The following is a 129,614-nucleotide window of genomic DNA, read 5'->3' on the forward strand; positions in this document are numbered from 1 at the left end:
TGCAGCCGGCAGCGGCTGCTCTGCTTCGCTCGCTGCCGAGCCGCTTTATAGCCCCGGATCAGGCCGGGGCTGCCGCGTCAGCCCCACGTGGGGAGCTGCCCCCGGTGCGCGCACACACACACGGACACACACGCACACACACACGGACACACACGCACACACTCCGCCCAGCCCTGCGCTCCCCCCGCCGCTCCGACCCGGACACGCGTGACCACGCACACTCACCTCGCTCAGCGCACACACACGCTGTCTGCTCGGCCCCGTCTGTGTTTTGCACACCGGCTCACCCCCCTGGCACGTCAGCCCTTACACACGGAGCCCCAGCCCCTCGCCCGCTGCCCCTTGGTCTCGCCCAGCCCGGCTCCCCGCCCAGCCCCCGGCGGGAGCGGCTTCATCCCGCCCGGAGAAAGGAGTGGAGCGGAGTGGAGCGGAGCCCGGCGGGTCACAGCCGTGAGGGGGTGCGCACGGAGGAGCTGAAGCACCGTGGCCAGAGTGCGTGTTTATGGGAGTGGGCGTGCGTGGGGACGGCTGCCCTCGCCGTCCAGGCGCTGCGCAGCCCGCAGGGCTCCGGGCACCCACCGCGGTGCGGCTGGGCGCTGCTCCCGTGCCGCGCCGCTGTGGAGGCTGCCGCCCCGTCCCGCGTGTGCGTGGGGGCACCGCCGGGCTCCGCCGCGGCGGTACGGCTGCGCTCCGGGCTCTCGCTGGGAGCCCCGAGGGCAGCGCTTCACCCGCGGGGCGGCTGGGCAGGGCTGGGGTCCCGGCCCCGCGGGGTGTCGCGGCAGCCGGGCGGGCAGGACCGGGGGAGCCCCGCGGGCAGGGCGCTGCCCGCTCCGTGTTACCGCCTTGGCGGGCGGCGGCGGCCCCGGGCAGCGCGGGGGGGCAGTGGCACCTGCTGGCCGCGGCGCCTCACTGCACCCACCGCCCGCGTCCCCCCGCCGCGGCGCTGGGCAGCCCCCAAGAGGGCCAGGAGGAGCCCCCGCACCCCGCTCCGCAAGCAGGGAAACGCTCCTGCCGAGAGGTCCCCGGGGGGCAGCAGCCTCCACAAAGGGAAAGATGAGGCAGAGCACCCAGGGATGAGGCAGAGCACCCAGGGACGAGGCAGAGCACCCAGGGACGGGGCAGAGCACCCAGGGACGGGGCAGCCCCCCTGCTGCCAGTCCGCACTCAGCCCCCTGGGCTGGCTCACCCCCGGCTACATGGCCCTTCTTGCCCCTCAGCACCCCCGAGGGCTCCCATCCCACAGTGCCAGGCCCAACTATCTTCCTCCCGGGGCCCCTCTCGTTGCAGCCGCCATGCTCCCCGTTGGCTTTCCCCAGCCCCATGCCCAGGACAAAGGGGAGGTGGGCAGCAGGCCCAGGCAGGCAGCTGCTCCCACACCCTGCCCCATGGGGTGTCCCAGCCCTGGGGAGCATCCCCAAGCAGCACAGGGGCTGGCATCACCCACCTGCACGACTGCAACAGCAACACAGGACCTTTTTAATAGCGAAAGAGCGATAGTGACGTATCTGGTAGCCTGCCCGGCCCCCAAAGCTGTCAGCTCTCAGCATGTACAGATTACTCACCCGTAAGGTGCACGGACTCCAGCTCTGATCCTTTCACTCACAGTCTCTTCTCCCTCATTTTCGGATGGCTCTAGTGATACTCACTTGATGCTCCAGATTCAGGCAGCTCTCAATTAATCGCTGTGCTGAATGCTCAGGCCAATGAACGTATTTCCCCTGCGAGATGGAGGGAGCCTTGTCATCTTTGTCCCTGCGCCACACACCATGTTATAAGCCAGGCCCAGGAGTGATGACGCCTGGGAGAGAGGGAGTGGGAGAGACAGGGTCTGAGAGCCAGAGAGCACAGCCTCTGCAGCTGGCGTGAGGCTGAGCGAGCGAAAACAAGGGGGAGTCCCACTGTCAAGCAAGGGAGTGCAGGGCCCACTGTATGGGCTTGCCTGGTAAAAGAGCAATCCGCAGGGAGTGACTTAAAACCCGTGAATCGAACCCAGGATGACTGACATGCATGCATGAAAGATCTCTGAGAGGAAAAGTGATGTGTGACCACAAACATCACTGCAAGGGCCGAGTGGCAACACAAAGGATGAAGGGACTCACCTAAGTCTATGGCAAGGCCAGGCAGTAGGTTGAGTTGATGTTGAACTTTGTTAGCACCTCCTGCCTTCCACTCATGCAGGAGAACGCATAGTTCTGCCGGGCAGTGGGTATTCCTCTCCCTCAGGTGTGGGATCTGCAGGGGCTGGAGCAGACCCCTGGCAGAGCCTTCCTTGGTCGCTGCTTGGATGGAAGTACCTGGAGAGAGGGAGGGCGCAGGCCATGCCCCGCCTGACGTGGAGAACCCCTTCTCTGGTCCAGTTCGACCTGCCATCACCAGCTGCCCAAGATGCTTTGCTAGACCTAGGCTGGTGCCTTTCTGGAAACACCCTGCATGCCCCTAAGATCCCTGCAAAGCCAAGCTGTGTTCCCCTACACAGGCAGAGAGCTCATTTAAATTACAAAACATGACCATCTGCCTTGATTTTCTGTTTCCTTTTGTGGTTGGACACCTTCAGTCTGCCTGAAGCTAAACCCAGCCAACAACAAGGCTTCTGAGCCACCACATCTCAAAAGCAGAGCTTTGATCAGAGCTCTTTGCGGGGACAAGGAGCGTGAGAGGGACACATGAGGCCAAAATCCTGAAGAAAAGAGTTTTTTTCCAGAAATTACTGGAAACAGAGCGCTCCGCAAGCAGAGGACAGCTGGGATGTCATTGTATTCATCTCAGAGAGGGAGAAAACCTGCCTCATCAAAGGCACTGTTTCGTACCGCCACCATCGTTGTACGTGTGGCATCTCTGTGATTTTATTGACATCAGCAGCACTCAGCACTGTCTGCAAAGTGACTCAGTAACACCAAGCCTCCCCTTAATTTTGTCTGCAGGTCATCTTCTTGAGATGAAAGGTGGTCGGAAGCTTTCAGGATGGCAAGGACCCTTAAGCTGTCACATGACAACTCGTGGCATGTCCTGTCCTACAGGAAAGCTGTGTTTACAAGTCTATAACTTGCCTGATGCTAATTTGTAATATTCATAAAGCCTCAATTCCCAGAGTCCTGGGATTAGGCAAGAAACTTGAATTTGTAGCCCCTGGAAGACTGTAGAGAAAACTTGGGGGGCGGGGCGGGGAGGAGGGGAACAGCTAGTAAATAACATTTTTATATCAATCCTCTGGCATTTCCATCCAGATGCTCGGGTTTTGAATGCGCACTGCTGACAGCATTGATACGAGTTACAACAACTCTGCAGTTCAAACTCAGTCAACAGGTACCTGACGAGACAACCCAGAAAACAGCATGTTCTCCGGCGGCACCGCGCTCCGAAGAGCCGCAGGAGCCTGCCCTTTCCCTGGAAAAGCAGCCTAGTTTCTCAGCAGAGCCCCACGAAGAGCCAGGCTTGCCAGGCGAGGGGGGCAGCCTGGGTGCACGCTAATGAGCGAGGCTGAAGGCTATTGATCCTCCTCTGACAGCTCCCCCTCCGCCAGCCGCCATCCCGGGCGGGCAGCGATGCCCTTTCCGCGGCGAAGTTCGTGCTCAGCACGTGTACCCCAAGCGCGTCCCTTGCAAACAAGCTGACCTTTATAGCTGGTTTCAGGTCGTTAATTAGGCACGCCGCTTCCATGTTTATACATCTCTTCCGCCCGCCAGCTCCAGCGTTGCTTCCAGCATCGCAGCGGGGAGCCAGGACCACCCTCTCCTGCTGCCTCTGGGGAAGAAGGAGCTGAGAAATATTCGTGGAGTCTCAGGGCTGCTGACATCCCAGAGAAAAATCACATACCAGGAGATAATCTCTGGAAAGAATAGCTATGGTAATAAGGCTGCAAAATGTGTGTTTTGAACAAGCAGCTCCAGGAATTGTTTATTTCCAGAAAAGCAGTGCGATTCTGGCAGGGAAAAAAGTGATAAGAGTTGCTGAAGAACCAAGACTTGCTTTTTGGACAGTCTGGTTCGGGGTTACAGAAGCTGGGCAAACCTAGGGCTAGCTCAAGGCATTGCAGCACAGACTCCTGGGGGCACCACGCAAAAGGGCAACCACTAGAACAAGGTGCTGAAATTATTTCTTGGCAGAAGCTTTCAAGAGCAGCTCTGTGCTGACTGGATGCAAGCCATGAAAGAGGGTTGGGAGCCATGGGTGCTCTGTGACCAGAGAAAATGTTTACCTCACAGTCACAGTTTGCTTTTTGTCGGGACAGCTGTAGTTTCCTCATTTGCACTGATCTCAATATTTGCATATCCATGGCAGGAAGCTGTTCTTGTAGCTGTGGATTTTGACTGTGCTACTGGGTGTATTTGAATAAATTATAGCACGGTGTCTTTCAGGAAGATTTGCTTTAGTAACTGGGTTCTGCTGGGGGTAACACACTGAAATCCCATGGCCTCTGACACCCCATGGCCTGGTGAATCGCCCTTCACAGCAGCTTCGGGTTGGCCAGTTTTCCTTCAGGCCCAGGACAAGCTGGCAGAGATGCACCCAAGTCACACAAAAAAATGCTTTTCCCCTTTACTGTGTTAAACCCAAGAGGAAAAAAAACCAAACCAAACCAAAACATAGGAGCTCTCAGGGGAAAAGGCACAGACCTTCTGCAGACAAACCTGGCGTTGCTGGGTGTATCATGGTGCCACTGCAAAGTAATGCAAAGGAATACATCAAGCACACCAGCCGTTTCCAGGGAGGTGCTTCAAATGCTGCAATTCCTGTTTTTTGTTTTAAGAATTATTTTTAAAAAAAAAAAAAAAAAAGATCGTCAAAAGTGCAGCTGTCTGGCCACCCCTCCAGCTGTTTTGGGACCCCAGACACTTTTCCTCCTGCACACACATTCAAACCCACAGCAGCTTGCTGCTGCTCCTGCAGGTTTGGGTTTTGCTCTTTTCACAGATCTCACAGCAATGACTTCTGCAGAGCCATGTTTTTCAACAGAATTTGTCTGGACTCAGCTGCTGGATGTACTTTTCCAAGTTATTTGAATAAACCAGTAGGAAACAGATAGCTGCTACAGCGGACTGTGCTAGCACCTAATCCCCTTGTGAGCAGGGATGCTGCCGCGGTATCAGATGTTCAGAGGGAAGGAAAGGAGACACACTGAATATTACCTATGGTGGCGCTTCTTCACTACCCCCCATCTGCAGAGAGCTTGCTCAAACCAGCCGAAGATGGATCCTATGTGACCACCTGCTCCTCCGGCGCTTTTTTTCCCCTTTGCAAACAGCTCGTAAGCTCTGCCTGCGTTTCCTCATTAGCTGGTGTTCAGGTTGCCTGCCCTGTTCAGCAGGATTTTAACCACCAGGTTTGATTGCACAGCCCTAACCAGCAGCCAAGAGAAACATTTCTACGCTACGGATTACAGCGTGGCAGAGGCGAGGGTGAGGCTGAGACATGGCAACTGCACCTACGTGAACCTCTGGTTTATTTCTTCATTATTTTCCCTCTTTTGCTTCTGCCTGGTGTCACAGTGGCCTCCCTGACATTAAAGGCTCATTTCACCTCTGCAGGGGGAATTATGCACAACAAGAAACCTCCCCAGCCGTCTGTGTGTCAAGAAGGGGCGAGAGAAACATGCATTTTTCTCTCTGTAGCACCCACAAGTACATTCACTCGTGTTCCTCTGTGCCGAGCACGGGCAAATGTGTTTTTATGCAGTTCAGTTGTCATTATCCAGTTCCCATCTGGGAATCCTCCTTCCTCACTGCATCCTGCACCATGGCCAGAACCAAACACCCGTGGGGCCATCCCTCAGCACCAGGGAGCAGCTCCATCCACCTCCCCAGGCTTCCTGTCCTGCCAGCTCGCAAGATGGATCCCGCCAAAATTAGCCAAAGGTGGCAGAAAAATAATAAAAAATAAACCAGTCTATGGACCATTCCCAACACATTACAGGGACATTCCGTACTGTTCACCATCAGTCCCTCGCTCAGGGCACTGACCCACTACCTCCCATAAAGCCCTTCACCGGACTACAATGGGCTTTGCCACGCATACAGAACCGTACAGCCAAAACACAGAGAAAACACAGCCAAGTCCTTCCAGCCCTGGCCAAAGCACAAGAAGGCAATTCCTCCCACCCCCTGGCACCCCTCCATCCCAGAGATCACCCCTGGTAGGTGCTCCCTGATCTGCTCCCCCAGCAGCGATGCCCCAGCGAGCGGTACCCGAGCCAGGATCTGCAAAGGGAACATCTGTCCCAGCCTGCACCGACAGCACAGGCAGCACAGAAGCAACCAGAAGGGATTTTGCTAACCAGCTTTTCAGAGGAAAAACAAGTAGTCCTGGGCAAGTGGGCCCAGGGGAGGAGAGGTGCCCAGGTTCCAGGTTCCTTGTAACCTTTCCTAAATGAAACAAATCAAGTTTCTGCAGCTCAACGAGTTACCTTTCATCAGCAGAGCTGGCCCACCTTTAAGGCAAAACCGAGGCTGCCTCACTTTCAAGCATTTAATTTCCCAGCTGGGAGAGGTTAACATTTAATTACTCAACTGAGAAGTAACTCGTTCATTCAAGTTTCACTCCCTAAGGCCCGAGCGCATGTCTCTGCTCTTTCCCTCCCTGTTCTTCACTGTCTCCATCTGAGACTGACACAGCAACGCTACCTCTGGGCCAGGATCTGCAGGCAGCAATATTCATTCAATCCCTCTTACGAAGGCAGAAGTGGCCCAGGTGAGCTGTAACTCTCTGGTTCGTTGCACATGCCTAGCAACCTCCTTTGGCACGGCCAGCGCAAAGCTTCCAGCAGAGCCAACAGCCCTGAAAAGAGAGGGTACGACAGCAAGCGGCCAAGCAGGGACTGAAGGTTGCAATTCCCACCTGGCACAGTGTGGGTCTCACAGCAGGTTCAGGTCATCGTTGGAAAAGGGGAGCAGGTCATACGCCCCCTTCAAAAACCAGAGCACAGAGAGCTGCTACAGCAGGAGACAGCTTTCAACAAGCAGGTTTGCTGTGTCTATGAGAACCCAGGGTGGCAACACTAGAGTTAAAAACAAAGAGCTGGGGTGGCAGCAGCAGCAGCTCTTGAAGGCTGAGCCGTATAAAAGGTCCAGGGAATAATTGCCTGAAATTGCCAGGTTCCCAGAAAGCAGAGCGCGTCAGCGGGGTTTCACAGGGACGTAGGCCACCAGGGAACGCAGCAAGACTTGCCGTGTTTTCCCTTATTACTTATCTCACCATCTAGTGGCAAAAGCAAATAATGCTGAGAAGCCATCCGGGATCTGCAGCCAGCTCTGGAAGGAGACCTCTCCTTCCACCAGCTTCTCCCAGTTATTCCCCACAGCCACCCTGCTGCAGTGTCCCTGCTGTCCCCAAGCCCCAGCTGGAACACACAGGCTGCTGTAGCTTCTTCCCGCAGACAGCAGTGGCCACTTTCCCCCCCTCCTGCCCCCAGCCTCTCCCCAAAACTGGCTTATTCACTCTGGGCAAGCCTCAGCCCCAGGGAGACAGTGAGCAAAGAGCTGCAAAGGAGCAGGACTGGGTAGGGCAAACCCAGGTCTCCTAGTGATCAAACCCAGATTAGCTGAAGACACAGGCTGAGCTAAGCCCCCAGGAAAAGACGTCAGGGTGAGCAGAGTCCTTCTGAGTTGAAGCTTTCCCTTCTCCACCTCAGTTCGACTGTTAGCCAGGGCTGCGGTGGGTGGAGGAGGAAGGGTGTTGGAAAGGGGCACAAATACCTTCAAGGAAAGGTATTTGTACCTTTACCGTGGACTCAGCCGGGTGTTACAAGCACCTGCGGTGCTGGGGAGAGTTTGCCTTCATCAGCTCTCTAGGGGTGCTTTCTCCCTGTGCTGCCCCTTTGCCATCAGGTCATGCAGAGGGGACATTACGCCAAGGGAAGGAGCAGGGACCTGTCTGGAGAGGAGAGGAGAGGAGAGGAGAGGAGAGGAGAGGAGAGGAGAGGAGAGGAGAGGAGAGGAAGTTGCAGCAGGGCCAGGGGCTGCCCCGTGTTTGGACTCCAGCTGGCGGATGGTCCAACACCTTCCTGGCCTGTGTGATAATAGCCAGGAGAGCAGAAAGCCAACAGAAACGTTCATCACCTGGTGGGCACAGCGGGGAGGGTTCTTCTCTCCAGAGCCAGGGTTTCCATCCTCACGGTTGTTTGCAGATGCTGCATGCAACGTGCTGCAGAGAGAAAACCATCATCGCTACCACACTCATTCCCTCATTGCCTACAATACAATTATCCCTATGCGGATTGCAAGGTACAACGTTTGGGGTTGTTTGTGTTGTTGTTGGTTTTGTTTGTTTGGGGGTTTTTGTTTTGTTTTTCTGAGAGGCTCAAATTAAGTTTAAATACCAGCTTTTGATTTATTTGCTTATTCAGCACTGTCAGTTGCTTTTCAGCAACACAAAATTACTCTCTCCCCAGGAAACATTTATCCTATCTGGGAATACTATACCAAAAGTGGTAATATGTAGTGAGGACAAAGCACTTAGAGAAGGCAGGCTGATATACTAGATGCTGAGAGAAGGGGTATAATACATCTGCACTTGTGCTTTTTCAACTCGGATTTTCCTTTTCCCTGAGAAGATCATAGGTAGCAAGGGAAATTCCTGCCATACAAAATTCACGAGGAAAATAATCCATGTCTTGCCCAGAAACGTCACAGAAAACTAAACGCATACCAACAAGCATTAATCTCTGCTGCTGCAAACAAAGTCTCTTCCTTTTTTTTTCCTGGGAAGTCATTTCCACCCTGTGCAGAGCAACTCCAGCAAATGCCTCTGCCGCAGTTTTGTCTTTGCTGTCGTATGAAGGATACTGCAGGGCAGTGCTCTCATCAGCACAGGATGCCATCCTCATCCTCACAGGCTTGGTGTCCCTAACACCCCCTGCCACTCCAGGAGCAACTGATGGGAGCTACGGCTGGGGGGAGGGATAGGAGAAACCTCTACTTCATGTACAGTTCTGCTATTCAGCCTGTCAGTGCCAGCTAAATGCAAGGGAAAGCAAACTTTGTGAGAAACGCTGGAGCTCCTCTAGAGATGGGGAACGTTGAACCTGCCCTGAACTCTTCTTTCCACTTGTCGAGGCCAAGCCATTTGCTGGGTCACAAGCACAAAGAAGTGGAAATTGCCGTACAGCATCCAAGCATTACCGGAGGCGTAGCCCCGGTGCAATCAGACACATCAAGAGGAAAAGAGCGCAGCCAAAATCTCAAGACTTAACAGCACCTTTTAAGTTCAGCTAGGCTAAAAATATCCCCCCAAATCCTCAGAAAGACAGCTCACTGCAGATCGCAACTGGCTTTGACTGACAGCCCCTCAAAAGTGTCTCGTTGAGACCTTCCTGGCCGCCCAGCAGCCAGCGTGTGGGATCCACCACCCCCCTGCCAGCCGGGAACCGGGCTCAGGTGCCACCGAGGAGGGTTCCCAGCACCTCCAAGCACTGGAACACCTCGCCAGGCCAGCAAAGTCCTCTGGAGTCGAAGTCATTGAAGGTCACCATTGATTCCTCAATACAATCCAACCGCAATTTGCCTTAAGCAGATCTAGAGACGAGTGATAAAAACCAATTGTTGCAACTTTAAGAAATATCTTAAGAAAATCTAAATTTTTTTAATGTTTCTGGGGAATTAAATGTCTGTATGAAATGAGAATGTAATTTTCCTATTAATATTTCACCAACCATTTAATTCTGGGAGCATGTGGGTTTTCCTAAAGCAAAAGTGGTTAATATTATTAAGCATTACACATATTTCAGAATTCTTTACGCACTGCTAAGCGCTCCATGTCACTTCAAAAACTAAGACATTCATCCTTATTCCTAAATAGCCTGGAGAAACGATTTGCCACCAAATTGTCATTTAACCAAAATTCATTCCTATCTGAGTCTTGACACGTACCCCAAGCCCAATCATTTATCTGCTAAGTACTTAGACATCAAAACCCTTCACAGGGACTCGGAGACACCACATAAAACCCTGGCTGGGCTGTATAAACCAAGTGTCCAAGGTGCCAACAGGGAAGCTGTAGAGCAATGCACAGCTGTGCAGCAGATCCATCTTTCATATTTCCCTCTCCCAGCCATCTGTTCCCAAAGTCTGTTTTTCTCCTGACGTCTCCACTGCAACAGAACTAGGGAAAAGGGGCTTGTACCCAATACAAAGAAGTTCAGAAGAGGAACTGGATGCACCAAGGACTGGAAGCAACTGGTCCATCATCTTTTTGCTCTTCCTGCCCTTCTCCACTTACTCCAGCTCAGCACAGTGTGGGAAGCATCTGAGATAAATGACTGTTTGCAAAAAGAGGGAAATCTGAAGTAGGAGAGATGGGAGGTGAGAGCGCAAGTGGAGGATGAGATGAGACTTGACACTGCAAGAGCTCACAGAAAAAAAACCCCAAACAAACAGACACTGCTGGAAAAGCTCCTTCTCATGGAGGATTCTGCTGCTTCTAAATATGGCTCTGTTTTACTCCAACATCACCCCCTCCCAAATTTCAAAATCTTCCTGACAAGAAGTGGTGGCCTGGCTCCAGGACCATCCTTCTGGTAGAGCCACAGAAGCTTGGCTGCGCTCTCCGGCCCGGCCAGCTGTCCCTGAGCCACAGCTGGGTGGAGGTCACCAACGGCACCAGGGGACCTGCTTACCGCTTCGCTCAACTTGCTCTCAGGGAATTTCCTCCAGTGCCTTTCACCCCTTCCAGGCAAACCTCCGACTCCCTGGACCTGCTGGGAACCTGCCCTGGTCCTCCCCAGCAGAACCGTCCGGCGCTGTCTGATGTGGCTCCTTGGGAGGCTGGAAATGCTCAGCAGGCCTAAAAAGAAGCGCTTTACTTGGAGAAGATTAAAAAGCTTGAAATCAGAGCTGCCTTGCTGACCAGCAGCTCCTTGCCCAGCTGAATTTGTTGCCCTCTGCTATGCTGGCAAGGACAGATGATTTCAGACTTCTCAGTTGTAACTTCCCACTCAGTTAACAAATTTGGCAAGGACCGAAAAAAGCTGAAGGGCACCCAAAAAACTTGAGTCGTATAGAGAGGAGTTTTACTGCATTATTCTTACCATGGCTGTTTTCAAACAACGTTTTAAGATTTTCATGGAAAAATGTATTTCCATTAAAACTGTCCGCATGAAGTTTGGAAATCACTTCAGGCAGCATGGCTATAACAACACAGGACAAAAAGCAAACCAGCTACTACTAGGTCAAGTGAAGCAACTACCAAACTACAGCAAATTAAGGATTCATTACAAGTCTTAACAAATAAATACTTTACCAACAGAAAGGAAAAAGAGGGTGTTGTGGAAAGAGCTTTTAAAAGGGAACACTTGTGTGCAATTTTGCAGATAGGATCTCACTCAGAGGCAGCGGGGTAGATTGATCTCTAAAGACTCTTAAAAGGTTTTGCAGTGGAAAAAAATAGTTGCAAGGCATACAGTCAGATCATTAACGGTGCAGCCCAGGCTGCCAGCTGCTCACTCAAATACTCCAGATGGCTCCTCCTCTAAAACATCATCATTTGATCTTGGTAATTGAATTGTCTCCCACTCTTACAGTCCTAAGCGACGCAAGGCTTATACAAAGAGATGGCGTATTTTACTTGACTGAGATGGCTTGCAAAACCAAAACAAATTAGCTTTCAAGGCACTCAGCCTCTTCTAATTGTATCAAAGCTATAATAACTATCTCCAGCCCTTTAACACCTTTTTTCTGCCATTGCCACCACACACAGTTCAAAGCACCAGTTATACTCTGTAAAGCTGCCGGGTATCAAGACTTTATACAGTATTTGCACACCAGACACTTCAACACAGAGCAGATATCTAAATGCACAACTTCCCACCAGTGGGAAGCAGGACCCGTCACTGGAGAGCAGCGTGGGGAGACTCTTTATCCTGAAGCACTTAGGCTGGATTAATTACACAAATGTGTAATCTGTTTTTCTCAACAGTCGCCCAAGACATCACCCGGACATTTCTGAAGCCTTTAATACAGCCTTTAGGACATAGGGTGCCAGAAACAAGACATTTTCTTTACTTGTCACTCAACGAGAGCCAACACGCATTGTTCTTCGGAGGCCGGGCTCATCTGTGGGTGCTGAGTTCAATCACTTGATCAGAAAGTGGTCACGACCAGCAAGTTCCCCCCAGTCCCAGTGGCTGCCGAGCGCTGTCTGGATGGCACCGATTACCAGCAGGATGCTACTGGGGCCCGGGAAATCGCTTTTTCTTTTCTTTTTTAAAAATGAACAAACAAAACCACTATGGGAAATTTTTACGTAGCTTTCTGCAAAGGCTTCGAGGGGGAAAACGAAATTCAACCAGTGCACTGTCAGTCTTCAACTTCTCTTCCAAAGAAATGGCAGCATTAGAAATTTCCTATTATTCTCAGAAAATATTGAGCCTTGACAGTTTAAAAAGGCCACTTGAAATATTCAAGTCACATCATCCAAAACTATGCACTCTCACTAGCATGAACAAAGTATGCACAATCCTGGTATTATTTAAATCAGCATACTTCTGTTAAACTTTAATATTAATTTTGTTGCTGATACCTAGTTGCAAGAGATGATGAAAGTCAGTTATAGCTAATGAGAGGAAACAATCCATCATTGCAGTGGGTGGCTGGCGTCTGAAGTCTAAACCCCAACCTGATCATTGCCTGGTGAGATTATTCCCCACTGGAGTTCAGCACTCAACTTCATCACCCACTCAACTTTAATTTTCATAACAGAGTTGTACTTTTATTTCACAAACTAGAAGTACACAAACAACAAAATAGCTTACTAAAGGCTACGAGTTAGGAAAAAGAATCAGAACGAGGACTAGAAAACTATGGGAAAAGGCTACAAGAATTATCACAGAACAGAAGAGGTCGTGTTTAAAGAAAAGCTAAAAAACTAGTACTGTATGACTTCGAGAAAAAACACTGCCATTTATGGAAAAAAGTTGTAAAAACCAGGTGAACAGGAAGAAGGCTGTTCATAAATTTCTCAGAATATAAGAACTAGGAGTCACCAAATGAAATGAGGTGGTGTGGTTTGAAACAAACAAAAGGAAGTACTTCTTCATCCAGCACATAATTATATTGTAGAATTATTAGACACAAGATGTTTGTTGCAGAGGCTAGAAACACAAATAGATTTAGAATTAAAAAAAGAAAAAAAAAAAAAAAGCACTTTCTTATGTGAATTTCCCTAATCTATCAAGGGCTATTCAATGCAGCGATGCGGATGCTGCTTCCCTTTTCACAAGCCCTTCCAGCTCTGGCCGGTGAGGTCTGGAGCAGTTTGAGGGAACCGCACGCCCCTGTCGTGCTGGGTACCCACCTGCCAGCCAGCCCCGTGGGACAGGGAGGGACAGCCCGTGGTCCAGCGTCACTCGCTACGAGCCCGGCCAGCAACTCGGCTCGTGTGCAGGTCGCTGGATCACTCGCGGTCACGGGGCAGACTCGACTCAGACCTTCAGGCGCTTTGGTCAGACCCTCTGCCGATTTTAATCAGCAGAGATCTGGGGTAAGGACAGAAGCACCCGGGTTAGTGCAGGAGTGACTGCTGCACACTATGGGAACCCGCTGGGGTTTTTTTTAAATCCGAGTTGATGTTAGACTAGAAATACTAGAAAACTTCCAAAAGACTCAGTGGCAGCTTATTTACAAATATACTATTTATAATGAATGCATTGATACAGAATGACTCTTATAAAAAAAGCAAGGCAATCTTTTATATAGACATAACAATCAACATTACAATAATTCAGATTAAAAGTACATTTCTGTAGACTGTTTACACTCTTGTTTAGCTTTTAACCACAAAATTAGTGTGGTTTGGTATTTTTCCACAGCAAAAGTCCTGTGCAGTCCTGGTTAAGACCTAAACATCAGAATAATAAACATAATTTTCTGATCTTTGCTAACATAAAACCAAAAACCATTTGTAGATACCATCATTTTTTTGTAATTGTCTTTACTGCGCCTTGAAGTTTGTGTTGTGCAAATTACTGCCAACTGCACATTCCTAATTTGAAGCTATTCTGGTATGCCGATTTGATACAACCGAGGTGTGATACTGCCTACACGAAAATTGTTAGTTGCATCCAGATATGAAGACTTCCCTGACAGGGGTTTGTACGGATTCAGAAATTCAATTTATTTTGGTTCTATTAAAAATTTTTAAAAAGCCAAAAAATCTCAAAGTTTTCTAATTGTTAAATAAAAGATATTTAAAGGTATTTTTCAAACTCCCAGGATTAAAGATGATACTTGAATTCCAGGTGACACAACGGGTTTAAGTGCTAACCAGCTAGACAGTTTGAGTACTAATTTACTAAATCATGTACATGAGCAAATACGACCTTCAAGAAGTCTGAACATGCACTTTCTCACACAACATTAGCAAAAGACAGACAAAACTGCAGAGAAAACCTTAAATCCAAGAGAGGCATGGAAGCAAATATTCTACAACCCAAATCTCTTTCTAAAAAGGGTGTATGAATTTCAAAGTTTCCAACAGCATCTGGCAAACAGAAAAGTGCCAGTTACACAACTGTGTGACCCAACTTTACAGGCAGCATTTCCACTGCATTTATACTAGACAACTTTGGAGATGAACTTAATTATGGGAGAGACAGAACTTTAATTTTTTATTTTTTTTTACTAAAAAGAAAACATTTTTGCAAAGAATTACCAAACAACTTTCTATTTAGTATCTTTAAATGCAATATGTGACCAACATGAGTCACAACAGCAATTATTTCTTCTTTTCATTATTTAAGAAATTGCTAATCTGCTTTACACCTTAACCAGACTTCCATAATACTATTTAGTCTATAATACAGTAATTTAGCTTGTTAAATCAAGGCATGATTCAGGATAGTCTCTTTATGGGGCATGTATATATGTACATATTCTTATGTACATAGGCACAGACACATACAAAATTTATATTTTGTCTATGGGCAAGTAATCAAGGTCATGATTTTCACCCAAAGTAAAGATTGTCACACTTTTAAATAACCCTTCTAAATTATTTCCCCCAGTATGGCAAGGGGGATAAAGATTTAATACGAGTATCTGGGAATCACCTGCTTCTGTCTTGTTCTCAAAGATGATGTAAAGAATTAATTCCTCCACCTTGTCTATGCTTTCATACATACATAGATACACATATACATATGTGTATGTATGTATACATACACTTGTCAGGATGAAATTCTTTCCATTCATACTTTGATTGATTAGGCCAGACAAAATCCTTAAACATGTATAGGCCAGCACGTGTGTCCAACTGAATGTCATCAGGCATTAAATACAATTTATAAAATGCACCAGTTAACAATCCAGCATCCTGTGAAATGCCAAAGTCTGTTTTATCAGGATGTAAGACTGTTTTGAATGATGAAAACAGATGGATTTGTATGGACCTGTGCATAGATTTGGATATAAATCCATGTATGTACTTACATGGATGTTTATGCATCTATTCCAAATCCATGCCACACATTTAATGCTTAAAATTTGCATAACTTTAAAGAACTTTTCAAATTTTTCTGAGTTGATTTCTCCTGTACCAGAAATTTTCTCACACTGCTTTTATTCAAATCTCTCTGGAGACACTGGATAAATAAACGTGCACCTCTGAATTTATACAGTTAAACTCCTAAAACAGGGCTCAGGATTATCTAGCATTGCAACAACCATACTCGTACAAAGATAGTTTGAAAAAATATCCTGTTTTTAACATAGCAATGAATGAAAACATAGCTTTATTTATTCCTATAAGTGTACTGAAAAGAATAGTTTGTTTTAAGCAAGGGTAATGAGCACTATTTTGGTAGCCAACTTCTCCACAGGAATGTATGTGAGAGAGGGTCAGCTCCAATCATACAGTCATTAACCATGTACCTTAACAAGGTGAATAATCAACATATTTACAAACTAAACAAATTCGATCCCATCAGCTCTTATAAAAATGGGACTGAGGACCAGACACAGAATGAGACCAAGATGCTTGAAAACACAAGGGGTCGCCACTTTTGTTTTAAGGAATCATATTAATCAAACCTGTTTCCCCTAGTGACCTGAGGGCACAAACACGAATTTAGCAGTATATTCAGAAGTGAGAGTACAGTCTTGATACTAAGCATTTCAGCATCTTCATATTTTAACAGCTTAATGCTGAGAAAGATTAACTTCAGGCACAACTGCAAGGAACTAGCCTTTCATAAACTAGAGTCTAAACTGAAAAGCTACAGTAGGTGTTAAAAAAGGGGGGGGGGCAATAGAGACAGAGTGTGTGAGAAAGAACAGAACATTACTTAGTAAAATCCAGTGACATCTACAATAGTTTTACAGCATGTGTAAGCCCTCTAAGGTTTTATATCTCCACCTGCCTTCCATTTAAACTTACTCCTTGTTAATGAAGACGTACGACAAACCAGAATGCAAACAGATCAAGGCAATATCTCTAAGTAAGCACGCCCGAAAGCCAGAAATAATATTCCCCAAACTTCTGCATGTGAAATAGATTTCCCACAGCATCAGTTGATTTTGTTCAAAAGGTACAGTCCTCTAAGTCGCACTAGCCCAGCAGCAATTCCAACGAGTACAAACTGGACAGTTCTTGAGTAACCGTGGAATGCAACCGCCTCGAGCTCCTGCCCTCCTCGAAAAGGACAAGCGGCCCTGCAAGTGCAGCAATAGCGTAAATCTCCCTGAAGCATCTTCTGCCTTTTAACCAACCAAGAAAGTCGTGATAAAACTGAATGTCCACCACATACAGTGTTTCTCTGGAGCTACCGACATCTATGCACAAATGAAAAAGGTGCCTCTTTTTTAACAGAACGGTTTAATACTGGAACAGATAGGGCGAAGTTAAAAAAGAATGATCAAGATACTGAACTGAATATTTTGAAGCAAGTGCCCCAGCTGTGGGGAAAAGTGCATTTAGTTCAGCAGCAAAACAGCACAGTGTGAAGATATTGTGCTTGGACACAGAAGTTCCATAATGGAAGGAGGTACAAGGCAAGTCAAGATATAAAACCATAGTACATTGTTAACCAACCTTAAAACTTACATATATTGCAGTGTTTAAAAGTAAGACACATTCATTTATTTATTGTACAAGGACTATAAGGAATCCTTAAAATTGCCTGTTGTAGTTTACGACTCCACATTGTAATAAAAATGTACATATATATTATTTCCTTGCCACTTAACTGTACGGTTAGACCTCATGGAATTGTTACTTCACAAAATGAAAACCGCTCTTCACTGAGTATGCTCAACATTTTTACCAATCCGAATAGGTTTTACTTGTGCTAGAAAAGACCAACTGCAAAAGGCTCAGTTCAGATATGTTATGTCTGCAACTGATAACTCAAGGAAGCAAGACTTAAAGGAATTCAAGCTTTTCTTTCTTCTCTTTTGTTTTGACTGCATCCTTTTCACCTGCCAGTTCTTCTGAATGAGTATATGTTTTTAGTATACAAACCGGTTGATAAAAATTCATCAGCAGAGGCATATAAATTCTAGATATGATTGATTAAAACAGAGCAAATCAGAATAAAACAGAATCCAGTGATTTACTCTGACTGTAAACAATACAAAAACACCATTTGCTTCAAATCTCAAAATAAGTTAAAAGAAAATCCCAACCTCAGGACACATGACCCTTTCAGGCTTTGAAAAAAAAAAAAAAGAGGGAGGAAAACAGAAAAGTTCATTATATAAAGGTTATACATTTCTCTTAACTGAAAGTAAATCTAAGCAAAACTATTTTTGTCCCTTAAATTTAAACTTTGAGTTCATTGGCAATTGCTTTAAATGAACTGGCATTTCCAGATTATTCAGACAACTTCCATCAAATTCAGCAAAGAAAACTTAGACAAGCATTTTTACAGAATAAAAAAAAAAAATCTAAATGGCTATGATTCCTCTATTAGCAGAAACACATAATGCAGTCTTAAATTTGCCTTTTTATATTATTTATATATTTTTATATATATATAATATAATATAAACTGCATATATTATATTATATATACATATACAGACAATACAACATTAACGCAGTTTGTATTTTGTACAGTGTATTGGACAATCCGATTAGCATCAGACCATGGCACGATATGGTCCCTGCATTTTTAGGAACTGAATGATGAAGGAGGGTCCTCCTGCAACAATCTGAGGTGGAAGGTGGCTGAGCGGGCAGTTCTCAATACTCATTATTGACAGTTTGCTGCAAAGAGCCAGCTCAAACGGAAGGCTGTGCAGGTTGGGGTTGTCATTCAAATACAGTTCTTCCAGATTCTCCAGTGTACCTGGATAAAATAAAATAAAATACAAAGTAGTATTTTTTGGATTCATGCAGTTTATAACTTCTGGATACAAGCTCAGTGACTCATCTAAACTCCTGTTTTCAAGCACACCAAGTTTTATTTTCACTGGTACCTAAGCAAGAAGCAATTTGTTTCAGTTTCCCTGTAAAAATATCCATTACTACATCTCCTTTAGATAAAACCTGAACTGAGAATACACAAAATAAGAGAACTGAGAGGGAATTCACCGTAGCTGTTCAGAGAAGTGCTTTTCAATTGCAGGCAACGTTGAATGGCTATCTAGATAGAAGGGCCTAGAAAATATTTATGCCACGTAGTAACTATTATCTTGTTAAAAATATCTATGCTATATCTTTTATGTAATTAGAACCCCTGTATTAAAGACCTGAAGCTGTAACTGTAATGAGCCACAGGAAGAAAACAGGAGAGATCTCTGCATAGCAGTGAATTTATTAAATGGAACAGACGTGTGAAAATTTTTTCCTGAATTCAAATTTTACAACTTGTCTCTACTACAGATACTGCAATACAGATTAACCAGAAGGTGGAAAACAGTAATCTCTTCTTTCTTAAGACTTCCATTTCTGCATAGCAATCAAATATCAAAATTAATTCATGTCCTTGAAATGCACTCCAAACATACAAGTCCTCCTCAAAATACTCCCAATCTCATATACCATTTCCTATAATCTAAAAGACTATTTAATCTTTCACAAGAGAATGCAGTAGCCAGGGCTCAAGGCATGGAAAACCAACAAAAAGGAAAGGCTGGATAACAAATAATGAGAAATAGCTGACAGCATGATAGAAGCAGCAGTCACATTTGAAAATAGTTAACTATTCTCTAATCTCTTAAGACAACCAGCTTTAATAACCAAATTGTACTCCTACAATAGTATTTCAAGTGTACTTTCATTCCACAGCTCATTTCCGCATCCTCCAAATTCTCTCCATTAACTTATTAACTAAATTACAAATCTCCAGATCTAGATTGTTTTAGGCTCTTCTCACACTGAGGCACATACAAGATGAGCAGAAGCTGTAACAGCTCTTTCCTAAAGATGCTGGGAGAGACAGACCACGTCGCAGCCTTCCCCATCTGCACATCACTGTTTCTGACCACATTTTGCCCTGTGTAGCTTGTCACATCACTTTTCCTCTACAACGAGCTCTAATTTTTTAAGATTTTAACCTAAGTGCCCAGAATCATGCTCTGGAGGTACTTGTGACCCAATATAAAAGAAACATGGGATCTCAGTTTCAGATGCTCTGAATCCCAGTTACTCTGGATGTCTCGAGTAGACAAAAATAATCATATTCCTCCCTTCTTTTCTGTAATTTTTCTCCTCTTTACTTCCTTTTCCTACCTCGTCAAGGTGAAAAACAATGTGATGTTCTATAAACAGAAGTGTGTGCACAGAAGGACTAGCAGCAGAAACGTTTCCTTCAGCTGTCTACAACTTACACAAGGTTTTTGTCCACACCATGGAATTAGAGTAGGACCAGCCAGTTTCCTTTCTGACACAGACCTCTTTCTGAGAACAGGTTTCTGAAGTCAAGTGACTGGTAATATGCAACTCGTGAAAAAATTTGGAGAGGAAAGGAATCTCACCGTTCCAAGCTAACGTGTGTTCAGCAGATTTCTGCAGAAGAACTGAAAAAAAGCTAGAATGTTCTTCTCACTGCAGTTCAGCAAGACAAAGATCATAGCCCATAGTGCTGTTCCTGTGGCACACACTTCACATGAGGTGGTATAAATCTATAAGTTTCCCGTGAATTTTGCAGCCTCTGCTTATGAGCACAGTAGATGCCTATTGTCTGTGTCAGCTACTGCTCTGGCTCAGGGACAGTACATAAAACCAGGAAAAGGGATCTTACCAATTTCCTCAGGAAGGTGTGTGAGAAGATTCTCTCCAAGCCCAAGGTGCGTCAGATTGGTAAGGTGACCGATACCTCTAGGAAGGGTGGTCAACTGATTATTAGTCAGAACCAATTTCTAAGGGAAAAAACACATTTTTAAAAATTAGCTTAATGACTTCTGCTTCGAATGACAGCGAAGAACAAGATATCTAGCTGGTAAGTTCGACTTTCCAGCATTTGAACAAAAAAATTCTACCCTTAAACAACATTTCAGCCCTCTATTAAGCATCACTAAGCATAAAAATAAAACGGTGCATAGTAAATCATGTGCCTTAAATAGAAAAGCTTTCATGAACATAACTGAAATCAGACGGTATTCCTGTCGCAGTATGTACTCATGGTACAACAGTTAAACACTTCTAAATTTGATTGTTCAATATTAACTGATAAGTTGAAGAATTAGTAGGCACAGACTGTGGATTAAGTTGTGCAAGATTCTTAACTTTTGGTTCTATGTCCAGTCCCCAAGAGTTTCCCTCAAACTGGCTGTAGTTAAATCAGCACAGCGTAAATAAAGGACGTAAGATGTTTATCTCCGCCAATTATTGTTTCACCTGCAGATCCTTGAGGTAAGCTATTTCATTTGGCAAGGATTCCAGTTTGTTTTCCTCTAGATCTAACTCTCGGAGTTTCCGTAGATTTCCAATTCCGTGGGGAAGTTTCTTTAGGAGATTGTTTGACAAGATAAGAACCTCAGAAAAAAAAAATACACACAGAGAATTTCAGCAACGCAATTAGTAAATAATGATTAAGGCAGGATCTCTTTTTATTTTGAAGTAATGAAGTCCAAAATTAGCCTACATTCAAATCATGGAAACAAACTGAAAAGATTTTAAAAAATAAGTTATTAAAATATTTTTATAGTCTTTAATGATACAAATATATTGGTTTATGACAGAATTCTTTCAAATACTATTTTACATAATAGTAAATGCACAGCAAAACCAAAGAACACCTTATTTCTTCAAATGACCAAAGAAAAACCATTTCTTCCTGGCCTTCCCTTCACTTTTGTTATCCTTCCTTATAGCTATCTCATAACCATGTTTTATACCATTTACTGTGTTTGCCAAGTCCTCTTTAAAAAACTTAATACTTGCTCTTCTCCCCGTGCCCCTTTGGTTAGGAGCAACAGGGAGTACACATACAAATTAGAGCATCTGAACAGAACACTGAGTATATATCCACTGGCTTTCCAAAATGGTCTCCCCATCACACATCTGCTCCTACTACAGTGTCATCCTCTTGTTTTTCTCCTCCTGTGTTGAATTATAGATACCACAGGTTCAAGAAATGTACCCTTATTTGCAATGTCAATTGAAGAGTTGTTTATTATACCACAAGCAAATTGACAGGGGTTACACTAATATACCATTCTTCCTCTGGAGAAGTCTAGCAGTCCTTAAAAGTAATCAAGCCTCGTATCAACGCAGCGAGCAGTAAGGTAATTAATTACCGATTAAGCAATGCTATTATCTAGCTATTTAACAAGGCCCATTGGAACACAAGGATGTGAAAGAGCAGCCAGCGGGACCCTCACGCCAGCCGCGCACAGCGCCTGCTGAGCCGGCCAAGGGCGCCAGCGCCGGGGCTTCTACCAACCCCAGCTCCCACCACGTGGAAACACCGAGGGCAGGAACAGAACAGAAAACAAAGCTAAAATCCAAGTGGAAATCAAAATGAATAAAAGCCAACATCTTAGCATTAGCACAAGCAGTATTTTGGTGGCCTGCCTTTATGTGCTACGACACACGCAGAACGATAAGAATAGTAACATTTTAATCACGTATCGAGAAATAAAGGCAGGAACAAAAAATATTACCTACATGCAATGCAGCTGACTTAGCACTGCTGTGGGAACCTTCACTTTTGTGTAAACACTGCCCAAATAGTTCTTTGTATGTGATTCTTTAATTACCGAGAAAAACAGCGCTAACGGGTCTGGGGACCATGCGGCTCTCCAGCTTCAGCAGACCACTGGCAAATCCAGTTATTAGAGTTACTAACTTCCCAGTCACATCAATCATGGCCTTAACTTAAAGGGAACTGGGCCACTAAATAGCTATTACTCTGCCATATATTTTTTGCCCCAAACTACAGGAATTATTAATTATTCAGAGCAGCAGTCGCATTGGAAATTTGCAATTTCAAATCTGCCATTTGCTATTGTACTTGAACAGATTTTTCCCAGCAACTCACAGAGGCAACCAAGTCCCCTCGACTGCCAGGACAAGCACCTCTGCCTTTATGTTCTTCCAAGGCAACTGTCTCTCCTGATGGTACCTTGGGAAACAGGACCAGGGAACACAACAGGTTTAGTTCATGGTTTCAACCTACGAGTTGTTCTCCCTCAAAGGCTGAGAATTCTCACTCAGCTCCCTACCAGGTTCACAGTGCTACATCCAAGTCACCTCTGGCTGTAGACCATTTCACGATGTTTTTCTGATCCCTGCTGTTTCCATGCTAGTCTCTCCAGCAATTGAAGTGAGTTCAGTGCCATTTCATTGACAACATCAACTTTCTACTGAGAAAAATTGTCTTTCTACGTAGTTAAAGATATATATGTACTTAACTCTTTGTGCACAGACACTCATCCAGAGGCTAAAGAACAACATTGAAAAGGCTGTTGAAAACAACCATAAACAGATGCAACACATCTATTTAAATAGCAGAGGTACACATTATTTATACAGCTTTATGTGACCCAAAAGTAATATTACTTAAATTTGAAGTACAGAACACCTATTTGCAGGGATTCACTTAGTTGTTCAATTATACTCTTCTCACCTCAAGAGAAACAAGCCCAGATACATCCTCGGGGATTTTTGTGAGCTGATTAGTTGCTAAGTTCAGTTCTACCATACTAGTCCAAGTCCCGAAGTCCAAGGGGAGAGAGGTCAGCTGATTGTCCTGTGATTTAACATATCAAACATTTAGGGTCTGCGCTTGCAACAGGTCAGCATGGTGTCTGAGAGATTAAACAAAGTGCTTACAAAATATTTCATAACCAAATACTAGATAATTAAATCAGAAGAATAAGATGTTGGTAATTGGCCAAATATTTTTAAATTCCTCAAAACATAATAAGCAGTTCCAACCTAGAGTAACAGAATTGACTGTGTGTTACTAATATGAATAGAAGTGGAAAAATTAAAAGCACGTAATTCTCAAGATTTCATGCATCCCAGTAGTTAAAACTTTTTTTTGTCTTTTCTTTGTTGAATTCAGTGGAGGGAGAGGGGAAAAAAGAACAAAAAGTTCACCATAACGTACAAATGTGCTATCAGCAACACTGGAATCCTAAAAATATAGAGTGTTAGCTTAAAAAAAAAAAAAGGGGCACTACACTGAACACACCACAAAGGAAATATACCTTAATGGCTCAGAGTAAAAGCATCTGAAATTAATCTGAACCTCTTATTGCTCAAAATGTAACTACAAAAAACCACTAAAAATATCCCTTAAATAACTAGGTCATACTAAGTCCTGGTAAACATGCAAAGTTACAAACAGGTATGTGATAAAAAATGGTCTTAATGCAAATTCAGAATCCAAAAGATATTCTAAAATAGTAGCTGAGTTTAGACACCACTCAAATGTTATTTATTTTTAAAAAATAATTTAACAACTTGAAACAAACCCATTCATAGAAAAACATCATCTCTTTTCCCTAGTTCTCTTCACTCTAAGTATACATAGCACAGACTTAAAGTTCTTTTTCCGTGCTCTGCAACTAGTGCCAAAATTCTCCAAACTTAGGTTTTGAAATAATGTATTCAAAAAAGATATTTTACGTCATTTTGTTTTTAATCTAAACTGTAACAGGAGAGGCTACTCCACGTGCTTATGTCGCATTTGAATATTCAAGAACTTGGCAACCAACTTCCGTGTTTCATTGTTCAAAATTGAGCAAATGTGACAAAAGCTTCACAAAAATAAAGATAAATAAAATCTTGATAGTACATTTTCAAACTATTACAGAATTGTTTCTACATGTGATAGCATCAGCGTCCACTTCAGGGTGATAAATTCATTCCTTGTATCATTAAGTTTGCCAGAATTCATGGAGCAGCAAACAGTGCTCCTCATTGATTTTACACACAGTAGCGTGTTTCTGTGCCTCACCTTCATGTTCAGCTTACTTAATACTTTCGCTCTAGAGAAAATTCCAAAGGGGATTTTATTGATGCGGTTGTGCTCCATATTGAGAGAGTAGATTGTGGAGAACTGGGACGGGCCACCCACGGGATACGACTGGAAGCAGTTCCTGGCTAGTGTTAAACTAGTCAGTTTGACAAGGCTGGATAAAAGACCCTGTAGAGAGAAGAAAACCACCCAGGAACTTAGGACAGATTTATTTGAATACATCTCTTTTCCCTCATGGCTCTAAGTGGAAATGTTTTCCCCCTCAAGTCCATCCCCTACATAAGTGTTCCAATACACAAACCAGTGTTAAATTTGATAAAACGTCCATCAGCAACAAGCTTTGCCCAAAGTTGTCAGCTTTGCCTTATTTCTCCCTTCCCATACTGCCAGATACAAAAAAGCGCAAACGCATCACGTTGAACAGCACAAGTTTGGGAGGTTTTGTAACACACAACCATGCTTTGGGCAGCAACGAGGAGCGCGGCGGCAGCGGCTGGTGTCCCAGACAGCGGTCCCAGCTTTGGCCAAGGCCACCACACCGCAGCTCACTCCACCTCGGTGTCTCCTCACAGCTGAGGTTGGGGCCCAAAGAAGGACCAGCTGCACGCGCCCTTTATCCAGCTGGCGTTTGGCACTTCCAGCACACAACTTTGTTCATGCAATAACAACCCGTAAGGTGAACACCTCTGGTAGAAGTTTCCTTTTAGGCTGTAACACTTTGAGGTAGCCAGAGAGGACAGAGAAAAGGAATGGAAAGGTAAGGTTTTGGAAATTCCTTCTTCTTTTTTTCTTTTTCTTTCCTCTCTCCTGTTTTCAAAATATTCCTAAATAGTTATTACTCCACTCTGTTTGTTAGGGATTGGTTTGTTTGTTTTCTTGGTTTGTTTGGGTTTTGTTTGTTTTGGGTTGTTGTTTTGTTTTGTTTTTTCCCCCCGTAAGAAATAAAAAGCAAGAAGCCTGGTGTTAAACTGGGTAGCAATGGTTTCCTATTGAATTCGGAGTCTCACTTCGTGATCTAATTAGATTGCAAAATCTCAGCAGTGCAGATCTCAGAGTTTATCTGTTAGTTACCTTCCAGCCACGTTGCTGGAACTGTGGGGATGAATAATGAGATCCAAACTACTGCTGAAGTATCACCTTTGCTTATTACTAGGCCAACTTGAATTCAGCTCTATTTGCTTAAGTATTACAGAAATTGGAGGTTCGTGTGTGGCATTACACACCATAAATAATGCAACATCTCCAACCAGGAACGAGCAGTAACAAGATGATTCCTACCGTATTCTTAATGTCAGTATTTCTGGGTTGCAATTTCAGTGCTACACTCACTATAAAAGCTTTAAGAACATGGCTTTGTTGTTTCACCAGGAAAACTTTGGCTACTTTTCTAAACAGTTTATTAACGTTATTGTAAATAAAACAAGATTTAATAGGGACTCGTCTACATGTCATGGATAAAACTCCAAGCATTGAAATACAATTCTGGGGGTATCTCGGCAAATATCAGTGAAACAATTTTCCCCCTAAAGATAAAATAATGGATCTTCAAATCAGTATTAATGTAACCTAATCATTAACTAGTATAATCTTTGATTAGAAAATACTGCCTCTAGCTATACTTAATAAACAGATATTCTTTGTCCTAGGGTTAGGCAGTCCCTGAGCTCTGTTACAAACACACTTAATTGCTTCAAATGGATCTTGGCATTTCAAAAAGCCATTTTTGAAGTCTGCTTCCATACAAAAAAAAATATTAAAAATATGTTAGCTAATACAGTCTAATAGCCTAGAGCAATTAAACACATTTGAAGGGAAGCAAGAGAGCTTTGGCAATACAAAGAGAACAATGCTCTTACATCTGTGAGAGCTGTGGCAGTGCTGCCTTCTCCCAGCCCATCCTTTTAAGATAAAATATTTATTAGGCGTAGCGTCAGCAGCTTCAGCTATGTTTTGAAATTCAGAAGTTTCTTCTACAAACACAGTTCTTTGTATTATAACACAGAATGTTTTACTTTAAACAGATTACAGTATAAACTATACACTTCTGCAAGGTAGCAGCTTAAGTGTTAACATATTGTTGGCAAATATACATGAAAAAGGCAGCACAGTCACAAAGAGTTTCGTATTATGACTGAACATATTCTAAAGCAAGTAATCATCCCTCACATTAGCTTTCTGTAATTATACTGCAGATGCTTTTATAAAATGTCTGGGTGGAGTGGGGTGGGCTAGCTTAGCTCTCATCTTAAAAGCAGCCTGGTGGTTTTCAGTCAGTAGCATTTTCTTAAATGATAGTTTTACCCAAGCATTTATTAAATTCTCTGTTTTCAGTCTATCATTGCCGAGTTTAGAAATTTATCTGACGGAAAGTAGTTACTTATTGCACTTTGTTACTATGAATACTTTGTCTAACTCCAAATGCGTTTTGTTTTTTTCTTCCATGTATAGTTTCCTATATACTTCTTTAGATACATTTTGAATCATTTGATACTAATAATTTATGCTTCTTGTTGTTTTGGTTTGTTAGCAGCTTTGGAAAGCAGTTTTGACCATCATTAGAACAGAATAAAACTCTGGTGTGTCCTGAAGCCTTCATCTTCAAATAGTTCTAAAGTAAATGGAAGAAATATCCAAAGTAAGAATCAATCACATCAGATTTTTTTCTGTCATCAGAGCAATTCTGCCCAGGCACTAATGCTTCAAGTCAAACATTTTCTGTAAATGTTTACTAGCACCAAAAATACACACTATGTAGCCAAGCATCTCACACTCTGCTACCCTGATAAATCAGTCTCAAGAAACTAAGAAAAGGAAAATCAGGATGAAAGGTATAACCAACAGCTGGAATAGTTTCCAAGTCTACAGACATCAAAGCTGTATTTAAAAAATGGTCTGTAACCAACCACTGCAGGACTGTAAAACTGGAGCCCACAGGGTCACCTTTCAGAGAACTCCAGGGAAGGAGTACAGAAAAAGGTACAGCTGCACTGGGGACTTGGACTTTCTGCCTCCCCACACCAGAGCCAGCAAAGCACTTGCTTCGGGGAACGTGTTACTTGAAGAGCCTGACAAGGTCGCTCCACAGCTTCTAACTATGGACATTTTCCTCGGTCCCACACTAAGCTTGAAGCAAGACAGGCCAAGGTAAGACAACCAAGTGCAGCAGCTGTGAAAACAGATTTCTCTTCCTCTCTCTCCCAAGATCCTCGGAAAGTGACTGGAAACTGAAAAATTATGCAAATTTTTATTTTTCATAACTGACGGCAGGCGTGTCAATGAGTCGCGAGACAATATCTCACTGGTGTCAACAGCACGCTCTTCCAAATTAAAATGAGAATGTTGAAGCCAAGTAGCCGTGATAAGCTTTAGCCATTCTCCTAAAGGTCATTCTTGCCTCAATTAGATGGCAAAGAGTATCTATTTTTCATTTTTCTAATTCTTCCCTACCTCCATGAAACAAAAATACTGAGAAACTCTCACCTTGCTTGAATGGTGGGAACCAGGCTCCTTATTTGAGGTTTTTTAAAGAGAGTGAGGACAGCAAATGCAATCACATGTATTGCTCCCACTTTCCACTGAAGTTGTATGACATCAGTTCTTCTGTACGAGTTAGACATATCTAACTGTACAGAATTGCAATATTTCACATTACACACATGTAGATTAAAACAGAGGCAATTCCTCAGAGTTATGATGCAAGACAAAATAATTTCACAGGTTTCAATCCCTCTGCAAAACTCCAATACCTTACAATGACATTCCCTCCCAAATCTACTCCCTCTAATTCTCACCTCTGGTAAAGCAGAAATGTTGTTGTTCTCCAGGTTCAGTTCATCAAGTTCACTGCATTTCGCTAAAGACTTCGGAATTGCTGACAGCCTATTGTACCTCAGGCCAAGGCGACTTAAACTGGACAGATTTCCTGCAGGTAGGAAACAGGTATTAATATATCGTTAGATTAACACAAAGGCACAAAACAAGGTTTGACTTCTGATTCTTCTGTTGTCTCGCACTCTACACTTCAAACTTTGCATACGGTGAAATGGAGCTGTCATCCCCAAACACAGGATACACAGATTACAGCGCTTTCCAACATTGAAGCCAATCATGCAGAAGTAGATTGTGCATATTATATATTTTTCTTAAGTTGTGCATAATATGGTAAGCAAGCAAGGCTTATGTCCTTCTGCGGAAGTCCTTCTATCCTGATCTCTCCACCAACAAAGAACTCTATCATTTTCCAGATGTCCCCAAAATGACTTTTTAAAATTACAGACAGCATTATTCAATGCCATGACTCATGTTACCAGAACTTGGGCATACATCACACAGCTCAGGTCCCGGCAAAATAATTTCCTCTACAGTGAAGTGAAGAAAACCCACCCTCTAAAAGCAACCAAGTCCTTAAAAAGTCATAGGGAAAAAAAAAACAACGTCCAAGTTTTCAGAATGATACTGAAGGAAAAGTCTGGAGGAAGTTCACAGAAGTCTAGACAATAGTGCATGTAAAAATCTTACTGGATATTGCCAGGCTGACAGTGCCAGTTGATATGTATTTCTGTCAGGAAAAAAATATTGAGAAACTTGAAAATTTCCCATCTGAAGCTGCCTTTAGCTCCAACCTTTGCCATCTAGCAAGTACTCAAGACCAAAATCAACTGCTTAAGGATGTCTTTGAACCATACGGTGCTGCGGCATTTAGCCTCTCCTACAAGTTTTAAGAGCTTGAACTTCACTGAAAGGTCAACTGGCAAATAGTACAAAGAACAGTGTTCAGTCTTCTGGCTCATCCTGCAATCAGAAAACATGTCTGTGCATGGATGTACATCGCACCCATGGAGCTCGTGAACAGATTCACACAATCCATCAGGTCCTTGCAAAATATTTTATACTTTACAGTCATTTTTACAACCACTCATGCCACAACACATTTGTTCTGCAAATCGAAGTACCAGAAAGACATATTAGAAAAGAAACATCAGATTTAACAAACGGCAAAAAAAATAACCAGAAATAATTTTAAAATATGAAGGGAGCTTAATAGGTACAGTCTACTCATTAAATGAAGGATATATTAATGTCAATATATACATACTTATACAAAGATTACTGGAACACAGCAAAGGAACACACAAATGCAGTGTATAATATATGCCTGGAAACAAAGGATGAAACAAAATAAAAAGAAATGAAGACTGAAAACTAATACAACTGCTACAATGGGATCTGCTAGACAGAGAAGGAACCTCAACAAAGAAAGTAGCAATATATGTCTTTCTTGAACCCTACACCGCTGAATAGCTGGAAATGTAGCTAATAATAACTGGAAAATGGGAATGTTGTATGATTTGCTATAGTTACTAAAATGGAGATTCACAACAGCAATGAAAGTAAAAAAAAAAAAAAGTCCATATCTGCTATTTAGATAACAAGCTTAGCAACAAATTTCACTTAGTATTGTCAATAACAAAACAAAAGTTAAGAGAACAGGTAGTCACCTGGCACTGCTTAAGTAGTAGTATCTCCCACTGGGATTTTTATTTCCTTTTTAAGTTCTTTCTTTCTGAGCAAGTATACAATTTGCTTTTGCAGAAGCAGCAAAGAAAGTCTTCCCTTAACCAAAAAAGGCATTTAAAATCCAGGGCTATCAATACGGTTCTCCAGTGCACACACAAATCTTCCTCTCTGAGGTCAAATCCTATAGTGCGTGTATGTACTAAAGAAAATAAAATTAGGACCTATTTTGAGCCTACAATCCACTAGTATAAAGAAGAACAACTTTTACGTAGTGTAGCTATTTCATGCCATATTTGGCGAGATGTGGCATTGCTGGCTGTATCGGAAACTGGCCTCGCTTCACACGACAGACACCCTCCTGCGAGGCACCCAGATCGTGAGGATTCGCTGTTCTAGGGATGAACAAAGCACATCCTGACTGCTCTTCTCTGAATTGTTATTTAATGCTTTACTAACAAAACAATCTACAAACTTTACACAGAATAAGGTATCAATCTACTGTTCTTTTTCACTACTTAAACCCTGAGCTAGATGCTGATCTGGATTTTTCAGGCAGTTGGACGAAGAGGGAACGGCTCTAGCAGCCAGCATGATGCCAACTGTTGCTTAGCAATCCAACGTCGCTATGCCAGTTCCCAGATTGCGAGCACAGGTTGTACGTGTGTGGCTCCTCTTCCTACCAGCAACGTGGCATTTCAGAAAAATGAAACAAGGCAGCCATTAGAGAGAATCAAACTGTGCCATAATGTTTCAGGAGAGAATGACACACACTGGCTGTCCTTATGGCATTATCAGAAAGGAGGCATTAACAGAAGCTCTTTTTTTTTTTTTTTTTTTTTTTTTAAATTGTAAGTAGCATTTCTCCATAAAAGTTTATCACTGTTTCTCTCCTAGTCATCTTTCTCTTCCATGGAAAAGGCACAAAAGAAGACACATGCTGCATGTATCACATTCCCTGTGACTGTTTCACACACCACAGCACTAAATACAGTTATTCCTGAGAACAAAAGCAGCAAGATTTCAGCTGGAGCTCCATCAGCAGCACCTCTGTCACTGCCCCTGGGAGGGCTGTCCTGCATCCAGCTGCTGCACACAGTTTGGGCCACCTTCTCATTTCGGGCCAGAATGTATTTATAGCCAATTTATTGCCATTTAGCCGTCTGTCAACAAGACTTAGATATCTATCTTTTCATCCTCAACAGAGTTAATATTCACACCCCATTGTAAACGCATCGTGGTGAGAAACTTTTATCAGCTTTTACCTTCATATGCTGGATGAGCCAGTTCTCAGCCTCCTCCTCACAAAAAAGGATGATCCTTATAGCTCTACTCTCTGCTCAGTGTGTTGTGGCATATTGTTGTTGTTGTTGTTCTTTCGGTTTGGGTTGGGTTTGTTGTTTTTGTTTAATAAAAAGCAATAATCAGTACAATAATGTTAATATTTGCCTCCATATTCCATGGCCCAGCCGCCAGGCAGCTAACATGCTCAGGCCTCCTCGCAGGCTCTCCAACCAGCAAAGTGGCAAATTGCAGTTTATAACAGAAAACAGCTGAAAGTTTCTAAATCGCACATCTTAGGTATTGCATGATCAAAAGCGATACCATTTACAGCTCCCTGAGCTCAGGATTACCTAGCTGATACTCATATTCAGAGCTGCTTTACAGTGCCTGCACTCATCTCCATCTTCTCCAGTTGAGCTACTGGTTCTGAGATGGCCGCATATCAGTCTAAGAATTAAGGCGAGGAAGGTAACGACTGATCACAATCAACTCAGTCAGACAGTCATCAGGATCATCTGCGGTTGTACTTTTGTCACTGAAACCGTAGCTCAGCGGTTTCTCTAACACAGCCCCTCGCAGGTACAGCGACTCAGACAACGCGGCGCTAGATGTTCATGAACACGACGGTTTGATAACCACAACTGAAAAGCAGCTAATGGCAGGAAAAGTAACCAGCCAAACTCCTTCCAACGTGTTTTCTTAGGGAGCCCATCACAAAATACCTTGTAAACTCAACTGCCCCGTCCATTGCTACTTGTAAAAATACAATACTAAAACCTGACTAAACCCTACACTTATGCCAGGCCTAGAAAGTCACTGAAAAATTGTTTTAGTTCAACTTCTGGCATGAACAGTCACTCTTGGGAATCAGGTTTCATACAGACACCTCGTTTCAGGTCCATTTTCTCACCAGCAAAGCATTTTAATGCCCATCAGTGGGCCTCGCTTCGCCCAGCACTCAGGTTTGAAGCAACGTAAGTGCAGAATTCATAATCACTTCACGGGAGGCGTTACATGCCTCTCTCAGGGTTAGCTGTTTAATTTACACAGAAATGAACAAAAAATACTTGGAAGCATGCAAATCCAGAAACACTAAATTAAATTCTGTTACTATAAAAGGGATTCTAAATAGATGGTTTAAATTAAATTCTTCATTAAAGATACCTCTAAAATATTAGTCAAAGAAAAACAAGTGTTTGCCAATCCCAAAACAAAGGGAAGACTGGAAATAAAGCAGAAAACCATGCTTACCAAAGCACACTTTTTTAGAAAGACCATCTGAAGTGGTTCACAAAGTAGGAGCAATACACCTCAGAGTATTTCAAAATCAAGAGAAAAAGGAACTGGTATGTTGAATAATATAAAGAAACCCAGATTCCTAATTCAAAGTCCTACTAGTGCTTTCTAAAGGGAGTGACAAATGCTCTCTTCTGGAATTTACCACACCTCTTCCTTTCTCTCCCTTAGTTTAAATAATCCTTCAAATTCCCCACCCTTAAATGAAGGGTCATTACTTCGTGCGAAATATTACTGCACCACTACTAAAAGATGGAATAATTAGTCTGTTTTATATAACTTAGTTCATCAAGTTACTTTGCTATCAGGAGCAGTAACTTTCTCCTAAATAAACCAGAAGCATCAGATCAATTTAAAGTCTCTTCACTGGAGAAAACTTTTCTGCAGATAATGTTAAAAACACAAATTGGACTTACAGGAGCTGTGCACATCAAAACCCTGTAAGATTGTAATCAAAAGTATACGTGAACCTCAGCACGCAATAAGTAATTGCAAGAATTTGCTACAAGCAACATGGCACTAGTAAGTATTTCTGATGGTCTAACTTCTGTAAATATTCCTAAATTTTGATTTGACTGAACTTTGCATACAATGAGTAGCCACCTATTAAAGAACATGTTTTACAACTCAGTTCACTTAATTCACTAAGGGAATTTCTTCTAAGAAAGATAAATTGCTGTTTTGCATACAAGAGGTACCAGATTTCACTTTTAACAAACAGAAAGCAAAAGGTACAGCCAAAATTAATAACGTTTAAAACAAAATGAAACACAAAAACAAAAAACCACCATGCTTGATGTCACTTTAAAAAAAAACATACGTCATTTAAGTTTAATAAACCACATCACATTAATCTTGTAATGAGAATAACCAAGATGACAATGTGGAAGAAAAAGCCAAAAGAGGTTCAACCAAGATGTTACGAATCGGGCAAGATCAAAGAGCTTTGAAAGAGTTGAAAGCTGTGTAAGAGAGATTAGAGAAGCCAGAGATGGCCAGCTATGGGTAGCAATTAAACACTGCACTCAGATATTTCAACGGTGCTCCCAGCCTAAAATAGATGGAAGTCCAAAGATGCCTGTATCACACTTTGTACTTACTATATATTAGTTTTTCCAGAAGTCGGCCATACTCCATGACAACTGTTGAACAGTTTCACAGATTTTTAGGTGAAAGGAGCCGTTGACATGTTTAATCTAATCTCTTGTCAGTAAGCAAAACATTTCCCCCAATAGCTGTAGAGTAAAACAAATGGCTTCAGATAAACTGTTTTAACCTCCAATTGCATTCCACAAGCAAAGATGATGTCTGCCAATGTCCAACACCGTGGCACACAGAATCACAGAATGTCAGCGATTGGAAGGGACCTCGAAAGATCATCTAGTCCAATCCCCCTGCTGGAGCAGGAACACCCAGGTGAGGTTACACAGGAAGGCATCCAGGCGGGTTCTGAATGTCTCCAGAGAAGGAGACCCCACAACCCCCCTGGGCAGCCTGTTCCAGTGTTCTGTCACCCTCGGGCAGCGCCGAGTGACTGGTACAGCAAGACATCCTGAAGATGACCTCAGTCAGCAAGTTGTAGAGGAAAGCAGAACAAATCCCGTAGTCATTACTCATCTGATCTGGGAGCAACTCCTTCCTAAACCAAAACCTATAGATTTGTATGAATGTAAACTAGTGCCATTGATCAATCGTCCGAGATAGGTCAAATCCTTTCTACAGCCTGCAGGGCTGGAATATCCCTAATGCTTAATGTGCTCCAGCTAAAGGCTGATAATTTCGCAAAACTGGGAATGGGGATAGAAAGGTGATGGGGGGTGGGAGGGCAGGGAAATTGTAGAAGAGAATCCCTCCTGATCATTGCAACCAACTGCTGAAGCCAAAGTATGAAATATAATCATACTCTTCCAAATACAAAGGTATATTTAAACACGACACAAAGCTTAACTTAACAAACTCTGAATTTTACTGGTTTAACAGTAAAGTGATTTTTAATATATTTTGATTTTTCTTTCCAGCCACCAATACCTCCTGATATATTAGGCCAGTGTAGGAAGCAGATTCAGACTCACAAATTACAAGGTCAGCAGGATCCATCGTTTTTTGCCCTGCACAAACCAAATGCATTATCTTCCTTACATAAAGTCTAGGAATCTTCCTAAAAGATATTATCTATTAGAAGCTATTTAACATAAATGTAAAATTAATCTCTACCCCCTTTACTGGTTTAAATACCATTTAAGAAAGCAAAGAGATTCCTCTCTATTTTCAGTCTAACAGTAGCAACCAAAGATAGGTTTTCCCTCACTATTTCAAAATTATGGCTAAGGCGTGAGCATGTCAGCACTTATTTGTTTTTCAGCTGTGATTCAAGACCACAGTTATTGCTGACTGCGTATGTGTGAAAGATGCACACAAGATTCTGGCAAAAATCGAGTGACAGAGGCTCGAGTATCTGACACGCAGCACACAAAACACCTGCGTAGGGCCAGGGAGCACAAACTCTTAGTGACATGTTTCTGAAACTGTCTAAGCTATGAAAATTCAACTTAATTTAACATGTGTTCATCAAGATGCATGTAACTAAAAGAGCTGCTTGTCTTGATTCCGATGTGTTCCTTTGAATCACTCTTCCCTTGTGCCTGTGTCTTACATAAAGGAGGTAAGATTATGGGCTTTTTCTTTCTGCAGTATAGAAACCATTCTGAAAATGCTGAGCTGCAGTTATAATATAGCTGTACATGCTGGTCTCCATATCTAATTACTGTATGATGGTATGTACATTCACTAAAACAAACTGTCCCCATCCTAGTCTTATAAGAAAGAATATCCAACCAAAATACAAATTTAAAAGTATTTTCATAAATACACATCAAAACAATAAATGTAGAATTAATTAAAAATTAATTTTTTTTTTTTTTAAAAGGGCCTGAAGTTCCACCAGGTTCAGATTGGATATTAAGAAACATTTCTTCACAGAAAGGGTTGTGAAGCACTGGAACGGGCTGCCCAGGGAAGCGGTGGAGTCACCATCCCTGGAGGGGTTTAAGACATTTAGATGAGGACCTTAGGGACACAGTTTAGTGCTAGTTAGGTTATGGTTGGACCTGATGATCTTGAGGGTCTCTTCCAACCAAAATGATTCTATGAATAAGCCAACAGAAGCTAGCCTAACTTTTACAGGAAAACAGTACATATGTATCTAACTATATCGGGCTTGCATTGGAGATTTATTTATTAAAACAAAGAAAGAAAGTTGAATTAGCTGAAAATTATACAAAAATATAAACACGCTTCACACTGCAACAGAGTCAAAAGCAACAGTTGGGACTTATTTTGAACTATCAACAAAAGCGTTGGATTTTACTCAATTCATACTTCATACTATAACACAGCGCTACTGAAATTTATTTCATTTCATTTTTCATTGTTAGTCTAATTTTCCTTTTCAATTGACTATTTCAAACCTTCTGTGAAATTAAAGATTTATATAAATGTAAATCACATTGTAGGAACGGTTTACACCTAACTGGCAAAGCAGAAAAAACATTAACCTTTCCTAAGTGATAGATGTGTTTAATTTTTTAAGTCTGCCCTGCCATATAAACATAAAGTGTATAACACATGAATATACATTTATAATTTTAGCTAATTAAGGAATGTGAGAATTATTGTACGCAGACAGAGATCCACCTACTATTTTCTCTCTGGGAAAAAATACCCAACAGCAGATACCAGGAGAAGAACCTAAGGAAAGGGAAAGCCCGGCCTGAAACTTCCCCAAGAGCCGGGGGAGATTCGGCAGCGTGTGGCTCAGCCACAAACAAAAATTAGCAGCACCTGATACATTTTCCTCCTGCATAATTGTCACGCTGCCCTGTGAGCTTTTATTATCTACAGCAGCCTGTGCGAACACTGACACCCCGGTGTTCCCGAGCCATCGCACGCAGAACCGTCTGATTTTTACTGGTCTGAGGTCACCGCCTCACAGCTTTGCTCCATCCCTCTGTTCTGCCCTTGGAGGAGGCACCGAGCAGTCACTTCCCACTGACCCTATCCTGCCACTCTCTATTTTCTAGCCAATGTCACTGCTTTATGTTTACTAAGTCTAGAATTGAAGCAAACAAGAACCAAAAGCTTAATTCCCTTTACGATACCACCATGAGAACTAGTAAAGGCATATAATAGCCCAAAAATAAGAATAAAAGTGGGAGACGCTGCTTTCCACCAGATAAAGCAAAGGCCAAGCTTATTGCGATTTCCCAATACTAGCAGAATCTAATTAAAAATGTTTCACTAGTAGCACAATCCAAGAACAAAACCTCAGACAAAGCACTGAACACTGATCAGATCTACTGTAAGCCTATGGAAATGGGTTCGATCCTGCAAAGTACTGAATGCTCGCAGACCAAAGCACTAGCTCACGTGCTTAAATTTTAAGAATATGAATATTGCCAAAGCTGAAGCAGGAGCTCGTGCACTTTGCTCCATCAGAGTGGCGAGTAATAAGTAACATCGAACCCATCAGTCAGGGATGAACATCATCCCTGAGCCCTGAGGGAGCTGCAGGGGCTCTGCTGGGTCTTACCAGGACCAGTGCATCTGTCAGCCATTTCCGAATAAGACCTCTCCAGTTTTTGCTAAATCTGCTAAACTTAAAATACCATTTTAAACTAGCTCCACTTTTCTACAGAAATTTCTTTACTAGGACTTCTAGGAACTTAAAGCTCTCAACCACAATTTGTGTAACCTGAGCTGTACCAATTACATACGCCCGGTTCTGGTCACGATGCTTCACGTTTTATCAGCTGTCTGTATTAAAAGCACAACAGAGCTGTTAGATGTACACCGGGGCCAAACGTTTGCAGCACAAAGCCTAGTTTGTGTAACAGTACAATTTCAACCAGCAAAAATGGCAAAGCTATTCCACATATTTGCTTTCGTGAGAGTCGTGATTTCAGCTTCTGAGCTAACGCGTCGCAGCCAAGGGCAGGAGAGTAGCGCAGGGCTTTGAATATGCCTCCCATTTTCCCAACCATCTCTTCGGAATGGTGCCATGTCAGACACTGCAAAGTGTGTCCAGTGACAGAATTTTTTGTGCTTTTAAAGCATCATTTTGGAACATTTACAACTGACTATTCTTTTTCGTACTAAAAAGTCTATTGCCTTAAATGTCCATGAATATGGCACATTCGACTACAATCAAACTCCACATGTAAGCCCACAAAACTAGAAAATTACAAAACAGATGAAGAATCCGATTTATTTTAAAGCTGTAATTCTGTTACTGTTGGATTTCTTTCTCAAATAAGCATTTCTGTGCTTTTAAACAAGAAATTGTGAACACATTTGTACAGAATGCTAAAATTAAAAGTTCAAAGAGGGAATACTCACAATGTGGTATTTACTGCACAAAATTTTCTAAGCTAGCTTGTAATCCAAAGAAACACTTTACTCCACCCAAAATTTGCCTTCTCTCTCTCTCAAAAGTTTGATTATTTATTTCAATAGAAATGGTATTTTCTTTACCTTCTTTTATATATCTTTTGGATATGTTAGCATGCCAGCTAAGTATACAGAGATAAAACATTGTGTAAATAAAAATAGATTGTAATTCCCTCACCCTCCCCAAAAAAATGGGGGTGGGGAAAAGATCTGCAATTAAAACACTAAGCAGCTAAGATCGCACTCTGATTTTGATTCTAGACTTGAGACTCTTGGAATGTGTTAAGCTGTTCCACAAAGCTCATTTTTCTTACAGGAAGTGATCTCATATACAAAGTACTTTACAATTTTGAATCAACAGAAATACAGATATGAATGTATTAAGCCAATATCTATAAAGCAAGACATTAGGTCACTTCCTGACAACTAATATCTAAAACTGACATTTGTTACTGCACAACAGTGTGCTCATAAAGCGTTAGTTGAAACAAGAACTTTGTATTTTTACAGAGTGGGTATATTGGCTCTGCTACCTCTGTAATCATTGCTGGTGCATAATCCCTTCCCTGCCGCTCCCCTGCATGTCACCCTCCGGCATCCCTTCCTCACAGCTCCGGCGCATTTCAGTGCAGTGCTGTTAGTTAGAAAACAAGCTTTTTTTAACTGGCAGATTCAGATATCTTTCTGTGGTAAAACCCAAACTTGGCTGGATAATCCAGCAGAGAGTTTAAGCAGCATTTTGCAAGGGTTTTTTAGTTCTGGTGGGGTGAGGGGAGGAGGGAAGGGGTCCTTTTTGAGGGGAGGGAGAAATAGAAAAGGAAGGGGGCTGTTTGTTTTTCAGAGCGGCTTGACAAAAACATCCCTTTCAAGGGGAAAAAAAAAAAAAAACACCAAAACCAAACAGGTCTCCATCAAAAGGGTGTTGGTGAGAGAGGAGGGGACAGACCTGTCAGTAATGGAAGGTCTGTTCTATAACAGGAACCTCATGTTAAACATCTATAATGAGTAAATGCGCTTGGTCTTTTTTGTTTCTGGTCTGAGACCCCACCCCAGTTTGACTGAACTGGAGAAACATTGACAGCACTTATATATTAAGTGTACTGAAAGCTGGCAGCATGTAAATGTTGGCAGAAAAGCCAGTTGTGCTGAACACCGGGTAGATACCCCTGAGTAGGGGAAGAGACGGAGAGAGGAGCGAGGGATGGAGAGGCTGGAAGGGCCGTCGGGCAGCGCCGCTCGCCAGGGCTACGCGCCATTTACTCGCTGGGTTCTTCTCAGTGCTCACAGCCTCTCACTGAACAGTCCTAACCACAAAGCAAGCTGCAATCTAAAAATCAAGCCACAACTTGCTTTAATGTTGAATCAAAACTCCGATGACTAAGAAATAAAGCCAATGTTGCTGAACCGGCTACGGCTGCCTTTTCTGTAACATGTATAAATGTAGGTTGATCATTATCATTTCAGCTGGAGTTTAAATTTTTTTCCCTTATGTATTCAGTTCTGGCTGTTTGTGAACTATACGTGGCACAAATACCAATTTCTGATTTTAAAATATTACTCTAAACAGGAATGCTCAGCTACTACACATTTGTCAACAACAGGTATTTTCCAGTGGAGCAAAAACTGAACCAGTGTAAGGTCAAAGACATGACGGCACACTGCTCTCTCTTACCCTTATTCATGTCTTTGGTGGGTTTTTTGAGCTATATAGCATTGATATTCAGCTCAGATAAGCACATAAAGAGACAGCTATATACATTTAAAAATATCTAACTTCAAAAAACTATGAAGACAGTGTTATGGAAAAACAAAACCAAGAAAACAGGCAGAAATCCCGTTCAACCAGGTATGAATCTGACTCAATACAAACCACCTAACCTTACAATAACTTTCTGAAGAAACAGATGAGTCCAAACAATCCTGATTGCATAGTCAGCAATTTCCTATGACAAATGACTTAACCGCCTAAATAACTTTGTGCCTCTCCTACCCAAAGGCCTTTCTGTGTGAGCACAGCCTTGCATCATATTAAAAGTGAGATTTTTGTGGTCCTCTGAGAAGCTCAGTGACTGCCGGTCACTAAACAACTCAGTAAATCACACTACTGTTCTGCACAAGAATCAACAATAGTCATCTATAAGCCCTGAAAATGGAAATCTCACACTTGCTTAGAGAATTTTTCCCATAATTAACAGTTTATCCAGAGAACTCTATTCTTAAATATGACATGTACACTACGCATAAGTTTTATGTAAAACAACTTTCAAAAAGATTTACAAAATAGCTACAAAATAAAGGCTGTGCTTATGAATTGTTAGATGCAAATTCCAGATGGAGTGGGATCTCCAAAGTTTAAAAATATCATCAGTCCAGGAAGGAAATTTAGCTCCAGTGGATACTTCATCAATGTAAACTCTGTTCCGGTCAAACTTTCTAAACAAAACGCCACAGTAACTCCACACTCAACAATCTACTGCTAGAAGAAAAGCTGGAGTGTTAAGAGGTTCCTCACTCTTCTGACCATTCATTTTACTAGCGTTAAAGAACATTAATGAAATGTTCAATATTAAATATTGTCCAAGTGATAATGTTCATTCTTCAGAGCACTTCTGGTGACAAATAAGAGCTTAAAATCATGATGACCTCTGGTTTTTAACTTTTTAAAAACCACAGCATGCATCTTTCATCTCATCTCTTTAAAATGATTTAATTAAACAGGAAAAGTCATATTTTGTTGTTTCATCCTATATGAGATTCTGAAACCGACCAGGATGGTGTTTATTTCGGTCTATTACTCCCAATCTAAGTTGCAAACCCCCTGTATTTTATTGCATTAGTGTACGATAACTTTGTGGACTTGAAAGATTTTTTTTTTCAGTCACTCTACCAAAGAGCATAAAATATATATAATTAATTTCAAATATCTACCTTTTTAGTTCTATTTTTCTTTAGCCAAAGATGTTAGTTAAAGCTCTCTGCCAAAGTATGACATATCAAAACTATGAGTCTTTTAGCCTTTTATTCATTTATATGCTCAGTTTCATTACAGAATGGACAAACTACAGATATTTACTCGTAAGCACAGAACCTTAAATCAGAGGTAGAAGTGATGAATTTTTTTCCTTATAAGTCTCATTCTTAGATGACGCTGCATTCTGCAGCACAGCTGAATTTAAAGACGTAATTCAGAAAGCTATAAACGGCATTTAAGGTAACACGCACACCTTGCGTTTGATCTCAAGTGTGAAGCTGCCTTGAGTTGAACACCAGCCTACAGCCACCAACCAAAAACTCGTTCTTAAATTTGTTCGTCTTACTGAACATTTGGAAAAAGCGATTTATTTTCTCTTCTCCAGCCTCTTCACGTACCTATGGTTTCTGGCAGGTCCAAGAGCTCATTGTGCTGCAAGTCAAGGTTGGTGATCTGCATGCAGCTTCCAATCTCTTCTGGAAGATGTTCAAGCTGATTGTGCGCTACATCCAGCGTTATGAGGTTACACAACTCACCTAAAAGCACACAAGAAAACCGAAACATCAAGTTCTTTCATGTACAGCTCTAGACAATTACTTCCACACAGAGATTAACAGAATCAGATTTTAGGATAACCTGGAAAAAAGCTATTGCTACCATAGGTTTATACATACAAAATAAGGCATTACAGGATCATAATTTCATCAGGCAAATCTAAAACCTGATCAACAATTTTTTAAAAAATCAGGTAAAGCTTTTATAGACTCTCTGAAGAAATATTTATTTTCTTCTGACAGCTCAAGCTGTGAAACACAATACAAAACCTATACCTCACACTTGTTTCAGGCTGACCAGAAGTTCAAAACATCACAGAGTGAGTGGATTGTATTCAATTTTGAGAAACTGAGATCTGCTTTTATAGCACAAACTACTTTCAGGCACAAATCAACAATTAAGAGATATCAGAATTATTTGGCTGACAATCCAGGTAATTCACCCAGAGTGCTATTTTTAATCATTTTTAGTCATCACAAAAAAGGCAACTTATGGTAAGTAAATTGTAAACCTACTGACGCAGATTATATTTTATATATGCAAGCAAATCTACAGCAAATAAGTTTTAAATAAAAGGCTTATCTGTTAAGCCTTTAAAAAGATTGGATATGCTTAGAGTTTAGAGCTACTTTACGCTGAACTGCTTCATTCCTGACATTTGCGCATTAATTTAAAAGTACAGCTAGACACAACTCTCTATGTACAGTAGTTCCATGTATTTAAATGGTAAAGATACTGTATTCTGAGCAATAGCTTGTTGGGCTTGTATAAAAAAAAAAAAAAAAAAGGCATGCATGCATGAATACAGGGGCATAAGAACTCACGTATATTTGCATCTGATAGAGGTGAAATTAATGCCAATGATTTGAACAGCTTCAACTCTATCCAGTAAAGATGAGGTCACCGTATTTGTGTATAAGAGCATGGCTCAGTAACAAATCTGGAAGAGCAGCAAATTCCTTTTGAGGACCGAATGTCTATTTTTAAGCTTCAGTGTTGTATCTTTGACACAATCCTTTAAGGATTTTCCCCGCAGGCTGCAGGACCAGCTTGGGCAAGTTCTGGCATGTGGAGTATCTACCCATTAGATCAGCAGACAATCACAAATAGTGATTTAATAAATCATAAAATATTTATGAATTCAGACACTGTATTGAGTTGCAGGTGTCATGTACAATACTTAGTACATATCACAAAACAGTTGTGAAAGGCTACCAAAAAAAAAAAAAAAAGGCAACCCCAACAGCTTCATTATTCTATTTTTTCTTAGATTGTTAACATATAGCTGATCTTATTTCCTGGATTTATTAACCGAAATTGCCATGTTTTTCTAGAAACCAGGCAGATGGAAATGTAAAGGTGGTGCTTAAGCAGCTCCTCCATCACTGTGTGCGCCCCCTCTCACAAGTCAGCATCCAAGTGTATTCCAGGCAGCCAGAGTCAATAGTCAAACCTGCTGCATCCCGCACTGCACAAGCCACGGGTTTCAATGCCATTAATATGCAGAAGAAAGCAAATTTAAGAAAAATTTGAGCAAGAGTTCATGTTCTGTGGTAGGAGTGTCTTTTTGTTATTCGTGGAAGCAAGTGGGCAATGCATAAAAGGCAACAGGAGGGAGAAAAGCTTGAGGAAAAACTCAGAATCCCTCCCTTTAAACAACCAAACCAAAAAAGAACCTCATAAATCTTTACTAAGATAACTCGAGAACCTTTGTACACTTTGGGGCCGTAGTTTTCACTTCACGATCGCTGTTTTGATTTGTTTTCACTTCAGACCTAAACCAATGATGTCAAATTTGAAATGTGGCATAAATTTCATTTCATCACACTGATTTCTCATTTACTTGACTCTTCCCACTCTACATCTGCTGAAGTTGAAGAAAGACTTGGGTTTTTGCAGCAACATTTGCTGCACTTCATTTTTGCACCTGCTGAAAACTTCGACAACGGCAGGCTATGTGTTTGAAACAAACACCTCACTAGCTAATTCTGGGGAGAGAAAAAAAGAAAAGAGATGCCCATGTTCATTTAGCCAATTAAGGGCAAGCTCACACTGGTTTGATTTGGATACTCATACTTAATTTTGTTATATTAAAGATGCAGGCATTCTTTTAAAAACATTTAATAAAAAATTTGAATGTTGAAATAGACTGAGGATTGCCCAACAATTTTAGACTTTAGAGCAGAAATCAAGTTAAAGCCCTATCATGAAGTACAGTGCCTTAAGGAAAGCAATTTCAATAGATATCATGATATTCAGCTTTTAGTTCACATTGCTCGGCAAAGAATCTTGCTCTTGGACATAGTGATTCTTATGGTTTGACAGCTTCTTACCAAAATGTTATTTTTTTCCCCTAAGGGCAGAAGCAGAGGGGAGGTGAACTGCTGTTGACATTAAAATTCTTCCAATACCTTAACTTGGATTGCTGACACACAACACAGAGTGTGCAAGTCAACAAAGAGCACTCTAGGTACATTTCTCCTGTCATTCTCCATGATGTATGGAAAAAATTCTTACATCCAATATGCTTAACAAGGTGAAAAACGTTTAGGTGATGTGGTAGATGCTCATCTCCACATGCAAAGGCACAGAGAGGACCAGCAGTGGGTGGGAGAACCCAACACTGGCTGTCCCAGGAGTGTGTCAGCCCCATGGCCAGCGTGAGACCCATCACGGTGAGCACATGGAAATGCTCCCCAAGGCACCTCGCAGGCTGTTACTGCATGTGGGGGTTGAACACCTCCTGTGGGGTGCAAGGAAGAGCAACCCGGGATGGTAAGAGTTGCTATGGGATCTTTAGCAAAGGAGAAAGGGAGGCGTCAATGTGGTTTGGGAACGACAAGTGTGGGAAAATAGAGGGATAGGGAAATCAAAGGGTCCAGTCCTTCACAAACCAGTGCTGGTCACGCTTTGTGCCTGATCAGCACCATTTGTCCTGTCCTCTCCTTCAACTCTCACTGTTCTCCCGGGTGAGAGGCTCTGTTTTGCAGGTGTGGAGGTCTGAGCACCAGCAACACTGCAGTTGATGTGACCAACACTTCTGAAACATCCCAGTGCGTGGGTCCAGAACCACTCTGGACATGGAGAGCACGCTAAAACACCCCAGTACATGGGACCAGAACCACTCTGGACGCAGAGAGCACGCTAAAACACCCCAGTACATGGGACCAGAACCACTCTGGACATGGAGAGCACGCTAAAACACCCCAGTACATGGGACCAGAACCACTCTGGACATGGAGAGCACGCTAAAACACCCCAGTACATGGGACCAGAACCACTCTGGACGCAGAGAGCATGCTAAAACACCCCAGTACGTGGGACCAGAACCACTCTGGACATGGAGAGCACGCTAAAACACCCCAGTACATGGGACCAGAACCACTCTGGACATGGAGAGCACGCTAAAACACCCCAGTACATGGGACCAGAACCACTCTGGACGCGGAGAGCACGCTAAAACACCCCAGTACATGGGACCAGAACCACTCTGGACGCAGAGAGCACAGTAAAACACCCCAGTACATGGGACCAGAACCACTCTGGACATGGAGAGCACGCTAAAACACCCCAGTACATGGGACCAGAACCACTCTGGACGCGGAGAGCACACTGCCGCCAAGCCAGCAGCTACAGAACAGCAGCAGCTCTTTCCCCAGCTGACGGACAGCAGTGATTTACCCCATGAATGGAGACACTGTGCATGGCACCACTGCACAACAGCAGCTATTTCAAAAATAAACACATGGCGCAAACAATTGATACAACAAATAATGATCTGCAAGAACAAAGAGGCCAAACTTGAGGCCATCTGCACCACGCTGTTCCTAGGAGCCGATGTAAAGCCAGCTTGTTTCAGTGATGGAAAGTCTCCTTCTTATTGTCTGAACAACAGCAACTGTACTGAAGGAAATGCTTCTCAAAAAAAAAGTGAAAATAAGTTTCAACAAGATACAACTGAAATCTGGCTTTTTTTCTTGGTCAGGGTAATATACCTCAAAAATATACCTCCTAAATTAAAGATTTGCTCAGGTATGAAAAGAAAAACGGCTAATGAGGGAAGAGCTCATGACCTCATTCATATTAAAAGAATCAACATCTGCTCTTTTCCAGTGTACTACATAAACTTTGCTGAAACACATTTGTATCTTAATTAATTTAAACAGAAATATGCCAGCTCGAAATGTGCTGCAGCTCGAAATCAGCCTCACCCAGAAAGCAGTTTAGTAAAGAAAAATCCATTCCCATTTACTACGCGGACAACTCCAGCATCACTTCAGAGGACTGTTCGAACACCTGAAAACACTGGAGCGAGGCAAGCACTACTTTAGGGAAATAACTAGTGACAGGTAAAATGAACTAACTCTTTTCACCACAAGTAATGTCCAAAATAGACAAATCTTAAGCTCACAGTAATGAATAAAGGATTCAGTTTGGACTACGTGCAACTGCGTCGAAGGGACAAGCATCCTCAGGAGAATTAGAAAATAAACTAGGAAGGTGCTGGGGTTTCGGACTGAGTTTTGCCTTCCCCTCCCACCCTTTCTTTTTTTGCACTTTTTATGTTTAAATACTATATTGCACAAAGTCTGCCAAGAAAGCAGATAGAAATTGCATGTACTAGCTGGCTTGACAATTAAATATTTTGTTGTAGAAGTAATGCCCATATGAAATACATAAAGCAGTTTCTCTATAAATAACCTTTACAAAATGGTTAGTTACATCCTATGATGTAGTTTTTAAAAACGTATATTTTAAAAGGTCCTACAAGATAAAAATTTCAGACTATTCACTTGCATTTTTCAGCTAAACAGTTTGTGAAGACTCCCAACCACCTTCCAGTTAAAAACACTGTTAAAAATACAGCTAAGTATACTTCTCAACAATCCTTAAAAAAGGTGCGGTGAGCAATCACCTCACTGTTGTTCTCATATGCACAGAGACTAAATATTATAGCATGACAAAGCTAAATATACCTGCTGGAAAAAAACAACATTACAAAATGACTAATGTTTTCTGCATAATGAGGCAGAATTATAGTCTCAGCACATGGCCAACCTTGAAAGCCTGTTATGGCAAGAGGACCGAGTTACATGCCCTGACTTACGTAACTCTGAAAATTCTTCTTGGCCACTTAAAAAACAAAATACAGCTTCATTAAAAATATATATAAAAGTGCACACAAATTAACAGTCGTATAGGGAAAGAGTTTAGGTCAATAGCAAAGAGGCTTCAGTGTCTGCTACCACTAATTCACACATTAGGCAACACTCTTGGATGGCAAAACGCAATTTGAAATATAGCCTGTTTTCCACTGGATTAACTCTGTCCCTGCCCATGCTTAAACAGATTGAAAATTACGAAATCCTTCACAACATGATAAATCCTGGGCCAGATGACACAGCAAGAGGATCAACACTCATGGAAAGTACAAGGAAGAGAAAAATGCAAATATTAGTGGGACTTCAGGCTGGTGTGTCTGAACACTGGTTGTGAGCTAATTTGTAAAGAATAATTATCTGAAATCAGCAATAGTGGGGACGAGTTATAAACCGTTCTCATAACGTCAGTAGTTATCAATTTCTCACCAGGTTCTCTGCTGGAAAAAAAAATACTCTGTCTATAAAACTCTTTAGTATGTGTCTTGATTTTAGAGAAAAAAAATTAAAAAATTTTAAAAAAAATTTACAGTTTCAGAATCTTCTCCCTCTGTATGAGATTTGAGTACCTCACTGTAACAGACAACCTGAACTTTTTGCTGTGCATTATCAGTTGCCCAAAAGAACAGTTAAGCAGTCAGAGCTATTTTGAATTATTACTGCACAACTACAACTTACATAGAAGTATGACCGAGTAGAAAGCGTGCAATTTTAATATGGTCACAAGTGACTTATGTACTGAAGTTAAAGTATTTATATAGGTAAGCAATAAGCATAGTAAAACGTTTAGTATTTGCAGAATGCACAACAGGATCTAGTTATGGAAACCACTCAAACACAGAAGCTAAGCTCAACTGAAAAGACTCAAAACCTGGTCTAAAACAAGCATCAGCAAGACACAACAGCAAAACAGTCTTTATTTATTGTTTATAACTGAAAGTAAAAAATATAAATAAAATTAAAACGTGTTCAAACAACATTTAAAACACATGAAACTTGTAAAAGAAACAGTCTCAGCAAGGGCTCAAGGCAGGATTTGAGATGGGCAGTAGAATAAACCAAGAGGAACCTCATGAAGTGCCAAGAAAAAGGCAAAGTCTTGCACCCAGAACAGAATAACCTTGTGAAGCGGTTGGTGCAGCCTCACGGCAGCCGGTGAGGAAACAGCTCGACAGGGATGGACCAGGGGGTCCTGCTGAGGCTGAACCTGGGGTCACATCTCAGCTCCTGTCCATTCTCAGTGTGGAACAAGCATGCTCACTCCCAAATAATAAATGGTAACCACGTCCCGGGCTGTGTGAGCAAGGGCAGCCTGAGGGAAGCGATTATTTCCCTCTGTTCAGCACTTAAGAAAGTATACAAACAGTTAAAATAATTGCACTATTGATATATTAAAAAAAAAAAAAAAAAAAGAGTAGGACTTCTAACAAGCTGCCAGTATTTACTGGAATTACACTTGGGGCATCATCCCAATAAGCTCTACAAGTAGATCAAAAAGGCAGGACTACTTAATCATTATCTTAAAGCTCGTCTGAAGAAAATGTAATCAGAAGGAATTTCACAAGAAGGAAGCTGACAAGATGGGATTGCATCCCCACAAGAGCTTTCACAGGAATAAGGACCCTGACACCAAATCCGAAGCCGGCCAAAATCAAGTTCTTCACTCTTCCTGCAGCTCAAGAAAGTAACCAGAACGGGATGAAATAAGCAGTCATTTTGTTCCGTATCAACGCCTATATTCATTCCACTTCTGTTCACCACTTCATGATTTTATCACATTAAAATACAAAAATATTCTCAAACCACTGTGTTTGCAGAAACCAATATGGTGGCTAAGCCCAGGAACACAACTTGGTTTCCTTCAAATTGCTGAAAAGGAAGAAGGTGTAAAGAAATATTTCCCTATATTGTCAGGTCTGCTAAAAAAAGGGGGAAATTAAATTCAGAGCATCACTGAAAAGTTTTGCAACTAACTAGACATTTAATAAGGAGACACTATATTCAGTATGGAGTGAGTAGACATGAACTAACGCAGCTGCACACATCTGGGTTGCTGTCTATACTACTGAAAACCAAACAGGTGCAAGTGTTATAAAAAATAGTTTCAAAGTAGTGAAGAAACCACAAATAATCTAAATATTGGGTAGACGGGGGAAGGGAAGAACAGAAGAGACTCTCAGAGACATTCCAAGTCTGGTGTAGGCAGATTCCTTGAATTACAATCTAAAAATATTTCCCTTGCAGAACAGCCCTGACCAGATTCTCCATAGAATAAGAGTTGCATTCACAGACAGAAAACACAATATTTGGAGTCTTAAGAAACTTGCAGAAACTATGCAAATGTAATTTCAACTGTGTTAACTATATTATTTCTATTTGAGCTGTGTGTCCTAAGAAGACAAAAAGATATCCAAAACTGGTAAAAGGTGCAAGCTCGTCTTTGCAAAGAAAATATTATCAACCTGATTGTACAAAACAATTCCTTCAACACACCATGCAGGAATACAATAAAACTCTCAATACAATAAATGTGAAAGGCTTGCTTAAGTAACAGCCTGCAAACTGAAGCATTTGCTTGGCCTCATCCCAAGACAGTTCCTGTGCTTTTCATCCTTCTCGTGCTGTCTGACTCACCAAAGCATTTGCATTCTTCCATTCTAATCTTCGACTTTTTGATCTCAGTGGAATGGACAATTTACCAGATATGGCAATGAAGCTGGAGTCCACCTTGCGAACTCATTTCCACAATTAGCCCTGCAGACTGTCTTTCGGAAAAGCTTCCACGTGGAAACCTTTCCATTAAGGTTTTATTCCATGGATGCCACTAGATATGCAACAGCCAAGTGAACAGGTAAGTTCTGCTTTTGCACTCGATATGTGTGTGTGTGTATATATATATACATATTCAACATCGGTGTAACAGTGACCTTTTAGTCTAGGGCTGAGCAACAGAAGTCTGCTGATTGATACCAAATTTTTTATGACAGTAAGGACAAAGGCAGAGTGAGATACTGCAGAAAAACTTCACAAGATTAAATGCCTGGGCAACAAAATGTCAGATAAAATTAGGCATATAAAATGTAGAGAGATATGAGGGACCACGGGCCCATATCTAGCTTCATGTATGAAGTGACGGACTTCAAACAATCCGCTAACATTCAGAAGCAAAATCTGGAGGGACAATATATGAATTGTGAATGGCATGGAGATAAGGATGACTGCTGACCATCTCTGTGTGTAAGAACTGGAGTTAATCTGTCAAGAACAACATTCAAAGCGAACCTGTGGTCCTTGCTAAGGATGCAAAGCATTTATAGGAGTTTAAAGGAAAAAAAAATGGTCAAGCCCTTGGAAGATGAGTCTACTGCGAATTAGTAGAGACAAGACACACCAGACTCAGGAAATCCATGATACAAAAATAGCTGGATCTGGGAAAGGAGTTAGGTTAAGCCTCATACATACACATACCTTGTTTTTATGCAGACATTTGTTTAGGGCTACTATCAGAAGCAGGATACCGGGCAAGATGCACTCGGAAAATTTATCACTATTGTTAGGTAGGATGCAATTTATAAGAAACAGAAAGTTCACAAAGAGCAACACAGAGTAGCTGTGCCATCAAGAAACTTGGATCAGTTAATTCCTACAACTATACGTAAAAAAATCATTAAAAAATGCTTCAGGAAGGTGGGGCTGAGCTGATGCTACCAGGACTCTAATAAGCTATACATGGTGTTGTGGAACAAGCCAGGGAGAAAGGAGAAAACAAAAAAGATTCTGAAAATATAATCTGATGCATTTTCAATGGCTTTCTGCAGACACCACTTGGAGAGCACTTCACACGCTTCTACACAACATGGGCAATCCTACCTGCGAGGTTTCACCAGGGAGCTCCAGCGATGGAGCTGCTGTAAGGGCTCAGTGCTCCCCAGTGCCAGCCCATGCCCTCCCACACCAGTCCCACTCTGATCTGAAACTTCACTGATTTCAACAGACAACAAAAGCAGCAAAACCATTAACATCTCTCTGTTAGTTCAGTGAGATCAATCGGCTCAGACAGAGGCAGAAGGACGGAGCAGCTCGGAGGCTGTGAGGAGGGGATCAGATACTGCCCCTTTCGGCATCGCGAAGCTGTCACACATCAACACAGCCATTTCACAAACTCCCCATAACCCAGCTACTTTTGAACAGAGCTTTTAGCTAAACATAAGGAAAAAAAAAAAAAGGTATTAAAAAAAACCTTGGAATATGTTTTCAGTTAAATAGACTTTTAAGTATTTCTAGATCTTATTCAAACAAGTCTAGGTATATCTGAAAATGCAACAATGGTTGTCAAGACCTCAGCTTACTATACTGCCTATTAAAATAATTTTCATTGCTTTAAAAATGTAGAAGCAATATATACATTGCTGGAACAGTGTTAAGAAAAAACCAATAAATGATTAGCGGGGCTCTGAGTGACCTGATCTAGTTGCAGATGCCCCTGTTCCTTGCAGGGGGTTGGACTAGATGAGCTTTAAAGGTCCCTTCCAACCCAAACTATTCTATGATTCTATGACTTGCTAGGTGCCTAGAGCCTGAATTTGCCAAGTTACTAAAGTACCGTCTTCTTCCAAAGCACAGATAATATTTTCTCCATTATTTGGTTTACTGTGTTCAGTTGAGTAAACTACTAGATAAATTAAGAAGCTTTCTGAATATTGAAGAGATAGGAAAACTTGTTGTCATCATCATCCCCACAGCAAAGCAACTGGATGCAAGGGAACGAGACATACTGCATTCTGGGCAGGGGGGGGGGGGGGGGAAACAAAAAAAGACCAGAAACACACACATCTGTTTACTAACTATAGATAGTAACACTTCTTCTTTCTCACTAAAACATTTGTTTTAGATGCAAAGCAACTTTCCCCAAAGTGTATTCACCTCATTTGTGTTTTTTAACCACTAAAGACAGTTTAAAGCCCAAAATAGAACCGTTCACCACTTCTAGGTTTCTCTCAAGACAAGACACACTGTAACAGATCAGTTGTTTTAAAGAAGTTTTCAGAGCCACTTAAAATTTGATCAACCATGTGTTTTGCAAACATTTTGTTACATGTTTTACCTTCACTCAGGCTTTTTAAGAAACATTTTAGAGTTAGTTTCTGGCTTCCCTAAAAGAAATCTTTTTCTTACAAGTATTATTACTGTATGCTTGCACGGCAAGTAGTAGATGTCCTAGATAAGCTTTTCTAGAAACTTTTTTGAAATCACGACCTGGAGTATAGTTTCTATATGTCATCTATCAAACAAGGAACACTATCATAGGATTGGAAACTATCAATTCAAAATTTAAGATAGGAGAAATAACAAGGGGAGACTCTGACGACCTCAGAGTCATCAAAACACAACGTAGACCAACAGAATCTGCACAAAACATTAACAAAAGTCATGAAAAGAGAGAGAAATAAAAAGTGATTTGAAAAAATATCAGTAAAACATCAAATTAGTTTGGCATAAAGAGTTAACAGTTTTCTACAAAGATACGGAAGATCTATTTTATTCAGTCTAGTGATCCTAGACTTCACAAAGATGTCTGATGTAGTGTGCAGAAAATAACTGGGAGACTCAGGTGACTAGTAGAAGATGACGAGATACTCGAGGAACTGACTACAAGTTGCTATGGATGTAACGGGACTGAAAATAACACACCAGCTTGGATGGAGGTTACCTCTCCAAGACTCTTATGAAAATAATAATAAATAGGTAAATAAAAATAATGGAAACCATATGAAATTTAGTGGTGTTTAAAAAAAGAGCACATTGCTACTACGATCTCAGGGTTGACCTCTGGTAGGGAGGGAGAACAGAGGCAGCAAAGAGTGCAGGTGTCTTGGGCGGTCACAAGAGTGTGTGTGTGGTAAGTCTAACACAGCTGCAACGTGATCCAGATGCACGGACAGAGTTATCTCCAGCATAGAGAGAGAAACTCTCCTCTGGAATGGTATATTCCAACTAATCAAGCACACTCAGCATTCAAAACATAAGACAACACAGAAAATGGATAGCAGGGTGACAGAAGGAATGGAGATTTATGCAGGACTAAAAACTGTGGTCTGAGTAATGCCTGGGAGAAGATCTGACCGCTGCCTGCACATACAATGGGAGAGCAAATGGAAGCAACGGAGGCAAACTGCTGTGTCTACAAGCAATGAAACATCCCTAGCACAAAAAAAATCAACCAGTCATAGATATGTTGGGTATCGGAAGAAAGGTCTCAAATATCAGAGCACTTTAGACTCCAGGACCTACTTCCAATTTCTTTCCGTAAGAGTAGAAGGAAAATAAACATTTTCTAAGGCTGGAGACGAAAAATTCCTAGAAAATTACATGGGATAATTGCTTACACGTCAGGTGACCCTTTATTTTAGAGCAGCAAGGTCCTTAAGTTGGAAAGCCTTTTATAATTATACAGAACGGATATTTTGTGATGGCTTTCACTGCCACTGAACACAAGTCTCTAGCATCAGGTTAGACTTTAATGCCATCACACTTAACGTTGGCTCTTTGAGGGAACAGTAGCAACATCCCATCTTTCCGGCTGAACTCTCGGGGTTTTAGTTTGTTTTAGTGGCTTGTTGGGGTTTTGGTTTGGTTTGGTTTTTTTTGTCCAGGGCAACCTTTTGCAGCAGATCTACCTCCAAAAGACAAAGTAAAGAAAACCCAGGATTCTTCGCATAGTTGTGTGTCAGATTAGCAACACAAACACATCACAGCTATCTGCTGCAAGACTCTTCCTTGCTGGAGAAGTCAGCAGGTTACAGAAGCTTTGAGTTTTTAAAAATATGAACAAGCATATTAGCTTGCCATCAGATACGTGAGCCTTAGGCCTTAGAACAATGAGGTATTTTTAAAAAAGAATTTTAAATGCTCTGCACGATATTGCTTTATAAAAAATAGCAGCCTCATTTTATTTCCCGCTTTGCAGCAACAAAAACTTCTGTGTTATTTACAAGCTGATAATACAACAGTGCTTGCTTGTACATAGTATTTAGGAACCATACTATAAACATACAAGGGATTAAAATCATTGGGACTTAAAAGGCAAGGTTTTTTCAAGTGCACATGTAAAATGTAGAGAAATAACAAGTGTTTAAAGACACAGAGAAATTCCATCTAAAAGAAATTCTCAGCAGTTTCATTTTTCAGCTGTGTTTCCAACTCAAATATTTCCTCTTTGTACTAGAACAAAGATACATGAAAGTCAGTACAAATCAATTACAAAAGTGAAACTATCTCGTCTGTTTTTACTATTTGAGAAAAAAGGTTTTCAAATGCCTGTTCTGTATGTCTTGGCAGTTAAAATTATTTGTGTTACTTAAACTTTGAAATCCTTTAATTATTTTATTTTTCAACTGATTCTGGAATTGCAAGGGACCTAGTCAGAGAAAATTTACTTCAAATAAAAAGGGATGCTGTTGAATATAGCGATTTCCCTTGAAAAGTCTTCATAAGGGTGACAGTCGTCTTGCATTTGTGCTTCTAAAGTGCCTTCCACAATGAGGTGCTGACCCATGGCAAGGAACATGGGCATTATCACAGTACAAATAAAGGCACGACTCACTGCTGGATACAAAGACAGACGTAAAGTAGTTAATGTTCTCAAGCTAGGGTTTGATAAAGAACCGGGAACACTGCCTATATGCATATCAAGACAAAAAAACCCCACACGTAAGAAAGAAGCAAGTTACATATATTCCTTCACGATACACATATCTACCAAATTTCTCCACACAACTGTTACACAGGACCTCTTTCAAGACTATTGTAAACAAGCATACAGAAATTATATACTTTAATGTAAACTTAACCATAAAAATTCAACAAACAAAATAGTTAAGAAACAAAGAGGTTCCAGCAGCAATAATAACGTTTGCAGTATCAAACACACCTACAAAAAGCTTCAGCAGTGCAACACCAAACACTGGAATGCGACATCTCACAACAGTTTTTCTTCACACATTAGTATTAATTTAAATTTATGCAGTATTATCCCCAGCTGAACCTCAAAAGCTGACTCTTTGCTAGATTGTATTCGATAACCGAGACACAAACAGACCCAGGTAAAGTACTGGCAATTGTGTAACACAGTTCAACCAGTTACATTGGTCACAATTTGTTCAACATATGTAGAAATACACAGTATGGTTTGGGGTTTTTTTCTTTTTTTTTTTTTGCAAACATCAGCCGCATGGTTTCCAGCATGATCCTCTGATTAGGAAAAGATTCAAAGAGGCTGTTTGACTTAAAACTGAAGTGGCGAAATAGGTCAAAATTATAATTCCTTAGCTCTCCCCAGGGAAATCCCCAGGATTGCTCAGATGTTAGTGCCAACTCAGAAATCATGTTGATCAGAAAACATACCACATTAACCATTTAATTTTTGCCTAGCAGGAAAGTGTTTCTGTGGATTCTAGTAGAATTGCAGCTACAAGGAGCCCAAGACTCAGACCAACAACTGACGGCCTCTCCACGTTTCTCTGCTCCCGTTATCAGGTACAGAAGCTGTGCCGGGCAGTGCTGGGAACGTGACCAGCAGCTTCAGACGTGCCCAGGACCTCCTGCCGTCAAGGGCATGTTATCTTAGATATCTTACATATATCGAGGTGCAGGAGAAAGAGACAAACACTGCTAGCTGGAAACAGATCTATTCAGGGATCCAAACGAGCATTTCCCAAGCTTTGCAAAATGAGTGAGCACAGGCGCCAACTTCAGTAATACTTCAACATATCCACGCACTGGTTTGGTTAACAGGGAAAAGTCCCACATCAGCTTTTAAAAAGAGGCCACAGGAATTATTACTCACAGCGCTACAAGGGCTTTTACAAGTTTTTTTTTCCACTCTTGAAGAAAGTCGAAGCAGTTTCTTAACTGCTTGAAGTTTATGTTCCCCCTCCCCCTAAAGGGACTAAACTCTACCTGTTATACAAATGTTTAGACCAGTAAACTGGTGCTTGCTCCGAGAAATGAAAGTGAGATCTATAGCGCCTTCATAGTAGTATAATTATCTTCAAAGGAGTTTATATTGCTTGTATCTGTTAAAATGAGTACTGAAAGTGGTACAGCTAACTGATGTAGACATACTGGTAGCACTCTGCACGCTGGATGTTTTGAAGCACTTCAAAGCATTTTCCAAACTGACTGTATCTAAGTACTTGAAAGCTGAGGCCTGGAAGGTACCTCTGTCCTGAAGTTCCATTTCTGGCACAGGTATCGGACAGGGCTCTGAGCAACCTGATCTGGGTGAAGATGTCCCTGCTCATTGCAGGGGACTGGCCTAGATGAGCTTTGAAGGTCCCTTCCAACCCAAACTATTCTATGATTCCATGATTCTATACTTGCATTTTAAACTTACATACATAGAAAAAAAAATGACTGATGATAGAATCTCCCTTTTACGAGGTACATACATTGTTCAAATATTGCTCGCGTACAGTCTGATAAAAGAGATGTTTTCCATGAATCGGAACCTATCAGGAACAACTTAGGGAGTTCTTGATGTACAGCTATTCCAGCACACCTTTTGTAATAAACTATTTAAATCAATAAGCCACTTTCATACTACTTCACCGTCTTTCAAACTTGTGTGACGATGTTTGGAAAAACAAACATTATTCATTAAAAATCCTAAGAATCATCAACCATGCATTCAACATTTGGCCACTTTATATTAAGAGTCCATGTATTAATATATTCATGACTTATAAAAGGTAGAGGCTTTCACAAATCATTAACCTACATTATTAACTGTTACGGCATCCAACAGCTTGCTCATGGTAATAGCATGTAGCTGCCTTGTACTACCTACTACCTTGTAGTACCATGGTCACACCCCTCTGTAACATGCCCATAATGTGTTTATAACTTGCAACAGTTCATAAATGATTTATAAAGAAATCTTAAAATGAAGTATGCCCCTGTATCTTTTTTTTTTTTTTTTTTAAAAAACCATCTGGGCTCTGAAGACACAGTATGTGAAAGCACAAGGCAAAGATGAAAACAAGATACATCTGATTTTAAGATGACAGATGAAGAAAAGGAGCTTTTGTTTTAAAAGAAATATATCCAAGGTATTGATTGCTCTCAACATAAGCTAGCATTGCAACAGTATGATCAAGAGCATAATTTTTCGAAGTTTGAAATGACGAAGAGCACCTGGAGAAGTGGCAGTTTATGAATACTTAACTGAATTGCAAAATTAGCGTAAGCACAGAATGACACTTTCAATCCGTGTAATCGCTTACCAATTTCAGCAGGTAGTTGCTTGATTTTGTTCTCTCGTATGCTAAGCATGGTGAGTTTTGACAAGTTTTTGATATCCTTTTCCACAGTAGTTATACGATTAAAGCGTAGGTAAAGAGTGGCGAGAGAGCTTAGCCTGTACACCACCGAGGGGATTTCTCTAAGTTTGTTATGCCGCAGGTCAAGCATGCGCAGTTTCTTCAAGTTATCAAGAGAGTCAGGCAAACTGGTAAGTGAGTTTTCACTCAGGGCCAGTGTCATCAGGTTCACAAGACAGCCCACCTCTGCCGGTAGGGACTGCAGTTTGTTGCTGTATAAATAAAGTTCTGTTAACTGCGTTAGCTCTTTGATAGCTGATGGAAGCATGTGTATAGACCTCTTGGACAAGTCCAAGCGCATTGAATTCTCTTCCCGGCATTTATTTAGCTCTTTGATCACTTCAGCATTGCTGGATTTTTTACGGGTACCTGTGGCTGGATTAGGTCTTTTTATCGTATTGTCCACTGAAAAAGCTACCCCAGGCTGTGTGCTACTGGAGTCCTTCTTTCCATCTTTGGCATCTTTCCCTTTGGTCTTAGGCTCCTTTTCTTTGCTCTCTTTCCCAAATCCTCCAGAGGCTTTTGCCTCTTTCTCCCTTTCTTTTGACGACGGGACTTTCGGATCCTTCTCTTTACAGTCCTTTTCTTTTCCTAGGTTACTACTCATGGTGACTCAACGTTTAGCAAGCACCACATGAAATCTGTTTCTGAAGTTCACAAGAACGATTCACTGCTGAGGCGACAAGGATCCTTAAAACATGCAAGCGTTGAACCAAGGGAGGAGCTTCGGAGGTGTGATACCCATTTGCTACATATTGGTTCTGAAGGCACTCTTTCCTAGACCTGGTATCAGGAAATTCAGCTGGAGAGATTAGAGGGTCAAATGCTCCGTATTAGTATTTCTGTAACACAGAGAGAAGAGAAGCCAAAGTTAGTGTAAATATAAAACTTAACTTCCCGTTAAATTTTGAATATATCTACATCAAGCCAGTGCTCACTAAGTTAATAATTTGTCCTTCTCTTCAAATGTCAACGAAAAACCCCATGCTAAAACAAAAATACTACACATATTGCTCAGAAGACCCACTCTGCTAGAAGACCGATACTAATTAGTACGGATGATAAGAGAATAATTACAATTCATTAACATAGTACTGCCTTCAGTGCTACATTTGAGTCACAGTCTTGCATCTTAGCTAGTCCTTGGCAAAACACCCTGGTCATCAACATGAATATTCTCTCTCCTGTCCACACCCAATCAGTCAATAAAGATCTGCTATAATTTTAAGTGCCTGCCTCTTCAAACAAACCTGTACAGGCTTATTCTTTCAGCACGAAAGAGCCTCAATTCGATCCACAGTGAAATCTAAAACACTACTGTAACATGAACACTCTGCCTCAAGATCTCCCTTCCAACCGGCTCTGAACCACAGGTCTCTGCTTTTAACGTGGAGCAGAACGTTGTCACCAGCTTCACGTGCTTTGAAGACACAAACACGAGGATTTTTTAAATAAACTTATCAAAAAGTCAACTGAAAGCTCAGAAGAAGTAATGTCTTCTGTTTCAAGACAAGCAACATTAGGAAGGAATTTCTCATGAGAGTAGGATATATCATCTCTTTAAGCAGTATCTTGAATTTCCCCCCCCTCAATGACTATAATGCAGCCTAATAAGTGAACAGATGTCTGAAACCTACAGAGCCCCATTTACATTTTTATAAAATCATCATGCAACATAGAAAGTAGCTTTTTAATTCAAAACATATGACATGCCCAAGAACTTCACGACTCTGAATACTCTGGAGAGGTTTTTGAATATAACTTTGTGGAAGAAAATAAATGCTCAATCAACGGCAACAATAATGTCCCCATATTAGCCCAACTTTTAGCCTAGATTCAACTTTCCTTTGCTCTGCAGCATTCACTGATGAAGAATGTTTGTATCTCAGAAGGGTACCTTGTTTCCCCAGGCACATGAGCTGCATTAAAATACCCTTAAAACCGCCACAGGAGCTCTGTCCCTGTCCTGACATTTTATCTTCTGTACACGTTCATAAAACTCGTAATCAAAATCACTTAAATAATATTTTGCATACTTAAGCCATCAGCAAGCATTAGAAATACAAACATCTTTTAGCAAAGCTCAGGTAACTATTTTTAATTGCACAACTATGCTATGTATGCTTGCCTTCAAGTATAAGAGTGTGTGGAAAACACACAGAAGCACACTTTGCTCAATGTATTCATTCACATTAAAAAAAAAAAAAAATCTATATGAGAATGGTAAGAAGGGCAAGCTGCTTCACCTCAGCTGCAAATCTGGCAGTTTAGTAAAAAAGCTCAAAAGAGAACCCTCCTCAGGAGGTGGTTTCCAGACCTTCACCCCAATTCATTACTGCTGCAGTATCGCAAAGTGTGTGCTACAAACCCCATAACATCAAAAAAACCTACTGCCTCCAGTTACCGTCTTCTGGACAACTCTGTTGTAAATGACCATGGCCGTTTGCTGGCAGCAGCCACCAGCAACAGCTTTTAACTTGGAAATTTTGTCTAAGAAAGCACAAGCTGGTTCCTTATTGCATCCTAAAGATTCCCACCCAGCTTCTACACCATCCACTAACCTGACTTTTCCTCAAGATTACCAACCTCACCACATTATATTTTAAAACTTGTTCTCAGCACTGCATAATCTACATGCTTGTAAAACTCCAGCAATAGGAAATGTAATGACTCCAAATACAAAACCACAGCTGACTGAAGGGTGGGAGCCTAAAATGCCTGATAATTTGTTTTCAGTACAAAAGGCAACAGTTCCTAAATTCTGATAATACACAGAAAACTCAGCTATGTAGCAGTGCCAGGCAGCTACTGCGCCACATCGAGCCCCTAAAGTGCAAAATACTCAAAGGGCTGCTGCTCTCATGAGCTTTCAATTTAATCAAATTTCGGACCCACCAAGAGATTTGTTCCATTTTTTATGTGCGCTGCAGCTGAAGGAGGTTTTCAAAGAGCCTCAGAAAGGAAAGACGGCTGGAGATTAGTACTGCTGAAAGCAGCTCAGTAGTGCAAGTGTTCCAAATAATCCACATGCAGTTCACTGTCTTGGTTTGCAATTACTTTAATTGTACCTAAAAAAAGGGGGGAAAGCTCCTTGTTTCAATATGCCAGTTTAACATTTCATTTTCTGGTAACAAAAGCAAATCTTTTGCCTAAACCAAAGGATAAAGATTGAATAGTCATTAAAAACATTATCTGAAGCACAGAAAGAAAATTCAGAGCAATACGAAGGGTCATACACAGAGACTTCAACATCACCTCACAGCCGAAGATGCCAGGACGTGGCCAACTCGCAGGCAGCCAAGGGCAGCTGTGGTTTTCTAATGCACGGGAACTGGGGCCAAGCTCACCCAGCAGCCGGCCTTCCAAATACACTCCCTGTTCCGAGTGACAAAAGGCTAACATTGAAATGTACTGCACTTTTGTCATTTTTATCTCTATACCGAAGATTTTCATTACTGCCTGAGACTGCAAAATGTATTTAAAATCATTTCAGAAGGTTTAGCCTCTCCCTTTCTAAGTGAAGTACCACTCTCATAGTTAGAATGACTCCAACCAGCACTTATAAGAAGAAAAAGCTTATGATGAGACCTTTTCCAGATGAGACACAACACAAGCCAATGCAGGAGTATCGCACAAAATGCCTTGGTGGGAAGAGCCTCAGCCGTCCAGAGTCACTGGCATCTCCCCCTTCCCCTGCAGCTCAGCGGGGCTGGGACTCCCCACCACAGCTGCTCGCACCACCCGGCCGGGTTCCACCCCGTCACTGCGGGAAGCAGTGAACTCCTCTGGCACAAGGCAACGTTCGTGTCCTGGTGATTCCCATTACTTGACATCCCTGCAACCTTTTGTCCCCCGTTTTTTTTTTTTTCAGGGGGAAAACGTCGTGGCACATACAAGAGCCAGGGCAGAACGGTAATTCATGAGACAACCCCTTCTCTTCCTACAATCCTCTGTTGCCACACATCACCAACTTGTGCCACAAGCGAAAGATGTCCAAGCAAGAAGTCTTCCTAGGTAAATAATGCTGACTTACTCCCCAAATTGGCCAAACCTGTGAAATAACTGTTCTAGGCTGTCCTGTAAGTACGATATGACATTCTTGCATCACAACGCAGCATCGGCACAGGACCTAAATAACTATAATAAACTCATTCTATTTCTAGTATTTTGTAACTTTTAATACCGCCATTGCAACCTAAAATTATTTTTAACATATTTGCATGTATATAAATGAGAATACATATTTATATTTACATGTATTCCATCTATATGCTGTATATTTTCAGTTAGCATGACTAAAATATTGCCATTTCCTACATTAATGACAGACTTGCATCTCAAAATTTAACAGGGCAACTACACTCAGGACTCCTTAATCCTACCAACACACACACAAATGAAATTTGCAGCTTCACATAAACATCTCTACAGAAATTTCTATCACAGATCATTCACGCTGATGAGGTTATTCACATACATCAAGTTAAGCATGTATGTAAACTTTTGGCAGACATGAGCACAATCACATACACTACAGAGGAAGCTAAATATGTTTCAAAAGGTTATTCATATTTTTCAAGCCCTTTTGGGTAAAGGACAAGAGTCGTCATCAATTCTAAACTAGAGTCAAACAAGCATCCATTGTATCTCAAAAGGAAAGATTCTTTTAGAGATATTTTTAGCAAAAGGAAATTCAGTGAAATTAGCGAGTTCTGCCAACTACTTCCATTTTCCAATGCTGTTCAAACCGACTTCCTGTCAATATTAATTGACATTAAAACATTTAACTATTATGTGCTAGAGAATTTGGAAAACTGAATAATTCTTGCTTGGTGCAGCATATGAAGGAAAATCAAACTTCTAGAAAAGTTAAGGAAAATTCTTCATTGTTCTGAACATTATTTTAAAGTAAAATATTTGTAAATAGCTATAAATAAACAGCATCAGAGTTTTGATTCACTTCTCCTGATGTCTGGTGAACATAATCCAGATGTATTTATTTTTTTCTGTCAACTGTAACTAAGGAAACTTCAGAAACACAAGCAACTTAAACAGTATCGCCTTCCTTAGCTGCCCGAAAAACAGTAACACAGACATAGTACAATTTACTGATTTTTTTTAACATGTACAAGTAATTGGAAGAGATTTCAGTTACTCTGAGCAATACAACCCATACCATTTATGCAATAAATGCTTTATAAAAAACACATAGTAACGTAGGAACAATCACGTCTGCGATTCGAGGAATACTACTAATCACTTGCGACTTGGTAATATAAATACTGATGTTTCCTGGTCATTATCTAATACAATATGACACTTGAGATAAAGGATTTCACCCAAGTACCAGTCGAAGAAGGCTGTAAAAGACTTTCAGCTGTCTGCTACCCATTACTGCTGAGCAATTTTGCTAACGCTCTCCACCCCCCCAAAAAATAACCACTGCCAATATTACTTCACAGGTTAGTAAAGACTTCCCTCCAGTTACATCTTTTGATTTTACATGAACAGACTTCCAAGCAGTCTGCGTGCAGGTCTCTAATGAACTGACACACCAGGCGACCGCACCAGGGCTGCACTGCTGCCGGGGTGAGCAAACCCCAGGTGACCAAGCCCTGGCTGCCGGGGTGACCCAAGCCCAGGTGCCAGCAGGAACGGCCAAAGCTCACCTCGCCAACGGCACCGCGGTCCCACCACAAGTCTCGCTTCTCCTGGCCCGGGGCAGCGGGTCCTCTCCAGAAGAGGCCAGCCCTGCAGGAGTTACTCTCAGCAGTCCCTCAGCATCCTGAGTTACGTGTCTTGGGACTTGCAAGTATATGAAAGTGTCCTGTATGTTCGCAAAGATGGCTTGAAGAAGAAATCGTTAATACAGTATTGTCCCACTGCTGAAACATTTCCCTCTCGAGTGATGGGGCTAACCAACCGCAGTCTTTTCTGCCAAAGGAACATCATCGTGGCATGCTGTCTTACAAAATGATAACTTCACAGTTCCACTGAAACACAGGTTTCTGCTCTTTCAGTAGACAGAACAGGCACTTTAAGTCATAAACATTTCTAATATTCTGAGCATGTGATAGCTAAGGCATCATTTTCACTAAAGCCTAATACATCACACTCAAATAAAACAGAATTTTACTTCTTCTGTAGCATAGCAGGAAGCCTGTAAGCCTGAAATTGAAAGGAAAGTTCATTCCTATTCCATGATAAAATTATGCACATAGTAAAGATTTTTCTCTTTATTCTGTGTTTGTACTAAACTTAACCTAAAGGGCACACACCACGCCTAAGGCTTTTCAACCCGAGTAACAGAAGGGGATCATTCCAAATATTAAACACGTCAAAGAAACAAGGAATCAGCTCATACTTGGCACTCTGGAGTCAGGAGACAATGATTCCACTACATAATAAAAATGCTTTGAGATCATAATTCTGATTAGTCAGACCTAAGTGGCTTTTAACAAGGCAGAGTTCAAATGCTATCTAGTAATTGCAGCAACACCTGTTTACAAACAAACAAAAAAATCTACCTTCTTAAAAGTATTTACCTTTTACTTAGAATAGCATGGCATCTATCAAAACCATTTCATATTCCACTACGCCACAAACATGAACACATCAATAAGCAATGGATTAAATTTGAAGTTTTGCCCAAGCGGCTACAACTACTTTCCATTCTCAATACCACATATGCAAAAAAAACCCAAAAAAGTCACCACTTTCATTTCAAAACCCGAATAGTTTAAGCCAACGAGTCACTTGCCAACAAAGCACATTCTCTCCTACAATTTACTAGCTTCAAACATCTGACCTACAGAGTTTTCATGTGCGTCAGTGCATTGCAGCCACCACAGCCCAGCTGGGAGCAAACCGCTGAGTCAGCCAGCAGGCGCTCGCTCGGCTCCTCCAAACACAAACCTCATTCAGAGGCACGGAGGCAGCGCAGGAACAACCAGCCGTCGCACCCCCATAGAGCAAAAAAATGCCGCCTAATGTAACTCGGCAAAAGTAGCGCTCCTGCAATACACCAGCTAGGGACTCTCTCTTTTTTGGAAGGAAAACTCCTTCATTTCAGAGAGCAGGACGGTCGACGGCAGCAGCATAACGCTGTAATGGTCCTTAGTGCCGGCTGCGATGGCTGGTTTGTTCAACAGGAAAGGCTGTTGAACTGAAGGCTCTGACCATTAAATTCATCTAGATCCCATACGTGAACAGCCAACAGACAGTAGCTTGCAGACCACCGATCTAGTCTGATTTTGATCTATCTGGATGTGACCCCACTTTCGGCCCTAATCCCCCCTCACACGGAGGGAGCAGCTTGTTGCCTCCCAGTGGGCACAGCCCGAGGCCGCGGAGCTGGGTCAGTGAGGAGCTCTGGACCCTGACATTCCGCTAAGCCCTTCAGGATATCTTCATCTGCCAAGGGACTGCAGCCAAGGCTGTCCCCTGCCTGCTTGCTGCTTCCACGGCTGCAGAACAGCTGAGCAAAGCCCGATCTCGCATTCGAGCAAAACGCGGAGGTCGAGGGAATGACTGTACAAACATCAGACCAAGAGGACAACTAGACCGTTTTGGAAGGCTTGCTTACACTTTACTTGTGGTTTCATAGATCTGCAGACACTTCTGTAACTGTAAGCACCTAATTACAAACCCAGGTGCAATTACAGGTGAAGTTACTATAAATAAGCAAATCAGTTTCAAGAGGCATTTGGAGGTTGATCACTTGGTACCTGCAGAACCAGGCATATCTCCCAGGACGTCCCATCCTGGCTCCTGAGACAACCATGCCCTTCCACAGCAAAACCACAGCACACGGATGTTACTGCCTCTTTCGAAGCTTTCGAATCCATCTTTGTGTTCGCTGGTCACCAGATTTGCTGCTCTCTGGGAGTACTTCATCACACTCAACGCCAGGTCACGTACCAAAGTCCAGCTCTATTGAGACAAAAAGGCTCCACGCTAGCAGACAGAAAGTCACCTACGCCTTAAGTTACGAGGGGGCAGAAATAACCTTTTGTGCCCTGCCTTTGAACTCATCTAAGCAAGTACAGAAACATACATACTGTGATTCATTCTACGTGCTCCGACATTATTTTTATGAAGCATTTTCTCTTTTTCTCCCTTACAGGAAAAAAACCCCGGGTTTTTGCCAAGTTATACAATACCGTTTCATGGTTTTGTAGAAATAGACTCTAAGAGCAAGTACAAAGAATTCTACTAACTCCATGCAGCAGTTTATTTCAATATGTAAAAATGTACTTTCTGCATGTGTGGTCTCCCAGCATGTACTTTTTGGGCCGTGTGTCTCTGTTTCTATGGTAACTCATATCAGTGGGCTGTGTAATCCTGTAGAATACATGAAATTTGAAAATTGTAACTTGCTAGATGAAACAAATTTCCCTTAGTCCAGGTCCTAACAACTAGATATGCCTGAAAACAGGTTATTCTAAACGGACCTACTAGTCTCTCATTTTTGTGACTATAAAAATTGCATCTACAGTGGCGTACAAGCTTCCACAAAAGCAAGTGCTCCCAATCTACCCAACACGCTCCTTTGCTGTAGCAAAAACTTAATTTTCGCTATAAAGAAAACTTCACTCTTGGCACCACGCACCACCATTCAGACCTCTCAACAATTCCTATAAAGAAAGGAAGCAACCTGCCACACACAGCTTTGTTACAAATTTGATAGCAAATGGCACTGGTCCCACCAAAGGTGGTGATGCAAACTTGAAACCAGCATCAAATATTTTTCTTTTATTCATCATTTCCTCTGAGCAACAAAAACAACATCCCAAAACAAAACCAACCAAACAGGAGACAAAACAAGAATGATGGGCAGGAGTAATATATGTTCTATTAATTATCTATTATCTATATTATCAACAACTTAGGTTATGTTGATCATACAGAAACTGGGACAAACCACATGCTAAATCCCATCTCAGCCAAATAAAACATTGCTCTATTACTATCTAGGGTAGCATTCTACCCTAGCTTCTACCAGCAACACAGAATTAACTAGTAAAAAAGGAAAAGTATTGTTTATTGTAACACTTGTCTTCGCTTCTTTGTCTCTGAATTTCACGCAGTAAGTTTGCTTGTCTTCGTCAACATGTTTTTATGTAATAATTAGGACCATTTTGCAAAGTTCAGCACTGGATGACTCTCAGTCCCTTGAATTTTGTGACCATAATTAGTGACTGTTTAAATCACAAGATCCCTTTGCAGAGGCTTACTATGCTAGGAAAAAATCTGAAAATCAGCGTAAAACACGCTTTTAACACAACCCCACCATGAAAACGAGTGATGGTTCTTCAGCTTCTATGATCTAGCAGACAAAGCCACAATAACTACATATGGCAGTTCACCACTGCACAATATCTGGCCTCTGTTCAATTTTCTTTTTTTTTAGCTAAGATTATTTGCAGTTCTTGATCTTCAGCTGAGAAAAGCTTGGATATATTTGTTTTACTGAACACCTAGTTGAAATACAACTAATGTACAGAAAAGGATATAGGCAATAACATCTACTTTCCAAGTAACATACATGAGTTTGGAAGATATACATGTATCTGGTAAAGTCCAAAAAAATACATACTTACAAGTTTCTGATTATAAATCTCCGCACTTTTAGAAGTCATTAACATATTTTGCATTTAACCTGCTCTCAGAAAATAAGTATCTAATTGAACAGATACACATTCTTCAAAGATAACAACCATAATCAGAATCAAATTTGCTCCAATTCACGTGTACATTTCTGCTTCATTACAACTAAATTAAATAAAAATAAAATTTGTTTGAAACCTGCACAACGATCAGCTGGAGTTGTTTTCTTTGGGATGGCATATTTTTCCAGAAGTTTACATTATATATTTAAAAATTACAGGAAACCAAAACAAATTTAGAATGAATGAAAACTAAAGATCTACACTTCTTCCCCCATTACTGTTCAACCAACCTTCCAGTGAGGTTTTTTGATTGGTTTTGTAACCTGACCCTTTCAGATAAATGCATTTTACCTGATGAAAGAAAACTGATTCAGGCCAAGTTAGAATATAGATAGAATGAGATTACGAAGAAACCGCTATGTTTTAGATAACTGGATGTAAGTTACAATACTCTCACCTCTTTTTTCCAGCAAATATTTACCTTAACATGATGCAATGGACAACTTCTGCCTTCCGAGTATTCTTATTCAGATGCAAGAACTACAAACTGCCAAAGAGAAATGGCATTTTTCCTGTAGAATGTGTGTCCACTCCAGCTAGATTCTCATTATTAACCACTATATGTATTTCTAAGGTTAAATACATTCTGCCTACCTAGATTTTCCCTGCAGTTTCAACTGGATTTTGCATTATTCCCTCCCTGCCCTTAACCTGCGCATGGTTGAACAGCCCCCACGTTCCACCAGACAGACAACCGTCCTGCACTGCTGCCTGGAACGATGCTCAACCACAGCTGGAGAAGCCAAAGCAACTTAGAAATACCGTGGGGAACTTTGTAAATTAAAGGCACTATAGAAATGTAGGCTCATTATACACTCTGATAAGGTGATGAAGAATAAAATTGCTCCCAAGCCTTTTTCAAAGCTTTCAACTGTTTTCCCCCCAAGAGCAATGACATAAAGCAATGAAATATTATTTAAGCCAAGAGGTGCATACTATAAGGTGATTCAGGTAGCACTGCACACAGCTATATACAGCCAATATTCTGTGGCAATGGCTTCTTCAATCATGTTGAACGTTTTGAGACCTCACTCCTCAAAGGTGACATTCACCAGCAGCTGCCTGCCAAGTCTTGGGGTGTCCTGGGGTTGGGGAGAGGGGCCTTGAGGGGACATAAGAATAGGGAGAAAAGGTAAGATAATTTATTTGGTTCAGCTGTTTATAAGACGGAGACCTGGTAAAGCAGATTCTTCAAAAGGTAATCTTAACACTGATTTCCTAACAACCACGGTGGTTTTGTTTTAGATTAGGGACATGCAATCCATTAAGACAACGCATGGTGCCACAGTGAATCTCACCACATATTCACTCCTGGCCATTTTACAACCTCAAATAAGAAAACTGCGAGGAATTCCTCTGGCAACAAAGAGCCGAGTATTTCATAAACCCCGAGCCTGCTTCACGTCCTCGACTCCTACACGCTGACTTCTTCTGATATCAGGCATTCCCACAGCGCAAGTCAAACGCGCAGCGGCTGAACAGGCCTCTCCTATCTAGCCGAGACACCCTCCACTGTCCTCTCACCTTCCGTGGGGTCACAGCAACCAGGCAGAGGAGAAAAGCTCCTGCCCGGAGCACAGGGAAGCTGAGAAATACAGGGAACGGAGACACAGTCAGGAGCTGGAACGAGAACGGGGACGGGGCTGGCGAGCACGGGTGGTGGGCAGAAAGCAGCTGGTAAGAAACTCCACGTAAGAGAATATCACAGATCTAAAAATACTGAGACAGTAATCAGTCAGCAAGCACCACTCCTGCTCCTACACGCTACATGGAGGAAGGGTCTTAGAGAAGGCACAGTAGGTAGTAACTGGAGATTCATTTAACACATTTGGATAAGCGCGGTCATCTAAACCACCAGAAGCCATCTCATTCACACCTGTCTCATTTTGACTGCTTTATATTGCAAATTTGCATTCAGTTAGTACGTGTTCTCTTTTCCTCAATCAACATTTAATGCATTAGCCTTAAAAAAACAAAAGGATGACAACATTTGAATTTCTTGCAAGTTCATCCACATTCTTACAGATGCAAGTGACGATCCCAGAGATTTCTTTCCCAGGATAGAAGGTAAAACTGAAGCAAACACAGAAGAGAAAACGAGCTGTGTTCACCTTCCTGTGAAGGAACCACCTGAAGTCCAGACTTGCCAGATACTGCTCAAGCTCATTCCTGCTGTCGAGGAGCCTTAACCACACATCTTAAGCTCCAGCCTGACATCCAAAAGACTCCAAATGGAACCAAATACTATTCTGCTTGTAAGTAGGAGCCCAATTAAAAGATTATTTCACATATACTAATGATTCTGCAAAATGCATGATAAATTGGGCATCTTCACAGGAACAAGATGTTTTCCTTCAAAGAAAAAAAAAAAACACACAAAAAAAACCCCAACCAAACACACCACTGTGATCCTTTCCAAGCAGATTCTTCAAAATCTGTTCAGATGAGGCATTCTTTTTTTTGTTCTACAGAAAAAAAAAGTCTTCAATGGCTTTTTTACTAGAAATAGTGGAAAAACATGATTTCTGCTTGCCAAAAACCAACTGGATGATATACTCCTCAGTATGGTTGAAAGGCTTGTGTATTGTAAAAGTAGAAAGTAGCAGCAATGTTAATCTGAAAAGTCATCGAAAAAATTTAGACATACAAACTGAATTAAATAACATTGTACAAATCATGTATTAGTAAGCCTTTTATCTCATCCCTTTCTAATAAATGAAATAAGATAAAAGAAATCTCAAGAAATATGAAAAAGGAAGGTAGCTTAAAGCTACGTGAAAGCTCATCTCACTACCCTAGCAAAATAAAAACTAAACCAAAAATGTACTGTGTGCCCATTTATAATGAATGACATTCTTGCACATTATTGCCCTTCATTTTAGACAAAAAACAGATGTCATTTATAAATGGTTAAGTAACTCAGCAAGGAATCATCTGATCCATTTGTGAACATTTAAAAGTGATCATAAGACAGACGACTAAGAAAATGCAACCTCTACACTAGCTCAGGCACAACACCGTGCCTCACCAGACCTGCTGGTCTCCAGATACTTGTACCTTGCAAAATCTGCGCGTATTAGAGGAACGGACCGGAGGATCGCACGAGCCGCTGCGAGCGGAGAACAGGTGATTCACTGCATGGAAACCGCCTGTGTCAGCTCCTTTCTGGTTTACAGAGAGGTGAGGACAGCGCGCAGCTCCTGGCAGCGCGTCCCTGCACCGCACGCCTCGCAAAGCCGCCCAGCCCGGAGGTTCCCTGCGATGCACACAGGAGTATTTCAGCCACGCAAGTGACATTCGCACAAGTAGTACAGGTTGAAGTAATCCAGATTAAAAGAGAATTAGCCCTTTTCAAAACACGTATAATCCAAAAAGTATCGGACATACGCAGAAAGCGCTGAGGAAAGGTATACAGACTGACGAACCGACTAGAAGGACTAAACAAATTTTAGTACAACAATATCCTTCAGAACAGTATGTTCAAAATCAAGGTACTATATTTATATATGAACACTATGAGGATGAAAATCTGAGCAAGTGAAAAAAGAGCTCCTGAACAGAAGGAAAAAGAAACTGAAATGCTGTAGAGGCACCTGAACCTCTAAAAATAAATAAATAAAAATTAGTTTAACAAGGAAGTTGATAAACTAATTTTAACAAATACTTGCTCTGCATTTATTCCTTTGTTACTCAACTGTTCCCAAAATAGTGGGAAAGGAAGTAAAAAAACAAAAAACGAACAACAACAAAAAACCACACCAAACAAACAAAAAACACAACAACAACAACAAAAAAACAAAACAAACACCACACAAACCACAAAACACTACACAACTACAGAATGACACTTGCAGTGAAAACAGAAATGACCAGAAAGGAACACAAGCACAGGTACAGGTAGAAGACAGACAACGACCACCAGTGTCTACCTGGAGAGAGAGCAGGAGTATTGGGTATGGACTGTGAGGAACTATAAGTGTGACAATGTATAGGAATAATGACCCGAGAGCAGTAGAAGACAGACAGGCAGGATGAAAGAACTAGAGAAGACATGGGGAGTAGGACCTCAATTGCTCTGTCCCCTGCAACGGGGCACAGCCGACACCACCCAGGCCTTTCTCCATCCTCCATCCCGTCCCAAGCCTTTCTCCATCCCTCCCTTGGCTGCAAGGCAAGAAACAATTCACATCAAGTCTGTTATTCCTGTGCGGGGCTGAAGGATTAGCGTGTGTCTGATGAAACTTTCTCCTCCCTACCAGCCTCCAGCTCCTGTGATTCTTGGATGTAAGGTGGTGCAAATGGGGGCAGCTTCTCTCCCCCACGATTCCTCCTTCCTCCCTTTTTTTCATTCTCTTGACAATAACTCTTCAAACAGAAAGGGGAAAAGCAGCTGCAATCTGAAGAGCTGAATATCGCTTGTCTGTATCACACAAATTTCTACCTAACAAAAAGTTTCTGTAATTATTACAGACAGTGAGTAATGTGACTGGTCTGACAATTGTCAGTATTGGATTAGTATTAAAGTATAATTCAATGCTATAAACACACATTTTAAATTTCTCTTTTTTTAAACGAAGATACATACAAAAATCACTTTATATTAAATCAGCATCCTATGGGCATCAAATTCAGACATGATGCAAACAAGGAAATTTTAATTTAAAATGATTTGTGCTTGCTAAGGCTAAATTTTTGGAAGCATGATTGAGATAAAGAGGTTTTAATCACAGTCTCTGTTGTTTGACACATCATGTGCTGTCCTCTAACTCCTAAATTCCTCATGTCAGATCTGTGCAGATGATACTATTTCACTGCTCACTTCTCTCACAACCAACCTCTATCGTATTTTACAGAGCAAACAACATTCCCACTAAATCCAGGCCAGATGATCCCTGCCATAGTCAGGCTCATTACTGCAGGCTGCATTTGGCACACTTCATCTTATGCAGCACCATCTCTCCCCTACTTCAAGCTTTGATTAATAAACTATCATTTTTAATTCAAGAGCTCTTCATCTCTCCCCAGAAGAATGTGATATCTTCAAGGGATGCTTTGTGGGCCCACTTCCTCTCTTATATTTACAATCACACCATACCTCTGCGGCATCTGCTAGAAAATTGCCTTTCCCCTCCATCCTTTGCCCATGGTACCAGTATGTCCAGCAAGCTGGACAAGGCTACAAAGTGGTACCTAAGAAAAAGTTCAGGGCTTGAAGTATTTGTTGCCCAAATAGCCTTTCCACCCTTCCTTCAGAAAAAGGAAGCAAATCATTGCCCTGCAAGGGAATTCTGGGCTGTGGATCACTACCAGGCTGTGCTGCCCTCCCTGCTCCAACATCATCTTCATGCCTGCATTTACAATACATACAGCTGCTAATAGAGATACAAAAGCTTGAAAGTTAAATAGCAACAAAAATCTCTAGGATTCAACAGAACTTACTAACACTCACCACCTAGTAGATGACCTTTTTCCACATGAATAGGAGCAAGACAAATAGGAGCAAGACAAAGAAATGCAAGATACCCATAAAAGTAACGTCAGCAGAAATGAAACTGAAAAACTATCAGTTGTTTTAAAACTAAGCTGAAAAGGCTTGGGGTTTTAAGAACAAGCTTTACAGAGTTCATGTGACCATAAATCAGGCTTGGGATGGCTGCACATGGCACCACAAATTCAGTATCTTCAATGTCCAGGAGAGACCAGAAAAAGCAAGAAGGAAATGGCTGTTTCACTCTCCACACTGCATTAGATCAGCAAAAAGAAAACCTCACACCTATGAAAAAGAAAAGCATCAGTTAATTAGAGTTTGATCTTTCTCTGAATTTGGAATTCAGTTATCAGCTATCAGCAACCAACCAATTTAAACTCAACTACAAATCCAGTGTACTGTAAAATTAGAATGGTTACAGATCCCCAGGGCAAAGGAAGATCCCTAAAGGCTGCAGCTATTTGGGTTTCCCCTCTGGGATCAGAAATAATTGCAAATAGTAATTGTGTTTGGTCACTATTTTTGGGATCTGTTTTCATATACCAATGAACAGTTCCCAAACACAGGCACAGAACTAGGGAGCAGCTCTCAAACAACAACAAAAAAAATATGCAACAACCAGCAACTCAATCAGCACTGAAATTTGATTATTTTTCAACAAAATAATTATTTAGTATAGTGCTAGAGTAAAACAAGAATGTAAAAGTTTACTATTTCAACTAAGTGACACAGTGCTTTTCTTTTATCTTTTACAAGAAGATTCAAAAACTTGCACATGTCCTCACACTCAAAAAACAAAGCATGAAGCCAGAGGACACCTGAAGCTTTCCACTAAAGAATCTACGGTAGGATGACCAGCTGTTCACCACAGGTATCTCAAGAAAAACATTAAAGTTTGAGACTACTATAAGAAAATACAGTCATGGTTGGTGAAGTGGGTTCTTGAGCTGTTAAAATCTGTACTTTCAGTGAAATTTAACTACTAAGACCTGGCACCTAAAATGTCTCCTAGGGAGAATTAACACAAACGCTTCAAGAAGTAGAAGCTACAGCCATACCCCAACATCAACCCAGAATCTCCTGGATTTTCCTTTTAAGTAGTTTTTCAAACACTAAACCAAATGTATACTGCTTAGCTTAAGGGATACAACAAGCCCAAAGAAAATAACTTCCCTAAGCCCAGAGGAGGGGAAAAAAAAAATTTTAAAAAATCAGATATTTCTAGAGAGCAAGACCATTACAATAAGCATGCTTCTTAAGTATTATTTTTTATTTAATATAACACTTCAAAAGACAGATAAAACAGCAAATCTAAATTAAGCTGAAAAAAAAAAAATCTGTTCCAATTAAAATTTCTTCCTCACCTATTTTACCATCAGGAGCTCTCCATTTGTTATTTATTGTTTCTAGATAGTGTTTCAAATATCAAAAGACTTGCATAAAAACCATACTACTTCTTCAAGTATTACTTCATGCTACCAGAAGTACCAAAATAAAGCTGGGAGTGACCCAGAAGTGAATTTGGTAAACTTCACACACAGTGCAAAGTAATCTTCCCTTTATATATATATAAAGAGAGAGAGACAGATAAAGAGAGAGAGAGAGTGCAAGTGATCACTTATAATAGTACAATTACAATGGTGTCAGCATATCAGAACATATACTGAGAAGCAAACCTTACAGGCAAATAAAAAGCTTGACTTAAAAGAACCAAATTCCTTGCACTGGCTAATTAGTCTGCTCTGTGATCACACATTTAAGTTTTCATATCAGAAAAACTCATTTCACTTTGTCACTGCTTTTCAAGCCAGGATACTTTATTTACATCAGGCTGCAAGGACTAGGCAGTGCTAAAAGCTGCATATTAATAATAATCAAAACCAAACAGTACTCTCAGATGTCAAGTGCCCATGGTCACATTACATGAAGAAAAAGGACCATACAACCAGTCCCCCCCATCTGACTGATAACACAAATTACAGTGCTCGCTAGCTGGTAATTAAAGAGTTTTAGCAGCAATGAAAATTGGAATCCAAAGGAATCCTAAGTGTTGGGATTCTGGAATTATCGTCTTCATAATGAATCACTGTAAACCTCATATTAGAGCAGCCACCTGAAAAGTGCTCAAAAACTGGGAGAAAAGTAACATTTCTAGCATTAATTCTATTCATCTGAAAACTGAAAAGCACTAAGCATTTGTATTGGATGAATATATACACACACCTGCAGTATGTATAGAAGAGCCAAAGTACAATCTCACAAATGTAAACTCATTAACTAGTTCCTTAGTATCTCATTTAGTTCATAAATGAAGACAAACCACTGAATTTATATAAAAATCATAATTAAAACAGATAGCCAAGGCTGTCACTCATCTCACCCTCCACTACTCGAGAAAGTTGCTTAGAGAGAAAAGAAAACTTAACTCTTGATAGGGAGACAAGGGTCCGAACAGTCATTTTACACTCCGCACTTAAACAGAACCTGAAATTCAGTCCATGAGCTTTTACAGCCACACACAACCCATGCAGAACTCTTTCTGCAGCTCCTCATCCTCTGCTCATCATCTCCAAACACGTCACAGCTTTGTCATTGAAAAAGCGCAAGAGAAAAGTTCAAACCATTATTAGATTCCTATTTAGAAAAAGCATTAGGTAATAATCAGCAGCACTCTGAAAGCAGCACTCACATACAAACCTTCCATGCTCCCTCTCTCTAATTTTGCACAACCACCTTGTGTCTCTAGACAGATTCACAAACAGAATAACTCCATAGCCAAAAGCTCCAGCACACCGGTTCCTTGGCAGTATAACTCATGTCACCCCGAAATAAGGGAACACAGACAAGCAGTTGCAACGAGCAGCTTTCACACTCTCCACACCATTCTACCTTGTGTTAACTTGCTTTCTCTGTCACAAAGTAAGAAATTACAGCAAAGATTACAAAAACTTACTCTGGAGCAATTTTTTTTGTTGGAACTCTGTGTAGTGTATTTTCACTGCCAATTAAGGGGCTTCACAGATTAAGGAGGTCCAAAAATTACATTGTTATAATACAAAATGATGGGAAAAATCAGGAGATGCAGCCCTAAAGCATACTTTTAGATTACCATGGTATACAACTGATCAGTTTACCTTAAATATTTTTGAAAGACAGCCAACAAGCTGGCCCAAAGAATCAACAGTGTGCAAACTGCAAAAGTGTTCCTGCTAACATGAAGCAGGTTTAAGTAGTTTCAGTAGACACTAGAAGTCATAAGAGCGAAAGCTGTTACAAACACAGACTGCTCGTTCCAAGACTTTACATGTTGAGAATAACACACAAACATTTGCCTGAAGAGACTGAAGTTGTGTGTCCATAGTTTATATACACCATTAGCTTTGAAACCAAGATGAGAGCAGCCTTCTTTTAGTGTTAGTAACACAGAGGATCACTAAAGAAATGAGAGGTCGCATACAGACCACAACCAGTTCAGGATCCTTTCAGGCAACATGACTACTTGTTCTCACACCGCAGGTTCCACGCTGCTCTGCAGGGCTTTCATTATTGACAAAAATTCCATGGCAGTAACGGGTTTGCACCCATTTGCCTCGCTCCGCCTTTCACCTCCCTGGAAGGAGCGAGGAGTTTGGGGTTGGGATCTACCTCCGCTCCTCACCCGTGGGGAGCTCAGCGTGGGTCACCCAGCTGGTTTGGTGACCCCCAGCACGTGTAGCAACTGGGTTCCAGATCCCCCTGTCCCAGCAAGGAAGGCAGACCAACCCCATTGCCATTGCTGCTGGTAAAAACCTTCCCTGTAATTCCTGTGTCTTCATTTCTCCAAGCAGATGCAAAAGCCATAGCGCATCTCATGTCAAAAGGTCAGAAGGTTACTTCAAAGCTATAAAAGGCTACAAGGTCTTTCTGATACTGTAACAGCAAGTTTAGAAATTACTTTGATTTTCTCAGGGCTTTTGAAGCAGAACATTTCACCAAAAGCAAACACACATCTTGAGAGATGCAAGCAGCTGCTCCAGAAGAGAAAAGCTAGTTCCTTAGGGCTACAAAGTCGGTGAAGGGTTTGGAGAAGAAGCCGTATGAGGAGTAGCTAAAGTCACTTGGTTTGTTCAGTCTGCAGAAAAGGAGATGGAGAAGAGTCTACAGCTTCCTCACCAGGGGAGGACGAGGGCCAGGCACCGAACTCTTCTCTTTAGTGACCAGTGACAGAACACGAGGGAATGGCAAGAAGATGTGCCGGGGAAGTTTAGGTTGGACATTAGGAAAAGGTTCTTCACCCAGTGGGTGCTGGAGCACTGGAACAGGCTCCCCAGGGAGGTGTCACGGCCCCAAGCCTGACAGTGTTCAAGAAGAGACTGGACAACACCCTCAGACACACGGTGTGAACTGTGGGGTTGTCATATACAGGGACAGGAGTTGGATTCGATGATCCTTGTGGGTCCCTTCCAACTCAGGACACTCTACGATTCTATGATTTATTCTCCTCTCTTTCTCTTTTATTTTTACACAGCCTGATTTTGAGAAAAACATTTAGGTTTTCATTACCACAGGAGGGCAGGAGCATGTAATGCTGGTGCCGATTTCTTCTTAGCGAGAGGAGAACAAACAGTGGGAACCGGAATGGAGAAAGAGCCAAGTCAGACACCGGAGCGTGATGAAAATTCAGTCGTACCAACAGAGTTAAGTGCTTGTTAATGAAGGCGTATGCATCCCATCTGCTGGCTACAGAAGAGCTGGAATGGCTTCAAAAACATTCCAAGACAGACATACCATCAAACACTTGATGGGAACGCATGATCCCTACTCAGAAGTTTACCCCGCTGATTTCGGCAGGACCGAGTACACACAGACAGACACACACGGGCACCGGGGCTATAGGACACAAACCGTGTCCTTGTCACACATTAGCTGTCACTGCCCCTTGAGAACAGAAGTCCTTCCAGTGTCATTTGTTTATTCATTAATTCTGATTTCAGGAGAAAGTTCTGGCATGCACCCAACAGCTAATTGGTTCAATAAACAGCATCTCGGTTTAGAAGAAGAACATGAGACTACCGTGAGAGCATGCAACTGAAACCTCGGTGTCTGTTTGGGTATGACTTAGGGCTTCTCGAAAGAGCTGGATTGCAAAGACAAGACTATACAGTTTAAATGCAAGGAATAACAACCCACATTTCCCTGAAGATTTCTTATTGGGAAGAGAAGTTACTACTGTAAAAACGTGCCTAACAGTGACCTAAACCAGAGAAAATAAATTTATGGATGAGGTCATGGAAAAAAAATAAAATAAAATAAAAACACACAACAGGGTGTTGTATTTATTATGTGAATTACAACTCATGGCTATAATGTTTAAACTTTTGTTTCCTTCCTAACTAGGCCTGCCACACACAATATGCTATCAAGAAAGCTGCCAAACAATTGTTTGAATATTCCAAAAAGCAAATATGTAGCCCACCAGGAAAAACAAATACGATAGCCTGAAATCTGCCGTCACCTGCACACTGTCCAACTGTTCAAAAGAGATAGAGGGACTTGACAGAACAGAATTTGCTGCACAAAGACAGGTTCCCAGGTATCTTAATTCATGTTATTTACTAAGAAATTTCCCTTTTCCTGGAAAGAAATAATCCAAAATCTTAAATTCAATATAACTCATGTAAATGCCAGTATTACAAAATCCTCTTTAATAAGAAATATTTTAGGTTTTGCAAATACCGTATAGTAGCCATTAGATTTTAAAATCTGTTAGAAAAGTAATTGTCACAGATTTAGTATGTTAGGAATATTTGAACTGAGGCTTCATTTATCTCATTCATCTCTTCAATATGAAAATTGTGCAAATCACTTCAAATTATGCATATTTTATAGGATTTTTCTTGGCTTTAAACCCTTTGATTATACAATAATTCATCTACAAGAAACATTTTAAAAAGTCACGTGCTCTAACTGCCGTGTCAGAAGCAACAGCAAAACGGGTTTTCATGATAAGTCCTTCATATTCTGCTACAACCAGCGTTTTTCAGGACAATATAGATGGGTTTTCTGGTAGCCCTTCACTTCCTTGTTTAGGAGGTCACTTTTTTTTTTTGCACTATTTCTTTTTATAAAGATCTATTTCTGACTGCTGTGGACTTTTGTTTACATATTAAGCCACCTGATGCCTCCAGGAGCCATATAGTTTGCAAGTGAAGTCATTTTCTCTCCGCTCCACACAGCGACTTGGTGTAACTAAATGCTTCTAAACAGGACTTGGCATTTACAGAAATCTAAAGACTCTTCTCTGTGCGGTTATCCCTTAGAACTAAAAGAAATGCACGGTTCTGCTTTTCTGCAGTAGCTGACTCAAGGAGGAGGTGGAAGGGGAATATAAAAGAGTACAAAACTCTACCATCACAATTTCCAAAATCCATCTAATGAAGACAATAAGGATTATACAATTATTTCCTTGCCTTGAGGGTTGATTCGGGGCTTTTTGTTGAGGTAGCGGGGGAAGCACTGAGAGATTATAGGATTTTTTTTTTTTTTTATGAGGATGGAATCATCTCCAGTATTTTGCTGGACTAGGTATAAAATGATGGAAAAATAAGACTGAAGCTAAGAACCTGAACCCTTGCACGGCACTAAGAACTTTACTCAGCACCTGGCTGCACGGTATGTATGGCTTTAGCCAATTATCTGTAAATTTACTAGGACCTGTGCTATACAAGCTTTAAGTTTCAGTGACAGGCTGAATTGAATTGCTCTCTCATTCAAAAATAAAAATAAAAAAATCTATGTAACAGTTAAAACGGTTTTAAAAAAAAGAGTATTTTTTTGCTTTATGTATTTTGACATACAACATGAGAATTTCCTCCCAGGATAAATATAAATAAACACAATCAATCCTGTGATTTACAAACAGATTATAACCTAACTTTCAGCCTCAAAAAAATACAACAGTGTGAAATCCTATTATTCAGAAGACTGGACAGTTCACATACTACAAGTACACAGGTTACCACTCCTGCCAGTCACAAGAGAGCAGCCTCATTCCAAAGAGAGAGTAAAATCCCCTATTTGCCAGGATTTCAACGACTGGGACACAGATGAGAAAGGAAAAGCAAGAAGTCCGACTCCCCACGATCATTGCTGTACTTCAGCTATAAATAAGTATCAGGCCTTGGTCTTTTTGGCTGCCGGTCAAGTATGTCTTCATAAAAGTAATTAATATGTTTATTTTTCTTCCCAGTCAACACAACATGATAGACCAATGGATCATTCAGACCATTCAGACTGTCATGAATCACCTCTTCGACTTCTGATTTAATACTAGTTTCTATTAGGATGGAAACACCAAAAGCATAGATCTAAATACAATAGCAAATCCTAAAGTGGTTTTGCCATATTCTTTGAGGCACTAAACCAACATTATGTGTAACATCTAATGGATAATTAAAATCCAAGTATATGGAAAGTATAAATACACTACAGCTTAAGGTTCTCAGGTGTCAGGGCTTCAGGATTATTTTTATTCTTTCATTTAACATTATTTAACCTTGTATTTCCATGTCTATTGCTATAAATACTCTAAACTTCTAGTACACACAGGTTTTTGACAGGATGTGTGTGTATATATGTACTGTATAAATATATACATAAATATATATCAAATATATATTTAGACATATAAATATATATAAATATAAATACCTACCGTATTATAGTAATATGTATGTTGTTTGCAGCACTAAGCAGAATTCTTCACATTTAAGTGAATCATCAATCATCATGTAGAAGTTATAAGTACATTTATGGTTTCTCGCAATACTACCACTGCTTCAGGAAACTGTTTTCGTAACTTTAGTTCCAACAGAGTCATTCATTATATCATTAAACTGAACTACTACTGCCTAAATATGTGCAAACAAGTGAGAGAGTGACATCAGATATCTAAACCAAAATTGAACACTTGATTTACACATACATTTCTTGCTGCAGTTTTCACAAACTAAACTATGTAAGACAGAGCAAGCCTTAGGATCACAACTGATTAGCCAAAAATATAAATAATAGTTTAATATATTATCCTTCCTGAAATTTGACACAATACATTAATAACAAGGCTGTAGCTACAAGAAATTAATTCAAACCTGTAAAAGATGGCATTCTATGCTGATTTTTAAAAGCCTCTATGCATCTACAAATCACTAAGAGTCAAGGCAGTGATACTAATCCCTGTTCTGTTTAAGAACGTCATAAAGCAAACTTTTGACAGATAGGTGATGGCAATCTGCCACCACTACCCAAAAACAGTGTCTGCTTTCAGTCACATCACCGTATCAACACTTTCAAAGGAAATTCGGGGTACTTCTGGTAAAGTTAGTCACAAGTCATCGAATGTTTCAGCACTAAAACACTGGTGGCACAATATTTTGCATTCCTTATGCATAAAATATTCCCACAGACACCTATAGGATTTCTGGAAATAAATGCAAAACCAAGTCTCAAACAAACATGTTCTGCAACCCCAAATATAGTGATTTTAGAAATTGTTGGTGAAAAACTACCCAAGCTTTAATTTTTCTTCCTCCAAGTGCCTGCACCAACCTGTGGGCTCAATGGAGCGGGAGATTAGAACACGGATGTGTTAAAATTGCACCTCATCACAAACAGGCCTCACTTTTTAACACAGATGCACTTCAGGACCCCCCTCCAAAGCAACACCAACCCAAACAAGAAGCGTGTTACAGAAAGAACCTATTTTGAATCCCAGCAGTCAAAGCAGTGAGAGAGTGAACTGAGATGTGCTGCAATATTTATGAAGCCATTATAATGCAAATGCGTAAGGTATTAGAAAGGCTATTTGCATTGGTGCATAGCCCCTTCAGTCTGTGCACAATGACAACAGAAAGAACAATTAGGATGCGTGCGTAACAAAACCCCGCTGACTACAGGGTAGGCAGGTCCACTGAACTGGATACAATATCTACGGGATCATCAGGGCTCCATGGAAAGAGTGTCTGCTGGATCACTCCACACATCTTCCTCACAGGCAGAATAGGATACACTTTAGGACACAGAAGCCTGTAGAGGATTAGCATGGCAAGGGTAAGAGCAAGCTACAACCGATTTACTGCGAGCACCAGTCACGTGTTTCTCAAGATGAACAACCAGGCTGGGGCACAGCTCATCTCCCCAGGGCTGCAAAATCCTGACACCGCTGACAGACAAGCAGCAAACTTTCAACTATGCTAAAAAATAATAAATAAAAGAAACAGATACACACCTTCCTGTGGCAGAAAATACTCTCCAGCACTTTTTGTAACAAAAAGGGCAGCAAGCGTGCAAATTAGGTCTGTATGTGGATATACGACACTTTTGTAGAGAAGCAAACACATATGTTCGAGCCTTTCCTATTTTTTTCTGTGTCCACCTTAAGAGTAAAACAATGCTAAAAGAACCAAGTGTACAGGCATGCCAGATTGTTTTAAGAAGTTCTTCGACCATGCGTCCTAGTATTTATCTACACCAATTCACGGCCTCTTAACATATTCTCAGGCTGATCGGCATGTCTACAATCATACCAGAGGCCCTGTTCTCATGTGTTTCTCTTGTAGAGTAATACAGATAAAGTGTTTCTTAAACTGCAACGATTTTAAAAGTCTAAAATTAACTATGTGCTATAAAATTACTTTTTTTAAAGGAAATTATAAACACTGCATAGTTTCTGTACCAAGCATATCCATTACCTAGAGGTTAATGACAGAAAAATTCTTAGCAATTAAAATTCCCTTTTTACTCAGATACCACTGTTTTGCTATACTGAAAATGACTTTATTGAACCAATTTTCGTGTCGGAGGATGCCCAGATTTAATAGTACATTATGTGCATTTCACAACACAGTCAAGCCCAAGCAATGCAGCAAAAACAAGCAAATTAAGGTCAACGGCTAATTCCGCAAACATTACCTGCTTATTATACAACCTGTTACATTTTATCCCGGTACATTTTGTAACATAGCAAGACTACTGTATCAAACAGACCAGACTACATCAGCCAGTACAATTTTAATGTAAACAAGCGTTCTTTTTCTCTCTACAATCTAGTTACAACTGGCTGTTTAATCTGCACTGCTGTGTCCTCCCCAGCCCTCTCTTGCACACACACACACTAGAAAAAGAGAGACAGAAATATCTCCTGAGATGCAGTTGCACACAGTAAAAATAAACACAAGGTATTGCAATGACAGAGAGGAAAGCAAGCCTCGCTTCAATTAAGAGCATCCACAAAGCTGCCACACACACACACACAAAAAAAAAAAAAAGGAGCCTTTGGGTGGGAAATGCTGAAAGCCAAGCTGAGTGAGAGGGTAAGGAGACACCCGAAATGCCCCGTGGAGGAGAGCCGAGGTGAGGTGGGCACTGGATGAGCCGGCCGGAGCTGCAGTGGGCGAGGGGATGGGGCGAGCGCTGCCGTCCCCCCCTCCACACACACAAGTTTTCATCTTTCTTCAGACACGATGCTGCTGAAGAGAAACGGCTCCTTTTTAGCACCCAGCCAAATTCTCCTCGATGGTATTTCGGTAACATCTGAGATCTCTTAACGCGGTTTTGTTTCCTCATCATCATGCTAAGCCTTCCCAAGAGAGAGCCCTGTTATTTGCAGGGCTTCATCAGCCTTGACGAGAAGGGATCACAAAATGTGATCCTTCTCATTCGTAACAAACAGAAGATACTTTTGCAGCCTTAATTCAATTAACATGCCCGAGGAGCGTGCACACATGCAAGCACATACATCCACCTATTTCGCGGGTGCTGTACAGAGGTCGGCAGCAGCCGGCCTGCACGGTGACAAGCCAGGACTGTCACACACATGCCGCTTCAGCAGAAACATTCTTTTCTAGAAAGCCACAGCCAAGTAACAATCAATCCAAGGGTTTCCTAAAAGGCACACGAACAGCGATCTTCAGAGCAATTAATTTCTGTACATAGGCTAAGAGTGCAGGAACACAGCTGGAGAAAATATTCGTCGTCTGAAAGAATCCCTCCAATCGCACAGAATTCCTGGAGGAGAATATACCCGTCAGTGCGATTTAAGTGTCACCATAACAAAGGAACGCCCCTCCCAGCACCTCCTGCCTTACAGATATGTCACCCTGGGAAGGAAAAACTAGACTGGGAACAGCAGCTATTCGCAATCAGCACTGTTTATCAACCCTACCCTTGCCATCACCCCTAAGAAAAAATGTTGGGGATTGTTTAACATTTCTAGAAAGAGCAGAATAAAGGAATGTGGCAGAAGACAGCATCCTCTTTGAGGATGCCTCAGTATTCCTCAAAGGAAGGCTGTGGACACAAGAAAAGCTTTGTCTGGAATTATCTTTCTGTTCTACAAGATTATAGATAAAATTAATTTTGCCTGATGTACATGTTTTGCCTTACCACACATACAGACAACCTGATGGCTGACAAACATTAGCCTAAATTAAAAGGAATCCGGCTTTAAATTACTAAAATAATCTCCCATTTTACTCATCCACAGCAAAGAATAATTACACAGAAAAGTAAAACAGTCAAGCCCAAATAATTCAGCAGGAATTAAGAGGATAAGGGTGTTACTAAAATTAAAATATACGCACAACAGTGTAATAACAAATTCATAGGATACAGTAAATCTTTCCCAAAACCAGGCTAGGATTATATCAAGATCATCACACAGCATATGCCTGAAATATGGCTGTAAATAAGTGTGACTTAATTTGACCACCGCCTACTTTAAGCCCTTGACTTTATAAATAGAAGCATCCAATAATGACTAGTGATTAAAAAAACCCCAGTTTAGAAGGCAAAAAGAAGAAACAATAAGTAGAAAGGCAAACATGCAGACAAGAAACAGCAGAAAATTAAGACCCTGAGGTAATTACTAAAACCAGCTTAATTTCTATTTTGATAGTCCAAACAAACCCCAACTGAGTACCGCAGCAATGACAATACACACAATTACAACTCCTTGGTCATGAATATTCTGCCTCAAAAGTGCCTGCACATGTGCAGAACTGAATAAAATGCATGCTTCCATAGTCCCACCTCAGATACGTGAGTTACAAATTGCTATTGCTACTTCAGTACTTTGTAACTGTTTTCTCACACATTGCGACTTTCTATTCCATCTCCGTACCTGCTCGTAAATAAGCCGGTAGAGTTAAGCAGCAGCATAGTTTCACCAAACTTCAGTTCTGCTGAATTTCTGTACAGCCCATGCTCAGTTGCAATTTTAGTCAACGCACTCAGCCGTTCACCTCAGCTAAGGTTAGTGCCACTTTTTAACCTTTTCCTAGAGAAAGATACGTACAACTTGGTGTAAACACCTTCTACAGCCACAAATAGAGGCGGGAAGCTGTCACACCGCTTTCTCTGGGACGCCTCTCCGTTTTAAATACGGGGAAAATCACCTGGCTAGGCAGGAAGGTGACGGCTTTGGAAAGGAGGTTGTGCCTCCCCGGCTCCATCAGAGCTGCCACACCAAATCCACCGGGTGAAACAGGAAAGGAGCCTCACGCCTGCACGGGAGGGTGGGGGCCAGCCCTGGCACACAGCGGCAGATGTAATCATTACCCTGGACGCCGGTAATCATTACCCTGAGCGTCAGAGCCACCGCACACACGCGAAGCCTCTTAAATTTCTCTTCGCCAGCTCTCGGTACCGGCGGCTGGAGGGGAGGAGGAGAGGTGAGGCTGTAAAGCGGAGCTTCCTCCTTTCTTTCTCTGTTTTGTTGTTGTTGTGGCGGTGGCTGGTCGATGCCACCGCCCGGCAGCCCGGAGGCGCGGGGCAGCCCCGGCGGGACGATCGGCCACCGCCGCCCCTCCGCACGCAGCGGGCGGCCCCCGGCCCGGCCCGGCCCACCTGCCCCGGGCCCCGCGGCGGCCGGGCGGGGCTGCAGCCGCCGGGGCGGGCGGGCGCGCACACACACACACACACACACACACACACACACACACACACACACACACTCGCCGGGTGCCGGTGCGCGGAGCCCGGCCGGGCTGGGCTGCCCCGCCGCCGAACCCCCGCTGGGGCGGCACGGGGCGCTTCCCCCGCCCGGGTACCTGCCGCCCGGGCCCTCCCCGCCTTTGTGCCCGCGGCCTCCCGCCGCCGCCCCCGGCCCACCCCGCCCGCTGTCAGCCGCCGCCTCAGCGCGCCCCGCCGCCCCCGAGCCGAGCCCCGCCGCCCCCCGGCCCGCCGCGGGCCCCCGCCCGGCCGCCCCGTACCGTGCGGCTCCGCCATCCTCCCGCGGCGCGCTCGCCCCCCCTCCCCGCCCGCCCCTGCCGGCCACCGTCTGTGCGCACCGAGCCGTCACGGGACTCCCCGCCCACAGACCTCCCGCGGCACCACGGGGGCGGGGCCGCCGAGGCGCGGGGCCACCGACCGCTTCCGGGTTACGGCGCCGCCGCCATCTTGGCAGCGGGCGGAAGTGGCCCGGTTGCCCCTGGCGACGGCGAGGCGGCCGGACGGGCTGCAGCGGCCTGCCGGGGCGGGAGCGGCAGCACGGCGCGGTCAGACAGGGCTCCCCGCTGTCTCCGCGTCTTATCTCGGTGTCCCGTGAGCACCCCCCGCCCGGGGCCTGGCGGCTGCCGGGCACCTCACCGGGCAGCCGGGCCTGCGCTGCCTCGCACCGGAGCCCCCGCACGTCCCGGTGAAACCTTCGGGCACGTCACCGCTGCGACACGGAGGAGAAACTTGTCAGGATTTCCCCCAGTGAGGAGGGCAGGCGGCTTTTGGCAGCAGCTCATGAAAGTATTACAAATAGGAGCTGTTTTCCCACCAGGCCACTGTTTAACTGGAGAGTTTGCCCCCCAGGACAGACAGGATCCGAAATTCTCATATAAGGAGTTCATATCAAGTATCTCCTCTCACTGCTGTACGCGCATCACCCCGCTCCTGCCATGGGTCACCTGTACCAGCCGAGACGTGACAGAAAGCTGGCACCTCAGCACAGTCAAAACCATGAGTGAATTTGGGAGACCTTTCCTACATCAGCTGTGTGCTTTCCATCAGTTTTTTGCAAGTTTTGTCAACCATCGAGGCTCGTTTCAGCGAAACAAGGCTCCTGGCATTTGCTTATTTGGGTTCTGCCAGTTTCCTTTGTGTGAGTCTTTGGCAAACCAGACAGTTCAATGTGGTTATACGCTTTTTTACTGATAAACGCTGAACAGCATTAAAAGCAGAATTGGCTTTTTGGCATAGTGGGTCACAGGGCGGGAACCAGGTGTAATTTCCTAATGACCATATTTCTTACAAGGATTGGATGTTTATTTGTTGTTGTTACTCAATAAAACCTTCAGTGCAGACAGTGCACCAGTCCCCTACAAGACATGAAAATACACACTTTGCCCTGAAAAGCCTGGAGTCTGAAAGAATTTTTCCATGTGTAGCTTATTTGAACACACATATATAACTACATATTCTGTATTAAAGATCATAGTGTGTGTTCACCATGCACAGGGAGGATCTGAATGTTTTGTTGACTATGTACTTTACATTTCTCGGGCTCTTTGTGTACCCAGTTTCTTTAGCATTGGAGAACTATGTACAAAAGATACATGCTACGTGTACTCTTGTTCTGTTAGAGATCTTACTTCTATTTCTACTTGCTTCGCTTTCAAAAATATCATTAGAAATCTAAAAAAATGTTATTTTATACTCAGAAGAACTGGTTTGCTCTTTTCATGATGAAACATAAAACTGAAAAGCCGATATAAAGCAGAGCAGGACAATTGTCACTAGACAAGGAATCAGCCAAGAAATTTACACTGATAACTCCACCCTTCTGCTGCAACTCCTTAAATATGTCTTATGATATTAGACCAATATCACGGTAATACTTGTGCCAACGATCAGAACTAACAGACATTTTTGCAAAGGAAAAATTCATACATGCAAGATTTGTTTTTAATCTGCACAAATAGAGTAGTTAATTTTATACCCTCCTACTGGATGCTGGAGAGCTCAGCTCCAACCTACTCCCAGCCTCCATCAGCACTGTTTGTCCCCAAATCTTCATCAACACAGACCTGGCCCAGTGTAGAAGGTGAGTGTGAGAGTCACAATCCTTAGGAGTGTTAGTTAAGGGCCTCAGCATCAGGAAACTATGCTGACGAGCCTGTATTTCAAACATTGTGGTATTGCAACTGAGTACCTCTCCTTAAGATAGATCCACAGACAGTAAGTCAGAGGATCCTCAGACTCTCTTGCTGCAGAAAACCCATAGAAGTGTGTGAGGAGCATGAATTACTGCCATTCACACTGAAATGAACAGGAGGGGAAATATAATTAACGAGCATTTCATAACCTACATGCGTACAGGTTCTGAGTTAAGGTTTCACTGATGATTTCATCTGGACATTGCCTAACTTTTCAATGCTTGGCTTTGCAACTGTCATAACGTTCCTTTAACACCTGTAGCACTTCCTGCATTCCTGAGAAGGGCAACTGTCAGTGCAGGACCACGCAGCATTGCAGCACCTCCATGGGTCATCAGCCGTGCTGGTACCTTTGTGTGCCCAACGCAGACCTCTGCCACTCCAACTCAAAGAGAAACCGATAGCAACAGCGAATTGTTATCCTCCAACTGGACCAGCAGCGCAGGAGGATGATTGTTGGAATCTGGATTATTCAGTGGATTCATAAGACCGTTCCTAAGGCTATTTAGTATTTACATAGTTGTTTCAAGCAAGTTTCTACAAAGCAGTGTGATTTATTAGGAGATGCCTCTTACACAATGAACTACAATAAAGCAATTAATTAGTTAAGCTTGCTTAAGTTGACCACAAGATCAATTTAGCAACATCGGAATCATCCTTGACTGAATTCAGATACCCCTCATATAATAGCCCCACTTGCCTTTTTTTAATTTAGTGGCTGCCAGACTAATGAATTGGCCCTTTATCTCTTGGTCATGTGGCCTTTTCACTACCTCCTCCCAACTGTAAAATTTTTGTCGTCTAACTACAAGGAACCCACTCTCCTCCCCCTGGCAGGCAGCTGCCGCCGCCTCGTCCAAGGACACCCAATTCTGGTCATTTCTGTACCGTGGGCTGGGGCAGACAGCACAGGAGGCAAATTCTTTGCTGGCTGTTCCAAGGTGAAGGCCAAGCCCCAGGGAAGCTCTGTGCCTCTTGCAGCTCTGGAATTCAGGATGTCCCAGTGAGCGCAGCCCCTTGCGCCCCTCGCCACCCTTGTGCCCCTCTGCTCTGCGTGGGGCTGCCTCCCGCAGCTCTCCATGGTACCCCGCTCCCTTCCCTCTGCCTGACCTCCGCTTTCAGACATCCATCACCAGTTCCTTCCCCAGGCTGTCTCTCCTTTCTCAACCTCCAACAGAGCCTCCAACTTTGGTTCCTCACACCAGGTCCTAGTTCAGTCTCTTGTCTGGTTCTTCATCTCACTGCCAAGCCCCCGACTTTCCTGTCTCTTCCTTCTCATCTCCTCATACTGAGAAACTGAATTCTGCCATGTATTCTGTCCCTTTCCTGCTGCCAGTTCCTTGCCAGCCAGTCTCAGCATAAAACTCCTCTAAGTCCCAGTTCCACTTTCTTTGTGAACCTCAATTTCCTTCTATCACATCTTAAACCTCCAAATTCCCAGTCCTAGGTTTTCTCTTCCTCTCATCTACACCTCAATCTACCCAGACTGCCTTGTCCTACTCCTTTCCCTTCTCTTGAATCATCGGTTTGCCAGAGGTTTGGCTTCAGTCTCTTAGCGAAGGGTTGCAATGGGTTTAGTTGTTCTGGAGGAGATAAGCATGCTGTGAAGGCTGATGGGACAAGAAAGCCCATTTCAATTTGTGAGCATCATACCAATCCCAAAAATAGTGTATGCCTTCATCATTGCTTTTCTCTCTTCCCCTTGAATGTCACCTTGGCTCCACTGCCTTTATTATGAGCATGCAAAAACTGAGAAGGCTGGAAGAGTTGGAACAACTCAGGAGCTGAAGAGGAGAGAGGAAGGTGCTGGGCACCAAAACCGTGTCTGGAGGATTCACATAGACATTCAGAGCCCTTGTCAATGTCTAGAAGCCAATACTGCAACAGAGCAGCTGACAAGATCCATCGCGTTGAAAACAGAGACTGCCCCACAGAGCAAAAGCTTTTGCTTGGTGTGAGATGCTGTTGCAATACAAAGAAGGATACAAAGAAGGGGAACCTCAAAACGTGGTTCTCTTTTGGAGGACTACAGTACAGTAAGATGTTGCTATTTTTACTGTCTGTTCCTTTTATGTGTTCAGAGTCAGGTCTGCTTACTTGGCTGACAAGAAATTAGTTTTGCTTTTTCCTCCATTTGGTTCTACAAAGCAAGCATATGATAAAAGGACAGAGTTTGATTAAGGTACCTATGTTCTCAAAACCACGCAGTATGACTTAGGGTTGTAAAACAATCATGTAAAAAACCAATTCTGGTCCTGCCAGCTTCAACTTTCAACTCAGTAGCCACCTATCTATGTCTGTCAGGTTGTTTGCAATTTTTTAAACAGATTTCCTAGGTCTTGCAGGAGCTCCTCCAGGTGGAAAGACAGGACATACCAATGCTGAAACAGCACATCCAAAATGCCATGCATGAAATTATTTTCTTGTATTTACTTGCATGCATACAAACTTTTTCAAGTATGTGCTGTGTCCTAACTGCCCCAGAGCCAGCAGTTCTTCAGTTTATTTAGTACAAGGGAAAACTGCAAATCCAGCAGGCTATCAGGCAAGCTGATCTTCAGTTATACAAACAGAGTGTCGAGCAGTTCAAACAATTTATCTTTCAAAGTCAACACTACAAACAACAGAAACAAGCAAGTGCTTTTTCATTCACAACAGACAACTGCATTTTTTAGTGTAGATATTCTAGACAGGATAGTATAAGCTGTTAGAAACTCCTGCTTTACAGTGAAAGGGCAAATTAAAGGCTTCAGTTGTCTGTACTTTGAAAGGGGAGAAAGGCTGGAATGAAAAACTCAGTTAAACTGAAACAGATGCTGATTATTCCAACTCTGGTCATGCCATCCTTAAAGAAAACAACCTTTCTTGACTTCGTTTTGTTCTTCTAGTACTTGCAAATCTGTTTCTGACACCCCAGGGAAACTCGAAAGGACAAAGCAGGATCCAACAGGACATTCTGTGCTGTGGTGGACAAGCATCTCTTAGCTTGGCTCTGCAGCACCTGGATTTCAGCAGGCAGCGTGCCTACCAGGGACTAACCACGTTCAGGACTAGCATAATTCCCAAAACCAAGGGGCAAGAGGGGATGGGTATTCACAAAAGCTAGTTTAAATCTACAGAGGTTAAGCCCTCTCTGTAGTCAATAAGATAAGCCTGTGCTTAGGCACTCTGAATCATATTCTGAAGAAATCACTTTTTCCGTTGACCTCATGTGGACCCTGGGGAGTAGAGCTTTCCAAGGGAAAAGCCACTTCCTCCCCAGGAAAGTGCATTCAAGCCTAAGTGGCCGTGGGTTCACCAGCTGTCCTCATGTCACACGTTGCTGTTGGACTCCGGTGCTGCGCGAGAGGTGTAGCTCTGTGTGCCTGCAGGTGGTACGCGACATCTCCTACCGCTGTACCTGTTTCACTTGGCTCCCGTGTCAGCCTTCTAGAACTGGCTGGCATCGATAAGCTGGTACGGTGTGGCTTAGATTTCATTTACACTGCGTGTCATTTCATGCCTCCAAAGGCCCACGAAGATTAGTACCAGGCTGACTGGTGTGGCACGGTATGAAGAACTGCAAGTGTAGCCCAGGTTTTTGTCTGCTGAACTTCATGCAAGGGCATATCCTGCACCCGTTCTGCATAAAACAGGGAGCAGGCTTCCACTTCCCCGTGGTCCTCTCAGATCCTCCAGTCCTCACCAGCCACAACAGGGTAGCAGTGTAGCCTGTCCTTCAAAGAGATAGCCTGAAGATGACCAGTTCTGTACTATTATTGTTTTTAGCTGCTAAAGGTGTGAAGCCAAAGCAAAGAGGCTCCTGCAGTTGCCAAGAAAAGGGAAAGGTCTCTGGGAGTGGTGGCCCCAGGAAGGCAGAACAATTTTATTACGAGGGGGTTTTTTAAGATTACTGTAAACAATTCAACTGTGTCCTAAACGTGACTGGGAGTGGCGGCACATCCATGCTGAGCTGTGTAAAAAAGCCAGCTGCCCCATGGCCAGGCAAGTATCATTGCCAGCAGGTTAACCGAGGCCACAGGCAGAAGCAGTTTTACTCGGGATTACATCTTGCCATTGCTGCAAGCTCCACTGTCTGAAATGTGGGAAAAGGTGCAGATCAACAGAATAGGAGAGTCCCCAAGAAAAGAAACAAAGAAACCCTCATTCATATTCTCACAAAGATAAAAAAAAATTCTTTAAAAGTAATTTGTGAAGAGAAAATTGAGTTGGAATAAAATATTTGCCTGTTGGTCTTAATAGCTACAGCTCCGGTATCTATTTTCTCTCCCCCTTCCAGGCTGTCAGCAGGGATTGAGTGTTCTCCTGGAGCCAGGGATGGATTTCCTGAATGGTGACAAATAGCAGTGAAGCCTGAAGTCAATTTCACAGTGAAATCATTACATAAATTGCTCTTTCCTGCAGGAAAGAGATGGATGAAAAATAAAACAAATCAGAAAACAGTACGAAATGAGTAATCTTACAGTTCAGTTACGGGGAGCAAAAAGAACAACCCCAACAATGATGCCAGCTCAGTCAGGGAGCCAGGTGATACACAGAGTGCACCTGTGAAGGAAAGTTTCACTTGAGGATTTCTGAAAAAAAACCCTGAAAACTAGATCATTCAGGTGCAGAATGACCTTCCAAAAGGACATCAAGAAACTCCTTCTGCCCAGAGCCATGAAAGCTAGAGCAGAGTGAGTGCGAGCAACCCTAATATTTATTCTTATTGTGGTAGGAGCCTTGGTCTTGCTCCCGTGTGTGCAGTGCTGTACAAGAAGATTGTTCTGATTAAGAGACTGTAAACTAGCCGTAAGACCAGAAAAATGACACGCATTTGTCATAGACATGGGGAGCCTGAGGAACGAAAAGCAGTCAGTGTGCTGCCAAGTTTTTTTATAGGCCATACAGACAAGGAGAGCATTGGAGGGAGCTCCGAAAGATGATTTTTCCAACACACATTAATAAGGAGTTGGTTGGAAGGCTGAAAGTGCAGAGATGTTGGAAATGGTAACAAGTAGGCAGTGGAACTAGTAATCGCAAGCTGATCTCAGGAAAGAGCTGACATCCCAGTAGTACTCCGAACCAGATCAACAGGGACGAGCCAGGGAAAGACGGATCTTGAACACGAAGGCATTTGACACACAAGGAAAAAGCGAGTTAGTAGACAGAAAAGAAAGAAGTAACACAGACAGAGCGACGGGCTAAGAACAGTCCTGCATTGTGAGGACAAGGACTTGGTTATTCAAGAGTTTTTCTTTCCTCCTCTTGTTTCTCAGGGGAACAGCAGTGTTTCAAGGGAGAATAATACAATCGTTTGATTGTGTTAAGAGATTTATGGCCTGACTTTGCTGTGTGTTAAAATATTGGTTCTCTTTCTAACATACGCTTTACATATTGACATTATTTTTTCTGTATAGCAGACCGACTTCTGCACACAAAAGCTGGGACTTCACAGTGGGAACCAGTGATGCTGGGTAAATACAAAGTGACATTAAGTGAAGCGCAAGTCTCAGATTTTTTTCCACTCAATTAAATAAAGATAGCAAGAGAGACACTGAGCAGTGTGTGGTGGTGAGAAGCTGGAATAATTAAACAATAATATGACAGATGGTGCATTTACGGGCAATTACAGCATGTCTCTGCTGGCACTTTAAGGCACAAGGCCAAAGACTTAAGCGATTCAAACCACACAAGTAGAGCAGTAACCTCCTAGAAATGCCAGTTTAGAGCATCTGGCTTGGGAGCCCAGAGTGGGACTTAGACAGGGCAATGCGATAGGCAGGTCTCTGCACTTACTGGACGTTACTTCTAGGGATGGAGCAGGAAGAGCAGCCCATTAAAAAGCTGTTCCTCTGTTCCTTGGATAATACATTCCCAGGCACTTTCACGTATGTAGCAGTGAAAGACAAATCTTCACACTGAATAAGGACATCTGCTTCCTGCCTTGTGCGTACAGGTTGAGGATACCACTGCGTCAAACAATGACAGATTTAAAATAAGTATATTCAGAAAGCTCAACTAAAAGAAATCACTCATCTACTCCCAAAAACAAGGGCTGGGTTAAGCATCAAGCTACCAAGCTCCAGGCCCTGAAGGCATTTCTGATTCCCTGGGGGAGTCACATGAGACTTTCTGTTCCCCACCTTACCCCCCCCAGTAAACCCAAACCACCTTCCTCCTCCTCTCTCTGAAGAACATGAGCTCTGGATCCCATGGTACCACTCAGCACCTTAAGGGGACAATTGCATGAAATCTGCACGTCTATTTTTGAAAGCATCGGTATGCATTATTCAACACACGTCACAGTCATGCTGGTACACTACATTTCTGACCTCGTCAGCACATATAGAGGTAATACAAGCTCTAGATTTTTAGAAGAGAAGAAGAAGAAAAGAGAGAGAGATCTGCCTGGAAAGCAAACACAGATCAGGTGTTGTTAAAAGCTTCTTAAACTGTCAACAAAGTGTTTACTTAAACTGAGAACAAAAAATCACCTTCAAGATGGGTAATTCTCATGAAAGTGGCTTTATTTTTAAACACCTTATGTCTTGAGCTATATGATTATATGGGACTGTCAACCAGATTTTTGTTTTTAAAGTAAGGACTTGATTCCAGACTTTCTTGTCATACGGAAAAAATGGAAAACAGGAACTTGAACGGCTCAAAAGGCAGAATGAATATAAAAAGCATTTAAAGTGTAGAAAAATGGAAAACAAGCCTCAAAACAAATGGGACTGGCAACATTGCTTCACCTAAATGCTTTTTTCTTCTACTTAGTAGGAGATGTTTCTCAGAACTGAAAATAAGTGTTGTTTTGTATCTGCAGGGCTTTCAGCAAGGGGCTGCCACGTTATGAAACTCTCTGGATTCCAGCAATGCACATCTCTGCTGCCTGCTGCACTTGGAATATCTTGGGAAGAAGAGGAGGAAAACAAGTTTATCATTTATAAAATTATTGCTGGTTTTGTGGTTGTGAGGCTTTCTGCAGTCTACAAGAATAACTTGTTTGTGACATCAGTAAAATAAGGATACGCAACCTAGATCGTGTTGTCCTCTCCCTGGATACCACTCTCACGCTTTGTCAAATAACATCGAGTTTTATCCACAGGTCAAGTCTCAGGACTCTAGGAAGCTGGACACCACAGGGTCACAACTTGAGACCTGGGCGTTATTGTGCTGTGCTCAAGGACAGTCTTGCTCTGATTCTCCAGCCACATGGGGTGGCACCAAGACAGTGCACCAACTCAGCATCGTCACACTGCAAGTGCACGGTGCTTTTCCCAGATCAAAGGGTTTTGGCAAAGTATTTCAGCTTTCTAGCTATTTCTGGCAACTGGAAAGGCCCACGAGAGAAATGAGTGTATGTTCTAGTTTATGTTGACCCCAGAGGCAAAAAATGAGGTATAACTACATTTTTTTAGCAGAAGAACAGATTGGGTCCCTCATCTGTAATTGGAAAAGTCACATCTCCTCTTGTTGTTCCTCTTCCAACAAAACAAGGGGAATTAGGTCCTCCGTGCCACTCCTTCCCCTCCTCTCAGCTATGGCTAACACCACTCCGGCAAATACGTACTAAGCTTACTCAAAGCTAAACCCATTCCTGTTTTTAAGGCACTTCAAAAAGTACAATATTAAGCTGCAGACAATGCCCATGCCTATTTCTCCTCTCTTCCAATCCTGAAGGTGATACCTGTGTTTTTTCCTCAACGGAAAGAGGTGTCTTAAAAGCAAACTTACTAGAGATGGTTGAAAACAATCCCCACAATAACGCCTGTCCCAGTGCTATCAGCTTTCTAGAGAGGCTGCCAAGTTGGCATTTGATTAGCTAAGAAAATGGATTTAGCACGCAATGCCAGATTCCACTCCTCAGTCACTAAAATGCTCAAGTAATGAACTGAGTTGACCATTGTTTCTTATCACCAAGCAAACAAACCCCATTGGCAGGAAAACTGCATTTGGAAAGTGATTCCCTACATGACGGAGATGGGCTCTGGCTGCTATAAATGCCAGTCCTCACGTAATGCTGGACTCCAGGTGCTCATTGGCACTGTGAAGGACACCGTCAGAAAACCTAGCCTGCAATTTGATTTCAATGTCTTGCTTTCAGCTCATCTTCTGTTGCTCTGCAGGCTATATTTGTTACCACAGGAATAACTGTTGGTTTCACACTGCAAGGTTTTCAGTCGTAACTGGCTGTCTTTTACATTCAATTTTAGCCACAGCTAAGATGCTATCTGGATCAGTTTGGGTTTTTTTTTTAAACAAACACACAAGCAAACAAACTACTAAATGACTGATCTGCAAATTACATGTACGGTTTAAAATACCCTGGTCTTCAAGCATCCAGATTCTTCATTAATCAGTCCCTGGTCCTTTTCCCTTCCAATCGGTATGAAATACTAATTGGCACACGGACTAGCACACCAGACAAAGAGGCAGATTTTTGCATTGAAATCAGTGGGAACACTTCCGTGCACTTCAAAGGGTAGAGAAAGATGTCTCAAGCAAGCATGCCCATTTTATAGTCTCATCAATGTCCATTTTCTGCTCTGAAGGTGGAATATGTGAATCACACCAGAAACGAGCCCACTTCTGTGCTGCCCTGGACCAAGCCAGAAGTGTTATCTTAGGCCGACTCCACAACAGACAGGAGGCAGGAGAACCACACTCGGCCTCTGCAGGTTCTCTGCTGGCCTCCAACCCAACAAGCAGGCGAGATTCCACGTGAGGTGTGAGCAGGCTACCTGAGGGACTGTTGGTTTCCTTCTCTAGGTTGCCGTAGAGGAAAAAGGAAATAGCTCAGGAACAATGCAGACAGAGGCTTTAAATAACTATCGGAGAGGTGTCACTTACTGGAATCTGGAAGTGTTAGCACAGGTCTCCCAGCAAACCCAGGAGCACCTTGGATCCATAGCGACAGGTCCATGGCACGGTGCCTGAGCTAGCAGAGGGAAGCACACAGCCGGCCACGCCAATACAGAATGGAAAAGAATCTTTACCAGAAATAATTTTCTCCCTCATTTTCTGTTTCTCAGCACCACTTGTGATTCGTTTTATTCATCCACGGCCAGTCCTCGTGCGGTAGTACAGAGCAAGTTCTCAAATCTCAGAACAATTTAAGGCATCGTCACCACCTGCGGAGGCCAGGTTGGCAGGATTAGGTGCTTTAACCATCAATCCCCAAAGCAAAGGCCAACACAGACAACGTATGCAAGACACGCAGGCGAGCTCATTAGCAAAATCTGAAATTACAGCACATCCCGGCACGGGGGCGGCGCTGAGCGTCGCACAGGGACGCTCGGGTGGGTCTTTCCCGCCGCCCCGGGCTCGCACGGCGGCTTTGCCGGGGAAGCCGCTGCGAGCGGGGAGGATCCTCCCGAACACCAGCCGGGGAGGGACGAGGGGCCCGAGGGCGCACCGGCCGACCGGGTTTGGCGACACTTAAGCCCTGGGCGTTAGGAAAGACACCGGCTTTTGCTGCTGTTTACGCTTCAAACAGGATTCACATCGAAAAGGAAAATCAGAACGCGCCGCCGCAGCCAAGCCCGTCTGTTGGAGGGGGTCTGTTGCGGGTTTTATTTAAATAACAACGCAAATGAGAGCCCCAAATCCCGAGTTTCGCGGCAAGGAGGGGCGCGGCGCGGCGCGGCGGGGCGGGGACGCGGCAGCACGGCTCGAACGGCGCCGCCCCACTGCACAGCCCCGGTGCGGCGGGCGGGGACGCGGGCCCGGCCGGGCTGGGCTCTGCGCGCTCCCGCCAGCGCCAGCCGGGCAGCGGCGGCCCCGCCGAGCCCCTGGGCCAGCCGGGGCCCGCGTCCTGCCGCCCGCCCCGCGCCGGCTGGCGGGCAGCTGGGACGGCCGCTCCCGCCCCGCGAACTACAGTTCCCGGCGTGCACTGCGCCGCGCAAAGGACTACAGTTCCCACCGTGGCGTTGGCCGCTGTTCGCCCCGAAGGACTACGATTCCCAGCATGCACTGGGGTGCTGAAGCCGGGTGTGCGCGCCGTGCCGCGCAGTGCACGCTGGGAGCTGTAGTTTTGTTGGCGGAGGGCCTGCCTCCGCCCTCAGCGGCGCACGCCCGAGCGGGCGGTGCCAGGCCCGGTGCCGCCGTGCGGGAGCCGCCATGCAGGAGGGGAAGGACGCGTTCCGGGAGGTGCTGCCCAAACAAGGTACCGGCGGCGGCCTGGCCCCGGCAGCCGGTCCGGCCTGGCCCCGGCGCTCACACAAGGCGCTTCTCTCCCCTTGCAGGGCAGCTGTCGGTGGAGGACGCGGCCTCCATGGTGCTGTGCAAGCCCAAGGTGCTGCCGCTCAAGTCGGTGACGCTGGAGAAGCTGGAGAAGCTGCAGCGGGCGGCGCTGGAGGCGGCGCGGCCGCCCGAGGGGACACCGCCGCCCCGGCCCTAGCCCCGGGGCGGGACCGGCCTTGTGACGGAGCTGGCAGCCTAAAGACTGACCGAGAACCGGGGATGCTGCTGGGCTGGGGAGCGCGGCGGCGGGAGGCTCCTTTTTCCGGCGTTTTTCAGTAAAAGTTCCACTTGCTGATTTCAAAGCGACGTTTCTAAATTTGTCTTTAGGCTGGCCCAGGTAACGAAACCCCGGTAGACGCTGCTCCAGGGACAACGGGAGGAGGCGAGTTGCACCCCCAGAGTCTAATAACGGCCGGTGGGACCCCCGGAGCTGCAGCGCCGCTGTCCCGGGCACAGCGTGTGCCCGCCGGTCCCTGCACTGCCCAGCAGCCGCAGCCTGACCCCAAACCAGAACGCGAAGGAGCAGGAGGGCTGCACGGTGATGCTGTCAGTCTTCCCCAGATCCATCTTGTTCTTGGCAAAGCCGCGCTGTACAGACACATCCAAAAATCTCCCTGCCAGCCCGGACACTCCCAGCAAGTCACTGGTTTTCAAAAGCATTTGGTAAATACTTACCATGAGTTTAATTACTCAGTGCTTTTCTGGAGTAATACAAAGGGGCAGTGTTAGAGGTAAGGCTTAATTGCACACACTTCGGAGATCTGAACGTGGTTAAATTCGTTCTGTTTAAATTAAAAAAAAAAAAATCAAAAGGCAGACAGAGCTTCACAAAAAATATTTTTAATATGCTTTACCAGAACTTTGCACTTTTCCAGTTACATAGAAAAAAAAGACAAGTTTGGTACATGGGGGCTAAAACCAACCAGTGTTCACCCCTGAAACAGATGAATTAATCTTATGACCCAACTCCCATTTTCTTGGGCTCTTTAAAACAAAGAAACAGCTGTTTTTCCTCCCAAAGCACAGTATTTCTTCAGCAGCAATAGAAATGGGATCACAGCAGCTTAACTTGACCCTTCTATAAAGCTTAGTATAAACCAGTGATTTATGATGACAACACTGTCCTTGAAAGAGAAAAGCAGCAGTCAGACAGCAATGCAAACATGGAATGATTAGGTCATAAACATATGGCACTTAAAAAGGTAGCTTATTTGAAGGCACCACCACAGCAGAGTGGCCAGTTGTTCTACTGTATGCCCAAAGAAATAAGTTTTCTTCCTGAAATTTATAAAACTATTTAAAAAAAAAATGATTTGTACCCAAAACGTGCTTTTAAAAAAATATGAACTGTGCTAAGCAACTCTTAAAATTTTGGTATATATATATGTATACATATATACATACACACACCAAAAATGCATGCATGTTTGTATATATGTAGATATCTAATTTTCCCTTTAAACTTTAAGGCTTCAGGAGTTGATTCTCACATTCAGTAGCTTTCTAGTTTAAGACGACCTCCATCTCCTTCACTCACAAAGCGCTTTCTGCCCCTGTAAGAAAGTAGAAAGTATCTTTTCAGTAAGCTCAAAGCAGCATTGCTTGGTTTTTTCTTATCTGTCACAAAGAAGAATCTTCTCTTGGTCTTGAAAGTCAAAACTAAGGTGTGCGACTTCAGTAAGATTAGCTGACATTCTTGATCACTGATAAATGGCTTAAAATCCATCTGAATCTTACATCTAGGTTTCTTTGTAAGGAGCTTTTCAAAATTTGCATTGTCAAGTGCTTTCTACTTTGCTCACCTTACAATGTTCACATTTGCAGAAGATTTGAAAGCCTAGGAACAGTGTTTTTCTACCCAAAACTAAAGTACATAAGCCAAAAATGTTTCTCAGTGTATTAATGGTAACTGAAATATAATCAAGCTTTTGTTGCAGTGGTGACTTTCAACCTACCACACCCCAAACCTGCAAAACACTTAATACCAAGATACACCCAAACTCACTTTTAAAGTCCACAAATAAAGGCTATTTTTGATAGACACTAACATTTCAAAATCTGAGTTTATCGCAAGCTGTCAAGATGGTTTAACAAGTCCAACAAAGCACCCAAACTGGAAAAGATCTTTTTAACAAATAGTATTCCCAATGCATAAGATGGCAAATAATAGTTTTAACAAAATATCTTAAAATTTACTTGTATTCCTCACAGGAAATGAAATTTACGCATCACATTGTGACCAATAAGGAGATTAGCTACAGTTCAAAGAGCATTATTTATGCTGTGAATAAGTGAACAATAACAAACCAAAAAGCACTATACAAACCACATGACAGATAGAAAGGGATCAGGTGTGTAGAGCTTATTCCACACAAGTGTCCTGCTCCTTTTGACATAAACATTAGAATTGGTTGTCTTATCTTACTTTATTCATGCAGTTTGGTATGTTTAAACAATTTTAAGTGGGTCTTTTTTCCACTGTAACTGACAGTTTTCCACTGTCACCTACATGGATCACTGTGACCCCCGAATCTTCCTTCTCGGTACTGCACTGATCTCTACCAAGCAAATCGGCAAAAGAGAGCAAGGGCAGACTTCATCCACTGGAGAGCACACAGGCGTGCTCGCTTTCCTCAAGTATTTATCCCAGCCTCCACATAACAGGTTTCACATCAACACAGCTTCTTAATAACCTTTTTACCAGTCCAACCCCTCTATTTCTCCATCCTCCATAGTTTCCAGTTCCAGCCTGTAATACTTTGGTCATAAGATCCCGATTTCGGTTACCTACAATGGGGTCAAAAAGCACCTATCTACAATAAAATAAGTACCTTGAAGGACAGAGGTCTCTGAGTGGTTTGGAGATTATTCCAGCCTGAAAGCATTCCTCTACAAACCGCTCAAGCACAGAATAGGAGTGTGGCACATCCAGGTTAATATCTGGGATTTCACAGTAAACTCGTTCATAGCCCTGCAATGTAAGAATTTTAACAATTATCTGGTTATTCTATGCTTTTATTACAATTTTTTTAAATACCCTTTTGCACTTGGAGGATTTCCTTTTCAATATAGTTTCACATATACTACGGACAGTTTCAACAAACCTAAAGGAGAGTAGCTGCAAGTCAGTGGAAAAACCCAGTATAATACCAGACAATACCATAGCATTACACGTCTATTTCTACATAAAAACACCAGCTGAACTTTTAACTTCTTTAGAAGCCATTTGTAATTAAGTGGGTTCTTACTGTACTTCAATTACAAAGGGCTACAGGATAAAAAGAAAAAATATGTTTAAGAAAAATGAAGCTATGTTGCAGCATTTAAAATTATTAACCATTTAGTTGCATACAAGCAGTTGGAAATCTTTGACTGAAGATGGAAATATTCTGTGCCTCGCAGTTCTACAGAGAACTACTGCTCAGAATTAATTTTTACTTCTTCCAGCACATGAGAAGTATTGTACCTACCTCGGTGACAGATTATTTATATGAAATACAGAATGACTATGGAGATTTTAAAAAAGAGTCAGCAGTAGACTACAAATGATACTTAAAGGTAAAATCTATACAAATTTTGGAAGATCTTATGTGAAATTCTCCAAATGCCATACTTACTCTTTTCATTTGGTCCATAGTAATGACAGAAGACCTCCAGAGAGATTTCAACAAATCCAGCATCATTTTAAAGGTCTTTTCTCCAGTTGACTCCAAAACCATCACAACAGCCTAAAAACAAATGATACAAGTGGTTCAAGTACATGTTGTATAAGCATAAGGTGCCAAAAGGAGTCCATGATTATGCATTTTCTGGGGAGACAAACCCATTTGTTACAGGCACTCACAATTTCAGTACATTATTTGAAAAGAAAAACTGATTAAAAATTATTTGGATAAAGATAAAAGGTACAAAAAAAATCAGAAAGGACTAGAGAGAGTGAAAAGCATTGCTTTTCTGGCTCTGTTTTGAGAGATATGTGACTACATTCATATGGTTGCTGCAGTACAGATGGCAGTTAGTTAATTTTGTATCTATGATTTTTTTTTTGTATCTGTGATTTTAGAAACACCTAGAAGTTTAAAATCTACAAATCTCCACAACCCTCATCAACTAAAAGGATTCCGTTTTTCTATCGTGAAGGGATTCTCTAAAAGGAGTCAGTTTACTGAAAAAATTTTGTGGATTGTGGGTGCTCAGCTTTATGGTGAACAACCATTTCCCAATTTAGCAGACAAAAGAGCACATGAGGGAACAGGCTCCCAGATACAGCAGTGATGATCTTTCTCTCATGTAGTCTGGTTCTGAAATATCTCTGAGCTTTTACAAACATACTAGATGGAACAATTCGACCCTGAAAAGGAAGCTCTGCAACTTAACAAAAATAGATAACACCCATTAGAATACTCAGACATCTGAAATGAAAAGGAAATAAAATAGCAAAACAAAGCATGGCTTTTTGCTGATATTCCTCAGCAGAAAATAAATTAAGCTCTTCTTTTTCAGGAATCAATCCAAATTCAGCTGTTTACCCAACAAACAAAAATTAATTCTGGATCTTGTGGAGTTAGCAGCAGTTTATTTGTTGCACAATGTGCACACAAATGAGCACACAAACCACTAACTTTACATGAAACAATTTAGTTATTCAAATAACATCAGAATTTGCAATCTGAGCATCAGATTCCAGTTATGTTATTTGCATGCCCACATCAAACCAAAACCAAACCTGTTGGTATTACTGACAATTATTAAAGGGACTCTGATTTCTCCTTACTTCATATACAAGTTCATGATGAAAATGGGGTACTTCCAGTTCCTGAAGGCAGCGTTCAGCTTCCAGTACATCTCCGGAAAGCAAATACTCTTTCAGCAACATATCGATCTATTGAATTTTAAAACAAACAAAAAGCCCAATGCTAATTAGATACAAAATTTAAAAGTTGTCAACTGTTTTGATAATCTGCAATTAGCCCAACAGTTAGTTCCTGAAACTTGCTCCCAGTGTTTTTATCAATGTAATTAAATTGAGACATAACCAGCAACCTGAAACAGTGTCAGCCAAAAGCCTATCCATAGTGTTAATATAGACACGCAAGCACCAAAAACATCGTTTTAGATGTGTTATCACCATAAAAGGTTAATATGAATACGACTAATAGAACAGTTTGGGTTGGAAGGGACTTTCAAAGGTCACCTTGTCCAACCCCACTGCGATGAGCAGGGACATCTTCAACCAGATCAAATTGCTTGGAGCCCCATCCAGCCTGGCCTTGAATGTCTCCAGGGATGGGGCATCTACCACCTCTACATGATGTACAACAGTTTTTTATTGCACCATACCAAACAAGATAAGCTTAGACAAACTAAACTCTAGAGAGAAGAGTTTTGTAGAAGTCAGCTACCTCTTTGACAAGGTGTTTCACAGACTGCTGGCCACCTCCTGACCCCCACACGTTGTCTATACGCTTTCCACCCTTTGTCATGCTCAGCAACACAGTAGCTCGGTCCAGTGCAGCTCTAGAAAGCAAAGTTCATGTTTCAAAAAGTTATTACAAAACTTCATTAAAAGGTATCTGTGACTTCCTCCACTGCCATTCCTTTTTGGGCAAAGCAACCAGATTCCCTGGGAAGAGGTCAAGGTTAGCAACTCCATGGGGACATGCGGATCAAGAAGCCAGCAAGCTACCTCCCCACATCTCTTTCTGCCACCTTCACACTTTTGGTTATACCATGCTAAGGAAAGGCAACAATCCTGTGATGATAGCAGATCTGAATCATCAGTGCAGAATCTGAAACATCCTCACAAGAAAGAATTTAGTATGTTCTTATGCATTGTATCCAGGGGCTCCTCCAAGAATGCAGCTTGGCACGTGTATCTTAAACAAAAGAGGGTTGAGTTGTTTCCATGCTGAAGAACAGCTTTTCTACTGAAACACTCTCTTTTGTTTGGGTCTAAAAAATTACAAAAACTTGAGAATTTAAGCCAAAACAGCACTTCAGAAGGCAAATATGTAGCTGAAAAAAGATGGTGTGAACTGGGGAAGTTTGTCAGTTCATTGAGAAAAGAATGAAAATGTAAATAAGGTGAAAAAAAGAAATCTCAGATCCAGTTAAGCACCATCCAGCTAAAGAAGGAACAGTTTTCCCAACCCTCATACTGGGGGCTAGCCAATAACAATAACTCTGTTGACCAGGATTAAACGAGCAGAACAGACTGGCCAAGAAATAGCGAAGGCAGCAAAGCATCCCAGATGTGCAGTATGGAGGCTACAATCCTTCAAATCACAGGGGACATTTCTAGAACTGACAGATAATTTTCACAATTTGAATGCCCAAGTCAGGCAGCTAAGCATTTCCCTTCCTTCTGAAAGCACCCAGCTATAATCATTACAAATGAAGCTCTTAGAAGCTGCAAGATTTCAGCACCTCCACATCAAGCCTGAAACATATGCTTTCACAGGGGAAAGTAATAAAACATGACTAGTTATTAAAATGTCCCTCTTTGTCAGAGATTGCTGCTTCAAACTTCTCACCCTGACATGGAAAACAATTATACTTCTTGATGAATAAAGCATTACAGACAAAGTCTGGGAAAGCACTGCACGAGCTTCAAACCTTTATAAGGCAAAACAGTTAATCCCTTCTGTATTTCACAACATATTTACAGCAGCTGTCCTGATGCTATATTTACCCAGTAATCACCTTAAAGCTTTTTCTAAAGACAAAACCTTCTCTAATCACTTCCCATTTCAGCTCCTTTTTTTTTTCTCCCCCTCAAACATAAGCTAGACAACAAACGTGACAAACCGGACTCAAATGTATTTATACATTTTTCAGGCACTTTCAATATTTTTCCTGTGACTGGAGTCATTCTAGATGTTGTTGTGATTGCAGACTTCGTAGGTTTCTTTTTTATCATATTAAATTAAAAAAAAAAAAAGAAGTTATAGAGAACCACATGATTTTTTTTCTGAAATCCTAAACTCCTGATCATTGCTTTTAGCATTTGGAATAGAAAACTGTAGCTATATAGAGAAAACAAAAAAGTTACCGAGCTTGGACGCAATCCACAGTGCCTTTGTAGCCATCTATGTAGGTACTGCTTAAAATCCCATCTCCAACAGCTCTAGCAATAAATTGGCCCACCAACTGAAACAGAACAGAATAATTTTTAGTTAAATGTTGAATTTCAAAGTAATTCTAAGTAGACAACTATAACGTGCTTGGTTTTCAGATTCTATTTAAATGAGGCATCTCAAAGTAAAAACACAGCCTGGGAAACTGGTAGGGGATTACAGACAGCAAGATAATCCATACATATTTTTCAAGATACAGAGTCTGTTTCAGCTTACTTGATCAATTTTAGCCACAAATTAAAAGAAAACCTTTTGACTGCTAGCATAAAACTTTACAAATATACCTGTGGTGCCCTGGGAGAATCCAACACCAACTCAGGTAGCTCTTTAAGCAGTCTATCGAAGGACTTTTCCACATCAGTTTTGCTTACTACTGTCCCGCAAAGGTCAGAGATAAGCTTCGATGTCATTTCCCTGTGACTAGCCTTTCCCTCTAATGCCAAGGAAACAGCCAGCACTGGCACACTGTATTTCATTTCACCAAGGTTTAAATCCTTCAGCATCTCCTAAATAAGATTTGGAAAACAAAACAGATTTAAGATTTCATAATTTTGTTATATAAATGTATTACAAATATATAAATATATATGTTTATTTTTATATATTTACATATATGCTTCTGCTCATGTAATAACTATAACTGCTTAGGTATTCTTCTCGCACATTTCTTGCCAACATCTCTATACACACATTTATAGCTAGCAGTTGGGATTCCCTTGTTTGCTACAGGTTTGCCCCCTAAAATAAAGCAGTAAAAAGACATGTGACATACCGAAACTTCGTTAGTATCTCCATGTTCAAAATACTCCTGTATGATTGGTGTTAAAGTTTTTTCAAATGCTCTTTCATCCAGAGGCAAAACTACTGTTTCATAGACACAGTTCTCCTGTTTTAATAAACAACAAAAGCATATAACCTTTTGTAAACTGTACTGCCTCTTCTCACATTTCATGCAGCGCTAATAGCATCAAAATACATACTGCACTCAGCTCTGGGGTCCCCAACATAAGAGGGACATGGACCTGTTGGAGCAAGTCCAGAGGAGGCCACGAGAATGATCAGGGGGCTGGAGCACCTCTCATATGAGGACAGGCTGAGAGGGTTAGGGTTGTTCAGCCTGGAGAAGGCTCTGGGGAGACTTTATAGCAGCCTCCCAGTACCTAGACGGTACCTATGAGAAAGGTGGAGAGGGACTTTTTACAAGGGCACATAGCAATAGTACAAGGCGTAAGGGCTTTAAACTGGAAGTGTGCAGATTTAGGTTAGATATAAGGAAGAAATTCTTCACCATGAGGGTACTGAGGCACTGGAACAGGCTGCCCAGAGAAGCTGTAGATGCCCCATCCCTGGAAGTGTTCAAGACCAGGCTGGATGGGGCTTCAAGCAACCTGGTCTAGTGGAAGATGTCCCTGCCTATGGCAGTGGGGTTGGAACTAGATGACCTTTAAGGTTCTTTCCAACCCAAACCATTCTATGATTCTATCTTCAAAATCCTTAATGCTTTAGTCTTGGTAGTCAGTGTTCTGCCAGAAAACATCAGATTGTCTCTACAATTGAAGTGTGGACAAGCTGGCTAAACGTCATGCTTCTTATATTTTGAATTTACTGTTAGCTGAATTCGACTGAAAGGCTGAATTTACTGTTAAACAATGGTGAACGCTCCAAACTCTGTTCCTAGGATTCTGCTGACACCCCATGAAAACAGAGACCAAGTGCCTGTGCACTGAAGGAAGAGCAACAGAAAGCCCTGGCCCGGCCCAGCTGCCAGTTGTGCCACAGCACCAGATTTAGTTTTCAGCACCTTTCCCTGCAAGTGGCACTCCAGTTCCCAACAGCCAGCCTGTCTGTTTTCCTTCTTCCTTAACAACTGCATGACCAGATAGGTGATAGCATATACAAATCAAAGAAAAGGCATTTTCAGAATATTTGTAAGCAAAGACATTCCCTAAGGGGAAAAAAAGAGTCACAGAGCAACTGCCTCCTGTATAACCAGGTCCTGCAGAGTTCTAGCACGGCCAGATCTCACCACTGTAATTCAGTTCCCTCTTTATTCCTCACAGACTACAGAAGTAACATTCAAAGCAATATTACAGATCACAGAAATCTGAAAAAGTAAGTTTCCCAGCTAATGGCTACTGGAAAGAAGCTTTCCATGATGCAGAAGTATAGCAGAAGTCCAAAAGCCTATCCTTCCATCACATCAGCTTACAACCTTGGAAAAGCTAAGCATACAGAAGTTCCACGGAAAATTGATTCTTCATTAAAATTTTCTTTTATGCACTCATGAGCTTCATTTTTAACAGCTCTCTCTGCTCATGTGAAGTGCTGAATTGCAAGAAAAAAAATTATACTGGAATATTTTTTGGAATGTTTTGATATTTTTTGGAATGTTTTGATATTCCCACATACCATCCTCTCAGCAGCTATGGGTGCAGCAAACAGCCTCTGCTCAAAGGACACTGCTGTCACTCTGCTTAAGCTATACAGAATTTACTTACAGTCTCACAATTGTATTGATTTCAGAGACTTTAGTAATCTGTGTTTGTAGTCAGTGATTCGTTTCCTCAGTGATTTAATGTTATAAAGCGCCCTTTGCCCAATGAGATTTACTTCCCCCACTCCAATAATATGGCTGTAAGGTGCAATCTTCCACAACATATTTTAAATGTAGACAAAATACCCAGGCTATCAACTTTGCACTAGTTTGATGTGTTTATACCAAGTAGATACAAGACATTGCGAGGGCTGGGAACACAAGGAAGGGAAAAAACCATAAAGTCACAGACTGAACTCCCAACTTGATAAAGTCTGTGTTGCATTTTTAACATGGTGCCTGTCTGCAATACAGAGCAGCACTGCAACATTCACCTCCACGGGAACCAGCAGTGAGGAACATGCCTGGGAAAAGGCACAGAAAGAGGGCCTGTGTGGTAAGATTTGTGAGTATTCGACTGCGACACTTCAACACCAGTTATCTTTTAACTAGCCAATAAACCATTCTTCAACATAAAAGTGAGCATTTAGTACAGCCAGGCTGACATTCACATAACTTACAAGGTCAAACTTCCATTAGTATAAGCATCACAGCAATTCAAAACAAAAAAGGAAATAAAAGCCAACGCTGCAAAGAAATTATTTGCCTACCTGGTCATCATCATAATTAGGGTCTTTAATATCTACTTCTTCCACATCATACACTTGACCTGGTGTTCCCCAAACTCCTTTACCACCTGCTCCACCTGGCAAAAGATGGGATAGTTTACAAAGAATACTTCTGAGTTCAACTCAACATTCTTTCACTTAAGAGTGATGGATCACTGCACCCACCTCCTGACTCTAACAAGACATGCTGAAAAGCATGTATTCGTATGACATGTTCCCACTTCAGCAACTAGTCTTTTCAATCACTTTCCAGTAAGATACTAGAAACAGTATGAAACTGCAGAAGAATTACTGAAGGTTGAAATTGTACTTTGAAATATAACCATGCTGTAAGTTTGCATTAGTAACAGTCCTGTGAACCACCAACAGTTCAAATTTGTGTATTAAATTTGCTAAGAAAAGCTACTTAAAGACAGAAGTTAATTGATGATACATATATAAAGTTTTCTGATAAGAATGCCACCTACTACCTAACATAAAGTACCAAATGCCTCCATAGAGACTGCAGTTTATGAAAATTATTCCCAGTGGGAAAAAAAAATGTTTTGGACAGAATCTTTATATGCTACTCTCTTCACTAAGCTACACCAACCTTTCTTTGGCAGACCCCTTCCCTTTCCGGACCGGGATCGCCTGTCCAGGAGTTTCCCCTTTGGGCTTGTTGGTACAGCTCCAATTTTCAGTGTCTCTCCATTGTCACTAACAGAGTCTCCTCTCCCAGAATCTCTAGAAGAATTTTTCCTCAACCGTCTCTTTGCTTTAGCATTTATTTTGGCTTCAGTAATTGAAGTTGCAGGAATCCAATTTCCATTGATTTCAGTCTTTCGTTCCTCAGACCCACCATTTTCTTCATCACCGGAAAATGGAGCATCACTTAGATTCTCAAGCTCTTAAAAAGAAGACAGAGAAAAAAACCTGTTATAGTTTTAAACAGTTTTATGTTAGAATACCCAAACATATTGCATTTTAAAAGGATTACGATATTAAACAGAACTTTTCTTTCCAAAAGTGCTAAGGCAATGGTGTTGTTTTTAAAATATCTACACACTACAGCAATAAGGAGTTCCTCATTCCCCAGCACAAACTATCCACAGTCTAAACAGAGCATATGTCAAGAGTTGGAAAGTGCATGAATAAACCATTTATAAACAGGTAAACCACAGAAGACCACACCCTTGTTAAATAAAAACTATCAGAACTCCTCTGTGCCTAAGATCTAAGTGCCTAGTTCTCACTCCACCCACTCATCTCTTGATTTAGAAACAAACAAAACTGCCAACACAGTAAATTCTGTAAGAACTCACTAATGTTAACAGACTAGTCACCAAAGTGAAATTAATTCCCTAAATCATCAACCAACATACCCCTCATGCAAGGAATTTAAAGCACAGCTCGGCAGCTGGAAAAGCAATGATTTAGACTTACGAGAACACAAAACCATCACTACTTTTTTGATTTTGAAGTTACGGGAAAAGAAATGCTGTTTAGTACAAAGCCTGGGGAGTTCAGTAACAAAGACTCATAAAGTCTTTTGAAACAGCGTGATCTTTCTTTTTCCCCTACGGATTGCCCCTCACTGTAGCTTCTGTCAAGACTGTTTCTAAAATGGCCATGCTTTATTCCCCAGCACAATCATATATAATAGGTAACTAGCTTTGTTTCATACCCAACAAATAACTCTCTCACAACTTAAGGATCTGTAAGTGTCTCAGAGCACTGAGAAGTGCAACAATTTCACTCTTTTAGGAAGTTAATGCACATCTAAAATTTGATCTAAAGTCTTTTATTTCACAAAGTTAGGATGTCCCCTGCCTGAGTTGTATGGTTCAGCAGAATGTCCTACTGAGAGCATCATGGGCAGAAGCCATTGTAAGCTCTTCTTAGATTCAAGATTAAAAATCTTCAAGATTAAAAAAAAGCACCTGGGGACAACTTTACATTCCAGTTAGTACTGAGAGCCCTTGCAAACTGGAGAACACACATGGAAAGGTAATGGCCTTGGCTCTGTTCCACAGCCCTTCTTTTCTTGAGGATTCAGCAGAGTCTCAAAGATCCAGCCCATAACCCCAACTCTAGGAAGCACAGTCATGAGGAACACAGAAGCTGCTGCTTTTCCAGCTGTGTCAAGTCTGCTTTACAGAAAAGTTCACTGCCATAAACCCAGAATATGACGAGTATTTTAAATTTGTATTTGAACTTAGCTGAATGTATTACTCCACCATTCCAATACACTCTAATTAGCAACATCATTTGGCAATACTTCTCAGAACTGTATTTTTTCAATTCAAAACAGGTTCATTAAAAATTGTTTTGAAAGTGAGGTCCACTAATAAAACATTTCCAGCCTCAAAGTATTTAACCATATCAAAGAGGATATCACACTACAAAATGAATAAAGTTTGATGCAACTGCCTCCTTCATGATCAAAGAAATAACATTCAGACAGTAGTGTTCACAGATGTGAATGCTATAGCTGAACCATAATGCAGCCAATCCAGTCTAAGCTTCATCTTTCCACTCATTACTCCCACAAAAGCATTCCTTTTATGCTTCCAGCAAGCTAAAAAAGAAAAGCATGCATCATGTCCAGGAAAAGATTCCCCACAACAAGCCTTCTCAGCTTGTCTCACATTTTAATAAAACAATGAGAGATTTGCATAAAGCTAGCAGCGGGGGAAAAAAAGCAAAACCAAACAGAACAGGTTTCCTTCCTCTCACTCCCCAGGGAGGCCACATCGGCACAACCAGCACATCTCAGACAACTGAATTTAAACTCCTCCCATCAATTTCTCCAGTTTAGACCTGCAATCTGGCTGTCCAGGAACTATGCTCTTCAATGACTATTTACTTCTGTCTCCATCTCCAAAGAAAATGGCCAACAATTAACACAAGTCCGTCCAGAATCTGATGACTAAGGATAAATGGGGAGGTTACAGTCCAGCCTCCTTACACAAGCCTGATCTCAGGTTCCAGACTAAAGGAAATCCTCCACAGGAAACACCCTACCCATAAGACAATATTTCTCAATGCATTGTTAAACTATTTTTTATATGACACTATCAACCTCTTTCTCCATAATGCTATAACCAACTGGCCTTCCACTACTAGCTTCCCAGTTAGGCTGAAAAAACAGGTTAAACAGATGTACTAGTTTTCAACAATTTCTAAATTAGTTTTTTTAGAAGTACACATAAAATGATACAAATATTCCTTTCAGCTTCTCATTTTTACATGATATAACATACACATATATAAGCAAAAACAATGTTCTATAAAATTTAAGACTTTGCTTATTACGTATCAAAAAGTCATCCAAATTTATCTTACTATCCTGCTATTAAGCCTAGCAGGTACACTTAAAATCTGTGCTTTTATGGTGCTACCTTAATTAACATACCCTTGAGCAAGTACTTACCTACACACAAATTTCATTTGACCAAACCAGGTCAATTTAGATATCCACCAGTATCCCACCAACTATCCAAATATAATTCTAAAATGCTGTGAAGCAATGTATCTTCTACACTAAACTAATTCTGGTTTAAAATAAGAGGTCATATGGAGCATGTTGCCACCTCAACTGCATTACACACTATCTTAACATATATACGATTTTTTCCAAAAAAATATTTAAAGCCTACAAAAACTCTTTGGTATACAGAGGTCAGTGCAGATCATCACAACCTTTGGAAGACAGAGAAAATAACTTGAAACTGTGTTGACTAAGCATCACAATACACCTTGTGATATGGACAAAACAGTCCATTTCAGTGCAGTCTCTAACACATATTTGGTACACTTTTCCCATGCCAGCTCACTTCCAGTCAAGCCTTTCATAATTTCTTTCCTCTAATTTTATGCTAAACAGATACAGAATTTGTACATTTTACATTTTACTTTTGAGCTTATTAATTTCTTCGCACCAGCACTACTGAAGTCAGTTGGTGAGTCCAGAGTCAGTACTATTTAGTTAGTTAAAGCGTTAAATGTAAGTTAAATGTTAACTTTACTATTTTAACAAATTTTGAAATAAATGTAATCAAACAGGGTACTATCATATATAATTGAAAGAACTACTCTGTAAATTTTTGATGATTTTTTTTTAACCAGTACTGTCAAAAAATTAACAGGTAATACAATTTTTCTACAGAGAACACTTGAGGTCAGCTAAGCAATTTTAAGTAAAACAATACTGATTACTTACCTGTTGGGGTGATATAGATGTGCTCCTTTTCTATTTCCATAGTTGCTTAACAGAACTGACTGTGAAATGTAGAGTCTTAACGTTTTCCCTCCAAGACCTAAACAGAAACAGAGAAGCTTAGGGGAAGAAAAGCGCTAGACCAAATCTTGAAGAGGTAAAAAGCTGTAAAGGCTTCACTCACAAAATACAATGCAAAAATATATATTTTTAAGTTGTAATTAACTATAAGTAACCACTGAGAAGTTCCTGGGAAGGTAAACAGTGTAACGTGAGACAGCACCACTCTCAAACACATCTAAGCCTCAATGTCTTAGCAGCCGTCAGTTCTGTTGCTTATAAAGGAGACATCAGGATAAAAGCCGTTATTTTAAGGGTAAAAGCCCTGTGTGTGCGGCTTTTTATAGCTGATAAAAGCCACCTCTATCAACTTAGACTATCCTATTCTGCAAAGTGGTTATCTATTTGAACATACAATATCAATGTTATAATTGCATCCACAGGAGAAATACTCTTCAGGTGAACTACACTGATAAAATGGTACAAATTTATCGAGTTCAGGCCAGCCCTTCGAAAACAAGCTGGTTTTTGTTCCTTCCGTCGAGGACATTATGTTTTACCGAATGTGTACATACAGCTGTCAAGCTTTCACATCTGTGCTCCTGCACCCTTCGAACACTCCTTACAACCACCATCCAATCTGCAAGGAGTAAAGTCGAACACTTCTCTTTTTCTGTTACTCTCTCCCTCTTCCTGACAGCTGCTATAATAAAAACAACTCCATGCCACTGTGAAAGAGATGGCATCATCCACCTCTCCTTCATGTACACAAAAAAAATCAGCAGCTCCAGAATGCCGCATACAATTTTGCAAGATTTTCACAAATCACTTTGTAGTGCTGTGAATATTACTGGTATTTGTGTCTGCCCTGTAAGACTTTAGTGGTTCTTTTTACCCCTTTCTCATCCTTTGTGGCCCTGAAAACAGCTTACCGTTGAGCGGCAAGATTGTGACACCAACCAACAGCACTCCCTTCCCCTTTTCTTCTCTTTCCTTGTTTTCCCCTTCTTAAGCCCGCTTGCCTACCACAAACGTATTAACTCCAAATGATTCATCACAGACCGTTGGCAATGAAGAAACTCTGGTTTAGGGCACAGCATCAAGCTGTCATGATCTTGCATTTCCTAACGTCAATGCAAACAGTTAACAGCTTTGTGTAACAAAAAGTCCTCCCTGCCCCACATCACTTTTTTTTAGATAAACTTTTCTTTTTTTTTTTTTTTAGTTACCTCAATCAATTATTCAGGAGTTCTCAAGTGTTCTCAGCTACTGTTTGTTGACAGATATTTTTTGGTACAGATCTCAGTCTAATCTGAGCAAACTACCTTGTCAGAACAGTTTTATTCTTCCTAGTGTAATGTTCCATCTGTTGCTCACCTCTTTGAAGAAGAAGACAAAGGACAAAACCTGTATTAAATAACATTAATGTATTACACAATTTGTAATCAAGTCCTAACATTCAAAGGGAGAAATACTTTTTCCATATGGGGCCCTAGTTGAAATTCTCCATCTATGGCAATGTAATAGATAACAACGCAACATTCATATGCTGTCTTTTTGAGATGCAGCGCCCCGTTTTGTTTGTAACAAGCATGAGCTTTACAAACATGTCATACTGATCAGAAGACAATCTCAATTTAGCAATGCACCCTCTCATGAACTCAAGCCAACAGGTCTGCTGGAGCTTCAGGATGCTGGTATTTATCACTGTATCAAAAAAATCACTTTATATTTTGCAGATCTATATCACACAGTACTACAAATGAACTACAGAACACAATTTGAAAACCTGCTTTAATAACATCAGAATAAATAGCCCCAAATTGTTATGTTAGAAGAGATAATATAGGAACAAAATTGAGATAATTCAAGTACCTGCAGAACAAGAGGTTTTAAGATTACTTAGCAATACAAACAGTACTTTTGAAGTAGTTCAGCAGACAATGGTATTTTCTAAGTCACTGAAAACCACCAGCAAAATATACTCAGCTACACGCAGACATTGCCTCTGTACCCACCACCACTGCAGGTACTTCATCTAAATAAGCAATTCTACCCCAGCAAGTGAATACCAGCACTCCAACATTTAGGAACAACACATGCTGCCCAAGAAAGCTTCCAAAACTCCTCAAGACCTTACACCTATACAAAACACCCCTGAAGAACTTCCACACAGCTTACAGGATTTTTGTCCTCCCCCTAAGCCAACACTCCTCACCACTAAGGCTTTGGGGACCTGTAAATGCCACCTGCTATTCTGCAACTAAATGCAAAACCAGCCAGATAAGCCCTAGCTACCCCTAGGGCCCCGTGCTGCGGAAGAAACGATCGGCGGAGCCGGGCCGGCCCCAGGGAAGGCGGGAGCGGGGCTGAGGCCCGGCGGGAGCGGGGCTGAGGCCCGGCGGGAGCGGCTGCCCCGGCCCCGCCGCCACACGCCCGCACGGCTCAGGCCCGGCAGCCGTTGACCCGGCCCGCCCGAGGAGCACCCGCGCCTCACGGGGCGTGGCCTCAGCAACGCTGCCACAGCCGGAGGCGCCGAACCGGGGCTCGCTGCGCAGCCAAGCCCGCTTGCCACCGGCGACAGACTGGAGGCGGCGGGGCAGCGAGAGCGGGGCGGTCTACCTGGCCGGGGGGGGGGGTCAGTCAAGGGGAGCAGCTCCTCACGGCGCCAAGCGCCCCGCAGCGCTCGCCCCGCGGCCTGGCCGCCCCCACGCCCGCAGCAGGGCCGCGCCAGGCCGGGCCGCGTCCCCTCACCCCGCCCGCGGGACCGTTACCGGCGGCCCCGCCGCTCCCGCCGTTCGGCCCCGCCCCTTCGGCCGCGCGCGCCACGGCCTGCTTGTTTTTGTTTTCTTCCCCCCAGCGACACGGCCGCCAGCGGCGCCGCGGATTGGCTGGCTCCCGCCCGCCGTCGCAGCCAATCGGCGGGCGGGGATGCCGGTGGGTGGGGACAGTGGGGTTGTTCAGCCCTCAGGAAAAAACAGGGGGTGAGATGGGGAGGGTGAAACCATCTCGAAGGTGTCGGCGGGGGGGAGCGGGAAGGAGCCATTCGTGCGCAGAGGGGGCCCCGCAGCGCTCGGCGATGCCCGGTTGTTGGGCGGCCCGGCCCGGCTGTGACCCGCGGCCAGCGCAGCCTTCCCGGGCGGAGGTGGAGGAAATGCCTCGGTGCGTGAGGGAGGCAGAGAGACTCCCCCCTGCAGCGCTGCGTGCTTGGCTCCCTCCTGCTCAAGCCCGGTCCTGCAGGCCCTCCGGCCTGGTGGCGAAAATAAAGCTGGTTTTTGCTGTGTAGGTGCGTGAAGAGGCGTCCCTGGGGGCTGTCACACACACACCAGGGCAACAACCCGCACATCCCCACCTAACATAACCCAGCCCGCTTGCCAAAGCATATGGTGCCATCATCTCCCGAGTCGTTAACATCAAGGGGGATCATGAGCGTGGAGCGGCAGCACCTTGGGCAGGTTTTAGGTGAGATGTGGGAGATCGGCTGCACCCAGGGACCCCGTGAGGGGGTGCAGGGTGTTCAGGGGTCCAGAGGCAGAACAGCAGCGGGAGGACGAGAGCCCCATATGCCCCGACCCACCGGCGGCACAGGAACCACGGCAGCTGCCCTGGGCTCCTCTTCAACAGTGTCCTCCTCCTTTAATTAGAAACTTTTTTTTTTTTTTAAGCAAAACCATCAGAAAAACAATGTATTATCCTGTATGTGTGTTGCTCTTGGGGTTCAGACCTTCTGCTATCTCTTCGCACAAGACCCCTCTACCTTCTTGTAACCTCACCTAGGTGTTCCTGCTCCGGCAGGGGGATTGGACCAGATGATCTTCCGAGGTCCCTTCCAATCCCTGACATTCCGTGATTCTGTGATTCTTCCTCAGTGTCGGGTGTTGGAGGAGAAGGCTTGAGGCAGGAGGGTGGGGAAACACCGCAACTGCCTCGGAGCTGGCAGACAGGATCCCTACTGGTCAGGCAACCCAACAGGTAAAAAGGTGCTGCAGCCGCCTTCTCCACTGCTCAAACTCTTAACACTCTGTGCCTTTAGGGTTGACAGCTGAACCATGCATATCCACCCACAACCTTCCAAACTTTCTACCTTCTTTCAGTTTACATTTACCCTGTTTATTCTATATGCACTGCCTGAGGCCAGACACCTAATTAGAGATTATAGTCTCCCTTCACTGTCATGTATTTTACCTCCATTCACAGTCTCTCCTAAACACTCAGCTAACCCTTTGTTTTCTCTCTGTAATTTGTCACTCTCGAGAGCCCAAGCAACAGCAGTCCAGTGCTATGAGAGAAGAAAACACAGATCCCTTCTGCTTTAATACATTTGCATTGCAGGATTTTTCAGCTGCCAGCAAAAGAATCCTCAGTTAACAGATTATGAGTTGACTTTTGTAGCAGTTTTACATGTATTTTCAGTATCATTCTACTCCAGTGTACTTTCGACTGCAATAAGAGCCAAACTTTCCTAGTGTAAGAGCCTCTAAATTCATTTACTGGCCCAGCTCTGCATGAATCATCAACGCTAGGTTCAAGAATTAAAACAACAGTGATCTCTTAAAACACTGTGCAACATGATTGCTATATTTTTAATGATAAATAATTTCCCCTTCAGACAAATGACAGAAAGAAAACCTTTCTTATTCATGAAGACACTAAGTTGCAGACATTTTCAAGTCAGGACAGTTCAACATGCTTACACAAGACTTTTTTCACATGCAACCTGGAGGCAGCCTCAAAAGATGTTGTTTCCCCATCAATCAAAAACTATTTTCTGTGTTGTGCTTTGCACCTCCACTGACTAGCATCTACCAAGCAAACCACTACAGTGTCATCAGTGAGATCTGGAAAATAAATCCTAGCTAATAATATAGATCATGGAGCAGGTTCACACGCAAGGGGCTTTAAAGAGTTTTTGCGGCGAGGAGGAAAGAGGTAGAGCCAGAGAAACTGAAACAGTAACCAGAACCTGCACAAGAGAAGATGCCACAAAATACCACATCAGTGCATCATGGCAGTTACACGTTTTAAAGCACCGTGGAAAATTGCTAGAGGATTTCCTGGTAAAATTTAGGACTGGATCATTTTCAAGAGGCCCAAAAGCTATGTTAGTAATCAAAAGATGAAAACCCCTAAGCCATCCAGCACACCTCCAGATAAGAAAATTGTGTGTTTTTTCCTTCTGCTGAATGTCTCTATTAGCAGCTGGCTTATCAATCACTGAAAATCTCCACTAGATTTGACTGCATGGACTTTCTGATTTCTAAAACATCGTGACCTGAAAAAAGGGCTGAACGCGCACGAAAGATTATTTGTATTTTTCCAGTGTAGCAACCGGTCTGCTAATAGATACTGCCTCTTCTTGCCTTTCTAACCTCAAAACCGCCTGTCGCATTTACAAGACAGCTGATGGCATGCGAACATCTGAGCTGCGGAGACGCGCTTGCTCCCTCCCCCTGCCACATTGATAGCAAACATACCACCAAAACCCCCATCAAAAGAGCAGAATTCCTCCTCCCATAGAAAACAAAACAAAAGACCCTCTTTGCACCGTTTCTGGCCCCTCCGCAGCCCCACACAACCTGTGCGGGCTCCGCACCCGCCCCCCGGTACCTGCGCCCGCCCGCGCCCCGCGGGACCCGCCGGAGCTCCCGGCCCGTCTGCGCTTCCAGCCCCGGACACCGCCGACCACCTGGAGCAAAAGGCTTCGCACGGAGGCGAGCAGGACGCTTTCTAGCCGCCTTCCTTTCCTTCCAGCCTGCTGGGTTGTTTTCAAACTCTCCCCTCCCTCTCTCGCACGCTGGCCAAGCCCTCTCGTAACACCCAGGGGAGGGATCCATTGGCTGAGGTTCCCCAAAACGCGTGGAACAGCCCTTCCCCCGGCCGATGGCTGGAGCACAATGGGCACCGCGTGTCTCCAGCTTGCTGCCGGCCTTCGCTTTTCATCAGGGTTTATCTGAGCTGCAGCTGGGGTCACTCACGTAGGTTCGCCCAACCTCCAGCACCAGAGAGAGCTGTGAAAAGCAGAGAGAAGTTGTGCTGGGTTAGAAACATCGCGTTTTTGTTCCGCTCCCCACTGCGGATTTTTCGAAGTTTCACTTTCTGCTTGAAATATTTTTGAAAGGCAGCATCTGTGCTCCTGACACCTCAGCCGTTCTGTTTGATTACAATCGAGTCTGTTACTGTGGTGCTTGGAATATGAATTTCCACACATAATGCAGGCAGCAAAAATGTATCTTTATCTGCAAAAGCAATCTGCTCTGTTCCGTTGCCTGTCTCTCGGCCTTGTGCTTTCTTTTCCTTCAGCCTACTTTTATTTTTGTGTCTTCTGCAAAGGTGCCTTCATGAAATGAACTGCAAGCGCAGCAGTCCCGTTCCTCATCCGGCAGCGTCAGCGTTAGGTTGAAAGGGTACTGAAACATGCCTTCACTTTTTTGATGCTCAGTAATTAGAGTTGCTTTTGAACATCCTCCTGCAGCCCTGTCCGTGAGCTGGGAACGGGGCTGTGCTGCAGACCTGGGCACCCTTGGGAGCTGGGTGAGGATCGGCTCGCATTTGCCTGTGGAAACAGAAGTATCACCCACTGTGATGGCTTTGGATAAACACCCTCCTGAACCACAGCTTGCCTGTCTCTAGTGTGGCTTTCCACGACTTGCCCCTCACAAAAAGCCTTTCCTCTTCATATTTCTGAGTACGCCCTCCTGGCAGAAGCGTTAGAGTTGGGTTTGCTTTGTCGAACTGCTCCGAGCATGTCTCTGTGCTGCAGTTGTCACCTGTTCGTTCTTGCCTTAACAAAAGGCAATCACGCATTTGAAAAGATGCTTTACTGGATAGGGCTGAACTTGGGAAATGTGTAGAAAAATGGGAGTACTTGATTTAAGAGTTCCAGACAGTGAGTTCATTATTTAAAAGGTAACAATCAGAAACATGAAATACTGCCTTTACCTCAGAATAATTGTCCTTTTTTACGGGTTTGCTGTGGGAGAAAATCTTACGGAGCCATTTATTAAAACAAGGTGTGTTATTGCCTTGTAATTATTATTTAACAGGCTAAGGTCTTGTGATTAATAAATCATGTGCCTGCTTTTGTGTGTGTATAATCACATGTTCCATCTTTATATTGACAGAGGGTTACAGAATATTTACCTCTGTGCATAGGACTGGCAGGAACTTCTGTACTACCAGGTCTCCTATCGCAGGCACTGCCCGATACCATCCTTTTCATAAATTTATCGAGTTCTGACCTCAAAGTGGTTTAGTATTTTGCATGCACAACTGCAACGGGGAGGCTGTTCCAGAACCACATTGTCAAATGGTTAGTAACGATATTCTATCCAAAATGTCTGACACCTCTTGCTGATCATTTATTCTGTACCAGCACTGGCCCTTAGCACCATCAGCTCTTCCCTCTCCCTTCCTGGGAGTATTTATGCAGAGAAACCCTCCTGCTCGTGGCATTCACTTTGCAAAATGAAGTGAGATATAGACTCTGCCCCAGCACACCCCAGCCCTTGCTGCAACCTGGGCCGCACCTTTCCTGCAGCCCCCAGAACTGCATTTCTCACTTCATGTCAGTTATTGGTGATCAAAGTGCAAGCTGCCAGCTAGCTTGTAGGAAAGAGTTTGGTCATTTGTGCCCATGATCATCACTTTCTGCTGCTGACGCCTTTTTTCTGTGTAATATCTCAAGCCTCCTTTGTCTTAAGGTTGCTTCATATTTTCTGCCATCAGCAATTTCACCAGTTCTCCACTAACATTAGTGCCAAGCTCATTTACAAATGCACTTTGCCAGATCTCCAGGAGCGATGTTTAACACTCCTCTGGTAACTGCCCTGCAGCCTGACAGCTGTGCTGCTCTCACAGCAGGTCTTTATGAGGCCTATACCTTGTGTTAAATCACTTCTCTCTTTTTTTAAGAACTTTCCAAATGACACCATATGAAATGTGCAATTAAGTTCGGATAGTTGAGATCCACCTCATTTTCTTCACTAAGCAAATGGCTTGCAGCTTACCTTACCCAAGAAAGATAAATGGGTTTGATAAACCCATTTAATCTCATGCCATTTACCTCTCTCTTTTGCTAGCCTTTCCTCCACCGCTTGTTCTGAAGTTTTCCATACACCATTAGGCTGAAAACTTCATGCCTGTTCTTGTCCAGATCGGTTCACTTCTCCCATATAGGCTCACAGTGCTCCTGTCCCTGACTGAGGGACCTGTTAAAGACATCGGGCCAGTTCTTCCAGAGCTCTGGCATGCAGATTAGCCCGTTCCTCTGCCTCCAGCGCAGGAAGGAGCCCTGAGATTTGCTTCTATCCCGGCTGTGAACATTTCCATACCCCCATCCCATTATCCTTCTCATCTGCAGCCGCATGATTAACATCCTCATCCTCAGTGAAAGTTAAGGCAAAGTATGAGTTTGGGGTTTGCGCACACCTGCTGTACATTAAACTCCGTCCCATGTAATCTCTCTTTTTCCTTCCCTGTTGTCTTCAGCTGTATGTGACCAGGAAAAAGATTTCCTCATTTTTATTAATATCCTTTAAAAGACAAAGCTCAGACTCAGTTTTGAGACATAGCTTTTATATCCAATTGGTTATTCTGCTTTTTAAAATGATTCCTTGTAATGACTGCTTGTTCTCAGTATCATTTCTGAGGTTGAAATTAATTCAGCTGCAGCCTTTGCATTTAAGTTTTTCTCCTTTCCTGGGTTTTATCCCAACTGAAATTATGCTTAATTAACTTGAGTTTTGTCCCCAGTCCTGGAGTCTCATCCCAGTAAAGTTTAGATGTGTAAATCCCTAAGTTCCTAAGGAAAGCGGAATATATGGATTAGTTTCTGTTATTCATTTAAATTCACCCCTTGGAAATCTGAAGGTGTATCAGTCACACCTGCCTTCATCACAGGGATATAATTGTGTAAAGGGAGTACTGTTTATCATTAAAAAACCTGAAGCATCTCAAGTTTCTCAGAAAAAAAACTTTAACTAAGTGGATTTTCCTGATATTTCTGTGGTAAAAATAAGCAACAGTGGAAGAGCAGAAGTAGATTAGTTGCTCTTTTTAGAAATTTTTTACCTTAAAAGTATAACTGTGCAAGTCAGCTTTTGCGGTAAATGCCACAAAGGTGTTTGACCTCAGCAGGGCCAGGAGACTCAGCCAAGGCCTCTTCCTGGCCAGTGAGGTCTAGCAGTCTACCTGCCTCTCCTCACCCTGTTACACATCTGCTTTTTTTCTCTGCCTCCTCTCACTCTTCCTCATCAGTCCTCCTGCCAAATTTCCTCCCTGCTGACACATTGTCCCAAAGTCCCAGCACTGGGCTGAAGTCAGAGCAGCGATGGTGTACAAGGGCTTGACATTTCCAGCTCTCTTGCTGTGAGGCACAGAGGTTTGGCACCCAGTGCATCCCACAGCACAGCCGGCTGAGCCAGCCAAAGAGTGTTACATCTTAGAAATGTACTTCTGATCTCCTGGCAGGTGTCTGCATGTATATCGAGGCTTCTTGGCAGGCTTGGACCACCTGGTCTGGAGTGAGTCAGTGCTGATGCATCTCCACCGTAGCCAGGGCTCAGCTGGTGCGAGAGTAGCAACTGGTATAGTGCTGAGATAAGCAAAACCACCTCTGGTCCTCATCAGATCCTGCACAGTGTGTTCTCGGGTATCAAGGTTGAAGTGGCTCTAGAGGTGTCCCCGTCAAGGGAGAGCCTCGTAGCCTTCCCACGCGCGTGCAGCCAGCGGGCTGGAGGGAGCGTGCTGGAGACGGGCTGCCGGGGCGATGCAGCACAGGGGCACACCGCACCACGTCTTGCCTTCCAGGTCGCTGGCTCCCGCGGACTCAGCCACGCTGCGCCATGGCAAGTGAGACCGGAGCCTGGGGCACGGCAGAGCCCACGGCAGCCCCTCGGCGCTGTGCCCGGGGCTCCCGAGGAAGGAGCAGGGCTTGGGAACGGGAGGTGCTGCTCCCAGCTGGGTGCTGCTCCCAGCTGAGCACTGCCCGTGCTGTCCTGACCCTCAGGGCGGGCTGAGCGTTTTCCCCATCTCTGCACCCCCCGAGGACTGGCCTGGCAGAGGAGAAGGCGAGGTGCGTCCTCACGTTGGGGCACGAGCCGTGGAGTCAGCACTTCGGGGCCGGGTTCCCATCTCTGATGCCGACTCACTGCACCACCTAAGGCGAGAGTCACTGAGCTGCCTTCCTTCATTTCCTGACTCTGCTAAACGCCAGGGATAATAAGTAACTTTGTGTGAGTGCTATGAAACTTTGAAATCTTTAGATGAAAAGGTGCTGTATAATTGCAAAGCCATTTAAATAATGCTAATCATTCGCTTCACCCTGCATTGCTCGGGCTGGGGTGCTGCAGCAGCCACCAGCATGCAGCCAGTGAGCATCGGGCTTTGCTGAAGTGGAGGATTTTCCTGAATTCATCTCCAGTTTGACCTCATGCTGGTCCAAACAGGAATTTGAGCTCAGCCCAAGACCTGACAAAAAGCTGCAAGCTCAGAACAAGCGCCTGGCCTTTGTGGGCAGGAGCTCTCTGTAAAGCAGGGGTATTTGGGGGAAGGGATTTAAACAGCTGTGTTGACAACACAGGCAACAGGGATCTGATTCAAGCTGAGGAGGGCTACGTGAAAGGCGGCACGAAGCTGAAATTAAAACAACAGTGAAGAGGAATGAGAGGGAAGAAAGGAAGATCACTTGGGCTGAAATGCTCCTGGTTTGGAAGCAGCCGCAGCCACGTGTCCCAGGAGGTGCCTGGCTGGCACCAGCCTCCCCTGCATCCCAGGGAGGGCTTTTTACTCCGAAATGCACTTTGCCAGGGGTGCAGCGGCTTCTGGGGCAGAGAGCTTGAGTGGGAACATTAATCCAGATGATTACAAAGGCAGTGCTTTTGTGAAGCGCCAAAGCTAGAAAGAAATGAGTTTCTCTTCTTTAGTTAGGCCTGAAGAGCTGATGTTTAACCACAATGTTATTTTTATTTGACTCACTAACACGACAGTAGCCAGTGATGCCTGCAGCTCGCTGCAGCCCAATGCCTCCTCTTCCAAACAGAGGAGACTTTGTGCACTGCTGGCAGTTCCTGTGATTTTATCACAACTTTTATGCTTTGGGGAATTTATCCTAAAATCCCAGCTCCTTGAAACAAAGGAACTGTAGCTTTCATTTATAAACAAAGTATGTCCTTAGCCCTTAAGGATGTGGATGAAAGATTTGAAAACATGAAACTTGTGCAACCTAAATGCACAAAAAACTGGGAGGTGAATAAAGAGATCCTAAAGTTTGCTGGCTAACAATAAAAAAAGTTGGGAAAATAAATAGTTGGCAAACAACTTCTTGGGAAATGGGGCAGGGCTTGGGCTGACTCCTGGCTTTTCGGGAATTAGGGTTGCCAATATGCCTTTGAACTTTGCAGCCATTCATAAATCCTTACATAACAACAGCAGCCACAACACACTGGAGCTGTAGAAATGCTGACATGAGGAAAGTGGTGGGAAAAGATTATTTTAGCAACCTATGACAACTCACCTTGAAGCACTAATGTTTAAAGACAGAATACCTGGAGCCTCAACAACCCATATTCCCTTAGAAAGGAGTGTCTTTTTGCTCCAGGAGTTCATTTTGCACTGTCGTAAACCTGTTATAGGTAAAGAGGAATTCAAAGGCTCCACAAGATCACAGAAAGGCATTGAACAAGGTTGAATACATGTCTTGGTCCCTTGCATTTCAGGAAGATGATTCTTTTTCATTTCAGGGGGTGGTCTTTGCTGAAAGCCTCCAGGACCAAGTAAGAGCTGTGAGATTCAAAAACCTCATAAGCACTGCTCTGCTTTATATTGCCTGCATCTTCAGGCACGTTCACACAATCACAGGCAACCAAGATACGCCAGTGGTGCTAGTTGTCGTGTATCAGCTGACCCAAAATAACTCCGGTGCACATACCTCCCCTGCTCCTTCCGAGCTAACAGCCACTCAGACCACCAGCATGGTGGTTTAAGCAAACATAATTTACTTCCCTCTTTGCTTGGCTGACAAGAAGTAACTCATGAAAGTGAGTTCATGCCATTCCTTGCCATGGTGTGAACATGCCCTGAGTGCAGACAGAAGGAGCAGCACCTAGGAGGAACATACCCAAACCGTATTTCTGACAGATTTCTTTCACTTGATTTTTTTTTTTTTTTTCTCATTTCACTGAGCTGGCAGAGCTCAGCACTTTCTTAACACTGCTAGGCACTGATTGCATTTGAAGCCATTTTAAAAGGGTACTTAACTGACCTTAAGGCTCAAGTGGCTTTTGTTCAACTAGACCCTCACCACTGGTTTTGGGATCAGACCCCATGGAGGGGGTTTGGGAAGAGTCATTGCCAATGGCTGAACAGCAGCAGCTCATGAATCAGCATCTGCCTTTGCAGGAAGAGAAAAGCAGCAGAGCAGGTAACACACAGCCTATGAACGTGCAGTCGCGGGAACATCACCTTGCTGGTGGGAAATACCTGTGGACACAGTCCTACCAATTTATTTCAGACCTCTTGGGTCCATTTCACACACAGCCTGGCACCAGTCACACAAGGCACTGCCAGGTCTCCATGCGCTGCTGTGGCAGCCGAACTTCCTTCTGTGCCCGGCACGAGGGGGAACATCCAATCCCAAATCCCCACCCTGCCTCGCTGAAGTACCCCTTGCCGCCCCCCCCCGCCCCCAACCAGGCTAATTTGTGAGAGAAAAGGAAAGAGAAGGCATCTGGGATCATTTACAGCATCCTGGCTGCCTTGCTGATTTGTTGGCACACTAAGATGTAGCAAATCCTGCCTGAGTTATCTTTCCCAATTGCAATCACATGGAAATAGGCACTGCAATAGCCTGGCTGGAGCAGTGCTGATCCCCATTAGCAATATGGAGAGACCTGGGCTACTCTTCTTGTTGGTCTCAGTGTACTTTCTTTTTACTCAGCCAAATCTGCTAAGAGCACGCCTGTTTAAGGGCTGCCTTGTTTCCAGAGACCCTGCACTTTGTGGCAAGGGCACCTCAGGGAACAGCGATACCAGTCCCCGTGTATGTCTCAGTGCAGACAGTGGCTCAGCAAGCTCGCCACAGTAGCTCATACCTACAGATAGAACATTACGGGAAGTAATAATAAACAGGGTAAATAAGGAAACACACCAAAACAGTATTACTTGTGATTGTAATGTTGGCAAAGTCGGTCTGATTGCCAGCTGCTTAGTGCTAAAGTCCATGCGAGGCAGCGCAAGTCTTGCTCGTGCACACACACGCACTTGCCGCCCTCCATTGTGCCCACAGTTTGGGAGCCGGGACCTCTGCAAAGCGCTAATAGCACTTCTGCGAAACCGGTTTTAACATCTCAGCAGGGATACAAACAGGCAGATTTTTCCTGGTTCCTCACCACAGGTGTGCAAAACACAGTGTGGCTACACCCCCGAGCTCAAGGTGAAAGTGTGCTGCCAAGAACACGTTGCTCTCTGCCAAAGATAAACTAGCTGCAATGCAAACCCGGCCCAGCCGGAGAAGAAACCCACAAACAAAACAGGCTTCCTGTGTCCTCTAGAGATACCAAGATGGTGTTTCAGGAGGTGGAACTAATATGCATGTCCTCAAACAAGGCTGAGGAATAAGGGGAGGACAGCTTATAAACAGGAACCCTCATTTCTGAGGCACTGGGCAGAAATCAGGCTGGAAACGCTGCCTCCTGAGCCAGGGCTGTGCTGCTGCTACTTACTGTCTTACCTTGAGGAATACAGGCCAAGACTCTGCCTGGCAATTATTTAAACATTTAATAGGCTGGATTCAGCCTGCCCTACACAGCTTTCTAGCTCACAAAAAAGATTTTGGACATGCTCACTCATTCACATCTGACCCAGTTAATTAAAAATTGACGTATGCTCCTACTTCAGTTTAAATTAAGCTACTTCGGGTGGCTAAATGCTGCTCCTGACAGACGGCTATTTAACAGGTATAAGCCTGATGTGAACTGAAAGGAGAGAGCTCACTGGCTTTAATCACTTTGGGTGTCTGATTAGAAACCTCACCCTGCAGCAGGCTGATGCAGTTATGTGCAGATGAGCCATAAGAAAACCATCTTCACAGTGCGGACAACGAGTCCTGTTGGCCCCACCGCTCCCAAGCTCATAGTGACACCCAGCAGAACCCTTCTGAGCCTCACATTGGCTATAAAAGGGGACAGCTAAGAAGGAAGAGATGGAAACTACTTCTGCTGCTTTCACTTCAGCATCTGGGGAGTCGTGTTTCCATGGTGCTGTGAATATATTAGGTTAGTATGAGACAGTGTGTTTCATAAAGATTGGGGCCAGGCCGCCAGTGCTGTGACACACTAGCTCTGCAGAAGGCAAGCAAAGGGCAGGTGTGACACGCTGGGCAAGGTGGAAGGGATTCCGGGCCAGCAGGTCAGTAAGGCCAGCTCGGGCTCTGCAATGAGAAGGCTGATCCTTATGGATATTTATTTTGCGCAAGGGAAAAAGATATTTTTTTAGTCTCACCACCGCATTACCCAGTTCGACTAAGATGTTGTAGGGAGAATCCCCGGTTCTTGTCCAGCTTCCCTCTTCACAACAGGTGGAACTTTTCCTCCAGGAACACGTACCGTGTGGCTTCACATCACACATTGCATCAGGCAAGCCAAGCACATGAGGAGTGCTCAACATATTGACACAGATAAGCAGAGATTGGTGGAGTCGGATGTAGAAAAGTAAGCAAAGGCAAACCTGTTCTCTTGGGTTGCCACCTGCACAAACACGACAGGGTCACAGGCTGCATCAGCGCTGAAAAGCTGATGAAAAGCTGCCCAGCAGCCCGGCCCCTCTTGTGCCAGGGCAGTCTGTCCACCGGCTGAGCCCCAGAGAGCAGGCAGCACCATCCCGGCCCCCTGCACACCCCTGCCCGCCCTCCCGGCCAACTGCCCAGGGTCGGCTCCTGTTTTTGGGCAGCCTTGACCTGGTCAGCTCTGCCGGTCGGGAAGGATGGAGGAGTTACAGCCCAGCAAGGTCGGTCACAGCCTTGTGTCAAAAGGCCAAGCTGATATTTGGGTGTGGGCTGGTGTTCACTCGTGAAGTCTTTCACACCTGAGTTCACCAAGGAAATTAAGTGTGACAAAATCTGGACTGGAAACTCATTATGCTTTGAACATCACAGTCTGGATTCTTCTTGCTAGGGATGTATGATGCCAAGCTAACACAAAATTGATTTACCTGATATCTAGAGCGAGGTGGATTCCTAGCTGCAATGAGATGGTATCAAAATCACACATATGAAGGTTTCAGTACATCCAGGACAGAAGAACCAAAGCCATTTGTGCTTAAAATACATTACACGTGTGCCTCAGCTGCAAAACAGTTACTTAAAAGATGTGAAAGCACTGATTTAATGAACTGGGGAGTCAGAAAACCTGAGTGCCAGTCTTTTTGCCCATGACCCATTTCTCCGGCCCTTCAGTGGGGTAGGAAGACCCATTTTCCTCCCTCAGCGGGTGGTGAGAGGCATAGCTCGTGCTTTGATGGTGCCCCATGCCCTGCTTTGCACATGGACTGGACATTGCCTTGTCTCAGCTTTCTCCTACTGTTTTCCGCTGAGTGAATTCATCAAAGCTGAAGGTGAAGTTTCCCCTTGGCTTTTGTCCTCATTGCATTCTTTAAATATTTAGTACAGGCATGTCTTTACAGCACCCTGACTGAGGTTGGGTATATCCTCCTAGGAGCTCCAGTTGCTGGTGATGGAGGTGAGCCAGGGAGAAGGCCAGGGAGTGGGAAAGGTCCCTGGGAAGCTGGGAGGGCACTGAGGAGGGTGGTCTGTCGAAAAGAAGAAAAATCAGCAAAGGTAGAAGGAGACCATAAGGGAAACAAGGGAAATGGGCAAACCGGGACTTAGGTTGAGGTGAGGTGGAGAAGGTGCTTGGCTGGGAATGATTTTATATGGTGCTTTCAGAAGGATGAGAAGACAACAGCAAGGGAGGACAGACAGCTTGCCCAAAATAAGAAAGAGAAGACGTGAGGACAAATATACAGGGATGGGAATGGGTAGCAAGAATTAATAATAATTACAGAGCAAACTGCTGAGATATGTTCACTTCAACTTCAGCACCAGATGACGGCAGTCACTTGCAATCTGTACAGCAGGAGCTACCTGGTAAGAATCGTAGTTTCGAGGAATTATATTTAAAAGCAAAAATTTTTGCTTTCTGCTTCCTTCTTATCCCCCAAACTATCTTTTATTCATTTTGGCTTTTAGTAGATCCCCTGGGAAGCTGGAAGCATGTTGTTGCTGGGACAATTGCCCACCAATGCTTTATAATTCTCTTTATTAAAATCTTTCCTTTTAAGAAACACAAATTGAAACACTTTGCAATCAGTTACACAGATCAGTTAATATTGGTGACAGTTCCTACATAATTAAACAAGTACTAACAAATTTCAATTGTTTACAAGCCAAAACTTAAATTAACAAGAATATATAAGCTCAATAAATAGTACATCTGGTCCAGTTCAAGTATAATTCAACAAATCACAGCCTTAATCCTTAGAGAATAGAAAAACCCTGAATATAACCAGCCTAACACTAATTTAGTGTTTAAGCCAATATGAAACTTTGTCTAACCTTATGGGGCAAATGTTTAATTTTTTTATTTTTTACTTCAAAGCAAGTAAGTTTCAAATTGACATTAAAGACTATTTGAGATCAATACAGATTTCACAAAGATCAAAAACATAGTCCCTATTCAAAAAGTGCAATCTTTGGTTGAGATGTGTTGAAATGGTTTGAATATATTAAGGAAGCTCCTTTTTAAATATCAATATTTGTTTGGCTAGACCTGAGCCTGCTTTGTGCTATATATATATATGTATTAATAAACAGCGTGGATTATAGTGATGATGAATTATGCCAGCTAAAAAAAAAGTCAAGATTTTAAATATAATAAACCAAAAGAAAGAACACATTTTTACACAAGCTGAGAAAGGTAAGCGGCTGCCTACAGTGGCCTTCTTCCTCAGCAGAGTAGGTAGTAGAAAGAAGTTGAGGAGTTGAGTGCCTGTCAGCATTGCATGATGGCCTGTTGGAGAGGGAAGGAGATTATCTCTGAGTTCTCAAAGTGCATCAGGCTGAAAACTGATCACAGAGATTGTCGGGAGCTAGTTGAGACTTGGGATTGCGTTTAACTGCTTTCAAATGTTGACTTTCACAGGAAGAAAAGACCTTCTCAGAAGGGGAATTGCCCGTTTGGCCGTACCCAGGATTCTGCAGATTGCTGTTTTGTCAGGACAGAGCCCAAAGGGATGGGGTGTCCAAACCACCTCTCCAAATGTCTGAGTCTGATCACGTCTGTGGGGCTGGGCACTGCACTTGCATCACACACCTGAGTCATCACCCTCCAGAAGAGGAAACTCACAGGGCAGAGATGCCATCTGGAGCCTCCTCCTTCCTCAGTGGCACGCAGGGGCCTGTCCCTGTGACCCAAACAAGGT

General features: G+C 42.7%; 3 protein-coding genes across 12 annotated transcripts; 1 reads left to right on the top strand and 2 right to left on the bottom strand.

Annotated features, from left to right (window-relative positions):
* Positions 1–13,203: 13,203 nt before the first annotated feature.
* SHOC2 (SHOC2 leucine rich repeat scaffold protein) lies at positions 13,204–85,470 on the bottom strand. Of its 2 annotated transcripts, none has more exons than XM_065639251.1 (9): positions 85,425–85,470; positions 56,863–57,800; positions 41,264–41,401; positions 28,147–28,277; positions 24,335–24,523; positions 22,997–23,119; positions 20,764–20,901; positions 20,168–20,285; positions 13,204–18,271 (listed from the first exon to the last, which is right to left on the bottom strand). In XM_065639251.1, exons 2-9 carry the CDS (start codon positions 57,563–57,565, stop codon positions 18,063–18,065), a joined length of 1,749 nt encoding a protein of 582 aa, XP_065495323.1. In that variant the 5' UTR covers positions 57,566–57,800; positions 85,425–85,470; the 3' UTR covers positions 13,204–18,062. The 2 variants fall into 2 exon arrangements, with proteins under 2 accessions (XP_065495323.1, XP_065495324.1); XM_065639252.1 differs by lacking the exon at positions 85,425–85,470 and adding an exon at positions 84,609–84,860.
* Positions 85,471–97,397: 11,927 nt separating this feature from the next.
* Positions 97,398–97,885, top strand: BBIP1 (BBSome interacting protein 1). Its single transcript, XM_065639176.1, has 2 exons — positions 97,398–97,506; positions 97,586–97,885. The coding sequence occupies exons 1-2, from the start codon at positions 97,461–97,463 to the stop codon at positions 97,738–97,740; spliced, it is 201 nt and encodes a 66-aa protein (XP_065495248.1). The 5' UTR covers positions 97,398–97,460; the 3' UTR covers positions 97,741–97,885.
* Positions 97,886–98,407: 522 nt separating this feature from the next.
* PDCD4 (programmed cell death 4) lies at positions 98,408–117,894 on the bottom strand. Of its 9 annotated transcripts, none has more exons than XM_065639172.1 (13): positions 114,917–114,933; positions 113,372–113,521; positions 112,086–112,182; positions 108,474–108,770; positions 107,864–107,958; positions 105,492–105,605; positions 105,004–105,225; positions 104,635–104,732; positions 102,986–103,100; positions 102,358–102,465; positions 101,201–101,311; positions 100,415–100,554; positions 98,408–99,136 (listed from the first exon to the last, which is right to left on the bottom strand). In XM_065639172.1, the coding sequence occupies exons 3-13, from the start codon at positions 112,123–112,125 to the stop codon at positions 99,076–99,078; spliced, it is 1,401 nt and encodes a 466-aa protein (XP_065495244.1). In that variant the 5' UTR covers positions 112,126–112,182; positions 113,372–113,521; positions 114,917–114,933; the 3' UTR covers positions 98,408–99,075. The 9 variants fall into 9 exon arrangements, with proteins under 9 accessions (XP_065495244.1, XP_065495243.1, XP_065495242.1 ...); XM_065639171.1 differs by lacking the exon at positions 114,917–114,933 and adding an exon at positions 114,897–114,913; XM_065639170.1 differs by lacking the exon at positions 114,917–114,933 and adding an exon at positions 114,765–114,886 and having other exon boundaries at positions 113,372–113,549.
* Positions 117,895–129,614: the final 11,720 nt, after the last annotated feature.

This window comes from Caloenas nicobarica, chromosome 7, assembly GCF_036013445.1.
Source record: "Caloenas nicobarica isolate bCalNic1 chromosome 7, bCalNic1.hap1, whole genome shotgun sequence".
NCBI classification, from domain to species: domain Eukaryota; kingdom Metazoa; phylum Chordata; class Aves; order Columbiformes; family Columbidae; genus Caloenas; species Caloenas nicobarica.

What these genes read in the sequence shown, in the direction of transcription:
- SHOC2 (XM_065639251.1), bottom strand. Translation starts at nt 57,565, where the DNA reads ATGAGTAGTAACCTAGGAAAAGAAAAGGACTGTAAAGAGAAGGATCCG. An exon ending in GCAACTACCTGCTGAAATTG is followed by an intron (nt 41,402 to 56,862) that starts GTAAGCGATTAC and finishes GTGTGCTTTTAG; the next exon opens with GTGAGTTGTGTAACCTCATA. An exon ending in ACATTTCTGCTTTACCAGAG is followed by an intron (nt 24,524 to 28,146) that starts GTGAGAATTAGA and finishes TTCTCTCTACAG; the next exon opens with GGTCTTTTATCCAGCCTTGT.
- PDCD4 (XM_065639167.1), bottom strand. Translation starts at nt 112,125, where the DNA reads ATGGAAATAGAAAAGGAGCACATCTATATCACCCCAACAG. An exon ending in AAGGGGTCTGCCAAAGAAAG is followed by an intron (nt 107,959 to 108,473) that starts GTTGGTGTAGCT and finishes ATCTTTTGCCAG; the next exon opens with GTGGAGCAGGTGGTAAAGGA. An exon ending in ATTCTCCCAGGGCACCACAG is followed by an intron (nt 104,733 to 105,003) that starts GTATATTTGTAA and finishes GTTCTGTTTCAG; the next exon opens with TTGGTGGGCCAATTTATTGC.
- BBIP1 (XM_065639176.1), top strand. Translation starts at nt 97,461, where the DNA reads ATGCAGGAGGGGAAGGACGCGTTCCGGGAGGTGCTGCCCAAACAAG. An exon ending in GGAGGTGCTGCCCAAACAAG is followed by an intron (nt 97,507 to 97,585) that starts GTACCGGCGGCG and finishes CTCCCCTTGCAG; the next exon opens with GGCAGCTGTCGGTGGAGGAC.